Below are 130703 nucleotides of genomic sequence, written 5' to 3' on the forward strand. Positions count from 1 at the left end.
AATGAAAAAATTCCTTCAGAACTCATTAAAGAAAAAAATAGGAATGCACGAGAAATATGATTCTGAAAATGATGACCTGCTTTGGTCCCAGTTATTGTCTATACACGTCCATTTGGGTGGAAGAAGAAGATCAACAGGCAACCTTCTCCATTTAGAACAACTATCACACTGAGCCCATTGCTCTTGTCCCCTAAAGATCAAAATTAGTAATTCAAGACAAGATAATTAACCCTATTACCATAAACTTAAGAAACAGATAGATCCATTCAAGCACAGTAACTTGAGACAAAATACTTGTAGACAAAACAAGATGTTTTACTGAAAGAAATAGAGTCGATCTTTCCAAAATGAGCCTTCGGTATAACTTATGAAAGATCATTATGCATGTGAATGGAGATTTTTGAAATTTGGACGAGTTATTTTTCAGATTGTAGATTACTAAATATTCTATAGGAACTAAACAGAGACATAAAAGAACCGAAATGCAGAGGAAAGCACCATTATAAGTTAGGACTTGACGACTTGCTCGCGAAAAAGTATTTAATTACCTATTATTCCTAATATTTCCTCCTGCACATGCGTTCTGTTATTAAATTCTTATTGCGTTAACCTTCACACGAGTCTAAAAATAAATGCATATGCTCACCCGGTTGAAAGGACAGCAAAGATACTCCTCTTGCCAAAAACTGGAGGTTCCTGTGTGAGAAAATATGCATAAAATGTTACATTGCAAACATATAGCATAAAATGTTTTAATTAGAGCATAATGGATCCTAGTTTTCTTGTATCTAGTAATACAAAAAGATTTTCACTGGTTTCTTCCATCTATTAATATGAAAAAATTTCACTGGTCAAATAGATTGGCAATTAATCATCTGAGACCCAAAATTAAATTGATAGGATGAGCCAAGTGCACCAGAACAGCCAAACATACAAGCATTGTTATACTCAAATATTCCAGGAAATGTACTCACATCATATTCTTCAAAATCATGATCCTCAATCGTGACAAAGCTTGGCTTGATACTTGGTGGTGGGCGGAGCAAATCCTGTGTTTCTTCCCAAGTAAGTTTCAGCTCCAAAGCATCCTGACTGTCAATCAACAATCTCTTGCTTTTGGACCCAATATTCCGTGTTCTTTTTCTCTCTGGAGTTAACATCGACGGTAGTAATAATCCCTCCCTTATCATGTCCTCATGCTTCCCAGATTTATTCCAGCTAATATCATCAACAGTTGAACTCAAATGTTTTGACAGTGCATTTAAGTGTGGATCGGTGCTTCCCTTTAGTGACTGAAGAAGGCCAGGGTAACCACTAATTATAGGCAGATTCTCAAAAACACCCGAAAAGTAACTTTCACTTGAAAGAGTGCCATTAGTAATGGCAGATGGTACGGTTTCCTGTTTATTTGATCATATCAATAAGTGATCAAGTTTGCTAACATGGAAATTGATTGTCACTTTACCTGCACTGCAGCATTGTTTGTTGCTTTACGAAACCCCATAACAAGGTTCCCTTCTGGTTCCATGCGGCTAAATGTTACTGTTCAGACAGCCATATGCAGTGTTAGTCAATGGAAGCTAACAACAAAATATTGAGTTGCTCCTTAATCAGGTTCAGGATAGTACCAGTATCTCCAGCCTGCAACTGCATGGACTTCATGCAAGGAGTCACACCCTCCAAAACATACATCCTGCTGTTGTTATTAGGCCAGAATCTGAACTGAAACACCCATTCTTTTCCCTTTACATCTTGAATTCTTAGGGGAAGGCCCTCTGGTTGAGATATGGGGGGAAAATAAGCCTGCAATACATACTCTTTTTAACTGATATGCAACTTCTCAACAGAGTAAATAAAATATTAGTTGCAAGGGTAGGATGATGGAATAGGAACTAACTTCAGCACATGCTTTTGGCAGAACCAAACGACCAATCCGTCCAGCATCACTTGCACTCAGAACCTTTTCAAACAGTGGAACAATGGTGGAATTTGAACTGGAAATTACACAGGTTAAGGATTTTACTGCCCTAATTAATAGATAGACAAAATTTTTAGTTTGGCACAGGGATTCAAATTGCGGTTGCGCTCGCATTTTTGGTTGCGTCGTGTTTTTCACAATTGCAGAAATAGCGGTCACTATTATGGTGATTGCGGGTATCACGGTCATACATTAATGGTCATGGACGGCACCGCTACCGCTATACCGCGGTCGGCTAGGCAGTTAATGCATGGTTGTGCATGTAAAAATAAATTAAACCAATAATTGAACAGTGGTGGATACTCTCCAGAAATTTTTTGTAATTCTTGGTCAGTAATCCTCGGCCAATAACGAGGAAGCAACTGATTTCGTCCCCGTCCCTCTACTGGAGGCCGAGCAACACGTATCTGGGGTACCATGCTCGCATTCACCTCCAAACCTGCTGCAAGCACTGGTTTTGGTGGCTTGGGTAGAAGATGGAGAGATTTTGATGCCTGCTGCAAGACTGAAGACATCTTGCCTTTTTCATCTACAACGGAACAAGGAAAGACATTTTGGTTCCCTAATGAACTGCCCAACGAAATACTTAAGTTTGTTTGTGGCAATGACTCAGAAGTATTAGCTTTAGAAGTGGTGGGTTTCAAAGCTTGAACTGATCCATTCAATGTTTGATTAGTATTTGACAAGCATGTGCTTCCAATGTCTACTGCAGAAGAAAAAACTTCCTCCTGTTTCATTTGCCCCAAGGGCTTACTTGGGTCATCATTGTGAAACTGAAGCAATTGTCTCAGTCCAATGCTTTCTGCATTGTTGTCCAACTGTATAAGCCTTAGGTTTTCATTGCCAACGCCACTTAATTGGTTGTCTGCTGTGATTGAGTGCAATTGACCAGTATCACCTTTCACTATACCAAATCCATTAGGCTTTTCATCTTCAATCATCTGTATGAAAATGTTTTAAAAGCATCATAAATATCTGAGCTTTTACATGTAAAAATTTAAACATCAGCTAGTAGGAAATCCTAAGCCACTTAATTGGTTGTATAAAATATGAATATATAAAAGAAAGTACCAATGGTATGAACAACAGAAACAAACTAAATTATAAAACTAATATAACAAAGATGTAAATCTGAAAAGGAAAATATCTTAACAGATAGCATTCATTTTTCTTCTCATATCACTCACTCCCTAATGATTATCCTCAGTTATCCTCACCAGAGTATGAAAATCCTAAGCCATTGTACATGCAAGGCAAGCATATTACTGATTTGCGGTTGCGGTGGCCATTGCGGTTGCGGGTACGGATGTTGCAGACGTTACGACATGATTTATTTCCTAAAAGTAATGACGTTTTTATGTTGCGGTGACCTTTAAAAATGTTACGATGCGGCCATTATACTTTGTTGTGGCCGCAATTTAATACTATGGACTGGCCCAAGGCTAGTTAGATTTAGAATCATTAAATGCCCAGGCTGTCCAGTTAGAATGTCTTTTGCTTTTAAGTTTAACAATAAAACTAATATAACAATTTGCAATAGATATGGAGCCAGCTTTATTTAAAAAGTAAAAAATAAGGGAAAGTGAAAATTTTCTACAATAAAGAAGAGGTTGAATCACAATGTAGGGATAACAACCAAATTAATTTAAGACTGACAAAATGAGACTGTTTAGAGGCACACTTATACCCTGATCAAAAGGTACGTGTCTAGTTATCATAGACCCTACATCATCAGCTTCATTGTTTACTTGGCATGAGACGATAGTATGAAAGTCATAATTTGAACTTATTTTGAAAATAGTATAAGGTTAAATAAGTTAATCTTACAGGGCTTAATCCTGAGTTTTTAGCACAACTTTTACAGATGATGCCCCCACTATCAAGAAGCTCAAGCAAGCACGTGGAAGCAATACATCCACAGTGTAGAAGCTGCCATTTCCAAAAGCATTGAGATTATATGCAACACTATTACGACTTGATGGAACCAAAGAGAAAGTATTGAAAATGACAACACAAGAAGCTAAATGCTTGGGGTCACACACCTTGCCACATGAAGTGCATTCCCTCCACCCTGAATCCTTTGAGTGAAATATGTCACAGAATACCGATTGTTCATATGCAGACCTACATAAGTAATAAAAGAATTGTCTTTGAACAACTGGAAATCTTCAATAGGAATTGGTATTAGTTGCGCAAAATTCCTGCTTACTTGAATTCTTCCCTATCTGTGTATCTTTTTTATGAAATTAAAAATATAATCAAGTTTCAGGCAAAGTTATAAGAGGAAGGATATAAAAATTCAGTCGTTTCAATAACTGTTCCATTACCCTTTAACTTATATAAGAGTAATTCAAGGAAATTATATTCCAATTCACTAAACAAAAATTATTAAAAACCTCGCCAATCGGTTCAAAAAAAGTTAAACACTCACAAACAACAAAACATAAACAAAATAAAGTTCCAATTGTTCCGGTCTTAGATTCATCAACGAAGATTTTAGGTTGAGTGGCTATTGAATAGGAAAAAGTTAGCTTAGCTAATGATTAAGCTTACAAAAGAAGGCTTAAGTGATCTTAATTTCATAATTACCCGCACTTATCGCAGAGATTAGCAAAATCACCAGATCGCAAAGCCCAGCCTTTTCTCCACTCAATCGACGTGGAAGCGCCGCACAGTCCATTCATGCAACTCTTTAACGCCATGCTCCAAATTTAATCCCTACAATTAAAAAAAAACATTGAAAAAATCAAATCGGAAACAGCGAAAATCTCCCCTGCCAGCTAAAAAATAAAAACATCAACAAATTCAAAATCGGTCAAACGGTCAAACCAGATGAGTAATCAATTTAAAAAAGAGTAAAAAACCCAAATAAATTTATACAAAAAAACCTTCGGAAGAAAATAACCGGAGCTTCCGCGTCGCCGGCGTTGAATATCGTTGCGAAAAAGGAACAGCGGCGAAATTTTGTGATACTATTAGCGGACTATTGAAGACCTCGAGCTGACAAATTTTGAAAAGAAACTATCGAAGAGAATCGAGAAAAGGAGAGAGATGAAACGATGAGTTCCGATGAGGGATGAGTTGAATCGGCGATGTGAGAGGCAGCGAACAACTCATGTGCATGCAAAGCAAACAAAAACAGGGGGGGAGAGGGAGAGAGAGAGAGAGAGAGAGAGAGTCTGGTATTTAGCAAAAATTAAAAATGCATGCACGATTATACTTCAAGACTCGGCGAACTCCGTCCCCACCTATTTTTCTATAGGGTCAACTACATTATCTATTTTTACAATTATGTCTTATTCATTTTTTTCTTTAAAATAAAGTCTAATATTACATCTTATTTTTATCATCGACAGTTAAAAGATAAACGTAATAATTTTTTATTTTTAAATAATAATATTATATTATCTTATAATAATACATTAATAATTTTAATTATTTTTAACAATGAGTGATCAAACATAATGTTAAATGCAATGTTATCAAAATTGGATTGAACTGGTTGGTTCGACCAGGAACCGATTGCTTGTCTGATTCGGTTAACTTCTAAAACCAATTTTGCAATGAACCATTAAAGAACCGGTAAAACCGGTTGGGAACCGGAAAAATCGGTATGAACCGGCTAGGAACCGGCAAAACCGGTATGAACCGCCGGTTCTGTTTTTTTATAAAAAAATTAAACCAAACGACATTGTTTGTTATGATTTTTTTCTACTCCAAATTTATTTTCTGATTTTAGTTATATAATTATATTTATTATTTAATATATTTTATATTTTTACTTTTATTTGTTAAGTATTGTTTAGAAATTTAAATTTAGCTTTATATTTATTTATCATATTGTTAGGTGATGAAGATCTTGATGTTGTGGACTTTCAAGTTCAAAGTGATGTTATTGAGTTTCAATTTTAAAGTGGTGATGGCAGTGGTAGTTCAACACTTCAACTAATGAAGAAGTTTTTCCTAATATTTTGGAATTTGATGGAATTAATTTTAATGAATATTATGATGATTGATACTTGTATTAATTATATAATTTTTTTTATTTAGTTGTTGATGAATTTCATTAGGTATTGACCTTAAATATTATGTTGTAGTTGATTTGAATCATTTTGTTTCACTTGATATTATGGTATTTAATTTATATATGTTATGACTTGTGATATTTTTATATATTTTAATATTATAAACTTAAAAAGAGTGTTATATATATTAATATTGTTTTGAATATTATGTAAAATTTTAAAAAATATTATTTTATATAAACCGGTTCAACCCAATTGAACCACAATTAAACCAGTGAACTAATGAACCAGTATATTCACTAGTTTAAGGTCCGATCCAATTTTAGAAACATTGGTTAAATGTGATTTTGGAAAAAAATAATGAGATAATAAAAATGAAACCATGAGAATAAGTGATTGACTAAATATATAGTTTAAACTTTTTAACTCTATTTTTCTTCTTCCTACTAAATTTGTGCCTCATTAACTTTTTAAAAATTAAAAATTTTTAAAATTTAAACATAAATATTTTAAATAATTAAATTTTATAAAATGTATATTTTAAAACTATTTGATTGAGATTTAAAAAATATTTTTTATATTTTTAAAAAATAATCAAAAATCAAAAAATAAAAAAAAATGTCAATAAGAGACAGTTTAAATAAAAACAAGGTAATATTTATTTATTTTTATAATACTATTCATTTTTTCGTATTAAATTAATATCTATACTCGATGCATGCTTGTTGTTGATATAATCTCCAAAGGATAACCATTTGATTAGATGCGAGACCCGTTAAAGCCGCCGAAAGTTTATCACGGTATTAGCTAGCGCGTCATAAAACTTTGATATCTAATAAAATTAGAATTAGAAATTAAGATAAATTATGCGTTTAGAATCTAAACTAATAATAGTTTGGGCCTAAACCTTTGGTTTTAAAAAAAATTATATTTAGCGTTTATTTTTGTTTTATTTTAATACCTTATAATTAAAAATTTAATATTTAAACTATCAGTTTCAATTCGTTCTAATACTTAAATTTAATTTTTTCAAAACTTAACGTTAAGTTTTTAACGATGATACTAAAATAAAATAAAAAAATTAAACTAAACGTTATATATAATTTTAAAAAAATTAAAAATTAAAATAAATTAAAATTTATAATTTAAATACTAAATATACAATAGACATTATGATGCGTATGAAAAATAAGGTTTGTGGATATCACCGTCCAGCTTAGTTGGTAGAGCACAAGACTCTTAATTTTGTGGTCGTGAGATCGTGTCCTACGGTAAGCAAATCATAATTCTGACTGTCGGAAGTCTTTCACGAGAGCTATTCTCAACCTAGTGTTGAAGGTAATATACTACTCTACCACCCCTCATCCCATTACATATGAGAATAAGATTAGTTAATTTACCGTAAAGTGCGCCACTAAGTGCTTTTTCTATCCTAAGGTATATTTTCGCATTCCGTATGTATCATATACGAATTTCCTTAATCACCCTCCATTGTCCCTCTTTATTGCGAGTAACCACGGGGTTGGATGATTTTGTTTGTGGAAATTGGTCTATTGACAGTCCACGCCGTCCAACGGAACATTTCTTGCACACGTGTCAACTATCGATGATGGCTATAGTTGAGTTTTCCTTTTCGGTTTTTATTTATGACGTGATAGTAATGATGGCTGATGTTCGGTGACCTGGATGCCAGGTTACATACCTACCCCGCTGAAAGGGAAACTTCAACCCACGCGCTAGTGAAATTAAAAAAGGTTGCGCTGGTGAGTGAAACTGCCGCGTTTGGATGCGCGTTTTGTGGGAATGAAACTGGAAAACCAAGTTTGGGTCTTGTCCTAAAACAAGGGCTAGAGTTAAAGCAAGAGGTAAAAGAAAGGTGGGGTGTAATTAATAGGGTTAATGATAATTGATTAGCAAGTAATGGCTGCCACGATTATCTTTCTTAAATCAAGCATGTTATTGCTTATCTTTATAAATATTATAAGTCTTTCTTTTAAATAACGATTGTTAAATAATAATAGTAATGTTATGTTAATTGTTTATTATACAGCTGTGATAAATAATTTATTAAACGAAGAGTTTGTTTGTTTAAACTAAAATAATTAAATTTTAATCTAAAAGGAAAACACTACAAGAGAAAAAGTAAAAAAAATATTTTAATAATAATACCAGTTATCAATTTAAAAAAATCCAATAGTTTAATTAGATTGATATCTAATTAAACTATAATAACAACTCAATTAAAAATTAATTATATATTTAATAAAAACATATATTTATTTAATTAGTATGGTCCGGTCAATGAATATAATAACACGCGTCACAGAAGGTCAAAGGTTGTGAGAAATTAAATATAAAATATCGTAGGTGATGTGAATAACAAGATAGTATTAAATTGAAGACTAAAACTAAAAGAACACGAGTTCCTTCCCTTCTTAATTTCTTTCTAGCGAAGGGAAAGCCCAACGTCATGCCTTGATATCTATTGCTCGTACAAATACTTTTACTTACTGCACATTACCTGTTTAAGAGACAAGATTAAAAATGTGGTTTTAAAGACTTATCTCATTTACTCGTTTATATATAGTATCGTAATGCAAACTAATTTACAGTGAATAGACTGCCATGACATAATAAAAAATATAAAAAGAATGAAGAACATAAAATCTCATGAATCAATTGAATCATAAATCTCGAAGAAACGATAATGTCATATTGGTGGACGGAGGTTTTGTCCCATTGCTTGTAAAATTTAGTTGGCCGGTTGTATAACACTTGTAGGTTAGGTCCGATGTTTGGGCATAATTATGGAACTGGATTAAGCCCAAGCATGAGTAACAGAAAGAAAGAAGTTTGTTTTGTACCCAAAACATCACCTACGAAAAGCCCAATCCTTTTAAGACTTCCTCTTATCTTAAACCAAAACAAACCAAGGGAATGTCGTCCATTTGCTTGTAGATTTTCCCGAACGGTCATGGCGGGAACTGCAACAGTCAGTGTCTCATTACCCACTTCCACTTCAATCTTCTCCTCTTTATCTTCACTTAGATTTTCTTCAAAGCCATTGCCTCTTCCTATGCGTTTTTCTCCAAAACCGCCTTCCCCTCCAAGATTTCTCGGTACTTTTGTTTTCCCCATTTTCTGTCTAAATTCAGCCTTTCTCAAAGCACCCATTTTCTAACGCTGCATTTTGATTTGGTTGCAGGGATTTACGCTTTGTCTAGTAACGATATCAAAGTTGGGACTAACCTTGAAGTTGATGGAGCTCCTTTGCGAATTTTAGGTTTTTTTTCTTTTTAATATCTGTGATTTCCATTTAATATACTGTTTTGGTTGGCTTGGTTACCAGAAGTTTAACATGTATGGAAGTTTTAATTTTTATTTGTCGTGTCGGTGTTTGTGATGTGAAATTTTTGGCTCTTTGTAGAGTTTCTCCATGTTAAACCTGGAAAAGGGGCTGCATTTGTGAGGACCAAAATGCGCAATTACATAACAGGAAACACTGTTGAGAAGACTTTCCGAGCCGGTAGTACGGTAAAATCGATGTATCATTTGGCTCTCCATGGTGCTCAAACGCCTTAAACTCTGCACTTTATAGCATTTAGAGGATGAAAGTAGATAACTGTGTTCCTTGCAGAACAAGTTAGTTCAGTTTCGAACACAATGTTCTTGTTCTGTGTTGAGTAAAAAGCAAGGATCTGTTGGACTGGGAAGGGTCATTGTGTTTTGGTAGCATATTGTTTTTTTTTCCGATTAAAATTCAAAGTCTTTTAGCAATGCTTGCATGCCCTATAGAGGTTTTATCGGTTCTTTTGTCGTGCCTTCATATGAAAGCTTGGCTTATACAGATTGAGGAGGTAAATGTTTTCAAGGAAACCAAGCAGTTCACTTACAAGGATGGTTCCCAATTTGTCTTCATGGACCTGGTATTTTTCGATATATTTGTATACTTGTTAGATGCTATTGATAAATGAATTCCGTAGTTTATACCCTTGTTAGCCGTCTACTGAAAATTTGAGCAAGTGCCATATACTATAATTCTTCTGTGTTATCAGTGGTTAGCTTCCTCTTTTTGGCACTATCCCATTTTCTCTATTATCTTCAAAAATTGTGTCCAATCGAATTGTTTGTTGTATTTCTTCCCATGTTGGTCTTATAATGATATTTTAACTTATGAAAGAACACATTTGAAGAAACCCGTCTCGATGAGGTAGATGTAGGGGACAAGACAAAGTGGTTGAAAGAGGGAATGGACTGCATTTTGCTCTTCCGGAACGGAAAGGTAAACTTTATAATTTATATCTTTTCATTTCTTTTTTCTGATATTGAAGTTTTTGATATATGCTCTTATTTTAATTTCACATTCAAGAGGAAGAGGCGCCTACAAAGACAGAAACTTCCGTTTGCTAGATATTAAACATGGTCTTTGTAACACCCCAAGCCGTATCCGATCCGGATCCGAGTCCGAGGTGTCACATTGACTTTTCAAAACTTTCTTTTTTACAAATCCGCAAAATCTTAAATTCATCATTTAAGAAAATGGGTACTTTGCATTAATAATTACAATCGAATTGTTTTACAAAACTGATCACAGCATATTCAATTCAAATATTGTAATTGCATGCCAACTAAATTATATATAACAAAATACATATACTCAATATATTTCTGATATGATCTTTGTAAGGGAAATGCTAACCTGTCTTGCTCCTTTTTATTTCTCTTCTCGCTTTCCAAACCTACTTGTGCAACATTCACACGCTAAGTCGATGACTTAGTGAGACATGTATATAAATAATGTAAACTATTACTCATTAATCAATGCCTGTACATATCATATTACACAACACCATGCTTGTATACATACATAAATCATCATTAACGTGCCTATCATTACTTATTTTATTATCACTAATTCCTTTCATAATCATATGAGCATATACATAAACCATATAATATAAACTCTAAATTACAACAATGTATGGACAATTATTACGATCATATCATATACCAGCACATATCATCTCATATACACATATGCACCTATTATTATTAACATGAACTTATCCTCTATGCATATCATATAGTACAGATATCATTTCACAAAGAAATACATATTTTATCATAGCAAGTGCTTTATTATCTTTAAAGCCCATGTATACTTTTGAGAACTGAAGGTATGTGAATACATAGAGATTGTGCACACATGCTCGTATAAATCTCACTAGGGGCGCGTGGAATTTGTCCCGTAGAACCACTATGTCCCGAAGGACCACATATAACACATATGTCCTGTAGGACCACGTAGAACACATATGTCCCGTAGGACCACATAGAACCCTCGATTCTTGGCATGCCAATTATACCTATAGCTCTCATAACACATGACATGGACATTATTATTTATGTTATCACACTTTCACATATTCATATCATATACACATATAAGCTAATGGCTTGTTATCACATGTATCATGTAGTACTCACTTGGAGTCTCATAACTTCTTATCACATATCTCATATCTCCTATCACATGTCACATTGCTTATATATTGTTCTCATATCGTCTTATTTCATCAGATAGCTTATTATTGTGTAACTCATGTTGTTTTCATATGATTTCACATTCACATATCACATTTATCTTTTCTCATATAATCACTTATACAGTATCACATAGGTTACACTTGTTTATTTTATGTTCACATATATCATATAATTTCTTTAACTCGTAGCTTAAATTACATGTTCATATCATTCCTTATAACTATATCATATAACTTGTTTCATATTCTCATTTAATCATATAGAGATCATTCATATTAGTTCACATGACTTATTACGCTACATATATTCACACAAATCATGTAACACATGTATCACCTAACTCATATAATTCATATCTTTTCTTTTATTTTATATTTTATCCATTTATATTCATATACTTCACATACAAAGCATATTCACTCAAACATGTATTCACCCAGATCACATATAGAAATACTCTTATCTCTAAACATATGCATGAACTGAAACACATCTAAGCATTATATCTCTATATGCTTATATTCAGATACTCATGTAATCTAAAATCGGGATTAGACTTATCACAAGTCTTAATTCCATAACATAACTTATACTTACTATCATGTACTCACCTGGTCACAACGAACACTACCAAGCTCTTGTTCTTTCTTTCTTATCTTACTCTGCCGACCTATCTGAACTTTGCTTTCGATCGATGTCTACACGAATACCAACTTTAATGAATATCGATATTCGAATTACCAAGCTAACTGGAAATTCACTTATGTTCAATCACTACACAAACAATCTAGAATCTATATAAATCTCATCTCAATTATATCGAATCATAATAACTTGATATGCAAGAACCTTATTTTTTTATTTCATAATTGGGGGTATAGATACACTCCTCAGTGTATCGATACACAAATTGCATTCGATGTTTGAGGGTATCGATACACTCCTTAGTGTACCGATACACAAATGGCATTCGATGTTCTGAGTGTATCGATACACTCCTCAGTGTACCGATACACATTCATACAATTACGCCTGTTCACCTCATAAAGTATCGGTACCTCTCCAAAGGGTACCGATACACTAGACCCAGAATGACCATTTTCAACCCAAAAATTTAACACTTTTACCCCAAATTTTACTATTTAAGTCCTTCTTATGCCTTAAAAACTTATCCATACATAATTAAACATTCTTATAACCCTATAGCACTTCACCATTTCTCATAACTAACCATAATTTTTTAATAAAAGAATTTCATCAAATTTTCCATATGTTCTAAATTCATTTCTATCACCTCCAACTTCTTAATTATACCCTTGACAAGTCAAATTCATCAATAAAACTTCAAAAACCTTATTATATCAAGAATTCATTTCTCAACCCTTAATCAAATTTCCTTTCTAATTCTCTTTTTCTTAATGTTTTAAACTTATATAAGCTTTCCTTAGGCTTATATAACACTCAAAGAATAAAACTCAACTCAAATATTCAAGAATTAACCATCAAAAATAAAACTCACCTTTGAGGCTTGAGCATGAACACACGGGAAGAAGAAAGAAAGAAGAAAAAGAAGAGTTCTAGATAACTCTCCTGTTATCTCCCTAAATAAAGGAGATAAAAATATCCTTTAAGCTAAATTACTATCTTACCCTTTCAATCCTTCCATAATTACCATTTAATCCAATACCAAAATATTTCACTTAAGTCCCTGAACTTTTAACTTATTTCAAAATTGAGCACAAAATTTCTAAACTTTACATTTTAGTCACTAACTCTGATTTTGGGATGTTACAATCTTCCCTCCTTTTAAGAAAATTTGTCCTCGAATTTTCACTGTGCATATTGATAAGAACATATCATATAATGTTCTCATGTTGTTTTCTCTACTTTATCCCTTCGTACTTGCAATTAATGATTTGCCTTTAATTTTTAAAGAACCCAATCAATTTCTATCTTTTCTCTTCTTCATTTGTACCCTCACTTTTGGAATCGTTGAAAATCCATATCATGTCACTTATCATATAAACAGTAACATTCATTCTTATCAGTCAAGATCATAAATCAATTGATTTCCTTCATCATATATGACTAAACATATACTTTATGGAATCATACAATCTTTTCACATAACCTTGCACATTTTTCTTACTTTTATATCGAACTTATAACCTTCACTTCCATATAACCTTCGTCATACTTAATCCTTTAATTCACTTTTTCATTTAATTTTCCTTATCCCTTTACTCTTCCATAATTCAAGATCTACTTGTAACATATATCATATCTATTCCTTCATACTTATATACTCTTTTCATATTGCTTATACTTATCCTTGATCACCAATCTTTATCGTATTGTATAACTCTGATAGTTATCATTACTTGCATAAACCTTATTATTTGAAAAATCCTTATTTTCTTCACTCTCCAAATCTTCTTACCATATACATAACCTTGTAGTCAGCACCAGTTCTTCCAATCTAAAACATAAATTTTCCTCAAACCATTCTTATATATTATTTATAGTCAGAATTAATCCATCACTTACTCATACATCTACATTTTCCTTAATTCAACTCAACATTCCAACTTCCTTTGTCTTACAAACTGATCACTGATGTACCCATTCTTAAACTTTTCCGAACAATACCTACATCATTTTCATTCAAATTAGCTTCACAATATTTCACTCTATTTATCAAACTGTACTCTTTGGCATACACCTTATGATTTCGGCTTCATATATCTGATAAACTTATCACAGAGATACTAATTATCGAACTTTTCTGAACTAATAACTACATCACTGAATCTTCTGTCATTCTCATGATAATATCGGTTCACTATTCTTCCAATCATCCGCATAGTAACTAAACTAATTCATCTAACTTCTCCACTTTGGAACAGTGGAGATCATCTAACACTATTCAAATACGTTTCAATCTTAAAAAAAACAGTCCTTTACTTTTACAAAGGCGCCCCCTAAGGTGTCTGCTCTTCATCCTGCCTGGTCAAGGTAGGTGAATTGCTACCATAATCAGAGATATCACCTCTCACTTCACTTCAAAACGGTTACAATCAGATTTCTACTATATCATATTATTCTTATTCTATTAGCAAGACAATATACTCCTTATACTTATCAGATCAGAAATTATTCACTTAGTGTTGGCATGTACACATTTTAAAATTCATTTACCTTCGGTTTAAGCCTAGAATCGGCTAAACCTTAGCTCTGATACCATTAAATGTAACACCCCCGACCCGTATCCGATCCGGATCCGAGTCTGAGGTGTTACATTGACTTTTCAAAACTTTCTTCTTTACAAATCCGCAAAATCTTAACATCATCATTTAAGAAAATTGGTACTTTGCATTAATAATTACAATCGAATTGTTTTACAAAACTGATCAAAGCATATTCAATTCAAATCTTGTAACTACATGCCAACTAAATTCTATATAACAAAATACATATACTCAATATATTTCTGATCTGATCTTTGTAAGGGAAATGCTAACATGTCTTGCTCCTTTTTACTTCTCTTCTGGCTTTCTAAACCTACGTGTGCAACATTCACACGCTAAGTCGATGACTTAGTGAGACATGTATATAAATAATGTACACTATTACTCATTAATCAATGTCTGTACATATCATATTACACAACACCATGCTTGTATACATATATAAATCATCATTAACGTGCTTATCATTACTTATTTTATTATCACTAATTCCTTTCATAATCATATGAGCATATACATAAACCATATAATGTAAACTCTAAATTACAACAATGTATGAACAATTATTACGATCATATCATATATCAACACATATCATCTCATATACACATATGCACCTATTATTATTAAGATGAACTTATCCTCTATACATATCATATAGTACATATACCATTTCACAAAGAAACACATATTTTATCATAGCAAGTGCTTTATTATCTTTAAAGCCCATGAATACTTTTGAGAACTGAAGGTATGTGAGTACATAGAGGTTGTGCACACATGCTGTCACCACAGCTCGTATAAATCCCACTAGGGGCGCGTATAATTTGTCCCGTAGGACCACTATGTCCCGAAGGACCACATATAACACTTATGTCCCGTAGGATCACATAGAACACATATGTCCCGTAGGACCACATATAACTATCGACTCTTGGCATGCCAACTATACTTATAGCTCTCATAACACATGACATGGGAATTATTATTTATGTTATCACACTTTCACATATTCATATCATATACACATATAAACTCATGGCTTCTTATCACATGTATCATGTAGTACTCACTTGGAGTCTCATAACTTCTTATCTCCTATCTCCTATCTCCTATCTCCTATCATATGTCACATTGCTTATATATTGTTCTCATATCGTCTCATTTCATCAGATAGCTTATTATTGTGTAACTCATGTTGTTTTCATATGATTTCGCATTCACATATCACATTTATATTTACTCATATAATCACTTATACAGTATCACATATGTTACACTTGTTTATTTTATGTTCATATATATCATATAATTTCTTTAACTCGTAGCTTAAATTACATGTTCATATCATTCCTTATAACTATATCATATAACTTGTTTCATATTCTCATTTAATCATATAAAGATCGTTCATATTAGTTCACATGACTTATTACACTACATATATTCACACAAATCATGTAACACGTGTATCACCTAACACATATAATTCATATATTTTATTTTATTTTATATTTTATTTTATCCATTTATATTCATATACTTCACTTACAAAGCATATTCACTCAAACATGTATTCACCCAGATCACATATAGAAATACACTTATCTCTAAACATATGCATGAACTCAAACACATCTAAGAATCATATCTCTATATGCTTATATTCACATACTCATGTAACCTAAAATCGGGATTATACTTATCACAAGTCTTAATTCCATAACATAACTTATATTTACTATCATATACTCACCTGGTCACAACGAACACTACCAAGCTCTTGTTCTTTCTTGCTTATCTTACTCTGCCGACCTATCTGAACTTTGCTTTCGATCGATGTCTACATGAATACCAACTTTAATGAATATCGATATTCGAATTACCAAGCTAACTAGAAATTCACTTATGTTCAATCACTACACAAACAATCTAGAATCTATATAAATCTCATCTCAATTATATCGAATCATAATAACTTGATATGCAAGAATCCTATTTTTTATTTATTTCATAATTGGGGTATCGATACACAAATTACATTCGATGTTTGAGGGTATCAATACACTCCTCAATATACCGATACACAAATGACATTCAATGTTCTGAGTGTATCGATACACTCTTCAATGTACCGATACACTCCTCAATGTACCGATACACTCCTCAATGTACCGATACACATTCTTACAATTACGCCTGTTCACCTCACAAGGTATCAGTACCTCTCCAAAGGGTACCGATACACTAGATCCAGAATGACCATTTTAAACTCAAAAATTTAACACTTTTACCCCAAATTTTACTGGTTAAGCCCTTCTTATGCCTTAAAAACTTATCCATACACAATTAAACCTTCTTATAACCCTATAACACTTCACCATTTCTCATAACTAACCATAATTCTTGAATTAAAGAATTTCATCAAATTTTCCATATGTTCTAAATTCATTTCTATCACCTCTAACTTTTTAATTATACCATTGACAAGTCAAATTCATCAATAAAACTTCAAAAACCTCATTATATCAAGAATTCATTTCTCAACCCTTAATCAAATTTCCTTTCTAATTCTCTTTTCTTAATGTTTTAAACTTATATAAGCTTTCCTTAAGCTTATATAACACTCAAAGAATAAAACCCAACTCAAATATTCAAGAATTAACCATCAAAATTAAAACTCACCTTTGAGGCTTGAACATGAACACATGGGAAGAAGAAAGAAAGAAGAAAAAGAAGAGTTCCAGATAACTCTCCAAACCAACGTGTTATCTCCCTAAATAAGGGAGATTAAAATATCATTTAAGCTAAATTACCATCTTACCCTTTCAATCCTTACATAATTACCATTTAATCCAATACCAAAATATTTCACTTAAGTCCCTAAACTTTTAACTTATTTCGAAATTGAGCACAAAATTTCCAAACTTTATATTTTAATCACTAACTCTGATTCTGGGATGTTACAGTCTTGTAGCCATCGACATTTTGTTCGAACTTAAAAAATGAATACTGGTTTCGTATGCTGTATATCTGCAAGTTGTGGCATCGAGCAATCAGTGGCCTAGATTAGCATGATGCTTATTCACCTTCATTTTGTAGGTTATTGATTTTGAGGTCCCCATTACGGTTCAGCTCACTGTCGTCGATGTTGATCCTGGCCTCAAGGGTGACACTGCTTTAGGTAATGTTATAAATTCTCTCCGAAGTCCAATCTATGTTATTTGACTGAGCAAGGCTTCAGGTAATGGAAGGGTTGAGTAAAACCCTAATGCCGTCTTGAATAAGAAGTTATGTCGATATTTGCACGTGAAGAACTCTAATGTCCAATGAAATTGACTAAATCGTTTTATTTATGATTTCTTGAATATCACTCAACCCCATTTCATTTTACCAGTTTACTTGAAAGAGATAAAAAGAAAAAGACTGCTGTATTTTTCAGTCATTTGTTTTGATTTCGTTGCAGAACATCTCTTTCGGTTTTCTTTCGACGATACAGGTGGATCCACCAAACCTGCAACTCTAGACACCGGCGCCATCATTAATGTTCCGCTATTTGTTAATACCGGTGATCAAATAATGGTGGATACAAGAACCGGGCAATATATGAGCCGTGCATAACCTTTTGGCTTGGAGAATTCTTATAATCGACAATTGTTTTTAGGTTCAATTCATTTGTTCATATAAATAAACATTCAAGAACCCCTTTTGATACTACTCAAAATGTAATCCTAGTCATGATGACATGATTCAACAGCCAGAATCACAAATTTGACTGTCTTTACAGGGTCTTATCCAGTGTTCTTACAACACGAATTTGACATATCGAAACACAAAGCTTGCAATGCCATACTTTGTTGTGAGAATATGGAAGGATGACCAAATGTATTTGATTGCCAAAAGGGGAAAAAAGGAAGAACAATGGCTAACAAAAGGAATGAAAGATGATATTTTTATTTCATCAGAAGCGAAGAGATCGACTAAAAGTATTGCAAGTGATGGGATTTTTAGTGTCAGACACATGATTCTTTCCAGCATTGCCTCTGCTTCCAAAAATAGGTTTCAGCAGCTTCTTCAGGAACCAGTTGAAACCAGACAGGCCACGCCCTTTGCTCGCCTGTGGCACCGCTTGCGGCCGACCTAACAACTGAGACCGATTAACGACGCTCGACTCCGACAGGCTCCGACCCAATATAGCTTCTTCCAGCTGCACCTCGAAGGACGACCTCTCGAACCGGTCCAGCAGCGAGCTCTGGTCGTCTCCAAACTCTGTCACAACAACTGATGATTCATCCATAGTTTTGTTTTCACTTGATAAACCCATTTTCATTTACTTATCAAAACCATCAATCATCTAACACATCTTGAGCTGATCTCAGGCTTGTCAATGGAGTGAAGAAGAAGAAACTATGGGTCGGTCGAAATTTCAAAGCTTTTTGGCTATAATTTAGGGAAAGACATGAATCTAATTCCAACATTTCTTTTCCATTTTCAATGCTTTTTTTTTCCACATTCCTTAAATAGCAGGGCATTAAATTTTGTAATGGAATTTGAATTGATTTATGTTCATCCCGAAAAACAAAAAGGAATTTGAATCGGGTATGGCGTAATTGCTTTGTTCTGTTTGAGTCCCCATGAGAACTGAAGTCACGCTTAAATTGTTCTCAATATAAATGAGCGGAGTTATTGGTTTCAGTTTCCCCACCTACCATACTAATTTCCTTTTCATTGAAACTTCAAAATCTATATCATTAAATCTTAATCCCAATAAATCAATAATTCGAATTCATCCAACTCAAACTCTAAAATTATTAAAAATTACTAAAATTTAAAATTATATGATAATGTTTTTTTATTAATCTAGAGTGATTATAAATGATAATATATGTTTAAAAGTCTCTCAATCATTTGATAATAAACGTTCAAATATCCTACAGTCGTTAGTGCTTGAACTCGGGACCTCTAAGGATAATAATCATCCCTTTAATTCTGGAGGTCATTTGATTTGTGCTATTTGATAAAAAAAAGAATCTTTGATAATGTGTTGAAAAGATTGACTCATTTAGGATGTTAGAAAAATCATTACTTGAAATAGAGTGTTTGTTACTGTGTTAATAGGAGCACGTTTGGAGTATCTAGCGTCTTTGAAAAAACTTTTGGATCAGTTGACATCTTTTGGATTGCTACTCTATTAGGTTTGACATTCCGACCGAATGCAATCTGAAATAATTTCTACAACATTCTAAATGAGTTTATCTTTTCTCACCATATTATTTAAGAAATTTAATAAACTATTCAAATTCATTTAAATTTAAAATTCAAATAATTTAAATCTAAAATGATTTTAATATAAAATAATTAAATCTAAATAAATTAAGTCAATAAATTCAAATTAATACAAATAAAAAATAATCTGAATTTTAAATAATACTTAAATTTTGAGAAGTTTATTTTAGTTCTTTTATAATTTCTTTTTTATGTTTCTAATTTTAGTGTTCTTTTTTCAAATAATCCTCTAATAGATCATAAGTTGGCATGTGTCTAACCTCTCAACTTGATACATGGCAAGTTGTATTTTAGTTTTTTCCCTACCTCTTTTATAATAAGTAAACTATATGTTTAGTATTTAAACTATTTTTTCGTTTTAGTACTTAAATTATTATATTTTAAAATTATACCTAACTTTACTTTTTGTTTCATTTTAGTACACATTTTTAAAAATTTAACGGAACTAGTATCTTTTATGGGTACAACAACAACAACAACAACAACAACAAAACCCTATTCACATATGTAATAGAGTAAGGGAGAGGTAGGGTAGTAGGCTTCCCCCAACGCTAGGGTTGAGAGCAACTTCCGTGGAAGACCTCCAGCAGTCAGAAAATTAAAGATAAAGATAAAATGCAATGTATGTATAAATAAATAAATAATTACATAGTTGAACAATCTTCATATGTAGTCTTCATATACATGTCTGTAATGGGAAGTAATCCCTGTAAATAAATCCCTGCACTAAAATCTCTGCATATAGACAGAAACGTAAGACCCGACTAAATTTAAAAAGAGGAAACCTGAAGAGAATGATACACAATAGTTAAAGATAGAAAGCATACGAGAAGGAATGAAGTCTAATGGGTTAAAAACCTAAACTAAGGCAACACTACTCCGTTACCCTAGTTCTAAGCCTTCATAAATTCTAATGACAGAAACGTATATAAAGTATAAGTCATGGAAATTATTACAAAGGCATTAAAAAGAAGTCAGAGATGTTACACCCTATGTCTGTGACCCGCACTACTCGGCTACTCTGGTCTTAAGTCTCCATACTTTCCTATCAGAGGTCATGTCCTCGGTAATAGCTAAATCCATCAAATCAGCTCTCAAGCAGTCTTCCCACTTCCGCCTTGGTCTTCCTCTCCTTCTGGCACCGTCGATTGTAATCGACTCTACCCTCCTGACCGCATCTGACGGTTGTCGCCTAAGGACATGCCCAAACCACCGTAGTCTTCCCTCCCTTAATTTTTTGGATACAAACACCACCCCTAAGGACATCCTAATAGCAGAGTTTGGTGTCATGTCCCACAGAGTTTTACCACATGTCCATCGTAGCATTCTCATTTTTGCGGCCTCCATCCTCCTTACGTGATCCTTCTTGATTGCCCAACATTCTGATCCATACAACAGCGCTGGTCTTATTGACATTCTTTAAAATTTTCCCTTAAGTTTTAGAGGCACCCTCTTGTCACACAAAACTTCAGTCGCAACCCTCCACTTTAGTCATCTCGCCTTTATACGATGTGTAACGTCATCATCTACACCCCCATCTTTATGTATCATAGACCCTAGGTACTTAAAACATTCATTTGAGGGGATAATATATCATTCTATGCATACTTCTACATCTTCATCGTTTTTTCCATTGAAGTTTGAACATAAATACTCTGTCTTTTCAATATTGATCCTTAGACCTTTTACTTCCAAAGCAGTCTTCCAAGCAGTCAGTCTTCTATTCAGCTCAGTTTTTGTTTCGGTAACTAGGACAATGTCGTCAGCGAAAAGCATACACCATGGAACACCGTCTGGTGTCGCACAATAGATGTCGTCCATAATCAAGGCGAAGATGTAAGGGCTGAGAGCTGACCCTTGGTGGAGTCTGATTTCCACCAGGAATGCCTCGGTGTCGCCAACTGTAGTCTTGACGTAAGTAGTAGCTCTACAGTACATATCACGAATCGCCCGGATATAAGCCGTTGGGATCCGTCTCATTTTCAAGGTCTTCCTGATCGTATCGCAGGGAACACTATTATACGCCTTCTCAAGGTCAATGAACGCCATGTGAAGATCTATATTTTTTCCCTATATTTCTCCATAAGCCGTCGAAGTAGATGAATCGCCTCCGTAGTAGATCTGTCTGGCATAAAGCCAAATTAGTTTTCTGAAACCCTAGTAACTTGTCTCAACCTAGCCTCTATCACCATTTCCCATAGCTTCATGGTATGGCTGAGTAGTTTAATACCTCTGTAGTTTCCACAATGTTGGGGATCTCCTTTATTCTTATAGATTGGTATCACCGTACACTCTCTCCACTCCTCTGGCATCTTGGCAGTCTCTAAACTAATATATAAGATGTTGGTCAACCAATTTATTCCCTCTTCTCCTAGGGCCAACCACACAGTGATAGGAATTTGATCTGGACCTACAGCTTTGTCCCTCCCTATCTTTCTAAGAGCCATTTTGACTTCCTCAAACCTAATTCTACTTGTAGGCCAATCATTGGCCACAGGATGATGGTCGGCTGCCCCCATCAACGGTATTATCTCTACAGGGAGATGCACCGTCATTAAATAAGCTAAAGAAGTAACTACCCTAAACCCTCTTAATATCATGATCTTTCACTAAAAGAACATCATTGTTGTCCTTAATAAACCTAATGCGACCTAGATCTTTTTTCCTATTTTCCCTGGATTTTGCAAGCCTGAAGATGTCGTTTTGTCATTCATTGGTGTCTAATCTCTTGTACATTTCCTCGTATGCCTTATCATTTGCTTTAGCCACTGTTTTCTTGGCTTCCCGCTTTACCTCCTTGTATCTTTGTTTAGCTCTCGATCTTTCTTCGTTGTCATTGCATTGTAGAAACTCCTTGAAACAAGTTTTCTTTGTCTTCACCTTAGTTTGGACTTCGTCGTTCCACCACCACGATTCTTTATGTTCCTTGACCTTCACTGTCGACAACCCAAGGGTGTTTTTGCCCACCTCTCTGATGGAATTTGCCATATTTTTCCATAACATATCTTCATTATTTGAGTTTGTAGTTTCAAAACTTGTATTAGACAACACCTTACTCCTAAAGTCATCAGCTGTCGCTCCATGTATGTTCTTCCAAAGGATCCTAGGTTTACCAAGTTTAGCCCTCCTATGAGTGCTCCGCTCATGGTGTACGCGGAACACCAAAACTAACAATCTGTGTTGTGATGCACATGCCTCTTCAGAGAATACCTTACAGTCAATGCAAGCCCATCGATCCCGATTTCAAACCAGGATGTAGTCGATTTGGGTACAATGTCCCCCGCTATGGAATGTAATCAAGTTCACATCTCTCTTGTTAAAGAAAGAGTTAGTGACCACCATATCGTGTGCAGTAGCAAATTCAAGCAACGTACGTCCCTCCTCGTTCCTAGTACCAAAACTGAAACCCCCATTAACACCGTCATACCCGTCGATTGCACTACCTATATGGCCATTGAAGTCTCCCCCTATGAAAACTCTTTGGTCATCTGGAATGCTCCTAAGTACATCATCTAACTGATCCCAGAAGCAACGTTTCTCCCCCTCCCCTAGGCCAACGTGTGGGGCGTACACTGAAACGACATTCACCACTTCATTTTATGTAATAACCTTAATCAACATGATCCTATCCCGATATCTACAAACTTCAACTACATTTTCCTTGAGCCTAGAGGATACCAAGATACCCACCCCATTTCTAGCGTTATCTGCGCATGAATACCACAACTTGTACCCATTACACTCTCTGGCGCGAGCCCCTTTCCACCTAGTTTCCTGAATACATAGCATCTTTTATGGGTAAATGATAATATTCATTACTTAATTATCTTCTCACTCCTATTTTAGTCATTGATGTTTAATTTTAATCACTTAACTTTCAAATAGCTCATATTTTAATAACTTTAACTTATTTTATTAATATTTCTTATGATGTGATATGCTTTAATTATTATTTTCTTATTTTATGATTAAAATAAAAAGGAAATAGAGGAGTTGGAGAGGCCGAAAAGAGTGAGGTCGTGAGGATTGGGTGAGTGGTTTGTGATTTAGGGGTTGTGGTATAATTTTTGGGTTTTAATATAATTTTAAATTTAATTTTTATTTAATTATATAATAATAAAATAATAATAATAAATTTCATGTCAAAAAAATATTAATAAAATAAATTAGAGTGATTAAAACAAGAGTGATTTGAACATTGAGTAGTTAAATTGAAATTTTTTAAACCTTAGTTACTAAAATATGAGTGAGAAGATAGTTGAGCTATGAAAGATGCAATTTAACCATAAAAATGTCATCGACAGGATATTAATATGAAACAAAAAGTAATCGTTATGTATGATTTTGAAAAGAATGAAAGTTTAAGTACTAAAATGGAAAAAAAGGTAATAATTTAGGTACTAAATATGTAGTTTATCCTTTATAGTATTCAAATAGTTTGTTGGTTCTTCAATACCATGGAATACTGCCTTTGTGACATTAGCATGGCTGGTAGCGTCGTAATAACAGAACTTTCTGAGATAAACAATTTTCCATTGATTATTTGCTTCACCAAAGTTTGGTTTGGACAAAACCATACCCTTCTGGTAGTTCTATTACATCTGTAAATTTTAGACCAATTGCTGCCGAGGTCCAATAGGAGCCACCTTATTCGGCTGTTTTTGTCAAAAGACAGACGGGTCTATGAAACTGCAAGATAGAGGTTCAGCTGGTGGTGTTTTCCGTGAAAAACGATTTCCATTTCATTATGGGATTTAACCGAAAATTAGGTACCTCATCTATAATTCAGACTGATGTTCGAGGGCTTAAAGCTTGTTAGACATGTTTTCATTCATATTAGACATGCTTTCATTATTTAATGCAACAGAAAAGAGATCTTTATAGATACCTCCAGCTATTGCCTACACCGTATGTCGAAATCTGAAAATTGAATGCACAATCGTCAATTACGTCGACCACCGTGAGCCACCATGAACCAGCGTCGATCACTTCGAACTTGACTATATAAAAACTAGAACCGCCAAGAATCTTCTAAGCACTCAAAACCTCACTAGATGGTGTATTGCTTTCCAACTCTCTAAATGTGAAAAATGTTTTGAATGAATTGATGCTTAAGGACCTTGTGCTAATGGGTATTTATAGTTTGGTTTTGCCATCAAAAATCATAAAACACTGTCCATTATTTAAAATAACTCCTCACACATCCATGCACATCTCCTAAATGGAGAGTAGAATTGCACGATTACTTGAGGTGTGGTGATATGAACCACAAAACATGGGCAGTTAATTAAACTGTTCACATTCTCCCACTTGGTTCATATTGCTCAAGATAACTCAAAGTCAAAACACTTAGCCAAATTTCTTAATGAAAAAACCTAATGTTTATTCTAGGTCCAAACTTCAGTTATATTTTTCGAAATAATAAAGTTAATGTATACACAATAAAATGAGAAATATCAAACTTAATAGAGTTTTATTAAAATCGTTCTTACAATGAAAAATTACAAAGTGGAAACAAGTCCCATAGTGACAACATGATCCTTAAATTTATGTGGTGGCATGCATTTAGAACATTTGCTCAGTGTTAATGTGCTCAATGACCACTTTTTTTTTCTTTAACACATTCCCTTATGGCCAAATACTTAATGTTGATGTGTTTACTTTGACTTCCACTTTTGTTATTCTTAGCCATAAAGACAACAACAAAATTGTCATAACCTAGAAACCAAGTCCACAAGTCTAAGCCCAAAAATGAAACTCCTTAGCCATACTCCATGTGGGGTAGACTCAAAACTCAAAATAAACTCAACCTAAATAGTGGAAGTAGCTGTTAAGGTTTGCGTGACACACCTCCAAGATATAGCTTCACTGGCAAACATAAATAAATAACTTGATGTTGATTTCCGTGAATCAACACAACCAGCAAAGTCTGAATTGAAGTAGCCAATCACCTCCAAACTATTTGATCGTTTGTATGTAAGCATGTAGTCCTTTGTCCCTTTAGGTACCTCAAAACTTTCTTTTCAGCTTTCGAGTGGCCAATACCCGGATTACTCTGATATCTTCCCAATATTCCAACAACAAATGCAATGTCAGGTCTTCTACAGACTTGAGCATACTTCAGGCTTCCAATAACTGAAGCATATGGAATTTTTTCATTTGCTCTCTCTCAAAATTGTTCTTCGAACATTGGTTCAAATGGAACTTATCGCCCTTCACGATAGGACCAACACTAGGTGAACAATTTTCATCTGAAATCTTTCTAAAACTTTGTTGATATATGTTTCTCTAGATAGACCTAAGATACATCGATGTCAATCACGATGAATCTTAATGTCAATGACATAAGATGCATCACCTATATCTTTCATATAAAAAATTTTAGAAACAAATTGTTTCACCTCATGTAGCATATCATTGTCATTTGTTGCGAGTAAAATGTCATCCACATATAGGATAAGGAAACAAATTTTACTCTCACTGCCCTTTTGATATACATTGATCCATGATGTTCTCAACAAAACCAAATGAAGAGATAACTTCATGAAATTTTAAATACCATTGTCGAGAGGTTTGTTTCAATCCATATATTGACTTTTTCAACTTGCATACCAAGTGTGCACCTTCAGGTTGTTTTATGTTTATCTTTTCCTCTAGGTCACCATTGAGAAATGCAGTTTTCACGTCTATTTGTTGTAACTCAAGGTCAAAATGAGCTACTAATGCTAACACGATGTGTAAGGAATCCTTCTTAGATACTAGACTGAAAGTCTCAATGTAATCGATTCTTTTACGCTGAGTGAATCCCATTACTTTATATATTTCAATGTTGCACATTGAGTCTCTGTTTGTTTTGAAAACCCATTTACATCCAATGGCTTTTACACCATCATGAAACTATAAAAGATCCCAAAAATTGTTGCTTTTCATGGAATTCATCTCATCTTCCATAGCATCATACCATAATTTCAATTCATTGCAGCTCATAGCTTGTGAAAATCACTCAGGATCATTTTCAACTCCAACATTAAAGTCAGACTCTTGTAGATACACAATGTAGTAACTAGAAATTACTAATTTTCTTTCTGAGGTAGATCTCCTTAATGTTGAATCAACATTTTCTTGTGGATCATGTTGTTCAACTGGTTGTTCAATAATTTTTGGAATTTCTTGAACAACTTGATCTACTGGAATATTTTTAGTAGCTTGTGAAACTTCATTGATTGGTTGTTCAACACCCGATTGCACTTAAGGTGTACTCTGTATGATAACCAATCTCTCACTTGAAGTGGAAGGTTGATCTACTGAGTCCTGAGGTAGATCACTCCCATTGATTGAGTCATACTCAAGAAAGTTTTCATTTCTTGATTCCACAATTTTAGTGCTATGTGATGGACAATAGAATTTGTATCATTTGGACCTTTCATCATATCCAATGAAATACCCACTAATGGCCCTTGGATGCAGTTTCTTTTCTTATGGGTTATAAATCCTCACTTCAGACGAACATCCCCATACGCGTATATGTCAAAAACTCGGTTTCTAACCTTTAAACAACTCAAATGGTGTCTTTGGGACAACCTTGGTTGGAACTCGATTTAATATATACACAACCATTTTGAGAGCTTCAATCGATAAAGACTTAGGTAGCTTAGAGCTACTAAGTATACTTCGCACCGTATCCATTAAAGTTCGGTTTCTTCTTTATACAACACCATTTTGATTAGGTAATCCTGGCATGATGTATTGGGCAACTATACCATTATCTTGAAGAAACTTCGCAAATAGATCAGATGCTTGTCCATCTTCGGTATATCTACCATAATACTCATCACCTCTATCAATTCTCACAATTTTAATTTGCTTACCGCATTGTTTCTCTACTTCAGCCTTGAAAACCTTAAAAGTTTTTAATGCTTCGCTCTTATGATAAAGCATGTAGAGATACACATAACGTGAGTAATCATCAATAAAAGTGATGAACTATTTCTGACCTTGTACATCCATATTTGGGCAACAGATGGATGGTTTTCAATATGGTCGAACTCCTCTTGGCACCTTTCTTTGACTTGTTATTCTACTTACCCCTTAATGCAGTCTATACAAGTGTCGAAATCAGAAAAGATCTAAGGTAGTAAGTACTTCATCATTTACTAATCTCTTTATCCTTTCAATGGAGATGTGTCCTAATCTTCGATGCCACAAAATAAAGGAATCTTCATTTATTGCACAACGTTTAGAACCAATTTGAGTATGCATAACATTATGAGTGACATCATTTTGCAAATTTAAAGAGTAAAGACCATCAAATAAAATTCAATTTTGTACAATTTTTTATTTATAAAATAAACTGAATTCATTGTTTGAAAAATTAAAACAATACCCCAATGGTGCAAGTCTTGAAACAAAAATTAAATGTTTAGAAAAACTTGGAATATTAAAAGCCTTTTTTAAAATTAAAACAAAGCCACTACTAAGCACTAATTCGTAGGTCCCAATAGCTTCCACATGCGATTACATCTTATTTCCTGAATAGATGTATCACTAAGCTCCCGCTGGTTCCCTTAGATTTCTTAATCCCTATAAAGAGTTTGAGACATGGATTGTAGAACCAGAATCAATCCACCATGTTGCAACACATAATTAATTTTAGAAATATATCTTTAATGAAATCTAACGATATTAGCAATACGTTTGCAACACAAAATTTCTCAAACTTTAAAAATCATGGCATCAAAAAATTCTAGAAACTTGCAAACTTTAAAAAATCAGGCAAGACAGAGATTTAATCATGCTCAGATACCAAATTTTAGACATGTTTTCATACATATTAGACATGCTTTCATCTATATTGAGCATAAACACAATGGAAAAGAGATCTTTATAAATACTTCCATCCATTGCCTACACCGTATGTCAAAATTCGAGAATTGAATGCACCGCCATCAATTACGTTGGACCACCGTCGACCATTGTGAACCACCATGATCCAATGTTGAGCACTTTGAACTTGGCTACACAAAAGCTAGAACCGTCAAGGATATTCTAAGCACTCAAAATCTCACTAGATGGTGTATTGCTTTCCAACTTTCTAAATGTGGAAAATGCTTTGAATGAATTGATGCTTAGGAAACTTGTGCTAATGGGTATTTATAGTTTGGTTTTGCCATCAAAACCCATAAAACAAACTGCCCATTATTTAACATAACTCCCCACACGTCCATGCACATCTCCATTTTTGGAGAGTGGAATTGCACGGTTACTTGAGGTATGGTTATATGAACCACAAAACATGGGCAGTTAATTAAACTGCTCACAAAGCTAGCATGGGAAAGAGGTTTTCGACACCTAATTTTGCGGGTTGACAGTGTTGATGCCTTCGAGCTGGTTACATCCATTTCATCTCATAGTCTACTCGCTTTGATTCGAGCTTTTTCGACTTACTTGATAGAAATTAGCATCTCGATTTCAAGTTTATTTAACGTAAAGCGAACATGGTGCCTGATTTTCTGATCAAGCTCGATGATGGTGTCCATGGTGAACTCGAGTTCTTTGACAGCAGCCCCACAGATATTAATGAGACTTTGGATAGGGACGGGATAAGACCTCCTTATATTCGGTTATGTAATCTTACTTGATTTAATTTTTTAAGCTTATTTCTATTCGAAAAGAAATAATCTTAAAAATTGTTTTATTTAAAAGGTGTTCATGGGTATGCCACTGAAGCATGTTTTGCGGAATTGAACAAGATGAGTACAAAATTTTGAGTGATAAAACGAGAATGAAACCAAAAAATAAACCTGTCATGAACGTCGAGGTTGAGGCAAACATAAATTATAGCCATGTTATCTCCACCTGCTTTGTCCTATCCTTGCTTACCACGTATCATCCTCGTCTATTCAATATACTCCTACATAATAAACATATTTAAAAAATAATTAATTTCAATAACATTTTTAAAATTATCTATTCACCCATCTCTCGACCACATTTATTGATTAATTGTTTAAATATAATAATTAGACGTATTTGTACACTGATGAAACGGGTGAATCCACGAGATAATATTCTCGAACTTTTTTATTCACGAGATAATACTCCTACCCTCGCTCGGTTGCCCTCGGATTCCCTCGCATAGCTCGCTCGGTTGCCCTCGGATGCCCTCGCATAGCTCGTTCGGATGGCCTCGGTCGGATGGCCTCGGATGCCCAGCGTGTTGGGGCGTGCATGGCGACCTGGTAGGTCGCTGGGCGTGCATGGCGACCTACCCCAGGGACTGTAGAGATCACCCTATCTGAGCAATTAATCTGGCGAGGGTACTATCTCGTGAAAAAAAAAATTTCAACGTATTATCTCATTGATTTTACCCTGATGAAACTCTATGTCATTTTGTAATATATACTTTTTTATAATAATTTTATCTAAAAGGAAAGAAAGGGAGATTCTAGAGAAATAAAAAGATCTATTTAACCAATCGATCAATTCGGAAAAAAAATAATAATTGATTAAATATTTAATTTAATTTTTTAAAATATAATTCAATATTAAAAATATATATATAATTTTTAAGAACAAAATGCTTCATTATTCATTAACGAGAAAGTACAAGGATAGAATTCAGGACAATGGATCAAACTACACAACATTCATAACAAGATCTGAGACACACACGAAGTATTCATAACAGGATCTTAGACACACACGAGCAAAAGAAACACACACACACACACACATATGAATTGTTTATGGGGAAATCTCAGACAGTACTGCAATAATTCTTAAGACTAAATCTATGGTTTCCTTGAGCCATTTGAGTACAGAAAGTTTTCCAAAATTCATCGTAGTCGAAGGGTTTGAAGAGCAAACCATGTTTGTCATCCACAAGCTCTTTTGGAACCTTTACTTGGTAGCCTCCTTTCGGGGTTGCAAATAATCCAACACAATACCTTGTGGTGCTCTCCTTCATTATGACACGATGATAAGTAGAAGATAATCCACCGTTTAACAATACCTGCCACAATATGGAGTAGTGTAACAAACGGTTTACGTTCTCCGATGAGGATACTGAAAGAGTTACTCGTATATATGGAGTGATTGAAGTGAGTAGTTATCATTTGACAATTTTATTATTCTACTATTCTATGGTTTACGTCCTCGGATGAGGATAATGGAAGAATTACTCATATATATGGAGTGATTGAAGTGAGTAGTTATCATTTCGCAATTTTACTATTCTACTATTCTTATAAATGGGATAACCCTCGCCATAATTGGAATATACAATTGATGGTTACGTTATTTATGAAGTCGTAACAAATGACTTACGCTGAGAGATTCTCCGACGAGGACGATGAAAGAGTTGGGCGAGGGATTTACATTGATCCATTCTCCATCTTTGTTTTGAATCTCTAATCCATTGACCTCGTTTTGATACAACAGGGTCACCATACTTTGGTCTGCGTGAGCCCCACAGAATGGCAGCCTGCCTTGAGACCCTTCATATTTCATGGCCTTGAGAATATAATTCGTGGACTCAATCAACTCATCGGCGTATTTCTCCACTCCGAAAATCTCCAAAATCATTCTCCTTACCGTCTTCTCTAGTGTTGATGCTAACTTGGTGAAAGAGACCAATGTTTTACTGCCAAAAAAAGAGCAATACTTAATTAAAAAAGGAAAAAGAAGCAAATTCCATAATTTTGCTGTCAAACTAAAGCGTTCTGCTTATATTTCAAACCTGAAATTTGTGTTTCCTTGAGGCCAATAGGTAGTAGTCAGGCCTGTTTCGATGTTTTCGGCGATGTTTGCGGCATCAACGATAATGTTTTCATGCAGTCCCGATTCGACCGGGACATAGCCACGAGCGGGCTTGTCGGAAACATAGAGCTCTTTTGTTTGTAAAGGCAGGTCAAAGACTTCTTCCAGGGCTCCGAATAATGCCTTTTGGACCACCAGGACTCGGTCGAATGAAGCCTCGAAGCAGCCGTACTCTGCCAGTGCTTCCCGAACTCGGACTTTCGCCGAATCCCATTCGGGACTGCCTAGTTTTAGCTCTTGCTCTGAGAAATTAATGACAGGGAGACTAAAAGGAGTTTCTGAACTCATCTTTGCTTTCTTTTTTGTGATGTGAACAATATTGCAAGTTCTACTTTAATTCGAAATAAAAAATTGAAGCTCGACTCAAGCTTAAAAAATATTGAAGTCAAAATATTCTCAGACTTAGTTTGATTGAAACTCAAACTCATATTCGAACCTAGATCTTAATTACATGAAAGTTATATATATATAACACATTATTGATAATATTGTTAATAACTTAATTGAAAAAAAATAATTTTCATATATTATTTTTTTGAGTTGTTCATGAATTTTTTAAACAGTATATCAAATAATTTGCTTTGACTCGTTAAGAACACAAATCGAGTGTCAACTGAACTTTGATTGAATTGAATCGAACTCGAATAACTTACAATTTATCTAGTCTCGTTTACTGCGTAATCTTCATAAAAATCTACCTTAAGTTTGATCGAATATATGATCCCTAATTATTGATACCAAACAAACAAATCCAATAGACATACAAATTTGTTCATGATGACATAAAAGGAAATGGACAGAAATATTTTTTTTAATGTCCATTTCATTTGGAGTTGGTTTGATGTTATTATATATTGTTGGTGGTTGAAATCTCAATTTCAATTTGGTGTCCTTTTTGTTGGACTCGGGCGATATATTAATAAAACAGTTCATCTACTCATTCGAGTCATCGAGTGGTCTCGCTATATGTCAAACGTCGCTCTTTTAGCTATTTATCTTTATACTTTTATTTAACTCATCGTTCAACTTCAATGATAAAAGAGAATATTATTCTTTTTAAAAGTTTTAAGTTCGAGCAGTTGTATCTATAAAATGTGTACGTTATCACAATTAAAAAGTGTTTATAAACAAATATTATCTTATAATCACTTTATATTATTAAAAAAAATCGATGAATTGGAAATTGAAGCTTTTTATACTCCTAAATTGAGCACTTCTAAAATTAAATACTAAAAGTTTACAACTTATATTATGTTCATACCATAACATTTTCTATACCTTAACACAATAAACTATAAGAAAACGACACAAGAAGTACGAAATGTTTTAATTGTCACTATCTTCCATTATTTTAGAAAGTGATATAGACAACTTTACATACAGAAAATTATGCCCTTACAATATAATTAATTAGGATTTTATTAATCCGATTATATAAATATAATTAATTTATTTTTATCTATATGTTAAATATATATTTTAAATATTTTTTTAATAATTTATAATTTTATAATTTATTAAATATTTTTTATTTTTAATAGTATTTTTGTATATATATTATTTTTTTAGTAATTTCGTTTTTCTAGTATTTTTACATTTGTTTTTTTAATAATTTAAAATTTAAAATTAATTTAATTTTATTTTTTTTAAAAAAATTAAAGAAGTCTATGAACTTTAAAAAAATTAATTTGGCCGTCATATACGATAAAAAAAAATTAATTTAGCCCATCAACCATCATGGACTGTCATATTAGCACCGTGCAACATCGATGTAACATCATAAACTGTAACGTCAGTATTGTAACAATTAACGATAAAAAATATTGATCAAAAGGTTACATTGAGTCTGTTTTTTGAATTAAACGACTACGTTAAGTGTAAAAATAATTTGAAAACCATATTAATTTTATATTTTTTTAGAAAAATACAAGAATCTCGCATTCATTTTTGTTTTCATGCAAATAGTGATAGGGTAAATTATATTGTCGATCCATCGCATAAAATCAGATATTCAAATTTTAGTTAATTCAAAAAACCTAGAAAGATGTCAATAATTTTTAGATTTCGTGGTTAAAGTTTTTAGTTGATACACTCTTACTCTTCTAAGTTGTGATTTCAATGATCATTAAGAGTAAATTTTTTTTTCTTCCTTCTCAAAGTAGAAATTATTTAGAAAAATTAATTTTAAAAATAACCCAATAATACCAAAATTTGTATTGTTCCATTGGCACCTCAACCCTTATGGCTGTGTGACAAGGAAAGTCTAAAAAATGACAGTTTAATTTAAGATTAAAGAACAACATAAAATGGAGGTAATAAAAAATGTTATAAAAAACATAATATTTACAATCAAATGCAACCTAAAATATTAGTTTTTTTTTCTTTATATTTTCATCGGACTGAAAATAGTACATTTTTTATGATATTTTTAGTGAACAATTTAAAATATTAATATTTTAATCTTATTTTCAATTACATCTATTCTTTAATCTTAAATTAAAGGCTTAATTATACAAAATGTGTCTAACTTATATCTGTTTTTTTAATTTAGTGTCTAACATTTATTTTATTCTAATTTAATGCCTAATATTTTATTCTATTACTCAAAATGAATTAAATCATAACGAAACTTACTTGATCTATTAGACACCAAACTAAAATTAAATAAATATTAAACACTAAATTAAAAAACAAACATATATTGGGCACTTTTTATACTTAACCCTATATTAAACTATCATTCCTAAAATTGTAACCGCGCTTTGCAGCTAAATTTTGCTCCCTTATCATTCAGATTAATCGCTAGTTAATTAATTACTGTTTACTTCGTTCTTTCGGGGGTTGCTAATTTTGCTCGGAGGCGTGTTTATTCAACGGAGCTACTGATTCCATAAATCTCAAGTCCGCCGTCTAAAATAGTTTTGTCAATTTCCAGATCTTAGTCTTCCAAACAAACAAACCAGAAAGAATATAATTATTATTTAGAGGGCGATGGATAGATATGCAATTACGACGGCGTTTTTGTTGTTTCTGATCGTCGCCGATGTTTCCAATTCTTCTCCGTTTTGGAAGTTTCGGTTCTTAGCAGATGAATCTTCAACAAAGAACGACACGACCGCCGCAGCGCCGCCAGTAATTTCTCTTTCCTTTTCCCTATCTTTCTCAATCATTTATTTTAGTTACTATCGTCGTTTTTTGTTGTTTTCTTCTAGAATTTAGTATTTAACTAAAATTACTTATTGTTGAGATTTTAGATTTCTCAGTCGCCAACCAAGAAATTGGACCCTAACCGGATACTCGATCGAAATTGGATCGAATTCGTTGAATAGAACGAATTCCGCGAATCAACCTTCAGTTGACGAGAAGGATCCTAAACTATCAGATGAACCGGGGAAAGTGATTCCACCTCCTCCTCCTCCTAAAAAGGGAATAGGTATTGGAACCAATTCGAGTTCAACTTCGAATTCGACTAACCATAAAACAGTGGTGGATAACGAGGATAAGAAAAATAATGCAAGTACCGGAAACAATTCGAGTTCAACTTCAAATTCCACTGATGATAAAACATTGGAGGGTAAAGAGGAAAAGAAAAATGATACAGATAGTGCAAAGAGACCTAATAGCACGGGGACTGAACAGACTGATGTGTCAAAGGAGGATGAGAATAAGAAGCCGCCAAAGAAGACAAATGAGGATGGAAATGAGACCCAGTCGGGAATTGTTGAAACTTGTGATGGGGTGGCTAACAGCTGCAATGACGGCAACTGCTTGACTGCCTGCATTAATGGTTTTCAAACCGATAATTCGCATTGCTTTTGAAGCATTCTTGAATTGCTTATTAGGGTGGTAGGGTGGAATTCCAAGGAATAGAAAGCGAGTTAATGCTTACATAGAATTTAAAAATGAGCTATTGATATTTTGCTGTTGCCTTTAGTTGAGAAATGGCATGCATACATTCATTACTGAAGTGCTCGTTGCATTTTTGGAAAATGTTTGAAAATAAGGGTTATGAACTGCTCCATGACTGTCTAGCTATGCATGGGCATGGATACAGGGCTAGGGGTGTTTGTTTACAAATGTTAAATCTGCTAGATTAGAATTAAAAGAAAAACTGGGAAAAGTTGGACGTTTCTTTATGATGCTAGATTAAGGTTGGATGAAGAAGTTCAGTACAATGAACAAATTTATGGATGATAGCTAGCTTCCTTTTTGGTGTTGCCTTGCATGTAGGTATTGTCTTTGACTAAGTTATTAGGAATATTTATAGAAGGTTAATGGTTAGGAATGTCACATTGATGTAATTGGTTAACAATATAGATAATGCAATTCCATGGTTAACTTCCAGCAATATCCTTTAGTTGAAAATACATTTTGAAAGAAACAATGGACAAGTCCATATGAAGGCATCTTAACAATAATATAGTAGTACAATTAGCATAATTTTTTTAGCTAAGTTATAATCAAATTATAATCTTCGTCTATTCATCTATTTGTACGTGTGTGGGTGTATGCAAGGTGACAAAATTTCCACGCATTTCAAATGCTTTGCATGCAATTTCCTAATCACCTAGTGGTTTTAATTGAACAGTTATTTGGGGATAGAATGATCAATTATTTGTTTTGTTTTGATGTTATGCTATATTTTTGCTCCTGTGTTAAGGACTAATGGATCTTAGTATGGATGTTAATTTCAACTGTGCAAGTACTAGGCAGTATTTTTTATTGTTTAATCAGCTCGATTCCCATTCAGTTTTCTTTCCTAATTGTACAAGATGAGGAATCTAGTGAACTTGTTTCTTGTATTGTTGCTTATTGTTAGTATAGAATTCATATAGTAGCGTAGTGGTATATTTCCTGATGACAAGCAATACGCCTGATTTCCTTTTTCCTTTCCAGGGTCCAAACAACGGGTTGTTCTGGTCCATAATAGTGGGGGGGAAAGTTTAAAACTTAATGTTGCGGGTCCCTCTGGGGAATCTCTTTTGAAGGGACTTAAAGTACCAAAACATGGAACTCGAAAGGTATGGTCTTTTCTTTATCTTCTGCTTTGTCATTTTTTCCCCTTCAATAGGGGACATAATAAGATCTATGTTATGTACGAATAAGATTTGCAACATAAAATTTGAAGTTGGGCTTAAGCCAGTGGCTATTTAAACAAAAGCAGTTCTCAGCTAGCTTTCAATTCATTGATTCTACTGAGCTGTTAAATTAGGCATGAAGTGTGTCAATTAATTACTTTTAGGAAGAAGACTTGCATAGCAGTTTCCCTCCTCCCCTTGGACTTAACTTGAAAATATAATTTGTAGTGATAAAAATTGTTTATCTCTAATTCGGCTAAATTTGAGGACATTTAATAAATCATTCCCGAGCTATGTAAATAAAGAAAAGGGGAAAATATGAACTTTTTACTCTGCCTATATTGGTTGACATCTTTGGGCGCATAGAGTACTTTGAAGGATTGATCGATTGTATGCCAAGATTAAAAAGGTTGCTTGTTAAACATCAATATATACTCCCTTATTAGTAGGAAAAGAACAAAACCCAAAACCCCTAACTTAACCATCAAAACTTTCTCAACTGGTTTGGATTAACATCACTTGATACTCCCTTTACTAATAGGCATAAATGGACTTCTTTTTGAGCAATGCATAAGAGGCAATTCAGCAAACAACATAACATCTGTCAATAAGTACATCTTTGGATGTAAGTCTGCGTTAATCGAGTGGTCAAACATGAATGTAAAAGCACATCAAATCCAAAGTTGAATATTAGATAACAGCCCTTGTCAGGCCTTTATATTGGGATGATTGTTTACTGTTTTTCTTAAAGTAACTTTCGTTCATAGGGGATGAAGATAAACACCCTGACCCTTAACAATGTTCCAATAAGTGTCTCGTGCACTTATTTGTATCTAGTGTTGATGTGCATTTGCTTAACCGTTTCCAGATCAATATCCCTTTGACTATTAGTGAGACCGGTGAGCTATTATTAAGTGCTGGAAATGGAGATTGTGTGCTACGCATGAACCCTCTTGCATCCGAAGGGAACCCTTTCTTGAACCTTCCTTATGACAAGTTGCTGACACCAGTAAATGGAGCGTACATCATGATTGCAACAGTTTTAGTTTTCGGAGGGTCATGGGCTTGTTGCATGTTTAGGAAGAAGAGACGGCATGATGTTATACCTTACCAAGAGCTAGAAATGGGATTACCAGAATCCATGGCAGCTACTGAAGTAGAAACAGCTGAAGGCTGGGACCAAGGTTGGGATAGTGATTGGGACGATGACAATGCAGGGAAATCATCAATGGGACGACACAATGTATCGAACATCTCAGCAAATGGCCTCACTACTAGATCGTCAAACAGAGATGGCTGGGAAAATGACTGGGATGATTAAACCTTTTTACCCGGAAAAAAAGAGGGAAGGTAAGAAAGTGCATCAATCGAAGACAGAAGGAAAAGGAATAGATAATACAAAGAACAGGCGACTCGATATAGAAACTGTAAATTGGTCCACACAGTTGCCAACATTACTGATCATCGGAAGACCTCCAATGAGCCTGTGTTTTTCTTTCATTTAGCTGTGGGGATGATGGTGTTGGAGTTTACCAATGAAGTTTTATGTTTTGGTTGTAGAGTAATCACTTATTTGGTATTTGAGGTCGACAAGGATTGAAGTTGGTCCGTAAAGAGTCAGAATATATATGGGAAGATAACACAGTTACTGTTGTTCAATGTATTTGCTTGGAAGGCTAACATTTTTTGGTACATCATTGATTAGAACAATATGAAAGAATCATATTAGCAGAGGCATTATGTGGTATGTATGTAGAATTGAATTGGGCGTGGACTTTAACGGCTAACAATAATAATTGCAAACTAACCTAAATTATTGATGAATATATGCTTACTATTTTCTGTTAAAATTATTATTTATTCACTCTTGCTACTTATTTTTACAATAATTTTATATTTTTTATAATTATCACCTCAATATTAACTAAAAAATGATAGCAATTTTAGTGAATAGATTTTCTTTTCTTTTCAAATTACATGTAAATCAATTTATCTTTTTTTCAGTAGAAAAATCAAAATACAAATCGGGATGTAGTACAGAGATTTCTATAATACTTTTACCTTAAATTGTGCTTATAATAAACAATGTGATTCCAAATTTAAATTTTAGAAATGATATTATTGGTAAAATCACCCAAATGATGATGTGGGAAAAGAATTTCCCAACAAAGGATCATTGAACCTTATTTTCCCGGTTTCCTTGCTCATGTAGAGCAGTGGGAGAAAAAAATTCCCAAATACTCACCATATTATTTCTTGATCTAGGATCATTGCTACAATGTTAAGGAGAGGACGCCAGGAACATTGTGCGACTTTAATTTTTCTGGTGGAAGACGTGGATTATCATACATCTTTAGCTTTCCCAAGGTTGAAGACGAATAGCAATCTTGGAGTTTTCAAATAAAGACTCCATGCAATCCTAGAGTCTTCTAAAGGTCTTGCAACAATTGCCCTACTTTGGGAAATGATGCTCGAGGTGGATTATATTAGGAAATTTCGTTTTTAAAGAAATTATTTTAGCCATTATCCCTATTTTCTCAAGTAGGGTTTTTTTTTTACAATGGATCGGGAAAGATCATGAATCATCTGACGTCTTCATGAAGATACGTGGAAGATTTGACGTCTTTTTAATCCTCTTGCATGACGTTGGGTGCGAAAATGGTGATAACCTTTGTCGATGTCCTTGAACTGATGGAAGAGCTGGTCGAAGATGGTGAACTATTTTTCCGAAGATTTTGGGGATGTTTGTTGGAGCAGAAGGCTCAAGAATTTATACAGACGTCATTGATGAAGCTTGGGAAAACGAAGAAGATAAACACGGGACTTAATACAGGAAGACATCCTGTCTTTCAGACATCTTCCAGAAGACGTCAGGTGACTCCGACGACTTCTAATTGACACTATAACATTCATCCTATTTAAAATAATAATAATATGTCGAACACTCTACATTAATAAATTAATTTCCTCACTGTATTAGCCCAAACAATTTTCTCATATTATTAAAAGAAAAAATCATTTATTCAAAATATGACTCATAAAATAAATAAGAAAATAAAAAATCATTTGATGAAAAAAATTCTGTAGATATATAATGCCATGCTTTCCACTATTAGTACAATCCAATAAACAAAACCAAACTGTGGGATTCTCCTGGCAACATCTACAATGCCATGCATTATATATATGCAATGCCATGTTTGCCACCACAATTCAGAACAAAAGGGCACAGATTAGATGTGGAGCATGAGTAGGGTTAGTGCGCATGTCTGTTGCCTTTGATTGCTCAAAGCTGTTGTTTGCAAATTTCAAGGCTAATCCCATATTTCCTCCCCAAATAAATACTTTCAAACTTATTTATTAATTGAAAAAGAAAATGCTTTACATAAAGCAAACGAGTGCTTTTTCTTCAACAACATCATGTCACGTGTACCCATCATTCAGTTCTTCACTTTTATGCTTGATTTCTCACATTCTCCCCTTGCATTCCTTTGTTTCATTTTCTTCTTATATATTTCTAGGGTAAATTACACCCATGATCACTTAATTGTGACCCAATTCTATTTTAACCATTAGTCTTTTAATTTATCAATTAGATCATTTAATTATTTAATTGTTGTAAATCAAGCCACCAACCGTTAATATTAAATGAAGAAACTGACATGATTGTTAAAAAAATTAGTATGAGTAACACTTAGTCTCAATATTTTACATATTCTATTAATTTGGTTAGATTAAATTGATGGAGGACCAAATGGATTGAAAATATTTAAATAATTAGGTGACCCGATTGACAAAATTAAAATATGAATGCTCAAAATAAAATCAGCTCAGAGTTAAGTGAATATTGATGTAGTTCCCTTTTTTAAATATAAAAAAGTTTAAATTATTAAAATTTGAAGAATAATAGATTCGCGCATTTGATTTGATTTCATATGTTTCATAGTTCCTTATGCAGCCGGTGACAAGGAATCCAGTAGGTGAAAACTCTACGTATTGAAAGGGAAAAAAAAGCAAAAAAAAAAACAAAATAAGACGCATAAAATAGAACGTGGAAAGAAGAAAGAATGGAGGGTAGTTGGGATGGTGGACAAGGCCATTTCATAAAATGTAAACTCTGTTTTTCCTGTAGCACAAATTGGATTCACCGTCACCGGAAACCACGGCGTCGTTTCGATCCCGAGTTACTTACTCGAGCTCGTCCTGGCCTTCAGAAGGGCATTGGATGAGTTCTAAAATGTTCACTACTTCTTCCATGTCCGGTCTATTTGATGGCACTTGAGATGCACATATTAGGCCAAGCTTAATAACCGGAATCGCCTCTTCTGCTGGGAAGTTACCACGAAGCCTCCCGTCGATGCATTCCTCCACCCTACCGTCTTCAAGCGCTCCCCTGACCATGTCACACAGCACCACCACATCGTCCTCCATGTATTCCACTGGCTTCTTCCCTGTTATCACCTCTAACACCAATACACCGTAGCCGTACACGTCGGATTTCTCGGTTATTTTCACCGTCTTGCAAGCAAATTCGGGAGCCATGTAACCGAGTGCACTTTGGATTTTGCTACTTAAAACGCATCTGTCTAACATTGGCAATAGCCTCGCTAGGCCAAAGTCCCCAACCTTGGGCTCGCCAGAGCAGTCTATAAGAACATTAGTTGATTTAAGGTTGTAGTGAATAATGTTCATACGATGCAAATAGGCCAGACCCTTGGCCGTCCCGAGAATTACGTGGAATCGCTGCCGCCACGATAGGCAACTTCTTCCGGGATCATGTAGGTGCTTATACAAGCTCCCACTTGAAACAAATTCGTAAATGAGGAGCTGCAAGGAAGGAGTCCAGTAATATCCTTCAAGAGCTACAAGATTATGGTACCTAACCTTTCCGAGTTTTTTAACGTCCTTTTCGAATTCGTCTTGAGACTTGATCAAACTCGAAACCGTCAGCTTCTTGATGGCAACCGAGCGTCCGTCGCGAAGGATTGTTCGATAAACAACTCCGAACCCACCACGACCAAGCTCACAATCCTTGTTAAGCAAAGCATGAGCACCAGCAGCAAAGTCAGCATCCCCGGAAAACATTACAAGTTTGCCATAGTTCGAATCATTGTTAGGAGAACAACTAAAATCTTCCCCTCCGGATAAGGCGAGAGAAACGGGAGCACTCGACATAGAAGACCGGACATGGATATTGAGGACAGTGATAGCTACTACACCGATGACAATGAATGCCGCTGCACCAATGGCAATGAGGGAAGAGATGCTTAGCACGATTTTCTTTCGATGGTGATTTGGGAAGGAGCCACCGATGGAATCTGAGGAGTTAGGATTGAGGACAATGGGCTTATTATGGACAGCCGGACAAGAGCGATTTACAACCGAACCACATAACGACGGATTTCCAGAGACGGATGAAGCAGAAATGGTGTTGAAGAACCCCCCAACAGGCAGTTCACCATGAAGGTTGTTGTGAGAGACATTAAAGAACATGAGTAGAGAAAGATTAGCTAGCTCTTTCGGTAAGCTTCCGGTAAGGTCATTCGACGACAAGTCTACATACTCGAGGCTGCTCAAGTTCGAAGTGGCAGGAGGGATCGAGCCGGATAGGTTGTTCCAGGATAGATTTCTGCACCATTACAATTGAAATCAGAGCAAAATCATTAAAAGAATTCGAATGAACATAGCTCTAAACGGACGAATCGAAGAGCGAGGAAGAACTTACAAAACTGTTAGTGATGAACAATTCACTATCTGAATTGGAATTTTCCCAGAAAGAAAGTTCATCTGCAACCTGAGTTCCTTGAGTGACACTGCACCACCAAGTTCAGAAGGAATGCTTCCATTCAACAAATTGTAACTCAAATCAATGACTTGTGTGGTCTTCAATTCACCTATACTGTATGGAATTGAACCAAAAAGATGGTTTCTGGACATATTAAAGAACACCAAGCTGCTAAGAACCCCGATTTTCGATCCAATTTCACCATATAAATCATTTGAAGAAAGATCCAGGACCTGAAGGCTCCCCATAAGTTCATTCCCAGAAATCCATGATGGAAAATAACCAATTAACAGGTTCATTGAAAGATTCAATTCCCTCAGTAACTGCAGATTTCCCAAAGAAGATGGAATTCCACCAGAGAAATTATTTGCAGAAAGATCCAAACTTTCAAGGCTTGTCAATTCTCCAATCCAATCAGAAACTTGTCCACTCAAAGAGTTTCCTTGTAAACTGATCGACCTACAAGAAACAAGCCTCCTCATTGAATCAGGAAGAGTACCATACAAATAATTATCACTAAAATCAACATATTTCAACTGTAAACAGCTTCCAATATCACCAGGAATCTTCCCTGAGAATCTGTTGTTTCCGAAATTTATCAGTCTCAAATCATATAAATTTCCAATACCTTCATGAATCTCTCCTTCCATCAGATTACCAAACACATCAAGCGATTTAAGGCTCCTCAAAAACCAAATCCCAGATGGCAACTGCCCCGAGATTCGATTAAACGAGAAGTTAGCTTCCACAAGCGTCGAACATGAGCTCAAAGAACCAGGAAGATGACCCGTGAGCTTGTTTCCCGCAAAAGAAACCGACTTCAGAGACCCAAATTGTGCAAAAAACTTATCAGGGATCGATCCCGACAAGCTGTTTCCGCTCAAATCAATAACCCGTAAGCTTCCGATATGGGAAAGCTCGGAATTTATGGTGCCCGTAAGGTTGTTTTTTGAAAGTGACAAGGCTTGAAGGAACTGTAACCGCAATAAGCCACGGCCGACGTGGCCGGAAAGAGATAAGTCATCGAGGTGGAGCTCCGTGACCCGGTAAGTTACGGGGTCACATTTTACGCCCGTCCAGTTGCAGGGATCGTTGTCGTCGGAGCTCCAAGATTGAAGCTTTGCGTTTGGGTCCTTGAGACCTGCTTTGAAGAAGATTAACCCCAGAACGTCGTCGTTGAAAGCTGGCTGCTGAGAGTTCACCATAACTGAAACCAACGCAAGAAAAGCTAAAACCTTTAAAACCATTTTCCTCCTCCCTCCAACTATATTAGAGAAACAAATACTAAGCGTCCATGCCCGGGTGGTTTTTCTGTTTTAGCTTGAGTTTGGGGTGAGAGAAAGAAGATTTAGAAACCCCAAAGCGAAAACTGGAGGGTAGAAATATAAAATAATTCAAGGTGAGGTGAAAAGGTGGCGGAGGAGAAGAAATAGAGAACCTGGTAGTTGGGGAAGGAAGTAATTAATGACGGAAATAAAGTGTTGTTTGTGGTTGGTGTCTGTACTGTAACTGTCGTGGATATACTTGCACACAACATCATATGTTGGATTTTGCTCATAATTTTACTCGAATTTGTACCCTAACCTCAATGGTTCAATCTCTTGTCGCACTCCTGTTGTTTAATTTCATTTTATATAGTATAATTTACATATTTAACCATTTAAGTTTCACTTTGGTTCTCTTTCGGTCATTTAATGATTTTTTTAAAAATTCATTAACGTTAGGTTTTGATTTCATTTTGATCATTTATTTTTAAAAAATTAATAGTGATATTGATGTGTGAAACTAAAATACTCACTTCTTTATAAAAAAATAAATGTTATGTTTATAATTTTGTTATCTTTTAAACGAAGAATGACCAGAATAAAATTAAAATTTAATGTTAATAATGATTTAAAAAATAATTAAAAATTATAATTTGGTGATTAAATATGTAGTTTAACCCTGATTTTATATTCGGTCAAACAATGATCCTGAAACACTGTAATGGTATGGCAATTTTTTTTGCTTTACCAGTTGAGATGGGGTTATATTTCTGCTTTCTCACTTCTTCTATTGAGAAATGCTAAGGCATGATTGAAAAAGCAAAAGGGATTGCTATAATATATTCTTTCTTTGTAGTTGCACACCGATTCAACTGTGACGTCGTTTTCAAGTCTTCTCTCTCTTTTAAATCTAGAAAAAAAAAAACTGAAATTTAATTAATTTTGATTTTAAGTAATTTGAGATCACTTTACTTTAGCGAAACTCAAGAAAAGGGATAAAAGTGTTGGTGAGCATGCAGACAGCAAAAAGACAACACATGCCTTCCCCAACAAATCGGCTCACCTTTTTCACTTTCACCGGAATTTCTCGGCCGGATCATCACATTTATTCTCTTTCCGTTTCAAGAAAGAAAAACCTAGTACTCGTGTCTTCGGTTTCTGCATCGTAATCTATAAGCTGAAGGATTCTAATTAAGCTTAGTTTCTTAATTAGTGTTGTGCTGTGTTTCTTAATTTGGAGGATAGATTTAGTGGCGTAAATGGCGCTCAATCTCCATCTTTTTGCTTAACGTAGTCAAAGATGTTTGACAATGGCTTCTGGTGGTGGACAATAAGTTATTCAACCGCGTCATACATGCATTAATTTCATACGCTGTGAGGCATTTTCAGCTGTTTTCCATGTCTTTGTTGTTGATTAGTCTGCTCTTTATCGGATTATAGTGAATACAGTGACAAAGGTTGATTTTTTTTATTGTTCAGCCCTATAATAGTCAACTGCAGACAAGAACAACAATGTGTTTCAGTGGTATAATTTTTTTTAGAATTATTTGAGTTCAATGAGTTGGTTGTTTAGAGGGATCGATTAACTGTCTGATATTTATAGTTAATTATTTCCAGGTATTAATACGGTCTCATTTTTTTCCTATGAATGTAATTGTGAAAGCACTATAACTGATTTTAAATATTGGGTATCTATGGTGTAGACAATCAAGATGATAAAAGTATGATTTTATATTAAAATAAATTTATAAAATTTTAAGTAAAAAACAGATAACTAATAAAAATATATATATATATATAATAAATTTAAAATTTTAACTACACCCACATGTTCATCTCCTTTGCATGGCCATAATCAATGTTAATTGCTCTCAAAGCCTCAACTGTGTGTGAAGTGAGAATCACTTGTCCTTGTAGGAGCGATGCAAAATTATTTTTGACTACGTAATCTGTCAGCCTCATAAATTGGCTTCTTCAAGCGTGAATTCTTAAATCAGAATGCCTTCTCTCTCTCTCCGTATATTACTTGTATCGTATGGCCTTCTTTTTTATCATTAAACATCATGCCATGTCTCCGCACATGTTGTGCAGTAAGATCAGCAGAAACAGATACAATACTCGGTACATATTCCACACGTGCTTCTAGTAGTCCAAAACACTGACCTGGTCCAGTTGGCCGAGACCGACCACCATGTTGCTTAGCCGAAGCTTTAGAGATAAGAGTTACCTGCAACGACTCCATCCCAGTCCTCGGACTACAAGATTTCATCATGCAGAAACCTGGATCGGTCACATAATTAATGCCGTCAATGATTAATGATGCTTCTGCAATATTTGTTGCTTGGACTATCTTGCGTGCACCAACAAGGGTGGGCTTGAACTTTGAATATTTTGGGCTTGGAGCTCAGTAGGAAGATTTGCAAATATAGGGCAGATAATGTCTCTGCAACGTTGAAAATTAAGCCACAGAAAATCTCTTGTCCTGCCCAATAACCGTATCTTCATCGTAAGCTTGTACTCACCAAAAGGGCTCAGAAAATTTATAATCAGAATATTTTAGATATTTTTTTATATTTTTTATTAATAATTTATTTTACTCTTAAAATTTTATAAATTCACTTTACTAAAAATTTAAAAATTCGTCGTCTTAAAATAAAATTCTGCATATGACCATCAATCCGCTTCTTCTCACAAGCTCGTATGTTTCCTTCATGTACCTTAACTCACAGTATTCTGCTTTGGTGAGATTTACACCATCAAAAAGGTGTTGCTCAGCTTCTATGCAGTTCCCGAGCTCCTGAAATGCCTTTTGCTCCCTCGGATCTAAATTTATATAATTGGAAGGAGAGGATAACGAGGTAGCTTTTGTGTGCCATATTGGAGCCTCCACTGTGATTTTGTGGGGTCCGCTCGTAATTACGTGTCACCGAAGCATTGCATTGCATGGAAACGTTTCCCTGGGTCCTACTTCCTTCCTATTTCCAAATTCGCGGGCAAACAACAAAAACGATAACGAAACGGTTTGCTAGCCGACGTCGTTTCGAGCATCCATTTACCCGATGCAAAAGCAACGAATAAAATCCCCGTTTTCTTTAAAAATGTATTTCGCCCTTCTTTTCTCTCCGCTTCGCTTATAGTTATAGCTCACTGCTCAAGTAATTGGTAATGGCGAAAATGCTTTCCATCAAAAATCTTAACCCTAGCTGCACCTTGGAGCCTTTGAACAAACTCTGCCGTGCTTCTGCTTCTCCATTTCCCCCTTGTTTTCCGACGTCTCTCTGGCTGAAGCCATCTCATGGCAGAGTCTCTGTGGCCGCTCCCAAAGGTTTAGTCCTAGGTTTTTGCTCACTCGATAGGCGCATTTCCTTCAGCCAATCCGTCGTGGCTTTCGCTGCTTCCCACGATGAATCGGTGAGTTGGATTTCAAATGATATTTTATGACTTACAATTTTCCTTTTTAATTCAAATATGTGTTTTCCTTTTTTTCTAAATGTTCTAATAATTGGGATTCTGAATTTGATTTTTTCCAGAAACATTCAGAAATAGATGTGGAGAGGGAAAATGATGAAGTATCTTCAAATGAAGCATGGAAACAAGCTTTAGAAGCTTTCAGAGAAGAAGCCTTGAAGATGCAAAACGTGTCCCGAGAAGCTTATGAGATTTACTCCAACAAAGCTTTGGTTACTCTGAAAGAAACCTCGGAGCAGCTTAAGATTCAAGCAGAGAAGGCCAAAAATGATTTGATTGAAATAGTGAAAGAAATCGGTGAAGAAGGCAAAGTTTACCTCTCGACCGCAGCCGAAAATTCCCCTCCAGAAATCAAAGAAATTGTCGAAACATTCTCTTCCTGCTCAGCTGACGATTTCAATGACGTTTCCAAAATTCTCGACTTTCACGTTGGCATACCTTACGGTATCGGAATGTTTCATATTCATCTTTTATGATTAAATCTGGTTATTTCTATTAATTTTATCCTATCATGCATGTCAATTTGAATGTTAATTAAAATGTCTAATTATAATAATTCAACCTTTAACATGTATGGAAAAGATACTATTCTCAATGGAGTGGATAGTGTATTGGATCGACTTGAAACTTCATATGTATTGTTGTTAAATCTTAACCTGTTTACCGGTTTACGAAAATGTTAATTGAAAGAGTTTAATTCCATGAAGAAAAACTTTGAATTTCTTTCTTGTATATTTGGGTCCGGCAGGTATAATTCTTTCGGTTGGGGGATTTCTTTCTTTCATGTTGACGGGCAGCATTTCTGCAATCAGGTTCGGTGTTATTCTAGGTGGAACGCTTTTAGCATTAAGCGTATCAAGTTTAAGATCATATAAAAGAGGGATTTGTCCTCCTCTTGCCTCCGAAGGACAAGCAGGTTGTTACTTCTTAATTTGCAAGTATTTTACATCCTTAATAGGATCAAATTATATGTTTCATTAACTGGATTACTTTTCCGGCAGTCATCTCATCTGTCATGTTTCTGAGGGCGTTTAGCTCTCTGGTTCAGGTCGGGTTCCTATTACAACCTTTATTTTCCGTATTGTTTTTAGATTCCTGCTAATTTTGGTCTCAGCTTCTGATTTTTCTTTAAATTATTATTTTCCTTGTTATTTTTGCAGAGAACAACTCCGGGCACCTTTATCGCTACCTTAGTCAGGTTCATAAATCCTTTTGTGACATTTTAATTATTTATTATCTATAAATGGAAATTACTGTGCGGGGTGTGACATTGATGACCATAAATTTACAAACCTTGGTTCTCTAAAACATGATTATACGATTATAATAATCAACTTACTGTTGTCAACTAAGCTTGTGGTCAGTGGGAATTCAAAATTAATTTTAGGGGTGGATATATATATGTGTGTGTTTGTATGTATGTATTAACAACCCGTAGGTGGGTAGATATAAATAAAATCTAATGTGCGTATAATTTTTAAAATAGATAATTAATAGAAAAGAATTTGAATTTTAGTTAGGTGTAGATCCATCACTGCCTGTGATGTGATATTTGTTTAAATCTTGATTGACATTAAATCCCTGTTCAATCCTAGGAAACTACTCCCCTCTCCTTTTATAACTAAAATCAAAGAAAAATTTTCAAAAAAATAAAAATAAAATAAAATCAAAGAAAAATGTCAACCTACTGCTGGCATAAATGAAGGAATGAATACTATACAACCTTTTTGAATTTTGCCTGCTTTTGGTTGTCAAGTACACCATATTAGTTTAATACTGCAATAAAATTTTTGTTTTACCTGTTGCACGTGTTTTAATGTTCTTAGCATGAACTCCTTTGTGATACGTACTGCGATTTCATTATTTTGTTTTATTTGGATTCATAGCTAAACTTTAGTTTGCAAGGATTTTTTTTCTTTTATTGCAGTATCAGAACTCCATCTTTTTCTTTTTTTTATCCTGAAAACTTGCTTTCATGTGCAGTGGTGCGGTGGTGGCATTCTATATATACAAGCTTCTACCAAATGACAAGCCCGGCTTGAAACCTGGTAAAGAAAATTGATGTGTTTGATCTGTTGTTTCAGCCATTACATAAATAATGTTTTAAATCAACTTAGAAACCTGATATGGAAGATGCAGAGTGATAAAATCATCATCGAACAAATCATAAATGTAAAAGCAAAAACATATGATATATTGCCCTTCAAAATTAGAAAAAAATTCATGTGAACCTGGATTTATGTGTATTATTACCTTAATTATTTAGAGTTACCATGTCAAAAGCTGAAAGAGTTGGAGTAACTGACTGATAAATATTAAACCTAGTAATGTAAAACCCAACAAGAGGGAAGATAGGCAGCCTACTTACCCTAAGGCTTTTGGAAGCATGTTTCTTGTGTTAGTTTTAGATGTCTGGATGATGAACGTTATCAGGTTGATTGTCCAATGGCATGTATTGCGCCATTATAGCCCGAAACTCCGAATCCATGTATCTCTGCATCAAGTTGACAGCAAATGAAAGTCAGTTCCACCATTATTCCTCGAAAAATACACTTAGAGATATACGTTTTCATCAAACGATAGGAGAATGTAACCCTCCAAATATATGAAAAATATAAACTGTGGTCCGTGTCAGGCATGCTTGTATCCGACACAACCGAGTCCAAGCAATGTAGTTAATAACAATGTTAGAAGTGCTATTTTCCAACTATTATTTCAGTTCAAAAATGGGTTCTAATTATCCTTTCTTGTGTACCCTTTACGTAATGAAGTTCTGCTCATATATAATCAATCAAGTGATGCCTCTCCTCATTAATACATCAATGGTTCTAAAAATGTGATCATGTGATATATAGGAAGGATCAGATATTAATATTAGTGCAACAACAATCTTACCCGGATTCGATATTTGTAAATGGCATATCCTGCACCTCCAGCAGCAATTAATCCAAGAATTATTACCCAAACAGAGCCCCAGCTTAACTCTGTCCTAACATTCTTACCTGAAAGTGAATATCAGCATTAGAGGGGTGTTACGATCCAAAGAAAATTGAAATCATGTTGATATGTCGCCTATCTCCAAATCAAGCAATTCAATGGACCAGCTTAATCTTATACTCGCTACCAGCATGTCCTACCACATTATATGAAAATATTTGCATCTAATACGAACTATTCTACGAAGCGTATAATGGCAAAAAAAAAAAGGTGTCTATCAAAGCTAGCCTCAAAGAGACTCACCGATACACATGTCATGCTCTCGCATGTACAACGAACCGCCGCTACAGCTGCACTCATAGCTGCCCCAGATTTTTTGCATTTGCACTCAGGACATTGGCAGGCCAGCTTCTCCTTGCACTCATCAACATCTGGGCAAAAGCCCGAAGTAAGAAATGGTTCACCAACAGAGGTAAAAATGATATAAACCTTAAACACTCGTTCAATGCAGCTGTAACATGGAGCACTTCTTAGTTAAAACTTTTGTCCCAAGAAGCATATAAGATGGCTAAAAGTATCCGTATTTTACACACCTACCGAAACGTCCACTCATCCCTTTCCTATAAAAGGCACCAAAACTAGAATATGACATTTTAATGTTTATTAATGAACATTAAAGAAACGAATCTAACTGAACACAACTCATTCTTAAAATCAAATACAATTGTATTTTTTTATTAATGAAAAGAAAAGAATGGTTTCTGACATTTTAATGTGTACATATGATAATGTTTATTCTATTTCTAATTCAGATAAAATTCAAATATATTCTATCAATTATATTATTTAAATCTGAATCATCTTAAAAGAATATATAAATTTTCATCAATAAAGTCAAATTTATGAAAAGAAAATTAAAATTAAAATTAATTAATTAATCAACTTATATATATATATATAATAATTAAAAAAACATTATATGCATTAAGTTTGTAAAATCAAATGAATATTAAAATCCCGTAATGTAGGTCCAAAAAGGCACTGAAATAACTTTAAGTTAAATAAATTAATAAAATGATTTTAATTAAGTTGGATGGATAACCGTTGTGAATTTATCTACTGTTGGATCTCTCTTATTAAATTTATCTCTTTTGCATCTCTTATTAAATTAATAATAAACGATATAAATAGGACGGAGAAATATAATAATCATTTTTAAAGCTAGAAAAAAATAATAAAAGAATGGATTGCCACGTGTACTGATTCGCTTTGACCGCCCCATCCCACTCGCCGCTTCACGGTCAGTTTTTTCTTTAAGCATTGTTTTATAATAAAGGCTGAAAGTTATAAAAAAATCCTAAACTATGCTGCTTCATACTTTAAATTTATTATTTTTTAAATCCTTAGATTATTATTTATAGTCATTATAAATTTTATTTTTGAAAAATAATCTTTTGTTAATGAAATATTGACATGTCATATAAAATTAAATATCTATTTTATTAAAATTAATTTAAGAATTTAAAATAAAAAAAATAAATTTAAAGGTTGATTTTGAACGAAAAAATAATTTAGGTATTATATATAACCGTTTAAAATTTTAATTTAACTAGAAAATAATTGAATGACATAAAAAAAGTGGCATGATTTAAAGTTTTATTCGTCCCTGGGTTTTCTTTTAAATTAGGGCGAATAAAATTTAATTAGGTTTAAAAAATTAATTTTTAAATTTTAAATTATTCAAGTCAACTCAAATTATCAATTTATTTTCAAATTTAAGTTGAGTACAATTTTGAAATACTTGACATTTTTGCGATATGACTCATGATTTCCTTCTTCATTTTAATTTTATTTTTTACCAAATTTAAATCGTGTCCTCCTAAACTATTGTAGAATACATATGTTTCTTCAATTTCTTTGTTAATAATTATTTTATTATTTTTTAATTTAGCCCCTCAACTTCACATTATTTCCTCATTCATTCAATTCTTCCTTCATTTTAAGTTCAATTTTTATCAAATTTGAACCAAATACTTTTAAACTATTGTAGAAAACTATGCATTTTTAATTATTTTTTATAATAAGTTTTTTGTTTTTTATTTAATCCCTCCTTGATTCAATCATTCATTTTAAGTCCATTTTTACTAAAATTGAATCACATCTTCTTCTACCACTATAGACTGCATATGTAACTTTAATTACTATTTTTAACAATAAATTTAATCTTTTTTAATTTAATCTCTTAATTTTTAATTTTATCTAATTTGGTCTTTTAACTGCAAGTTTTAATTTTAGTGGTGAAAAACGTTTTCTAGCCTTAATATTTTTTTTCAGTTATTCAAAATGTAAGTCCCTTTCTATCATACTTTCTAAATCCAAGGAAATCTAGAATAATTTATTAGGTGATCTATGGTTGAGTGGGAAAAGAATCTTGTATGGACAATAAATAATCCATTTATGAGATCATTAAAGAAGACGTGATATAAACTAGTGTGTTTCACATTTATATATAATAAGACAAACCTCCATGAGATCAGCTTGTGGCCACCAAGAATTGACATAGAACATAATTGGAATGGCAAAATTTGCAGATAATCTTATTTATCGACAAACACCAAAATGACTGCTACTCATTTTATGATCATTCAAAAACTTTTTATTTTCTTTGGATTTAAATAATTACGTCTGTAAAATGCATACGAATTATCAATAGACTAAATTCTTTTGAACAAATACTGCCTTTAATCATCCGAGATTATTAGAAAAAATAATGTTCAAAGCAGTGGAAGATTAGTAGGCTGGACGGATTTGCTCATTGCTTAAATTAGCTCTGGTCAGACTAATACAGTTCAGCTAAAATATTTCAGCAAAATACTGAAACACACTCTCTATTCATGTTTTCTCAAAGTATTTCAGGCACAAGTTCTTTATACATACGACACAGACCGTATATCATGGTATGCTGATATTTCCAAGATATGCAGCTTGAGCTTCAATTGGAGTTTTAGTATTCATACTTGGAGATTGTCATCTACTCGCGCTTATCCTCCTCAAGATCATCTCCGATAGCCTGCCTTTCCAGCTTCATTGTCATGTCTCCACCGTTGCCAGTCAATGTTGTACCCTCCTCATCAGAGTCCTCACCCATCCCCTCCATGTATGCATATCTGCAAGTCCATTAGTGGCCAAAACTCATTATTAGTTTTTTCTTCTACTTAAAAAGTACAAAACAAACATTTCACCGCACGTTGGCCAGCCAGCAAAATATACTTAATACACGGTCAAATCACGTACCATGCTACTAGCTCAAAGCCATGACATCAAGGGGTGTTAAATCATAATTTATGCTGCAGCTAGCTATTTAAAGATAATCAGGTTGTTTACTGGCGTCTGAGGGAATGCAAAATGAAACTACATATCGGGAATATTTCTCGAGGATGTATGATACCTACTGATCTGTTTTTGGAACAGGACCCTAAGAGAGAAAGACGAGTACCAACATTAATTAATCATAATTAAGTAGTATAACCATGTGTTGTTCAAATACAATTTACACAAAAAGGAAATTACCATCACAGACCTGCTTGTATAAGCAAGATATTTTTCAGGTAAATATAAGTGTCAACTATCAATTACTGAAATGCACGAACTGCAAATAGCAAATATCAATGTGTACCTTGTTGGGTTACGAGAAGGAGCCCAGAGAACACATATGACCACCAAGAGAGCGTAAGCAAGCATGTTCCAGAAAGCCGGGATGATCCATGCAATTTGCCAAAACTCACTAAGTGGATTGTTCGCATTGAAGTATAGCTGAGCCAAGAGAATTCAGAGGAGTTTCAATAATTCTTGTCTATTTTTTTATTTCGCTTTTTTCTTCTCAGCTCTTTTGGATGTTCACACATGAGCCGAGAAAAGGAAAAGGAAAAGGAGGGGGGTGATAAAAGTATGCACAGATATGATGGAAAGAGAAAATTACATAATATCAAACTTCACTAAGCTGCTGTTTGACACAAAGATTCATGAATCCATTGGCATGCCTCGGAACTCTGAAGAAGAAATCTCTAGTACCACAATTAGCACACAAGAAACCTCTCTGCACTCCCATGCCTCTAGACCATTATTTTTTGTTTTATTTGGCACACATCTTGCAGGAACGTCATTCCCGCAAGAAGAAATTGCCATCTTACCTTCGCATGGGATGCATAGTGTGTGACAGATGAGCAAAGAGTTGATGTAGATATTACAACTAGTTGTATCAATAATAGTAAACGCTCAATTATAACCAAGTGCCTATTATTTCCATTTGCAGATGTATTAGCAGATGTAACTAAGGCCCGTTTGTTTTGGAAAATTTAGATTAAGTAATATCAAAATGGAGATCATATTTCAATATAGGTAAGAATGAGAGTAATGGTAGAGTACTGGAGTTAGTAGAAAATCACGAAATTCCTTAAACCGATCGTTTTTAGTAACTTGCTTGATGGGCAAATAACAAAATATACAATTTTAAGATGGTAGGTGGCAATGATTGAAAATAATTTGAGCAAAAGGTGCTTAGAAGTTTCAATCTGTACAGTGTATAGAGATATGGATGATTTGGCACATAAAAGTTATTTGATTCAACTAGGTAGAATGAGAAGAGATAGAGTAGAGGCAGAATGACGATTATATTGATTGAACCACAAAGAAGGATTTGAATTGTTTATGTCATTAAAAAATTTAGCCCTTAAAAGTGCAATGATGGATTTATTGAATAATATATCCTATGCCGACTAGGAAGTAGTATTACCTCAAAGCCTATCCAAGCAATAGAAAGCAACACAGACATGGCAAGTGCATTAGTAAACTTTCGGTATAACTCCAATTTTGCCAAGTTTCTCCGCATCTACACCCAAGAAACAGTAGAACAAATGGAAATAAATAGATGTTTTAAAAGTTGTTGCAGTTTAGATAAATAATATAGCTGGTATGAATAACTTGAAATTTCAAAAGAAAATCAACTCATTTATACAGAGCCTATTACAGCCAGGAAATTTCTTGTAACTGAACACCCTACAAATACAGCAGTAAGGCACAGTGAATTTGATTTCCAATAGAGCTTCACGCCATGTTGGCAGATACATAGATTTCGTATTAATGTCTATCTGTTTATCCATCTATCATTGTGCATCTATATAATAAGTAATAATAGTTGCAAGTAAAAAGAATCATACCTGAAGTTTCTCCAAAGTTTTTGACAGTGATGAGAAAATCCATAGAATAAAACAAGCATCCAAAAAGGCAACAGGAAGCACCAAAAATAACTTTGCTTTTCCAGAAAAATCATTAATGTTCCCCAAATGTTCTACTAGCTCAAGTGCCTCCGTCGCAATGAAGTATATCAGACCAAGCAGAACTACTTTGGATGTTAAGCCACCAAGCGTTGGCCTCACTACACCAAAACCCATGGAAACCACCAAAAGAAGAAGGCGAGATAAAGTTTTCTTGACAGAGACAAATGTCACCGCCCACAATGTGATACCCATTGGTCTGGTACCGGTTGAATTGAAATTAGAATATTCAAAGTACCAGACAGCCATTTCACACATTCCAAGAGCAATAACAAGGGTGATATGGTAGTGCAAATGAATGATATCCTTCCAAAACTGAACAAACCTTAGAAACCAGGCAAGGCCAAGCACAAGGTAAGCCAAAGACATAAAACCATAAAATGTCATCAATGGAGCCATCTTCCCAGGTAAATAACCATTGGGGTTCTTCCACACAGTCCTTCCTTTAATAAGAGTACCCTTGAGTTGGGGATCACAGAACATAAAGTAAAGGTAGTACATCCCAGTGCTGTTTATCTCAACCGTTTCGAAATCCATTTTAGCTTCTTCATTGGTTCCTTGGAAAAAGGTCTTAATCCGTTTAGGCCACCCTAAGTTGTCCGGGTTATTTTGGATGATAACCTCTCCTAGCTTGCAGGACCCTTGGTCCGCTAGTTGTTTGTTGCAGCAAATGGCATCGGACTTTAAAGAAGCCCCTCCGATCCTTTCTCTATCTTTAACCTCGAGTATGATGGCTTCCACTAATCCCGTGTTCTGCTGCATTTCCTGCTGGCTTTTCGCAGACTCTTTCGGCCTCAAAAAGGTGACCGAATCGAAACTGAAAATGTTAAAACAAGTACAGTAACATAAAAAATCCTTACTAAATTTCGACATACATTTTTCTTCAGACAGTTAAAATTAACCATGACCGATCAATTTGATGATTAAACAGTACTTAGGGTTTCGAACAGGAAGGAGCATAATCCTACTACTAACATCAAATGATGAGTAATTCTCAATGTGAATCAATGCCCAAAGCAACAAAAACCAAAACTATTATTCAAATAAAATAAAAGATGAAACGAAGGAACAGTAAAGATGGTTCTAAAGTACCTGATGATGGACTTTCCCTTGAAAGATGGTTTGGTTTCCGAAGAAGAATCAGCGGTGGGTTCATGTAGCTTAGAAGCAAAAAGACCTTCACTTCCTCCATGGGAAAAGAAAGCATTCGATTTGGGGCTAAAAGCTTCCATTCTATACTCGTGAATGGAAGCATCAACATCTGGGAAGCAAAGGAACAAACCAACAAACACAAACACGGTAATCTTAATCATTCTTCCCCTTTGAAATTGCCTCTGCTTCATTTTTTTGCGGCAGTGTGTATTCGATCTTCGTTTTTGTTTAGAGGTGTCGGGAATTTTGGCGTCGTGCTTCTGGAAATTGGTAAAGAAAAAGACGGTAAACGGCGCAACAGCAATTTAGTAACGAGTGGAAGGGGAAGACTGCGACTTGGCGTCTTCTTTTTGTTACCATCGGCCCAATATTAAGACTTGAATATGAAATTTCTCAGTTGGGTTCTGCATGAGCCCATTCAACATCGCCATCGCTGGCCTCTCTCAGTTGGCTTCGGGAATCAAAATATTCTTTTTCATTACGTGACTATTATTTCTTTTTCATTTCTAAACGGTCTTCATAATTCTTGTCCGAATTTGAATATACAAATTGATCATAGAAAAACTATGTAATCTAAAACTAATCAATCGAGAAATCAAAAAGGATCTGGACAATAAATTATTAATACCTAAAATGATTGAAATAAATAAAGACAGATGACGTAAATTTGACCTAAAAAATCATATTGATAAACTTAAAAGACTAAAATTTGAATCCTAATTTAATATGACTAGAACCTTAAACAACTTAAAATAAAAAAATATATATATAAAAATTGTAAATTTACTCCAACTTAAAATAATCTAAAAAATTTAAACATTAAATTGAATTGATCCAAAAGCTTTTGATCAGTTCAATTGATAGATCTAATTATAATTTCTCCACTGACCTCTGCAGCCACGATGAAGTTGTAATATAAACCTTTCCTTGGTGGCTGGTCGGCATCATACGTGTACCACATCAAATTGTCATAATAACATATGTTTCCACACGTTTACCACTCAAGTCAGATTGTGGCACTGCCACTTACTGCCTAAAAGAAACCCCTTGCATAAAGCCAAAAGACAAGTACACCATCAAATTCGTTTGTAAATTAAAATATATTTGATGTATTAATTTTATATAATATTATTATAAAGAGTAAAGTTGTTTTCGTTATATTATTGCAATAATGTATAGAGTTATATTTAAAATTAAACATAATTTACCGTAGAGGAAAAGTAGCAACTTTAGAAATTAGAATGATGAGAAACTCAAAAAGGTTTTTACTTAATCGATTCAAGTTTACTCGGCGAATTCGAGCTCAGTTCAAGACCTTAATGAGTTGAGTCGAACAAAATCTAACTCGACTCGATAAGTTCACGAATCACGAACAACTCGTTAATTTTTATATAAATTTTTAATAATTATCTTTAAAAATATTTTATTCACAAAAATTACTAATTTACTAGTATATAATAAAAAAGATAATAAATTGCTAATCTATTAATTTTTTAATAAACAACAAAATAGTACTAAATTATTAATTATTACTTTACTACATTCAAAAATCAAACCCTATTTAATTTTAAAGCATTTGTGGATTGTTAATTTGAAATTTAGACTTTGAAATAGTTTCGTACACTCTTTTGATAATTTTTCGATTAAATTTATTAATTTATGTTTATATTAAATTTTATATAGTATTAGTAGATTTTACCTATAGTTAAAAAAATAAGGTTCAAATTTTAGTGAACTTAGCGAGCAACGAGTCAATCAACCAATTTTTTTAACAAACACGATTTGAGCAAAATTTTAACAAGTAATGAGTGGAATCGAACAATACAATATTTTAACAAACACAAATCTAACTCGCAATCAACTCGTTCGATAATCACCTAATCATGAATTTATATTGGGCAAGTGGAGGCATATTATAGTGTGTACAAGGTTGACACCAACAACATGTTTGGGATTGGGGTTAATTATTGATTAAATCTCCACTTTAACTCTTCTATTTTAATAAAATTTTCATTTTAATCATTTTACTATTATTATAATTTAAACACTCTACTTTCAATTCATTATACTTTAGTTTATGTACAAGTTTCTTTAAAAAATGATAATATGATCCAATCAGATTCTATTATGTGTAAAACATAAATAACAATTGATACGATTTCTACTTGTATATAAGATTAATACGATTGATAAGATTTCTACTTCCAATCCGCATCTAGGACAGTTTTGGCTTGAGGTATCACGTTTTATGAAAAGATTCTCCAAACGCAGAAAGGTGTTTTGTGTACTCTTTATTTTTTAAAGCTTATTTTATGATTTATGAGATAAGATTGAGTTGTCCTGGAGAGGAAAAATGAAGAGTCATAGGATTCCTAAGTGTTGGTCCATTTCCGTCAACAACGTTAGCAAAAGGATTCATTCATCAAGCCTTAAGGATGTGTTTCAATCGTATGGAGAAGTGATTGATGTCTTCATTGCATACAGAAACAAAAAAAAAGAATATCAACAAGATCTACATTTGCTTTTGTTAGATTTAGAAACAAGGGTGGAGAGAACACAGCGGTGCGCAGGGCAGATGGCAGGGTAATGGACGGATTTAGAATCAGAGTCTTTCGTGACAGAATGGTAGGGGAAAAACAAGGAAGACAGAGGTTGATAGACCGATCAACAAAGTGTGGAGGCCTTCTTTGAGGGATTCCAAGTCTTTCAGGGAAGCTCTTGGAGGAGTACAAGGAGTGCTTGAAGGAGTACAGGGTGATAATGATAAATCAAAGGAAAATGGTGTCATCCTTTAGATGCATAAAGATGATGGATCAGAAAACGTTGTATATGTTAATATTGCAGATGAGAGGCTTATAAGGTCAAGTCCAATAGTCGGAGCTTTAAGTAGCAATATATTCATCCCAAAGAGCGAACTATCGTGTAGAGAGAGATGCCTGACAGGGAAAATAAAAAATATGTACAATGGAGATATAATCCTTACATCATTAAGAGCGGAAGGTTTTGATGTTAAGGTAAGTCTTTGGAAAGCTTTATTGGTGGTTATCGAGTTCAAGAATGCTAAAGAATGTTAGGCATTTTGGGCAAGGAGAAATGAATGGGTCGGTAGTTGGTTTGATGAATTAGAATTACTGGAAGGATATAATAGTATGATTAAAACAAGAATTTGGGTTACTTTGAAGGACGTGCTTCTCATAGTTTGGAGCGAGAAGTTCTTCAAGGATTTAGGTAGCAGGTGGGGCAAAGTTATTAAGATTGATGAAGAAACGTCTAATAGAACCAGGTTCGATGTGGCAAGGTTCTTGCTGGAAGTCCAATATGAATAATTTATTCTAGAAAAAGTGTCCATCATTCTTAATGGAAGTGCGTACAAGATGAGAATTCAAACAGAAGCACATGAGGGGGATAGAGTCTTCATTGATGGATCTTTGGCTGGTGGTAGAGCGTGGCTTACAGCTAGTGAAGAAGCGGAGGGAGCGTGGCATACATACGGTGAAGAAGCGACAGACGTTCCAGTGTTCGAAGCTGACTTTGCTAAAGGATGTGGTTTTGAGAAAGTTCATAATGATGGAGTGCAACTCGAACTGTTGAGTCAGAGGTGTGATAATGACAGTGGGACTTTGCATGTCAGTATGGTTCATGCAAATGGAAACGTAGGAAATTCTGAAGCCTTAGATATAGGGCTTCATGAAGTACCAGTTGTTCCGTATGTTGGGTCGGGTCGTCAGCTGGTTGATGAAAGTTTTGGGCTAATGGAAATAAATAGGAATTCCGACCAAGTCTGGGCGGCCCAATCAATTTCCAATAGTTCTAGATTGTTGGATGTGCCTGTTGAAGAGGATTATTTTCTCAAGGATTCAGACGAGGTTTGTTCGTTTGAGATAAGAGGAGAGAGTAAAGGTTTGAATACAATTAAAATTCAAGCAATGATATTTTCAGCGGATGAGAGCATAATTAAATCAGTGAAAAAAATGGTGAAAATGAGGAGTGAACGTATATCCAAGGAAAAAATAGTTTTAAAAGGAAAAAGGGGAATGGTGGTTTGTTAAATTCAAGTGGTGTTCTTGAAAAAAGTGGGGTTCTTCGTGGGGTCAATCTTGGGAGTAAATCGAGGATAGTGAAAGAAGCTGAGGCGATCTTAGCTATTGGGGAGTCTTTGGGAGTGGAATTCGCAGCTCCAAGGCAAGAAATCCTCCAAAGATTAGAGCAGATCGAGATGTCGGGTAAGGATTGAACAATGTAATAGATGGGTGTTTGTTTCTTTGTGTTGTGTGATCTGAATTTTTATGGATTTGGGTATAGCTATGATATCGTGGAACGTTAGAGGCTTAGGGGAAAATGAAAAACTTAGGGATATTTGTCGTGTTATGAATTAGAACAAATCTAGTGTGGTATTGCTTCAGGAAACAAAACTGTCCGAAATTTCTGCTTCTGTGGGAAGGAGGTTAAAAGGTTTGATAGGTAGGGAGTTGGTCTATACTTCAACCGAGGGTGCTTCAGGAGGTTTAATCTCATTGTTAGGCCTGTAAATGAACTGAACGTTCAGCGAACCGTTCATGACAGTGCGGCGGGAAGTTCGTTTATGTTCGTTTATTTATTAAATGAACGAACATGAACAAGATTTTGCGTTCGTTTAATTAAATGAACGAACATGAACAAGATTTTGCGTTCGTTTAATTAAATGAACAAACGTAAACAAAGGTCTCGTTCGTTCATTTACGTTCGTGAACGTTCGACTATATGTTCGTTTATGTTCGTTCATTTATGTTCGAACAGAGGGCAAGTTGAATATGTTATGAAGATTATCGAAGTTGTTTGGATTTCAAGAAGATTGTTTTGTTGAATAAATTAATTTTAAGACTTTATTATGTTCATATAGCTTATTTATGATTTATGTATGTTTTTGTCGTATTCGAACAAATTATATCTAAAGTTGCAGGTTATATTAATGAATTTTAAGTTGTTATTCTTGTTGTTTACTTTTTTTTACATTCGTTTGTTGTGTTTGAATAAGTTTTTTTTGTGTTCGTTTATGTTCGTTCGTTCGTGTTCGTTTATTTATTAAATGAACGAACATGAACAAAAAAAAATTGTTCGTTTATGTTCGTGTTCGTTTATTTATTAAATGAACGAATATGAACATACCTTCGCGTTCGGTTCGTTTACAGGTCTACTCATTGTGGGATCCCAAGTGTTTAAGGTGAGAATGAAAATAGTGTATAGGAGAATTATTGCATTAAAGGGTCAACCATTATTGAATAATTTAGAGATCAAAATTATTAACGTCTATGGTCCGAATATTCAAAGAGATAGAATTGAATTTTTTGAATTGTTTCATGAAGTTATAGTAAATTTGGATGTTCCTGTTATTGTGGGGGGTGACTTCAACAGTGTTAGGATGGCTTCGGAAAGAACATGGGGTTAAGATCATTCGGCTACTATGAGGAGCTTTGAAGAGTTTATTTATTGTGGAATTTGGTCGATGTTCCAATATCGGGCAGCTTGTTTACTTGGTTTACGGGAGGTGTGAATATGACGGTGAATAGGCTCGACAGGTTATTGGTCTCAACTGATATAGCGTATGCGTTCCCACAGCTATTTCAAACCATTCTTCCTAGAAGTTTATCGGACCATAAACAGTTATGCTTAAAGAAAGGAGATTAAAAAAGTTTGCCCGTCCCTTTAAATGGTTTAATCATTGGGCAGATGATCCAATCTTGTTTCAAAAAATTAAGGGTGTATGTGAGTCTAATAAAGGCAAAGGTATGACCCAAATTTTGATGTTGTCGAAGGCTGAAACGAAGGCATGGGTTTTGACAGTCCGAGAAAATAAAGCAGATTTTGTTGAAGAGATTGGTATAAAGATTGAAAGCTTAGAGAATCTATGCATATTGTATCCAAGTAATTGTTTAGTCCAAACAGAGCTGGTGACATTAAAGGCAAGACTATGGGCAGAATTGAGAAAGCAAGAACGAGAGTGGCTTCAAAAATACAGATTGAAGTGGTTCAAAGAAGGTGATAAAACACAAGATTTTCATCTTATAGCTGCAACAAGAGGTAGAACAAATCAGATTTCGAAATTAAAGGTACAAGATTCGATTATCAAGCATCAGAAAAGTATTCAACAAATATTTGTTAATTACTTTCGTTCGAGGCTCAATGATGTAAAGACTATGCCAGTGAAGAGATTTGGCATACCTTTAAAGAGGTTAAACGCTGCGACTAGAAGAAGCATTGAAAATCCTTTTTCGGAAGAGGAGGTGTGGTTTATTATAAAGTCGTCCGATGATTCAAGAGCACCAGGACCGGATGGTTTCAATTTGGACTTTTTTAAGAAGTTCTAAAAGGTAATTAAAGGTGATGTTATGAAATTCATGGCTGATTTTTATTGGGGCAGAATAGAAGATTTTTCATTCAACAAATCGTTTATTGCCCTCATTCCGAAGAAAGTCGAGGCTACTAATCTTGAGGACTTTCGACCTATCTCCTTGATGGGGTGTATGTATAAGATAGTGGCTCGTGTTTTGGCTAAGAGGATGGCGAGTTGCATTAACGAAGTGATTGGTGAAAATCAGTATGCATTTATTGCGGGTAAGCACATTTCAGACTGTGCTCTGATTGCAAATGAAGTTATCGACTATTTGTTCAAAAGTAAGAAAGAAGCAGTGTTATTCAAGGCTGACTTTAGTAAATCATATGATACTGTTGATTGGAAGTTTTTGAATGTTAATCTCAAGAAAATGGGCTTTGAAAGGAGATGGAGGAAATGGATAAATTTGTGCATATCGACTCCCTTGATTGTTGCGTTAGTTAATGGTTGTCCTTCTCCTAATTTTTCAATAAAGAGGGGATTAAGACAAGGTTGTCCATTGTCGCCTTTTCTATTTAATGTTGTGGGAGAGGCTCTTAGTGGGTTGTTAAAGAAAGCAGTTGAAATTGATCTATGTGGTGGAATTAGAATAGGGGATGGAAGCGTTGTAGTGTCACATATTCAATTTGCAGACGACCTCCTAATATTTTTGGAAGCAAAGGGCAGGATGATCAAGAATATCAAGCAGGTTTTAAATATCTTCGAAGTGGTTGTTGGTCTGAAATTAAACATGAAAAAGATAAAAATATTTAGTATAAATGTGGAAGAAAATAGAGTAAAGAGATGGGCAGATTTGATATCATGCAGTTCGACAGTCCTCCCTACAACTTACTTGGGTCTCCCACTTGGGCATAAAAAGAATTCTAAGACATTGTGGTAGCCTATTCTGGACAAAGTCTGGGCTCGTTTGGATAGCTGGAAAGGTAAGCTTCTCTCTTTTGGGGGTAGGCTTACATTGATTAGATCAGTTCTTATCAATTTACCGGTGTACTACATGTCTTTATTCCCAATTCCTAAGCTTATAGCTGCTAGGATTAATAAATGTATAGAGAATTTTGTTTGGAATGGTAATACGAGAGAGGAATTCACTAGATCAAGTGGGATAATATTTGTGGGCCTAAATCGCATGGGGGTCTGGGTATATTTGATGTTAATTTGAGGAATCACGCTTTACTTAATAAATAGATTTGGCGTTTTAGTGAGGAAGGGGATAGTTTATGAAGAAAGATAGTAGCAGTGAAGTATTTTTATGATCAGAATTCTATTATGCCAAAGGCTGTTAATCTTAGGAAATCTTCATAGGTTTGGCGTAGTATTATTAACCCAATAGAGTCTTGTGGTGGGGCTGAATTTTTATCTGAAGTAAGATTTGTGATGGGAAATGGTTCAAAAATCGAATTCTGGTTCGATCATTGGACGAAACTGGTTTCTTTAAAAACATATTTTCCTAGACTGTTTCGGATAGCTACTAAGAAATCCGGAAAGATTTGTGAGTTTGGTCATTGGGTTAATGGAGTTTGGGAATAGAAAATTGAATTAAGAAGATAACTTTTTGAGTGGAAAAGGACTCTGTGGAGTGATTTCATTCAAGTCTCGAACAGAGCTGTTAGTTTAGCTCATGGGGTTGATAAATTAAAATGGTTAGGATCTTTAAATGGTTCTTACATTGCTAAATCTTTATGCAATAAGTTAGCATGTGTTGGCAAGTAAGAAGATCCTATTTGGAAATTGGTGTGGTTTAAATTTGCTCCTCCAAAAGTTTCAACGTTTGTTTGGAGAGCAATTCATCAAAGGTTGTCGGTATCATAGAGCTGGAAAAGAGATGTATGCTTTGCAATGTTCAATCTCTTTGTGTCTTCTACAATCGAAAATATGAAACAGTAGATCATGTTTTGTGTCATTGTAATGTTGTTTGGAAAGTTTGGCAACGATGATGTAGTGTATGGAAGGTCAATTTAATATTCCCTATGAAGGTAGAAGGGTTGTTTGAGGCATGGTTCAATCAGAAAATTAGAATGAAAGTTCGGCCTCTATGGGAATTGGGTTTTTTTTGGTTTGATCTGAAAAATTTGGCTGTACAGAAACAAAGTTAGGTTCAAGGGTAGTGTTTTTTCAGTGGATCAAATTTTTAATATAAACTTGATTCAGATAGGGGTTTGGGCGAACTTTTTATGGCCAACGTTGTTCCGGTCATTCAAGAATTTGTGCAAAGTCTTCATTCTATCATTCTTGGCGTGTGTTGACAGTGATATTATGCTACTGTGCAGTGTTGCTGCTGTGTTTTTTTGCATGTTTGGCGAGATAGGTCGTTGTTACTGTTATGTTTGATGTTATGTTAGATTCCATTGGTTATATTGTCTGCTTATGCTTCCCATTTAGTTCTCATTTCATATAAATGGTTTGTCTATGTTGGTTTTATTATGAGTTAGATTGGGGATTGTTGTAGGGCTGGGGTATGGCTTGTATGATGTAAGAGTTTTTTGTGTATAAGATCCTAACCACTTCAAGATACATTCTTTTTCTCTATTTAGGGTTAGGGAGGTTTTTTAATGAGTTCCTTGAGGTGTTGTATTTTGTAATTCATTATAATACAAAGTACCCTTTTTCAAAAAAAATATTTATTATATGTGACAAAATTTAATTATTTTTTATATTTTTTTATTGATAAATTATTTTTTCTTTAAATTTTTAAAGTTTATTTCTTAAAATTTTTATAAATTTATCTCTAATATCAAATTATGCGTCTCTCTTGATAAGGGGTGAGAATTTTATTAAAATTTACGAGGTATTAAACCTTAATTATGTTAGGTTGCTATTAGTGGACTTGCCACTATAACCTGCCCCTTTAGAAAGGTTTCCTTGCATCTAGTCTCCTGCATGTCCCTACAAAATGTCCATTGACATATAACCCACCATACATATAGCCGACCAACCAGAGAAAAGGAAATGTCCATATAAAAATATTTGATTACATTTGCGACCTAAATTCCACTATGTCAGTCACCAGCTCTCATCATAAATACTCCTCATTTGGCTACCAAAACTATAAGAGCAAACCCTATATTGTTTTTGAAAGATGGGAAAAATGGGATTCATGCTCTATCTAGACACAGTTTTGATCCCCTTTAGTCTCTTCCTCACATTGGGTTACCATGCCTATCTTTGGAAAACCTTCGAGCAAAGACCCTCTTCCACCAAAATCGGACTCGAAAAGTTACACAGAGAATTTTGGTTTCGCGACATCAAACAGGTAAGTTGTTGGAGGACGCTTTCTATCGAAATATTTCTCTATTTTATTTATGTATATCGTGTAAAATTTTTGGAATTAAAAATAGGAAATAAGAATATATTTATTAAAAAAACTAAAAATTTTACGCTAAATATAAATAGATACTAATTCATATTATGGGTATGATATTTCAGGGTGATGGTAAGAAAGGTATGTTGGCGGTCCAAAGCTTGAGAAACACTCTAATGGCCACCATTCTCTCTGCTTCGATAGCCATTCTTGTTAACTTAGCATTGGCGGCCTTGACCAACAATACATACAATGCCAGCCACCTTTTCAACAGCGAAATCTTCGGGTCACAATCCGAAAGGATCTATGCTCTCAAGTACGGTTTGGCGTCGTTGTTTCTATCGATTAGCTTCTTATGCAGTTCCATGTCTGTCGGATTTCTGATCGATGCTAATTTCTTGATAAATGCTGTTTCCCTTGACGACGATCGATTCTCATATGATCCGTATTCCTACACACAAACCATATTCGAACGAGGGTTCAGTTTCGCTTTTGTTGGAAACCGGGTGCTCTGTGTTGCGTTTCCGATATTGTTGTGGATGTTTGGTCCGTTGCCGGTGGCACTGTCATCGGCGGCACTGGTTTGGGGATTGTATGAATTTGACTTTGCGCCTGCTAAACAAATTTCCTGAACCGATCGAAACAACTACAGCGTCAGGTAGCCTTGAAAATTGACTATGACCTTGAAAATTGACTATGACCAACAATGTCCACGTTCTCAGAAGAGGAAGAATCGTTCAAGAAAGAAAAATAATCACTCGTTTGGTTCTCATCGGCCAAGTGTATGGCTGCTTTATTGTAATCTCTCCTCTTTATATATGGCTGACAATTGCAAGGAAAAGTATGTTTTAGACATAACCCCCCCCCCCCCCCCAAAACACAAATCCCGTGTTTGCTAGCTCGTACCGTTAAAGCCATGCTTGAGTAAAACTCTGGAAATCAGTTGGAGGTTGCTCATCCTCACCAGGGGCAAGGCAATCAATCAGCTTGAGGGCTGTGCTTTGTTTTTGTAGCTTATAAACCATACTGCAATGTAACGGTGTTTATCCATACTAGTTGAAACTTTGTGTTTTAGACTGTGATATTTCTTGATGGGGATTTAGGGTTTGCATTTTCAAATTGGAAATGCACATGCCCCCGTCTTTGATTGCCACACCTCCCACATCGCCGTCAAATTTGCTGCTATTGAGTTCTTGAAGAACGAAGATGCAAGAATGGAGAAGATGGTTCCGACAAGTCCATGGATATGGAAGCTTTTTCATAAAGGAGGGTCAAAAGATCAGTCAAAATGATGTGATGCAGTGGTTAACTCACCACATCATCAGCTGGTTATTCCCGATAACAGCTCCAAAGATTTAAAGAACAGTCCGATGCCGTAATATCGTCTGCTATATATCGATAATGATATTGTTTATTATTGCACGACTTTAATACCCACAATCACTATAATACTATATCCATAATCGTGATAAATGCAATTAAAAACGTGATTTTAATATTTGACAACTATTAACGACAAGTGATTAATTTATTATAAATCAATAACGTTAGCAACAAAATCGTTATTTTTAAAACATTAATGGAGAAAAGAGAAGTCTATTCAAATATCATTGACCAATTTACGTAGTTTGCCCCTTTTCAGTTACTAATTAATCAAATGGATTCCGTCTGAGGCCACCATATTACAAAGGCCATATCAAATTAACCAAATATTAAAAGCAATCCCCCTACCCCACACCACGTTCAAAATCAATCCCCAACCCTAATACCTTGCAAACCCCAAACCTTGGTTTGTTAATTGTTATAACTAACCCCTTTTTCTGGCACATGGGAAATAACTTTTTTCTAAATTTCGATTTATTTATTTTAATTAATGAAATTTTTTAATATATATTTAAAAGACATCGTAATCAACTAGTCATATTTTTCTTTCATATATGAAAAACCCATGAATGTAGATTTAAACTGAAAAAATAATAAATGATTATTTCGTTTTTGATAAATGAATAAGAATATATTCTAGATCGAATTTGTGAAAATGCTGCATAATCAAATTTATGAATTTAAAGTTTAAATTAGTATTCTTTTTATATTATTTATTTCTAATCATTTCTACGAATATTTTATATTAAATTTCGAGACAGAGAGAGAGTTTTTACCTTTTATTAAATTATTTTTTAAAAATGAAAATTTATTCATCCCATTGGAGCATACATTCATGAATTCACAAGCCATTGGAGCATACATTGTTTCCTGCCAATCCGGAAACAAGAACACCTTCTGGATTCTCTTTTGCTTGCTTCACAAGTTTCTTGGAAATCGGATAGCATATCTCAGCTTTACTTCGTTCAAGGCTATGGATAGGACTTCTGCAGTAGTCATCATTTAGAACACTTTTCGGGGGGGGGGGGGTCATCAAATCGTGCTTCAATCGGCAGATTTTGCTTCTTTTGCAACATGGTCTCCTCAAAGTTATCTGTTTTGGCCAAGGGCTGTACATGTAAACCGTTTGATGCTAAGTTGCTCTTTGCTGCAAACCCCCCGGAAGATGTTTTACCTGATAAGGTTGAATTAGATTTTTCCGTTGTGCTCGGACCGCCACCAGTTCAGGACTTGATTGAAGTCAGTTGTGGTGAACCGGATACTACTGCTTCAGCTGAGGGTGTGACTGAGCTTGTTTATGATGAACCTGCTATAGTTTACAGCCGATTGCATTCTTTGCTCTGTCCCTCATCTCTTGTCAGCACGCCCTTGAAGCTAAGCAAACTCACTTTAAGTGAGACAGGGGATGCAATTGATCTAATAGAATGTATCAAGGAAGAAACTTACAATGAGGTTGAGGAGCTATCTGATGCAGATGGTGACCATAAAATGAAGGTCAGTAGCATAGGCATTGAGGATTTTGAGGTTTTGAAGGTGGTTGGGCAAGGTGCATTCGGAAAAGTATATCAAGTAAGGAAAAAGGGCACACACAAAATTTATGCGATGAAGGTTATGCGGAAGGACAAGATAATGGAGAAGAATCATGCAGAGAACATGAAAGCTGAGAGGGATATTTTAACAAAAGTTGACCACCCTTTCATTGTCCAGCTCGAATACTCATTTCAAGTAATTTCTAGCGCTCTTCAATGAATAAAATCTCCTGAATTTTTTGTTAAATGCTTTTAACAGACAACTTAGGAATCAAAATTTTATAATGCCTTGTACTGATGATTTTTACCTATTGCTCTTACAGACCAAATATAGGTTGTACCTTATTCTGGATTTCGTTAACGGCGGGCACCTTTTTTTTCAGCTTCACCGTCACGGTCTTTTCAGGTATCGATGTTATCTTTGTATTTCATCAATATACCATGTCCAAGAAATGGTTGATTATGTTTTCATTGTTTTTCAGAGAGGATCAGGCTCGTATCTACGCTGCTGAGATTGTTTCTGCAGTGTCACACCTTCATGCAAATGGCATTATGCATAGGGATCTTAAACCTGAAAATATCCTTTTGGATGCTGATGGCCATGTATTCACTTTCTCCTCTATTGTTATCTTTATTTGTGCTTGCTGCAAGAGGAAAATTGACAATATCTTTGTTTCTATATGTAGTTAATATTGACTGATTTTGGCCTGGCGAAGCAATTTGACGCAAATAAGATATCAAACTCCTTGTGTGGAACAGTGGAATACATGGCACCTGAAATAATTACTGGGAAAGGCCATGATAAGGCTGCAGACTGGTGGAGTGTTGGTGCTTTAATATTTGAAATGCTTACTAGAAAGGTTGGTGCCTCTTTTTTCCCTGCATCAAATATCGCTTTGTAGATGTTCAAAATGCTTACTTTCACTGGTTTATGTTCTTGCAGCCTCCTTTTACCGGAGGAAACAGGGAAAAATCCAGCAAAAGATTGTTAAGGAGAGGATGAAGCTGCCTAAATTCCTTTCCAGTGAAGCACATTCTCTGTTGAAAGGGGTATTCAAAGCCTTGGTTTATGTTTCTCATTTCCTATTTGTAAGTCTTGAATCCCAAAAGTTATTTGCATCTACTGATTACTAATAATTGGTTTTGTGCTGTTTTAGCTGCTACATAAAGATCCTAGCAAGCGCCTTGGAAGTGGACCAACTGGAAGTGAGGAAATCAAGCGATGCAAGTGGTTGAAGACAATCAACTGGAAGAAACTAGAGGCAAGGGAGATCCAACCCGGTTTTCACCCCGAAATCGCCGGGAAGCATTGCGTTGCGAACTTTGTCGAGAGATGGACCGACATGCCATTGACGTTTTCTCCAGCGTCTAGCCCATAGACCAAAACAAACCCTTTCGTAGATTTCAATTATATAAGGCCTGCCTGCTAGTCCCTTATGTTAATGTGTCTTGGCTTGCCCTTGGGATTCAATAGAATTAAGGAACTGTTATGGAAATAGTCTTAGTTTTTAAATTGAAATAGAAATGGTCACAAATCAATTCAATCATCTATGACAAAGTTTCCACATGCATAACAAGGAGAAGAGTGGACAAATAAGCACAGACACAAAATCTAATCAGTTCCAACTTGAGTTGTATAAGGAATTCGGGTTGAACCGAGTCCTTGAGGGTGCTGAGGGGCCATAAAATTTGTTTACTCCGATTTCAACAAAGTGCTTTGTATCGAGACTCTTGCTGCCATTTCCGTTATCCATGATCAAGATAGTATCTATTCAAAGAGCATTCACAATTGTTTAACATTTAACGTTCATACTTGTAGTATTTATGATGTTCGAACCCAATATCTCAAGGAATAACAACAATTCTTTTAATACCGAGGTTGCTTGGTTCGTGCATGAGAAAAGAACTCGTCATTCGAAGTCAAGATTAGAAACATTTTTCCACTTAACGTATTGTGTCATATGATACGTTCTTAAAATGTTACGTGATTTTTTTATGACGAAAAAAATGATCGATGCTATATGTGTAACAATTGATTTAAAATTAATTAAAATAAGATAATTCTTTAAATATTCAAATGATAATAAAATATAATTTTATAAATCAATATATCATCTTATCTTAAATAATAATATAGGTAGAGAGTAATTAACATTAAATAACATTTATACCTACACATCAACTGCAATGGGAATGGATCATAGTTGAGCTGCATGATATATGCAACACAAGTTGGCAAAGTGAAGTGTGAAAGAAAAGAAAACAGTAAAAATAGGGTGCCTTACAAACAGGGACGGAGCTCCGATAGGCCCAAAGGGCCGGCTCCAGTTAAAATTTATATATTTAATATAATTTTGATTTAATAGTATTTTAGTTCATATAAAAATAAGAGAAAATCGTCTCAGTGACCAAAAATGCCTTATAATATACGATTTTAACCAACTTTTTTTGGATTTGCCAAAATGACCAACAAAATCGCAACGCGAAATAAAAATCGCAACGCGATCCCCAGAATCGCAAATCAATTTCCAAAATCGCAACGCGATTCTTGAAAATCGCAATGCGATAGTACAAATTCGCATTGCGATTTTCCAGAATCGCAACGCGAATATGAAAATCGCAACGCGAACACATAAATCGCAACGCGTATCCGTAAACCGCAACGTGTATCCGTAAATAGCAACGCGTATCCGTAAATCGCAATGCGTATCCGTATATCGCAACGCGTATCCGTAAATCGCAACGATAATCCGTAAATCGCAACGAGAATCTATAAATCGCAATGATAATCCGTAAATCGCAACGAGAATCTGTAAATCACAACACTGAAATTTTGGGTATATAACTACGCAACAGCAGCAAATCATAAACTAAATCCCTAAATCGCAACTCATTCCATCTCCATCTATCACTCTCTTCGGCGACATCCGTTCCTATATCCAACGACATCCTTCCCAATCCGGCAACAGGTTTTAGTTTCGCAGCTCGTCTGTTTAGTAAATTAATTTACAACCATGAAATCATCTAATGTTGATCATGTTTGGATAGATTTGTGTTTTGGAGGGTCATGGGATAATGTTCATGGTGTTTTACAATATATGCCTTTATCCATGAATCTTCAACTAAAATTGTCTTTACAAAAGTTAACTTATGAAACTCTAATGCTACGTGTTTCAAAGAAATTGAATTTAGAGCCCCTAAGTGGATTTAGGCTATCTTATCAGAGAAATGGTAAAGTTTATTTGTTAACCGACATTGAAGATGTTGAACGATTCATTGCTTACATTAGTGTTTCACAAGATGATGTTACATTGTATGTTGTTGAACCTAGAAGTAGTATTGTTGGGTCAGTAGCGGGTAGTAATCAACTAAGTTTTTCTCAAAATCCCAATCAATTTTCAGCACCAAATTCCGGTTTTCGTATTGACCAGTTAGACGATGATGAGCCAACAGAAAAAATTGTGAGTACTAGTCAGTATTCGAAATTTGGTCTTGGTCAATATCCGGACTTTGATATTGGTCAATACACGGATTTTGATGATGTTTCAGAAGAAGAAACAGACCCTGCGTGTAATGATTTTGATATTGGTCAATACCCGAATTTTGATGATGAAACAGCCGTTGCCGAAGAAGGTATTGTTGATGATAATGGGGAGGAAGTTACGACTGTGAATGAACATGTTGAACATCCATTCTGTAATTCATATAATCCTGAAGAAGAAAAAGAAGAAGAAAAAGTCCCCGAAGAAAAGAAAATGCCACGGGCGTATAACTGGAATATGCCAGAATTACTTCAGATACCGGAAGAAGAGCTGGTAAAGAAAGCAGTTGATTGTTACACAAAAGTTATTCGTATCAAGAAAGATGATTGTTTTGATACAAAGGAAGACTTGAAGATAGCTTTGTATACGAAATGTGTGGAAGATGACTATCAACTAAAAGTTAACAAATCAAGCAAAGATCGTTTCGAAACAAGGTGTATGATTGACAAAAACTGTACGTGGCGTATGATTGCAAAGAGAATAAAAGATTGCGAAATGTTTCAAGTTAGGACTTTTATTGATAAACATACATGTTCAAGAACCCAAGTTTTTCCTCACCATAGACAGGCAAACAAAAAGGTGTTGGGTGGTTTTCTGGCTGAGTTAATGTTTTTGAATGGCAGGGTATATCGGGGACATGAAATTATGACTGACATGAATGCTCGGTTCAAGATTAGTATATCATATTCTCAAGCTTGGAGAGCCAAATGTTATGCCTTGGAATTGTTGAGGGGGTCGCCAGAAGCATCGTTTGCCCAACTGCCGGCTTATTGTCACAATTTAAAGCTGAAAAATCCTGGGTCGGTAACTCATATCAAAACAGATAGAGATGGACACTTTGAGTTGCTGTTTATCGCCATTGGTGCTACGGTTAGTAAATCAATATAATTTTGTTGACTCATTTTTGTTAGTTACATGCATTTCACATTTAAATGATTATATTTCTTGTGTATATTATTTTGTAGATTCGTTCGTTTATTACTTGCATGCGCCCAGTTATTATAGTTGACGGAGCACATTTGAAAGGTCGATACCTTGGAGTAAACTTATTAGCAGTAGCCATGGATGCTAACAATGGGATATTGCCAATAGCTTACGGGGTTGGCAAATCTGAAACCTCTGATTCATGGACATGGTTTATGGGGTATCTTAGGGATTGCATAGGTCCTATTAGCAATCTGACAATCATATCCGATAGGGCAAACTCAATTGACAACGATGTTAGAAGGTGTTTCCCAGATGCTTTTCATGGACTTTGTGGTGTTCATTTGTATAGAAATCTAAAATCAAGGTCTGCTAGTATAAAAAAGCACAAATGGACATACTGGAAGGCTGTAAAAGCTTATCGGGAAGTGGATTTCAATAAGCATATAAATTGTTTAAGACGTGTTTTGCCTCAGTGTGCTCAAACACTAGAAGATGTCGGGTTTGAAAGATGGTCAATAGTACATCAACTTGGAGCAAGATATGGTTTCATGACGTCTAATAGTGCAGAATCAATCAACGCTCTAAGTCGTCATTCCCGGAAATTACCCATTACTATGTTAATGGAGTTTTTTCGAGCCTCTATTCAACAGTGGTACTACAAGAAAAGAAACCATGCAGGTATTATTTCTTTGAATTCGTAACTTATCATATTTATATATTTTACTAAGTATTGTTTATTTAAATTTACAGGAACATTGGAACATCGTGTTACACCATGGACTGAAAAAAAGATAACGAAACGTGTTGTGAAGTCAACGTCATGGAGAGTTGAACCATGTTCAAACACTTTGTTTCAAGTACTGGATAATAACTTAAATGGGCTAGTCGATCTAAATGCAAAGACGTGTAGTTGTATGAAATGGCAAACATCTGGTTATCCGTGTGGCCATGTTATAAAAGTTGCTCTTCATTTAAACCAAGATGATTCAAGCGCATACGCTATGGATTGCTACACTACAGAAGTTTATCGACAGACTTATGCCGAGATTGTCTACTCTATTCCACATCCTTCTGAGTGGGACATACCAGATGACTTACAAACAGTTTTGCCACCAGCCATGGACAGAAGGCTACCTGGCCGACCAAAAAGTCACGATCGTATACCGTCTAAGGGTGAAGAGAAGAAGAGATCGACATGTAGTCGGTGCAAGGAAAGTGGTCATACAAGGTTGACATGTGGATCACCAGTGCCATCACAATCATCTTTTCCTCTACCAAAATATGGATCCTCATCAAAATCCAAAGCTCATATGGTGTCAAGCAAAAGGAAATCATCTTTAAAATCCCAATCACAACTGGCTTCACCTTTTGGGACTGTTAACTTAGGTGATTTTTAAATGCAAACGTTATATTATGTGGATTTTATGTGTGAACTTTTAACATTTTCAGTTGAATTAATGACTCAGGCCAACCATTTTGACTTAACCAACTCTTGTTATTCAGTTGTTATCACTTATTAGGCATGCATTTGACTATCGCAACACGGAAATTACAATCGCAACGAGAGAATCGCAATGCGAAATGAAAATCCCAACATGAAAATCGCAATGCGGAAATGAAAATCGCAATGCGAAATGAAAATCGCAATGCGAAATGAAAATCGCAACGAGAGAATCGCAATGCGGAAATGAAAATCGCAATGCGAAAAGAAAATCGCAACGAGAGAATCGCAATGCGGAAATGAAAATCGCAATGCGAAATGAAAATCGCAACGAGAGAATCGCAATGCGGAAATGAAAATCGCAATGCGAAATGAAAATCGCATTGCGATTCTCTCGTTGCGATTTTCATTTCCGCATTGCGATTTTCATTTCGCATTGCGATTCTCTCGTTGCGATTTTCATTTCGCATTGCGATTTTCATTTCCGCATTGCGATAGTCATTTTTGCCTTCAACATAATGCAGATTGAAATCAACAAAATCAACCATTACATTTCAATCAATTAAACAAGCACAAATAAGAATTATGTTCGCATCAATTACACAAATCAACTTTTACAAATCATCTTTTACAAATCAATTAAACAATCAAAAAATAAGCAATAATTCTTATTTCCAATCATCTACTATTGAATCAACTTTTACAAATCAATTAAACAATCAAAAAACAATCAATTAAACTATTGAATCAACTTTTGCAGCCATACATCATTTTCACGCAGTTCACTTCTGAGATTAACCTGCAGAAACCAAACATTTGCTCAAACAACACTTTCTACACATCTAAAACCTACAAACAGCAAATTATTGAATTCTAGGTACTTAACCAAACATTTTCAAACCAAAAGTGTATAAACTTACCAATTGTTTATGGACATTTTTATAACGCGGATGCAGGTAGGCAGCGTCTCGTATATATCGATTTAGCCATATAATGCCGAAACCACAAGCCTACTGCAGCTATATCTCTATCGGTGGGAGGTAGATACTTGGTGCTTCCCGTCGTCAAACGCTCCAACGCCAAGCATACGAGAGGACCACAATCTCCTCTGGCTCCTTCCGTTTGTTGTGGCGCGGTCTCGTCTCTAATAACTGTAATATTGAGCTTCTTTGGCTTCTTGTTTCCAGAACGAGTCCAATAATTGATCGCATCCAAGAATTTAGCCAAATGAGAGCTCCATCCCTTAATGATATCTCTTAAATCAGCCAATGATATGTAATTTATCATGCTGTCATACACTATTGTCTTAAGGGATGGGAGCTGAAGCTCGACGAGAATCCAATATTTACGTTCCAAAACAGGGATAAACACCTGCAATCATAAGTAATAATTCATTCATTTGCGCACTTATTTCATAAAACCTTTAAACTCAATCTAAAATAAATACTAACCTTATCGACCTCCCACCATGCAGGATAAAGTTTAGCTTGTCCATTGCCCAAATCAAATGATTCATCTTGTTGATTCTTCAAGTGAACGACGTTAAAAGACGTCGGCATAATTGTATATCGTATATTTTTATTTTTCTTAAGTTTTCTTATTATTAGAAGACGTGTCACCCACGCATCGATATGCTGTTTTACAAAAAAAGACATATATTAGTGACTTACATAAATTTAAAAAAAAATTAATCAAATTGAAATATAAGAAAAATATAAGACTTACCCCCCCATCGAAATAGCCATTGTCTTCGACCCCTAATAATACGCCCCACCAAGGCCGATCAAGCAACAAATAGATATCATCGGTGAGCTTGCATATGTCAGTGAAACACCCCTGGCTCCGCTCATGTAGATAAAAATCAACTGCGGTCTTAGCCCAAAGGGTGTTATCCAGAATTGTGTCTGGTAGTTGTCTCCTCTCCACTTCCGATACCGGAATGGTACTGGCCGGTAACTTATACGAGAGCCAACTCTCATCCATTATGTCCGGCACGTCAGAGGGTTTCTCAAGAAGCCTACATATGACGCCATGTGAATCGGGCTCTTGAATGGTGGGAGGGACCTCTTCAATGATGACAGTGGCCTCTTGAACGGTGGGAGGGGACTCTCGAGGAATGATAGGGGGGCCTCTTCAACGATAGGAGTGGACTCTTGAGGGATGACAGGCGAGTCGGGCTTCTTCTTGCGGTGTCTTCGCACTATTGGGGTGTACGGAGACTTTATAGCACGTGCACGCTGTCTGATGCGTGAACTCCGTCGTGCAAGCATAACCCGACGTAAAGCATCCACTCTATCGGGCTGCTAAATAATTAAATACAAAAATCAGTAAATAAACAGATATGATATTTAAACAGTGAAAACAAAGACAAATATGTTTCAAACTTGCATTGTATTCACCCAAGTCATTATTCTATCATAGTTCACAAAATGCATCAGATAACAAAGAAAAATATGTTTCAAACTAATACCCTGAAGTTAGTATTTGTCTTTGTTTTGTCTATTGGTTGAAGTAATGCAATCCATTCAAGTTTCAATTTGCAGAAGAAGAAATAGTTTACTTTCGCAACACGAAACTTAAAATCGCAACGCGAAATGAGAATCGCAACGAGAAACCAAAATCGCAACGCGAACTGAAAATCGCAACGACAGAATCGCAATGCGAAATGAAAATCGCAACGAGAGAATCGCAACGCGAAATGAAAATCGCAATGCGATTTTGGTTTCGCGTTGCGATTTTGTCGTTGCGATTTTGGTTTCGCGTTGCGATTCTGTCGTTGCGATTTTCATTTCGCGTTGCGATTCTCTCGTTGCGATTTTAAGTTTCGTGTTGCGAAAGTAAACTATTTCTTCTTCTGCAAATTGAAACTTGAATGGATTGCATTACTTCAACCAATAGACAAAACAAAGACAAATACTGACTTCATGGTATTAGTTTAGCAGAATTGGCAGCAACCGAACAAATTTACTTTCAACCAAAAGACAAAACAAAGACAAATACTATTTCACAGTGTTAAAGAATACACAGTTTAGCAGAATTGGCAGCAACCGAATAAATTTACTAAGCAATCTAAGTGAAATGGCTAATCTAAGTGAAATTACGAGTAAATTTATCATTAAGTTAAATATGGAAAATCTTAAACTTATCTCGTTGCGTAGAGTATGAACCTCATTCTGCAACGATACTATCATCTCACGTAGAGCGGCAACCTCACCACGTAAAGTTGACACCTCCACACGCCATGCACCATCGTTATCGCGTAGAGTACCGATCTCCTCACGCAAGGCATTGACCTCATCACATAACTCATCCCGTGGAGGTGGAGAACAAGGAGATAAATGTCGTGGCCTCTTTACCGGTCGCCTATCATGAGGTAATGGTGGAGAAGAGGCTCGATGATGTGACGGGATAGGTGATGGCTCTCGTTCTAGAGGTGTATAGTCGGGTCGATCGGGTGATGGCTCTGGGTGAGGTGATGGCTCTCGAATTGGAGGAAGTGGATGCTGCTCATCATCCGTGCCATCAAAAAAACTCTGACTAGCTTGCCACCAATCAGTGGCAAGCTCTTCCTCCGTGGGTGTCAGTCTTTGTAATGGAATGTTGGCCTCCTAACAATATAAAAACTCAAACAAAGTTAAACGTCTACTATTAATAACTTGTTTATATATTATATGAAAGTATTTGTGTTAACTTACATTATTTATTGTCGCATATGGTATTAAGTCTTCCCAATCCAACAGATTTTTCCTCTTCCAGGAAATAGCCCTGGGAATATCATTTGACGTTTTTATTGCATATGTACGCATGCTGGGGAAAGCCTCGAATATCCAAATCTACAAACAATATAATAACAAAATTAGTAATTGTTAAATAATTAATTATAATTTTAGAAACATTATATAGAAATTCTTACCTTAAAGGCCCAAACAAAGCCTGACAAAGTGTATTTCGACCCATCGCCACGCAAACTTTTGCGGTCATCAAAGGCAGTAGACAACTTAGTCCAGGTAGCTTTCCATATATACGAACCCCACGGAAACAGATTCCATGCATTCAGGTCCTCTACCAATATTATTAGCTCCCGAGGAATAGGTTGTCTGGCCTCTCTGCCTAAAAAGCCGGCATACACAAGTAGTAGAAGGCATACTCGGAAAACATCGACGTCATCCATCCGAGTGAAACCATCTTTCTTATTAAACAATTTCTTCAGGTCGTCGACGTGTAGGTTCGGCTTCTCCATTGACTCATCCGGAAAAACCCGGGATAACCATGATGGGCGGGCGATATGACGAGTGTACCGGCCTACATCATCGTGTCCGAATCGTAGACCAGTGATTAAGCAGAACTCCTTCCGCCCAAAACAAGTATACGCTGGTGGAAAATGAAACCATATCTCTTCCTCACCACGTTGTATACTGTCGGGTAGATTTGATGTCATGGTCTGAAGCCACAAATGGGTCAAATTAGCATCTCCACCCGGATGCTGTACTCTCAGCCATGGCCCGAAGCAGGTTTCCTCAAACAATTGTCTTTGTGCAGGTGAAAGCTTCGAAGCAATTGTAGTGGCTAGGCTAACTTTATTCCTTAATGTCAATGAAGCCGAAAAAAATTTCTACAAAAACAATAAACATACCAAGTTAGATATACCAAAAACTACACTGTGAAGATATACCAAAAACAATAAACATAAAAAGTAGTAGTTTATTCTTGAAACTAAAATTTGCAACACTGTTTTGTCTTTTGGTTGAAATGAAAATCGCAACGAGAGAATGACAGTCGCAACGATTTTCATTTTGCGTTGCGATTCTCTCGTTGCGATTTTCATTTCGCGTTGCGATTCTCTCGTTGCGATTTTCATTTCTCTCGTTGCAGATAGTCATTTTCACGTTGCGATTTTCATTTCTCTCGTTGCGACTCTTCTGCAAATTGAAACTTGAATGGATTGCATTACTTCAACCAAAAGACAGAACAAAGACAAACACAAATACTAACTTGAAAATCGCAACGAGAGAATAACAACACGAAATGAAAATCGCAACGAGAGAATCGTAACGCGAAATGAAATCTAAGTGAAATGGTTAATCTATTATTGAAATGACCAGTAAACTTATCATCAGTTTCAATATGAAAAACCTACAATAATGCAAAAATTTCAAAATAAAAATAATTAAAAAAACTAACCCTCGGAGGTTGATTTTCCATTTCTGAATATTGTGAGGGATTTCTGACCGTGAATGGTTGTGAGGGATTTCGCCGGAGATGGGGACGGAAATCTTCGGAGATGGGGACGGATTTCGCCGTAGAGAGTGAGAGATGGAGATGGGACTGAGTTGTGATTTTAGGTTTTAAGTTATGAGTTGCGATTACGGGATTTTGTCTTAATATTCGTTTTTGTAATTTGAAAATAAAATACGCGTAGCGATTATAATGGCACTTTAAAAATCGCGTTGCGATTTACGGATACGCGTTGCGATTTTACGTATTGTCGTTGCGATTTACGGATACGCGTTGCGATGTACGGATAAGCATTGCGATTTACGGATACACGTTGCGATTTACGGATACACGTTGCGATTTACGGATACGCGTTGCGATTTATGTGTTCGCGTTGCGATTTTCATATTCGCGTTGCGATTCTGGAAAATCGCAATGCGAATTTGTACTATCGCATTGCGATTTTCAAGAATCGCGTTGCGATTTTGGAAATTGATTTGCGATTCAGGGGATCGTGTTGCGATTTTTATTTCGCGTTGCGATTTTGTTGGTCATTTTGGCAAATCCAAAAAAAGTTGGTTAAAATCGTATATTATAAGGCATTTTTGGTCACTGAGGCGATTTTCTCTAAAAATAAATATTTGAATCTAAAAAATATAAATATTTATTAAATATTTAATCAAATAGTGGTTGAGCTAAAGAATTATAAGTACGTGTTCTCAAATTTTTAGTTTAATTATAATTTAGGTCATTGTAAATTTAAATATTAGACAAATTAGAAGTTTATTGTGAATTTTGAGTTTTTTATTATAAATTTAAGGTGAATACAAGGTAGTATATGTACAAAGACTTTCAACTATTTGACAATGAACGCTCATACTCCTACATACACAGTGCTTGAACTCGGGACCTCAAGTATAACAACAATCTCCTTAATCACTAAAGTTGTTTGTTCATGCTATTTAAAATTTAAATACCTAATAAGTTTTTATATTTTTCTTAAATAGTCTAATATTTCGACCCTTGAGAATATTTAATTTTAACTCTGTCTCTGCTTACAAATATGAAGGGTGTGCATTCTACACAGTTGAATTAAAAAATTAAATTATTTGAGTTGGAATTTTATTTTATAATTTAAATTTTATTAAAAAAAATTACAAGTTCATTCGATTTAAATTGTTTGAATTTCTATTTTAATTTAATTATAAATATTTATAATATTATAGTACTTATTTAATTTTAATTTAAATAATTTTCTATAATCATATACAATATATATACATCAAACGGAACTGAGAGAATCAACTTAAACTTAAAATACACTAATTTAAGGCGGTTACTTAATGTGGTTTCCACATATGAGATCATCAGCTCAGCTAGCAGTAGCGCTACAACTTTCCACTTGAGATGCACTAAAAATTTAAAAGCGTGGTCCGTTCACATGCTTGCTTTCCTTCTTCCTCACCCAAACTATACATACGACGACCTAATATCTGTCCATTACCATCTTCTCCGGACTTTTCCCTTCTTTCTTCAGCTCCCCAGAAAGGTAAATGCCTTGAAAGTCTCTTTATTTACACGTATTTCACAACCAATTTTGTTTTCTTTTATTCAGCTACCTTCCTTGCTTGTCCCTTTCATCTCCAATCTTTATGCTCTGTTTCTACGGAATTCTGGGTTTTCTTTCATTTGTTCATTTATGTTCAAATATTTCGTCTTTTTCTGTGTCCCGGATCCCTCATTATGAACTCATGAGCAACAGCTGATAACTCATTTCCAATGTCAGTTTCAATTCTTGCATCATTGCTGTTTCTGTACTTCCAATTTCTCTTAGCTGCTGAATATGTACCAACTGAGAAAATCCTCCTAAACTGCGGCGAGAAATCGGAGCTCGCCGAAAACGATGACCGGAAATGGACCCCGGATTTTGGGCAGTAAGTTCCTTGTCGGAAATGGGAACTCCGTGGCTTCCCGAGCTGCCACGCAAGATCCCTCGGTCCCTGAAGTTCCTTACTTTACCGCCCGTGTTTTTCGTTCCGAATTTACCTTTAACTTCCCGGTCGTGGCCGGTCGGAAATTTGTTAGGCTGTATTTCTATGCTAATTCATACGATGGCCGGAATTCGAGTAATGCTTTGTTTTCGGTCACATCCGGTTCTTATACTCTTCTCAAGAATTTCAGTGCTGCTCAAACGAGTGAAGCTATGAACTACGCTTTTATTGTTAAGGAGTATTCCATCAATGTAGACGGTGACCGCTTGAACTTGACGTTTAGTCCCGGTTCCGCTCCTTCAAATGCCTATGCGTTTGTCAATGGGATTGAGGTTTTGTCGATGCCTGATATTTATAGTAACACCGATGGAATACCGGTCGTGGGACAAAACTCGCCCTTCACCATCGATAACAGCACCGCTCTCTAGAATGTTTATCGGCTGAATGTGGGTAGAAACGACATCTCGCCTTCGGGTGATACAGGTCTGTTTAGGTCTTGGTATGATGACCAGCCTTACCTGTTTGGTGCAACCTATGGAGTTTCGATGGCTGCAGATCCAAATATCACGATCGATTATGGTACCACGCCTAGGTATATTGCACCACAAAATGTGTACACCACTGCTAGATCCATGGGGTCGAATGCTCAAGTGAACTATAACTACAATTTAACCTGGATGTTCGGTGTTGACTCTGGATTCTCTTTCCTGGTCAGGCTACATTTCTGTGAGTTTACAGATAATATTACTAAGGTTAATCAACGCGTGTTTGATGTCTTTCTTAACAATCGGACCGCCGAGCAAGGGGTTGACGTGATTTTGCTGGTGAATGAACAAGTATATGTTCCTTTGTATAGGGATTATGTGGTCATGGTTCCTGGAGGGAATTTACAGCAGGATCTATGGCTTGCATTGCATCCAGACCCGAATAGCAAGCCCCAGTATCATGATGCAATCTTAAATGGTGTCGAGATATTCAAGACAAGTGATCCGAAAAGCAACTTAGCAGGGCCTAATCTTACCCCCAGTCCAAAACATAATGTGGTTGGTTCGTCGTTGGCTTTGTCATCTCGTCAAGGTCATTCGACGAATCGACCTGCAATTATTGCTGGGGGGTTGGTGGTGGGCTGATTCTAGCTCTTGCTATCGGTCTCTGTGTTGTTGCTGCTGCTTCACGCCACCATATGCACAATGGTGCAAAGTATACGAGTGCAAGTTCACACACTACAGGTTCGGCGAAGACAAATACTACAGGGAGCTATGCTTCCTCCCTCCCTTCGAATCTTTGCCGCCATTTCTCATTTGTTGAGATCAAGACCGCCACGAACAATTTTGATGATTCTTTAGTCCTTGGGGTGGGAGGTTTTGGCAAAGTTTACAAGGGAGAAATTGATGGCGGGACGACTAAAGTTGCAATCAAGCGTGGCAACCCGCTATCCGAGCAAGGTGTGCATGAATTCCAAACTGAGATTGAAATGCTCTCTAAACTCCGCCTCCGCCACCTTGTTTCGTTGATCAGGTATTGCGAAGAGAACTGTGAGATGATCTTTGTTTATGATTATATGGCTCATAGAACATTGCGTGAACATCTGTACATAACCAAAAAGCCACCACTTCCATGGAAATAAAGGCTTGAAATATGCATCAGGGCTGCCCGTGGTTTGCACTATCTCCACACCGGTGCCAAGCACACTATTATTCACCGGGATGTGAAGACGATAAACATTCTTCTGGACGGGAAGTGGGTGGCGAAAGTTTCCGATTTTGGATTGTCGAAAATCGGCACACATTGGATCATACTCATGTGAGCACTGTCGTGAAGGGTAGCTTCGGCTATTTGGACCCCGAGTATTTCAGAATACAGCAGCTAACCGATAAGTCTGATGTTTACTCTTTTGGGTTTGTCATGTTCGAAATCCTTTGCACACGCCCTGCATTGAATCCTACGCTGCCAAAGGAGCAAGTAAGCCTTGCAGAGTGGGTCGCACATTGTTACAAGAAAGTGTTAGTTGTCAGATATTTAGTTAGTTAAGCTGTTGATAATTAGATAGATTGTTGTTGTTAATTAGTTCGTTTGTTAGTGAGGTTAGTAACTGTTAGTGGCTGTATATAAAGGCTTTAGTTTTGTAAACTGATGATTATGATGAGTAAAATAGTTGGAGCACGTTTTCTGTAAATATGCCTTTTTAACATGGTATCAGAGCCAGGTTAATTTCCCTTGACTTTGCTTTGCACGGTCAAAATTGATTTAGAGATTTTACTTCTCTTTTCCTCTCCTTCGCAGCCATGGAGAATTCAACCTTCGATTTCAATCATCCGTTATTCCTGTATGCCATGGAGCGATTTGCCAAGGTTGATGGTTCCAGATCGTTCTTCCTTCACCGAGAAATCACGCTCCTCAATCAAGGTGATTCTTCCATCTCAACATATTTCACTCGATTAAAATCGCTATGGGACGAGTATGAAGCCTTGGCTCCCATTTCCCCTTGTGGTTGTGCTCTTTCACAACGCACAACAGCTCACTACACACAACAGAAATTATTTCAATTTCTCATGGGTCTCAATGAGACGTTTACTGCTGTGCGGAGTCAAATTCTGCTTATGCAGCCATTGTCGACTGTCAATATGGCATATTCGATGCTGGTTCAGGAGGACTCGCAGAGGGTTCACTATTCTGCCCTTTCTTCAATCTTTGAGGTCTCGACTTTATACTCTATCTCTGCTGGGACTATTGATCGGAAAAAATTCTCTGGTGTGTGTGATTACTGTAAAATTCGAGGGCATAAGCGTGAGAATTGCTACCGGTTGATAAGATTCCCGGCTGATTTTAAGTTTTCCAAGAAGAAATGTGGTCGGGTTGCTTTGGCCTCTACTAGGTCTCCTCTCGGGTCTCACAATCATTCAAGTTCTGAGTCCCAACCTGAAGCAGTCTCCAATGTTCCTATGTTTACAAAGGCTCAGTATGATCAGATACTTCATCTCTTGAACACGGCGCCTTCTGTGGATACAGTGACACATGCTGCAGCAAATACTATAGGTATTAACGCTGCCACTACCAATTTTTCTTTCAATTGGATATTAGACTCAGGGGCCACTGACCATATGTTATCAGATTTTAATAGACTAAAATCTCATGTTCCATGTACATCAGCTTCTAGACTTGTACACTTACCTAATGGCCAAACATCTCCCATAACACATATAGGTTCTGGTTACCTTGACCAGAATAATACCCTTAAGAATGTCCTGTATATACCAAATTTTGCACATAACCTTCTATATGTTTCCAAACTGACCAAAGAGCTTAATTGTACTGTTTCCTTTTATCCTGAATTATGCATTTTACAGGATCTATCCACTGGAAAGATGAAGGGGATTGGTAGAGAGTCTCGTGGGCTGTATTTTTTTGATTCTTCAACTTTTGATTCTGGTATTTTTTCTGTTCCTCACTGTCATTCCTTTTCTTGTACTCCTGCTTTGGGTTCTTCAAAATGTATGAATCTTTCAACTATTAATAATACAAAGATTTGGCATGCTCGTTTAGGACACCCCTCTTTCTCTAGTTTACATAAAATCCCATATTTACAATCTTATAAGTTTGATGTTGACAGTGTCCATAAATGCTCTATTTGTCCTCTTGCTAAACAATCTAGGTTACTCTTTCCCCACAGTATATCTAGAGCTTCTACACCTTTTGATTTGATACATATTGACTTATGGGGACCCTATAGGATTTCCACTCATAGTGGTCATAGGTCTTTTCTCACCATTGTTGATGATCACACAAGGGTGTCTTGGATTTTTTTGTTGAGGCTTAAGAGTGATGCAATCCTTTCTTTAAAACAATTCTTTGCCTATGTAAGAAATCATTTTTCAGTCACAATTAAATTCATTAGAAGTGACAATGGTTCTGAGTTTTTTGCTAGTGAGTGTTCTTCTTTTTTTTCTTCATTGGGTATTATTCATCAAAGTTCCTGTGTTCATACTCCTCAACAAAATGGTATTGTTGAAAGAAAACACAAGCATTTGTTAGAGGTAGCTAGAGCTCTCAAATTTCATTCCCAAGTTCCTGTTAAGTTTTGGGGGGAATGTGTCAACACAACCTGTTATATCATTAACAGGTTGCCTTCTTCTTCTTTAGCTGGAAAATGTCCCTTTGAACTTCTTCATGGTAAACCTCCAAATTTGTCTCATATGAGAATTTTTGGTTGTTTATGTTATGCCACTCAACCAAACTACAAGGACAAGTTCTCTCCAAAAGCAATACCTTCTATCTTTACGGGTTATTCTGTCACTCAAAAAGGTTACCTCTTGTTTAATCTTGAAAAACAAACATTCTTTGTTAATAGAGATGTAAAGTTCCATGAGGACATTTTTCCCTTCAAGTTTCCCATTTCTTCTTCTTCCCTATTTTTTCCTATTCAAGAACTTTCTGACTCTGATTTTCTGGTCATGCCCTCTCACACCCAAGCTCATGTACCTTCTGTGTCTACATCACCTCAAGCTTCAACAAATAATTTTTTTTTACCTCCTCCTTCACCTCAACCCATTATTTCTGATGACTCTTCATCAAGTAGCATTTCTATCCCTCCTAGGCAGTCTACTAGGGTCAAAAAACAGCCTGCTTGGTTACATGATTTTGTGCAGTCCTACCAATCTTCTCTCTTCCAAGTACTTATCCAATTTCTCACTTTCTTTCTTATTCTCATCTTCCTGCTAAAACTTAGCTTTATCTTTCTTCTATCTCTCATTTGGTTGAGCCTAAGACATATGCTGAAGCCATTCAAAATCCTGAGTGGATTAAAGCTATGAATGAAGAGATTTTAGCCTTGGAATCTAATAATACCTGGTGATTGGTTCCCTTACCTTCTAATAAGACTCCTATTGGAAGTAAGTGGGCGTATCGTATCAAATATAATTCGAATGGAGAAGTGGAGAGGTTTAAAGCACGTCTCGTTGCTAAAGGATACACTTAAAGAGAAGGGGTTGATTATGTTGAGACCTTCTCACCTGTGGCAAAGATGGTCACTGTCAGAACAGTCCTGGCTCTTGCTTCTATTCATCAATGGCCTCTTTTTCAGATGGATGTATACAATGCCTTCCTCCAAGGTGATCTAGTTGAAGAGGTATACATGTCCTTACCTGAGGGTTTTTGCAGTCAGGGGGAGCCCAGGGTGTGTAGACTGCACAAATCTTTGTATGGACTGAAGCAGGCTTCAAGGCAGTGGAACATGAAGCTGACAGAAGCTCTTCTAGAGGCAGAGTATTCTCAAAGCAAATTTGATTACTCATTGTTCACTAAGTCACAAGGAAGCAAGATAGTTATAATGCTCATATATGTGGATGATCTGTTGATAACTGGAAATGACAGTGGATTGATTGAAGAACTTAAAGGAATTCTAAATAGAAACTTCAAGATGAAAGATCTTGGTAAACTAAGGTATTTTCTTGGCTTAGAAATATTAAGATAAAAAAGGGGAATAATTATAAGCCAAAGGAAGTATGCATTGGAGTTAATTGAAGAAACTGGACTAGGGGGTGCAAGGCCTGCTGTAACTCCCTTGGAATAAAATAAGAGGTTGGTTTCAGAGGATGAGCTATTAAAGGAAAAGACAAGTTATCAAAGGTTGATAGGGAAGCTAATTTACCTTACCAGCACAAGGCCTGATATTGCTTATTCAGTACAATTACTGAGTCAATTCATGCAGCAACCAAGGAAAATACACTTGGATGCAGCTTTGAGGGTGGTCAGGTATATCAAAAGCAGTCCAGATCAAGGAGTGTTACTGAGTGCAGAAAGTCAGTCTCAACTTCAGGCTTTTTGTGATTCAGATTGGGCAACTTGCCCGATGACAAGGAGGTCAGTAACAGGTTTTTGTGTGAAGTTAGGGGACTCTTTGTTATCTTGGAAGTCCAAGAAACAAAATACAATTGCAAGGTCATCTGCAGAGGTAGAATATCTAAGGATGGCGATGACAGCTGCAGAAATAGTCTGGTTAACAGGTTTACTGAATGAACTTGGGTTTAAAAACACAGGACCAACAAAATTGATGTGTGATAATAAGGCAGCCCTTCAAATAGCATCAAATCCAGTTTTTCATGAGAGAACAAAGCACATTGAAATTGACTTCCATTTTGTTCGAGAAAAGATTTAAGAGGGAATAATTGAAACAGAGTATGTGAAGACAACGAATCAGCAGGCAGACATTCTAACAAAAGCTTTGGGAGTTCAACAGCATGAATAATTGTGTTCCAAGTTGGGGTTAATTAACATCTTTAACCACCAACTTGAGGGGGAGTGTAGTTGTCAGATATTTAGTTAGTTAAGTTGTTGATAATTAGTTAGATTGTTGTTGTTAATTAGTTAGTTTGTTAGTGAGGTTAGTAACTGTTAGTGGTTGTATATAAAGGCTTTAGTTTTGTAAACTGATGATTATGATGAGTAAAATAGTTGGAGCACGTTTTCTGTAAATATGCCTTTTTAACATAAAGGCATCCTTGATCAGATCATGGATCCTCATCTGAAAGGGAAGATAACACCAGAATGCTTCAAAAAGTTTGCAGAGACAGCAATGAAGTACGTGGCTGATCAGGGAATCGAGAGACCATTGATGGGCCATGTACTGTGGAACCTGGAGTTTGCATTGCAACTGCATGAGAGTGTAGAAGAGAGAGGGAAAGGAATCGATGAAATGGACATGGAGGAAGGAAGCTATGACGGAACATGTAAAGGCAAGAAAGATCCTAACGCAACCATGGGTTTTGACGGAAATGTAATGGATTCTCGGAGCGGCGGGATGAGTATGAGCATGGGTGGTCATAGCCTGGCTAGTAACGACTCCGATGGATTGACACCAAGTGCTTTTTTCTCACAGATCATGAACCCTAAAGGGCATTGAGATGAGGGATTGCATGTTTTTGTTACTCGAGCAGCGCACGCTATGGAATGGAAATTCAAGTTTGGTTGTGGCATATATTTACTTACAATTAGTGTATTTGTTTGTACGTATTCACTTTGGTTATGTGGTTCAATCCAAGTTGGTTGTTGTAATTTGCATGGAGAAAATAAAAGGTTGCACTGACATAATACACAAACTGATTGTAGTTCCATTACAAAGTAAAGGAAGCACGAAGGGGGGAGGTAGAAGAGCCGTTATGGCATTATGCATGACATGAGAACGACATACTGGGCAATGGCATTGCGCATGACATAATGGATAATGGCATTGTGGATGACATAATGGGTAATGACCTTGTGCATGACATAATGGGTAGGTTGTTATGTTGCCCGCCCTATCTTTAGCTTTAGTATGAGAAAGGAAGCGTGAGGCGATGGAAGAGCTGTGTTTATGTCTAATTCGGTCGTGTAATCTGAGGTGGTCGTGTAATCTGAGGTGGCCATGTGAATGTTTTGAACCAAAATGGACAATGTGATAATGATAGAAAACTAAGGAAACTCTATTAATTGAATTCTAACCAAGTTTGTTTCTTTTACAATGCGATAATGACATAATGGGTAACGCTTATGCTCTTTTTTAACATCTAAATAAATCTAAATGTGTGCTTATGTTATCCAAAAAAAAGTACGTGTGTATATGTTCGAGATTGTGGCTCAAAATTATATATGCACGAATCAAACGATCTTGATAGTAAAAATATTATTGTGATTCTTTGAGTCTCAAGTTCGAGTACTATGAATGTTAGGAGTATGAACATTCCATCTCAAATGATTGAGAGTTATTTTTGAACAAATGATATCTTATATTTACCTCGAATTAATAAAAAAAATATATAATGTCTATTTTAATCTTAAATTCTAAAATCTAAAACTTCAAACCTTAAAACATAAATTCTTAATCATACGAGTAAACTCTAAATTATATCCTTAAATACTAAAATAAATAAAATTATGTAAATTCTAATTTAAACAGTTTATATATAAGGATTTTTTAATATAAATGATAATTTGACTCAATTTTTTTTTAAAAAAAATATTAGGATCCGTTTGGTTCTAGACAATATAAATCTTTCACATATGTCTCCTAATTTAGTAATAACTTTTTTTCTATTAAACTTTATTTATTAATATCTAAAAGAAATAGATTTGTAACTATATTTATGTAATATTAAGTTTGTCATTATACTTTGTTTGGTGAAGCATTGCACTTCTGAGACTAATATAAACTTGATACTATATTTTAATTCAATTTTAACTGTCGTTCCTTCACCTTTTTATTATTGAATTCTACCATTAAAATGTGATTTTTGTTTGAATTTTGTTATTCCATTTTAATTTGAAATAATTTGTCGGTTAAATTTGCCTTCAAAATTTCCAAAGTCAATAATGACTGAAAAATTTTAATCATAGAAAAAAAATTGATGGAAAAGTTGAATAAAAATCATACTTGAGTTACAAATTTCAACAGTAATGACAAATTAGATCATAATATCAAGCTTAGTGAAAAATGTCAATACTCAAATTGAGTTCAATGATAGCAAATTTACCTTTTAGCCCTGGAATATCACAAATGCTAAAAATGCGATTTGTTAAATACACAACCTTTCGCATAAAACAACACTTTCCATCTCAGTTGTAACCTTTGCATACAAGCAAGCATAGGATAAAGTAAGGATAAGGCATTCCAAGAATTACAATTATATATTAACAAACAACACTTTCCATCTCAATGCAACCAAAGCTCTCAACTCACAAAAACACAAACAGAAGGCTATGTTCATTGCTGATTCTCCAAAACCAGTAACCTCACCGATGTCAATTCCTATAACTCCCCATTGAATCCAAAACAGCAGTGATCTTCTTCTGCAACTCTGGCTTGTTTGCTCCAACAAGCTTGTCGATTTGCTGCCCATCTTTCAGAAAGAAAAATGTAGGAGTGGCTTTAATATCCCATGAAGTGCTGAAATCCTGTAATCACAAACCAAATTCTCCCACTTCACAACTAACACGTGAATAATAAGGATAATACTTCTTCACAGAGGTCACAAGTTCGAGCAGCAACTAACTCTGCAGGGTGTGTGTGCGTTATCAATAGGCTAGGAAAACATCTAACAGATACTACCTTGTAATCACCTCAGACTATTCAAATAATAAGAATAATAATAATAATAGTCGTGTGCCTGCCGACTTTGGAGTCCTATACATTTGTTACACCTAGCCAAATTTGTTTTTATGAAAGGGAACTAAGATCTTGCTTCAGAAAATTCCACTAACAGTACCAAAGTGTAAATTCTGACTTGTGAGGATATGTTCCATTATCCATATCGTATTACTCATGCATAATCACTAGCTCCACGGATTAAAGAAATAAAATGGCAGGTGGCAGGTAGACATTTCGATACTTACGGTTAGTTCATCAACATCTATCAACAAGAACATCAGAGAAGAGTGCTTCTCTGAGAGTTCACAATAAAATGGTGCAAGCATTCTACAAGGGCCACACCATGTTGCGCTGAAGTTTGCAATTACCTGATAAATCATTAGGCTTTAGACATTAGAGAACTCAAGGCTTTCATAAAGATGAAAAGCATACAAGTGAACTAAGAGCAAGTATAATTTCCGGGCAACGGTAAGGAGAGAGGAATCCAAAATAATAAAAAAAGTCCCGATGATATTTTCATGCATAGAAGCTACCTCATTAATGTAATACAAAAAGAACTTGAAAAATTCACATTCCAGACAAATTACAGAGTAACCAAAATTTCACAGGGCCTCATCTATAACTTAAAACTAAAGACAGGAAGAAGAAGAAAACAAAATAACAGAAAACTCTCATTATTCTATGAAACCATGTTCCCGGTTATTATGTTTATCTCAGAGAAAAATAGTTTACAGAGCTTTTCCTAACTTAGAATCAGTTATTGTTGATGAGTTCTTTAGAGGAGACTTTCATGGTAAACACTGTAGTATAATGGATATAGATAGCTATCCGCATGTCGAATTTTCATGTGTGAGCTCAGATTATTACTCCAAAAGGGTATAGAAATTAACATGTAACTAAAAAGCGATATGACATTAAACAGAGAGGTTTGAGAAATGAAGGGAAAATCCTCTAGCATAGTTACCCCTGTTCTGTTGCCTTGGCCGAGTAGAAAGCATTAAGAAACTTACAATCTTGCCATCTCTCTTTGCTTCAGACAACTTCTGATCCCAATCCTCTTTGGAGGTAACACGGTGCACATTTCCACCGACAAACTCAACAGCTTCATCCAAATCGGCTCCATCGGACTTATCCTACAAGTATCACAGGTATCATACAACTTTAACAAGGTACTAGTAACCCATGCAGGATCACAATCAGCATTAAGACGACAAAAATGTTGGTAAAGACTATACCATTATCTTTGTTAGTTAAAAGAACACATCATTAACAAAACCATGACCACCATTTAACTCATCATAGTGTTGTGAATCTCATTCTCAAAGAGCACCCAGTTTCCCAAGGCAAGGCATTAGAATCCTGAGAAACAATCTCTAAGACATTGGAGTTGTCACTAGTATACTGAAATGCTTGTTTTCTTTTCTATAAATAAAAAAGTTCAATTTTCCTTTGAGTAATTCTAAAAATAAAAGTTAAAAGGAACAAAGAGGTCTAGAAAACCAGTTCACCTGACAAACTACAAAATATACCATATACTAAACACATGTATTTTTATAAACTGAAATAAAATTGTTTTGATCTATTATTAGCGTGAACAAATTGCAACAAACACAAAAAAAGGAACCAAATACCATGGCTTCATAAGAACATAAACAAATTCAGTTTCAGTTTCCAAGAAATGGTAGGAGCAATATATTCTTCTTCTTAGAGCTCTTTGAAAATTTAGTTTTCTCATTTAAAGCTGTCGAATAATCATCATCATGACGCTGAGCCTTTGCATCGAAAATTCCACATGTCCGATAATGGAAGCAAAGTATCATCAAATTTTGATCTTGAAATGTTTCAGAATTTCGTAGTTTATTTAATTAAAGATCCATTACATTTTGGCCAACAAAATGTAAATAACATGTGCTAAAAGCACTTACCCTAGAGAAGCAATGTCCCATATTTTTAAAAATTGCGAAAATGCCAACTGCAGCATTCAATAAGAGCCCTGGAAAGACATCAAAGTCAAGAAATCGCAGACTAAGTCCGTGGCAAATAAACAATTTGATCCATAGCAAATAAACAATTTGATCATCAATTTATAGGGGGAAAAAACAATCTTAAAACAAGTTTAGATTAAATCCGTTCTACTTCTACTTCCACACCTACAATAAACTTAAAATAGGCATATATTTACATTTCTGAACAAATTACGGTCCATTCTAATTTCCAAACCCAGAAATTACGAGTACACAAGCCCATATCATGCTGTTAGCTTTCTCAGATCTTTTCCATATCTCAAAAGAAAATCTCCAAAAATGAAATTCCCATTGGATTGAACAAATAGTCAAAATGCCAACAGCAATTCCACCATAACTTTCGACTTCTCACTTGAATTATCAGAATTTTAATCTTTTAGTTCTTTTTTTCTTTTAACATAAACCAAGAAAGGAAAGAGAGCAGTAAAAGAGTAATCTGAAAGTACTCCATAAAGGGAAACAGAAAGAGAAAGCCAGTTAGGAGTGCAGGCTAAGAAAATTAATTATATATATATATATATATATATATATATATATATATATATATATATATATATATAAAAGAAGAATGCATCGATTAGCAACTCAGAACAAAGCGACGGCAAATTCACCTGTAAAAATTAAGGGTCGATTTTCCGAACAGATTATGACCAACAACAACTAATGAAAAATTGCAGTTTTAAGGGATCAAATTCGAAGCAGAAATTAAAGAGAGAAGCACAAAACACACAAATTAGGGTATAAAAAGCTAATGAAATTTATGAGAAATCAATAAAGGAAAGAAAGTTGAAAGAAAAACCCAAAGTAGCGGACAGAAATGGAGTCAAGCTGAAGCGTGGAAGGATGACCTACGGTTGTTGCTCTTTGATACTGGCCTTCTTATTTTTCCTATCTGAAATTACTTATATGCCCCAAACCAATGCTTTTCACTGTTGCCAGCTGGCTCAACCAATAATTTTGATTCTTCCTTTGCTACAAGGGACTAAATTTCATCGTTGGGGTTCATTGCACTGATCGATTTATATTTGTGTTTTTGTCTGTTTTTTTCATTTATTTCAAAAATATAATATAGGATTATTTTTATTTAAATAAGATAGGATTATTTCCATTTTTATTAATTAAGATATGATCATCACATGTTAATTATTGTTAACAATTAACATATTAAGTGACGTGATATTTTGGTATAATTATAAATTTAATCTATGTTATTTACATATTTTTTTAATTTAATCATACTTTTAATAAATTAAAATAAATTTAATCATCCAATCGAATGATACCACATGTGTAAATACTTAACTTGAATTCATAAAATTTTATATATATTAACTTTAAGAAATATACTTTTATATTAACTTATTAAATATATTTTATGGTTATCTTAATTTATTTTATTTTTATTTAAAAATATATTTTATTATTATTTTATTTTTTTAAAATATATATTTTATTTTAATTTACTAAATATGCTATATTATTATTTTGATAGAAAACAACTAGTTTTATTAAAAATAGAAAATATCCAGAATTACAATAAAGATTTACGAGCATAATCGTCGTAAACTAAATTATAATTTGGACATTTTCCTATAATTATTGACACAAAAACTAGCCACCTAAATCACAGAAAGACCATAAAAGGAAAAGGTTAAAAGAACCTAAACAATGCTCGAACAAAATAAGGATATAAACAAATTTGAATGCATCGACAAACGAACTATAAAAGGGGATGAAATTACTGAAAGAGCACTGACAAATCGTAAATCAGAGTCAAGCGACGTGAGAAAACTATCAACGGGCGTAAAACGCGTATTCAAATCAATCTGATGGTCTAAAGCAGGGAATATCAACATGATAACAAATAAGCGTCATCTTGATCAGTTGTAGCGATGTTAAATCCAACCCTGAGAAAAAAAGATAAACAAAAACAACGGCAAAAACCGTAACCTACTAAAAAACAGAGAAAAATATGCCACAAAAACATAGATAAACATGCCACAAAGGTAGATAACATGTAACAAAAAAACATAATTATTCTTATTAAAAACTAAAAAACAAAGAAAAAAGATAATATGTTGACGACAACCAGTATCAAAATCGATGTCACCGGTTAAATAAAATTAAAGAAGAAAAAGTTAGATTGACTAATAAAATTAAATCAAGTCGTAAAGAAAAAAGAAAAGAAAGAAAGATAGAGGAGGAGGAATAAGAAAACGACTAGAACTCTCACTAAATATATTATATTATTACTTTAAATTATTAAATATATTTTATTTTTATCTTAACTTCAATATATTTTAACATAAATTAAGAGAATATATAAATAACATAGACCAAATATATAATTATACCATAATATTTAATTCCTGTTAACAATAATTAACTTGTGGTGACCACATCTTAAATAAATAAAAACGAAAGTGATTATCTATTATGGTTTTTGAAATCACTGAGGAAAATGGACAAAACACAAACATAAATGATCATAACCCTAATTATTATTATCTAAATAATTGATTGGGATTTAGATATATGAACCTTTTTCCACCTTGTTTTATACATTTTGTATTTAAAATAATTTTATAAATGTTTAGCATAATTTAATTCAGATTTAAATGAAAATTCATTTCCAAATTATATGTTTTTTTAATGATTTAAATTATTTTTAGTTAAAATAATTATTTAAACTATCGTTTCGTAATTATTGTAAAGTTTAAAGGTCAGTCTCATTAAAAAAGTTAACTAATTATTTGCAAACTTTTTCTTTGTATAATTTATTTCTCGTGTAATGATAACAAAATTTATCATTGGTTTTTATTGATTTTGTTTGGTTGCCTAACTTGACAATTCTTTCGTTTTATGCAGAAAGGTATCACAAAGAGCAACATGAAGAAAACCAGTGCTGAGCCTCCAACCGCTATGGCTATTATGGCACCTGTACTCAGTTTTTTGCCTGTATCCCTTGGTAATGTTGAAGTAGGTAAGTAAGTGGGGGAAGGGGAAGGAGGGTTGACTGTGGGACACTAGTTCAATGGAGGGCCACAGAGAGAATTTCCTACAAAGAAGCAGGGAACTTGTTGATGGAAGATGGGATAGTTCCATTTAAGTTGTTGAAGCTCAAATTCAAAAGCCTAAGCCTTGGAAGATTGAGATTGGGGATATATCCTATAAGGGAGTTGTTTTGGAGATCTAAACCAGTAAGGTTTGTTAAGTTCTGAACTGTGGTTGGAATGGTGACTGCAATGGAGTTGAAGGAAAGATCAAGGAAATCCAAATTGGGAGACAGAGATGAAGCGATGCGACCTGAAAAGTTGTTGTGCTGAAGGTTTACATAACGGAGAGAGGAAGGGAGAGTACTACGGACGGAAGGTTACCGTTGAGGCGATTGGACTGGAGACTGAAGATCGTTAGAGCATCCAACTTTCCAAGTGTGTTGGATGGAATTGGACCGTGTAGTCCAACACCGGTAAGATGAAGACCTATCACACGGGAACGATCCTTGGTTCAATCGATGCCGATCCATGACGTGCATACCGGAATAGAAGGGCTCCAGTTGAGTTTCCTTCCATGAGGAACCGTGGCTGAAAATCGTAAGAGGGCCTGCTTATCCGAATCAAGATCAGCAATGGCTTCTGGAATGAAACATAGAAACAGGAAGGAAAATGTAGCAAAATGGGGAGGCAGTTTCATCTCAGCAGTCCTCATTCCCCTGGCAAAGCAAGATGTAGAATATAGAGCATGTAATTTGCTTGATGAAAAGAAAATGGTAATAGTGCATAAATGAAAGTTGTCTTGTTTACACATGTAAATACGATTCGTAACAAAATTTCCTTCATGCAAATAAACTTCCATCAACAAATACAAAAGAAACTTGTGAGTATAACGTTACCAAAATGGGTTCACAAGCATAATCCTTTTTCCAGTAAAGTAAAAGCAATGAACTGTAAAGGCACCATTGAAGCAATGCAAAAATCTTAAAACTATGGGATTTTCAAATTTAAAAATCTCACGTCTCCATCACTCAAAGCTTACTTCTGTACAATTGAACGAATGTTTGTTCACAAAGAAAACAAAACACTGTATAATGTATACAAGGACCGACACATGTGAACTTATATATGTTTACTGCATAAACATGCAGAATTCATTAGATAAAAAGACCCACCTCCAGAACTTCGAGGAATTGCAGATAAAACCCAGAAGCAGAAGCAGAAGCAAATGCAAATGAGAGGCGGAAGAAAACAAACCTTTAGCAATGGGGGAATCTGAGAGGAGAAGTGGAGGTTGAGAAGGTAAAATGGAGATTGTTAGATTCCCATTTAACGGCATTTCGTCACCAATTCGCTCAACCCAAAAGGAGAAAAAGGAAGCAAAGTTGTTAAATGTTTTGTGATTGGATATTGGAGCTCCAGCCAGGCTTGTTCGTGAAGCTAACGTCGTTCTTAATCGCATATCTCGAAGATTCTACTTCCAAGTCCCGTTGCTGCCCTGTCCTTAGTCTTCGATTCCCCAACCAAAAGCAAAGCAAGATGCTTCCGAAGTCTACATTCTCCATCCTCAAACTCCTTGTGTTTTAGGAACCGTTGGGCCAAATCTATGGAATCTTATTAATGGAACTGGAAAAACAAAGTTTAATTACTTCACTGTTATTATCACCAAAGGGAAGGATTTGCCTCCACTTTTTTAGAAATAAGATAGAGGAATTCAGATTTTAAATTCTGAAGTTATCGGCTTGACGTTTACGTTGTCTTTTTCCATATTTTAATGAACACATTCATCATTTAATTATGGCCTTTGACTTGTATCATATATGGAGAATATTATTATGTTTAATGATATGGCTGAAATTTTTCATATCAACAATTTTTTTTAAATTTGCTCTATTTTGGTCACTATTTAGGGTCTAGTTAAGAGACGTCTTGTAATTGATGACGGTGACAACGACTAATGATGATAGTGACAATGACGGATGATAACAGTGACAACAACAACAACAAAGGAAGGGTTAGAGAAGATGGGAGAATATATACATTTATCGAACTTTATCGTTTTATAGCTTTTAACACAAATCTTGTACCGAAAATCTGATTTCCACGAAAATCCTTGTTTTAGGCTAAGTTATTCATTTACAGGCTAAAATATATAACTTTTCAAAATTACCTTTTTTGATCCCTAAACTTTTCAATGTTTACACTTTAGCCACCAAAATTTCAAAACTTACATTTTATTTACTAGACAAAATTTGGGGTATTACATGGGATACTTAGAACCAGAGAACATAATAGTAATTTCATAAAATGGCTCAAGAAAATCACAAATTGTAACAACCCGATTTTCAAAATAATATTTAATTGAAATTGGAGGGCTTAATTGTGAAAATTTGCAAAAAAATTTGGGACTGAATTGAAAGATTTTAAAACTTGGAGCTTGTTTTAAAGTTAAAGAAAATTCAGGGACCAAGCCCTGAATTTAACCTTGGAGTGTCGGCAGGCAATTGTTATATGCGTGATTTCTGTTTTGAAAAACAGAAATCAATTTCACAAATCCTTCCTCACACACACAACTTCCAAACTCGATTCCGACGCCGTCCGAATTCCGATCGTTGTTTTGAAACCACCGTTGTGTTCATCATCGAGCGAGGAACAAACCCTTCAAATTAATTGAAGCGAAACGCGGCCAAACGTCAGGAATTTCAAGTCAAAGTAACGACGGTTTTGTTAGCTCTATCGCCGAGAAAATCTTAAATTCACCGCTGATCGTTGCTCCGTTTACGACACCTCCCGCACCATCGTGTTCCTTGTGCCATTCCGAGTTCACCGGTGTCAACCTTGTCCGCCATAGACGGCGGCGCGTGAGGAGGTGGTGCAGTCAAAGATTCGACCGATTTGAAATCGAGCTCTCCGCCGTTCAAAAATTTGAACCGATCGTTGTAAGTATCTCGAAATCGCTCAAAATAATTTTTAGAAATTTTTCCGGGATTTTTAGGGCCCCGGAGGACGCCTCACGCGCCACACGCGCCGCCGCAGGGCGAGTGGCTGCGGGAAACCGGTTTGACCGGTTCAAACCGGTTTGACCGGTCTGAATCGGTTTGACCGGTCTGACCCGACCCGACCTGACTGTTGACACGACCCGACCGGACCGTTGATTGTTGACTTTCTTTGACCAAAACTTAAAATGGCTTTGACCGAGCATTAAACGACCGTTAATCTTTTCCGAGTATACCTATCCTGATAGTTTTCGACGTGCCAAATCCGTTTACACTGTCCGTTTCATCAAATTCGAACCCGAAGGACTCCAAATCGACGGTCAAAGTAGTTGACTTTGACTTTGACCAAGAATCTGAATTTTCGAAAAGTCATACTTTATGTTTTTCGACGTCCTGATTCCGATTCCGCAATTCGTTTGGCCAAATTCAGACTCGAAATACCCCAAATTGATAGTCAAACCCGAAAAATGCTTATATACTTAAGAAGTCTAGTTTTGAACAATTAAATAGGATTTGGGACTGATAGATTATTATTGTTTGAAGGTACAAGAGACTCTCCGGATCGTTCGACAACTCGACCCAGCTCTTCTAGATCAGTTAAACCACGTGTGCCATTATTCACGCATTCGAAAACGGTAGCAGAGCGTGGTGAAACCAGCAATCAGTAGATTTGCTATTTGAACCTATTGTCGAGGTGTGTTCCCTACTTATTACTGAACTGTTTTATTGGTTTTAATATATGGTACACCGAATTCATTTGGTTATTGTTTTATGGATGCACCAATTTAATGTGACAATTTATGGAATATGGCTGCTATCTAATTTTTGTTTTGAAATGGTATATGATTACCATGTTTTTGGATTTATGGAATTTATGTCACGGTGCAATTGAATTTTGGAATTGAATTACGATGGAATAGCTCTGATCAAGCTAAATGGGCCTAATGTGACTCTTGAGGGCCCCAAGATGTTTCATTAGGTCGGCTTTCCTTTGTTGTGTGCTTTGGGTAAGCTATATGGACTTATTGACTTGGGCTTAAGGATACAAGCTTCAGAGCCTATCCTTAAGTCGGCTTTCTTTTTGCTATGTGCATAAAGTAAGCTATATGGAAAACAATTTTGAGAACTACTGATGGTGTACCAGAAAATGGTTTAAACTATGATTTTCAAAAGTTAAACTCTTTTACGAATTTGTGAGATTACTGGACTATGATTTGTACCTATTGACATTTTATGGAAATGTTGGGACACACTGAGCCTAGCTCACCTTTTGAAAATGTTTTCCCCCTTTCAAATACTGTTGGTTAGATACCTCGGTTCGAGCACTTGGAGGATCAACATATCTCTTGAAGTGAATCAGATTGTAATGTTTTTATCTTGCAAGTTGACTTTATTTTGGTGACATGGACCTTATTTTAAATATCGGATTTTATAATGATGACTCTTTTGCTAGTACTGCTCGGTTTATTGTGATTTTGAATTTGAAGACATGTTTTAAATTAAATTATTATTTATTGGTACTATATTTACGAGTTAGATTTTGATAGTATAATTTGTTTATAATTTCATGTTATTTATAATGTGATTTTATATTGATAGAATAACGATTTCGGAAAATGTCTTTAATAATCATAATGTGATCCACTAGACTTAGTCGAAACGCATAGGCCGGGTCTAGGGGGTTACATTTATTGGTATCAGAGCTTTTGGTTTATAACCCTCGGACTGTGTATGAGTCCACATTGAAAATACGATTTTGAAATATTTTACAAAACGAGTTACTAAGGCCATGTCACAAAGTTATTAAGATTTTAACTATGTTTGAGACTCCAAGTGCTTATCTAACCCTAAGTTTTATCTTCTGTAGTAAACTTGAGATCCATCAAAATGAGTGCTAGACGTGGTAGTCGAACTAGTCGTGGACGAGGTCGAGTGGCTAGATTCGCAGATCCGATCGATGAGATACGGGTAGATCCCCCACCTCCGATAGGTGATCATGCTCCTACGACCCCAACGGATCTGCCTCCTGCCGCTGGTATTGGCATGACTACACCGATAATAGGAGCGACCGATATTGAGTCAGAGTCTACCGGAGTTACTTTGGATGAGAATTTTGGTAGACAATTTCTGCAGTTAATACAGGGAGCAGTCAGAGCTACTGGTGTTGTATCTGAGGTTCCTATTTCGCAGACTTTGATTGCCAATGGAGTTAGAACTTTTGGGGGACAGATAGGTGGAGCTCCTACTGAAGCTGAGGATTGGCTCCAGGATACAGAGAGACGCATGGATCAGTTGGGTTTGGACTCAACTAAGAGATATCAGGGTGCTGTGGCGATGTTAGATGGCAATGCCTATACCTGGTGGGAGTTAGTGACCAGTAGTGTTCCTACCGATCGTTTGACCTGGAATTTCTTTAAGGATCGCTTTCGGAGCCGTTTTCTGGGAGAGCGCTACTTAGCTCAGAGACGACAACAGTTTCAAGACCTGGTTCAGGGAGACATGACTGTTTCTGAATATGAGATCGAGTTCCTGAAGTTGCTGAAGTATGGATTCAGTATGGTACCTACGGAGAGAGATCAATGTCGTAAATTTACCCTTGGACTCAGATACGAGCTGCGTAGGCAAGTTGTAACCCATCAGGATGAGATATTTGATGTGCTGGTGAGCAGAGCCAAAGATGCGGAAGAGGTGGAGGTTTTAGCTTCTGGTAGAGAGCGTGTTGATCAAGATCGATCTAAGAAATTTTCAGGCCCGATGGAGTCATCACACAGTCCGGGAAGAGGACTCGTACTTCAGCCCCTCAGAGAAGCAATATATGTTTCAGGCCTGCAGCATCCTCACCTTTAGCTGTCAGTCGAGGCGGTTCCTCGTCGTATTATAATGGGCCCCTTTGTGAGTATTGTGGTAAACAACACTCAGGAGAGTGTCGTAAGAAGATGGGTCTTTGCTATCAGTGTGGATCTAGTGGTCATTATCGGAGGGATTGTCCTCAGTTAGTTTCATTTGAGCAGACCACTACCCAAACTCCTGTGCGTTCGCAGACTACAGTACAGACCCCAATTAGAGATCGTAGTCAAGGAAAGACTCGAGGATCAGCGTCCAGGACAGACAGTAGAGCCCGACCTCAGCAAAATAGAGGGCCAACAGCTTCTGAGGCTAGACAGCCAGCTTTAGTTTATGCAACTAGACGTCGTGATGACAGAGATGAGCCTGAGGTTATTGCAGGTACATTTACTATTTATTCTACCCCATACTTTGCATTATTGGACAATGGCTCCACTCACTCCTATGTATCGAGCTCAGTATCTCGAAACCTTCAGATTCCGATCGAGAACACTGAAAATACTGTTACAGTTACAAGTCCAGTAGGACAAGCGGTATTAGTGAATAAAGTATTTCGGCGTTGTCCTCTCGAGGTTCAGGGAGAAATTTTTCTCCTTGATCTTATGGAACTTCCTTTAGGGGAGTTCGATCTAATTCTTGGAATGGATTGGTTGAATAAACACAAGGTAAAGCTGGATTGCGAATACAAGCGGGCTACTCTGAAGACTTCAGATGGTCGGAATGTTGTGTTAATTGGTGAACGGCGTGGTTATCTCTCCAATATAGTTTCAGCGATGGAAATTGATCATATGATCCGGAAGGGATATGAGACATTCATTGCTTGTATTTTGAACACCAAAGGTGCATTGTCCACGATCAAGGAGATTCGTACAGTTAGCGAGTTTCCTGATGTTTTTCTGGAGGAGTTGCCTGGGTTACCTCCTGATAGAGAGGTAGAGTTCGAGATTGAGACTTATCCGGGATCTTCACCTATTTCTATGGCACCTTATCGTATGGCTCCAAAGGAACTTAAGGAGTTGATAGTCCAATTGCAAGAATTATTCGATCGAGGATTTATCCGACATAGTACTTCACCATGGGGAGCTCCAGTTCTATTCGTGAAAAAGAAGGATGGGTCGCTAAGATTATGTATTGACTATCGGAAATTGAACAAGATGACGGTCAAGAATAAATACCCATTAACCAGGATTGATGACTTATTTGATCAATTGCGAGGAGCTACTGTATTCTCTAAGATTGATATTCGTTCGGGGTATTATCAATTGAAAGTTAAAGGATCTGATGTTGCAAAAACAACCATTCGCACTAGATATGGTCATTATGAATTTTTAGTGATGCCTTTTGGTTTGACGAACGCTCCTGCAGCTTTTATGGATTTGATGAATCGGGTGTTCCGACCATATTTGGATCAATTTGTGGTGGTCTTCATTGACGATATTCTGATCTATTCTCGTACTGAGGCAGAGTATGACGAGCATTTGAAGATCGTTCTGCGGACTTTGAGAGAGCATCGTCTATATGCCAAACTAAGCAAGTGTGAGTTTTGGCTTCAAGAAGTGTCATTTCTGGGGCATATTATTTCTGCGCGAGGTGTTCAGGTTGATCCCAGCAAGATAGAGGCTATTATGAATTGGAAACGACCTAAGAACGTATCTGAAATCCGAAGTTTCTTGGGCTTGGCTGGTTATTATCGACGTTTTGTTGAGGGCTTCTCGATCATTGCTTCTCCTTTGACAAAGTTGTTAAGGAAGAATGTGCTGTTTGACTGGGGCGAGGCACAACAGGAGAGCTTTGAGAAATTAAAGGCGGTTTTGACTCAAGCACCGGTGTTGATTCAACCAGAGTCCGGGAAGGATTTTACAGTGTATAGTGATGCTTCACATTCAGGACTTGGTTGTGTTTTAATGCAGGAAAGTAAGGTGGTGGCTTATGCATCCCGTCAGCTGCGGCCGCATGAGAGTAACTATCCTACTTACGATTTAGAGTTGGCAGCAGTAATTTTTGCCTTGAAGATTTGGAGACACTATCTTTATGGAGAGAAGTATTACATTTTCACAGATCATAAGAGCTTAAAGTATATTCTGACCCAGAAGGAACTTAATTTGAGACAGCGTCGCTGGTTAGAGCTTCTAAAGGATTATGATTGCGTGATTGATTACCACCCTGGTAAAGCTAACATTGTAGCAGATGCTTTGAGTCGAAAGACGGTATCGGATTTGAGGTCTTTAATGGCCAAGATGAATTTTATGACGATGGCACTTTATTAGCAGAATTACAAGTTAAGCCGACCTTGGTTGATGAGATCAAAGCTAAGCAGCCCCTTGATAGCTCCTTGCTTTCCATCTTTGAGCAAGTAGAGCAAGGGACAACCTCAGATTACGCAATTGATCAGGATGAAGTTTTATGCTTTAAAGGTAGATATTGTGTGCCTGATGATGCTGAGTTGAGGCAGACTATCCTTACTAAGGCTCATAGTAGTCCATATGCTATGCACCCCGGAGGAGATAAGATGTACCGGAATTTGAGAGAGAGGTATTATTGGATTGGTATGAAGAAAGACATATCTGACTTTGTGGCTAGGTGTTTGACTTGTCAGCAAGTTAAGGCAGAACATCAACATCCATCAGGTTTGTTACAGCCTATCAAGATTCCTGAATGGAAATGGGAGCGTATTACTATGGATTTTGTTACTGGCTTGCCTATGACTCCTTCGAAAAAAGATTCAGTTTGGGTGATTGTTGACAGACTTACAAAGTCAGCTCACTTCATTCCTGTGCGAGTAAATTATACTTTGGATAAGCTGGCAAGATTGTATATTTCAGAGATTGTCAGATTGCATGGTGTTCCATTGTCTATTATTTCTGATCGAGATCCGAGATTTACTTCGAGATTTTGGAAGGCGTTACATACGGCTTTGGGAACAAGATTGGATTATAGTACATCCTTTCATCCACAAACTGATGGTCAATCTGAGAGAGTAATTCAGATTCTGGAGGATATGTTGCGGGGTTGCGTAATCGATTTTCATGGTAGTTGGGAGAACTTTTTACCGTTGGCTGAATTTGCTTACAATAACAGTTATCAGACCAGCATTCGTATGACACCCTATGAAGCGCTCTATGGGCGTAAATGTCGCACTCCGATCTGTTGGACTGAGTTGCGTGATAGGAAAACGTTGGGACCTGAGTTAGTGCGAGAGACGGAGGACACAGTCAGATTAATCAGTGACCGTCTGAAAGAGGCATTTGATAGACAGAAATCTTATGCAGTTCAAAGAAGGAATGATATACAGTTTGAAGTGGGAGATCAGGTCTTTTTGAAAGTTTCACCCTGGAAGAAACTATTGAGATTCGGGCGTAAGGGTAAATTGAGTCCAAGATTTATTGAACCATTTCGTATCTTGAAGAGGGTAGGACCTGTTGCATATCAGCTTGAGTTGCCTTCTGAGCTAAGTCGTATTCATGATGTATTTCATGTATCAATGTTGAGGAGATACCGTCGAGATCCAGGTCACATTATTCAGGTTGAAGAAGTAGAGCTAAGACCTGATTTGTCATATGAAGAGGAGCCCATTCAGATCTTAGAGAGAGATGAACGAGTTCTTCGGAATAGACGAATTCCAATGGTCAAAGTTCAGTGGAGTAATCGAGGCCCCTCAGAAGCTACTTGGGAGACATTGGAGTCAATGGAGGCTCAGTTTCCTCAACTATTCTCATAAGGTAAATTTCGAGGATGAAATTTCTTGTAGAGGGGGAGAATTGTAACAACCCGATTTTCAAAATAATATTTAATTGAAATTGGAGGGTTTAATTGTGAAATTTTGCAAAAAAATTTGGGACTGAATTGAAAGATTTTAAAACTTGGAGCTTGTTTTAAAGTTAAAGAAAATTCAGGGACCAAGCCCTGAATTTAACCTTGGAGTGTCGGCAGGCAATTGTTATATGCGTGATTTCTGTTTTGAAAAACAGAAATCAATTTCACAAATCCTTCCTCACGCACACAACTTCCAAACTCGATTCCGACGCCGTCCGAATTCCGATCGTTGTTTTGAAACCACCGTTGTGTTCATCATCGAGCGAGGAACAAACCCTTCAAATTAATTGAAGCGAAACGCGGCCAAACGTCGGGAATTTCCAGTCAAAGTAACGACGGTTTTGTTAGCTCTATCGCCGAGAAAATCTTAAATTCACCGCTGATCGTTGCTCCGTTTACGACACCTCCCGCACCATCGTGTTCCTTGTGCCGTTCCGAGTTCACCGGTGTCAACCTTGTCCGCCGTAGACGACGGCGCGTGAGGAGGTGGTGCAGTCAAAGATTCGGCCGATTTGAAATCGAGCTCTCCGCCGTTCAAAAATTTGAACCGATCGTTGTAAGTATCTCGAAATCGCTCAAAATAATTTTTAGAAATTTTTCCGGGATTTTTAGGGCCCCGGAGGACGCCTCACGCGCCACACGCGCCGCCGCAGAGCGAGTGGCTGCTGGAAACCGGTTTAACCGGTTTCAACCGGTCTGAACCAGTTTGACCGGTCTGACCCGACCCGACCGTTGACCCGACCCGACCCGACCGTTAACCCGACCCAACCCGACCGTTGACCGTTGACTTTCTTTGACCAAAACTTAAAATGGCTTTGACTGAGCATTAAACGACCGTTAATATTTTTCGAGTATACTTATCCTGATAGTTTTCGACGTGCCAAATCCGTTTCCGCTGTCCGTTTTGTCAAATTCGAACCCGAAGGACTCCAAATCGACGGTCAAAGTAGTTGACTTTGACTTTGACCAAGAATCTGAATTTTGAAAAGTCATACTTTATGTTTTTCGACGTCCTGATTCCGATTCCGCAATTCGTTTGGCCAAATTCAGACTCGAAATACCCCAAATTGATAGTCAAACCCGAAAAATGCTTATATACTTAAGAAGTCTAGTTTTGAACAATTAAATAGGATTTGGGACTGATAGATTATTATTGTTTGAAGGTACAAGAGACTCTCCGGATCGTTCGACAACTCGACCCAGCTCTTCTAGATCAGTTAAACCACGTGTGCCATTATTCACGCATTCGAAAACGGTAGCAGAGCGTGGTGAAACCAGCAATCAGTAGATTTGCTATTTGAACCTATTGTCGAGGTGTGTTCCCTACTTATTACTGAACTGTTTTATTGGTTTTAATATATGGTACACCGAATTCATTTGGTTATTGTTTTATGGATGCACCAATTTAATGTGACAATTTATGGAATATGGCTGCTATCTAATTTTTGTTTTGAAATGGTATATGATTACCATGTTTTTGGATTTATGGAATTTATGTCACGGTGCAATTGAATTTTGGAATTGAATTACGATGGAATAGCTCTGATCAAGCTAAATGGGCCTAATGTGACTCTTGAGGGCCCCAAGATGTTTCATTAGGTCGGCTTTCCTTTGCTGTGTGCTTTGGGTAAGCTATATGGACTTATTGACTTGGGCTTAAGGATACAAGCTTCAGAGCCTATCCTTAAGTCGGCTTTCTTTTTGCTATGTGCATAAAGTAAGCTATATGGAAAATAATTTTGAGAACTACTGATGGTGTACCAGAAAAGGGTTTAAACTATGATTTCCAAAAGTTAAACTCTTTTACGAATTTGTGAGATTACTGGACTATGATTTGTACCTATTGACATTTTATGGAAATGTTGGGACACACTGAGCCTAGCTCACCTTTTGAAAATGTTTTCCCCCTTTCAGATACTGTTGGTTAGATACCTCGGTTCGAGCACTTGGAGGATCAACATATCTCTTGAAGTGAATCAGATTGTAATGTTTTTATCTTGCAAGTTGACTTTATTTTGGTGACATGGACCTTATTTTAAATATCGGATTTTATAATGATGACTCTTTTGCTAGTACTGCTCGGTTTATTGTGATTTTGAATTTGAAGACATGTTTTAAATTAAATTATTATTTATTGGTACTATATTTACGAGTTAGATTTTGATAGTATAATTTGTTTATAATTTCATGTTATTTATAATGTGATTTTATATTGATAGAATAACGATTTCGGAAAATGTCTTTAATAATCATAATGTGATCCACTAGACTTAGTCGAAATGCATAGGCTGGGTTTAGGGGGTTACACAAATTGTTTGAGCAATTTCCTACTCATATTCAGGGTCTGTTTGTTTGGCTGTAATTGGTTTTCCGGAAAATGAATTATTGGAATTTGAATTACTGGAATTTGAATTACTGGAATTTGAATTCTGGAAAATGAATTACATTTCTGGAAAACGTTTTCCGGAAAATGATTTTCGTAAAATAAATTACATTTTTCTAAAAAACATATGGAAAATATTTTATGATGTTTGAAAGATGTTATTTAAACCTTTTTTTCCACTAGTTGAAGAGTTTTTTAAAAATTATTTATTACAAATATTAAATATAATAAATAATATTATTTATCATAAAACTTTTTTATTATTAAAAATAATTTACTTATTATTAAATAGTATTTTTATAATTTTATTAACAAAAATATTAATTTTTGTATATTTTAGTGAAATAAAAATATTATAAATATTATAAATTGTTTATTAAAGTAATAGTGTTATATTATATTTTAAAAATATTAATTAGTATATTTTAAATATCTTTATTAAAATATTATTTAAATATATAAATAATATTATTCATTATTAAATATATAAATTTTTTTATTATGTATTATTAAAATAAAAATATAATATCTTATATTATTATAATATAATTGATTATTTTATATAATATTAAAAATATAATATTATATTATTATAAATATTAATAAATTAATAAATAATGTTTTGATGAAAATGATATTAAAATATTTTATTTAATATTAAATTCATAAAATAAAATTATTTTAAGTATTTATTCTTTGAAGTGAAAAGTTTAGAAAATGACTTACGGAAAATGAATCCGTAAGTCATTTTCCAGAAAACACAAAGGAAATTCTGTTACTAGGAAAATGAATTACGTTCCGGAAAACGAATTACGTGAAACAAACACAGGAAAACATTTTCCGGAAAATGAATTACGTGAAACAAACACGGGAAAATATTTTCCGGAAAACGAATTACGTGAAATAAACATGGGAATTCGGGGAAAACCAATTCTGTAATTCCAATTACGGGAAACAAACAGACCCTCAGTAATCATATCCAAGTCATTTTCTATATTCACAAACAAGTTAATGACCAATTTATTATCAAGTGCCCTATGAATCATTAAGTAAGTAGAATTTCATCGAGTAGGAATATCTATTAATAATTTACCATGAAAAGAAGAATCATAATCTTTAATAGCTAATTCGAAGGAACAAAGTCGGGAATTAGAAAAATCAATAAACTTAACAATTTCTCCTAACTTAATAACCGAAGAATCAATTACCTTCAAACTTTTTTGAACTATCAAGTTCAAAATATGGGCTACACACCTTATATGAAAATACTTACCATTGCATGGAAGAGGAGAATAACATGCAAATCATCTCTAAGTCTTTGAACCATTTTATCATTTGTAGAAGCATTGTCAAGAGTTATGGTAAAAACTTTTTTCTCAAGACCCCACTAGGATATCATTTTTTTTCACAAACTTAAAATTGACTCAGAATCATGTGGTGGAGGAAAACGATGAAAATTAAGTATTTTAGACTACAAATTCTAATTATTATCGACAGTGTGTAATAACAACAAAATAAAAACGTGAAGTGCAGACAGACCATCCATCACATGTAAAACAGATTCGATTTGAAACAGAATGCATTGAATCAAGTAGATATTTCTTATGCTTTTCATGCTCTAACATGCAATTCTTAGTAATGGTATACCTCGAAATATCCTTCACGTTAACATTAAGGTAATGATGCAAAGCCCTAACTTTTTCATGCTCAACCATACTCAAAGCATAACCATGACACATAATAGCCTAAACAAACAATTGACAATGTCTATTTTGATCAAAAGATCTTTCCATACTAGGATTTTTCAACAAGAAAATCCTTATAAGCTTGGCATTTATCAGTATGTCTTTTAGGGTTAGATGTACCAATATAAGAATCAACTTTATACCTTTTTAATTTGCAATACTTACATTGGGCATAAAGACTACCTTCGGGAGGCTTGATGAAGGTATAATGATCCCAAACATGAGAAGTCATTCTCCCAAATTATGATGCAGCCTTCCTCTTACTAGTAATAATGTCATCAACTGTTGTGGATTGTTGGTCGTTTACATCATCTTCAAACAAAAAACAACAATAGACATTTGTTAGAATATAAAATAAAAATAAAAAACCAAATACAAAACAAAAATAAAAAACATAAAAAAACATAAACATAAATCAACATAATACAAAAATAAGAGATTTGCATGGTCAACATAATATAAAAAATAGAAAATTGTTTTAATTGATATAATTATAAGTTAATGTCATTTTTAAGATTAACTCATTTATTCAATATTACTATATTAGTACACTCAAATAATATAAACGAAATATAAAACAATATTTGCATGGTATATAAAACAAAAATATAAAAAACAGAATATAAACCAAATATAAATAAATAAAAACAGAAATAAAATGCCAAATATAAAACAGAATTCTTAATAATATACCTCTTTGGGATCGTTGCTCAGTTTGATCTATTTGTAATTCTCATGTACGAGAAATAAATAATTTGTTAGAATATTTAAGAAAAATAAATAAATAATAGAATAAAATACTTGGAGAGTTTAACTCATAAGAATGACTATCCATCGAACCCTTAAAAAATCAAAAGATTCGATAGAAGAAAATAATAACAGAAGGTTAGAGTCAAGAATAAGAAGGAGATGGGTTAGGGTTTTCTATCCTTATTTCAGGATTTACAGAAGGTCAATAGTTAAGAAAAGAAAAACATAAGATCAAGAAAAGATCGAATGGTTTATTTAGGGATGAATAGATAAAGAACAGGGGTTAGGGTTTGTGTTTTAATCGAGAAAAACAGAAATCAAATGAAATTTTGTGTTTATTTTGGATCGAATGGTTTATTAAGGGAAGAACATATGAAGAACAAGAATTATGGTTTGTGTTTTGATCGAGAAAAACAAAATTGAAGGAAGATTTGTGTTTGTTTTAAATCAAATGGGTTTAGGGAAGAACATATGAAGAAAATGGGTTAGGGTTTGTGTTTTGATCGAGAAAAACGTAAAAAGAATGAAGATTTGTGTTTATTTTGGATCAAATGGGTTATTTTTGGAAGAATAAATGAAGAACGAGAGTTAGGGTTTATGTTTTGATAGAGAAAAATAGAAATTGAAGGATGATTTGTGTTTATTTTGGATCGAATGAGTTATTTAGGGAAGACTAAATGAACAGGGGTTAGGGTTTGTGTTTTGATAAAAAAATAGAAATCGAATGAAGGTTTGTGTTTATTTTGGATTGAATAGGCTTTTAGAGATGAACAAATGAAGAATACAAATGGATTTTTGTGTTTTGATCGAAAAAACGCAAAAGGGATGAAGAATTTTGTTTATTTTGGATCAAATGAGCTTTTTAGGGATGAACATGTGAAGAACACAGATGAATTTTTGTGGTTTGATCGAAAAAAATGAAAAGATTATAGAAAAATGTGTTTTTCTAGAGAAGGGAGAGGTTTTTTTTCGAGAGAATAAATCTAGAGAGAGAGAGAAATCAAAAAATGAACTAATTGAGTGAAATTATAAATCATAAAATAGTATTTATGCCACTAAATAATTCGAGCTTCTAGGCTCGCACTTTTATGGAGATAATATCCTTATCTCCATAATTTAAATTAATTCAATTTAATCCCCTAACTTCTTTTAATTTCTTTAATTTCAACTTGGAATTTTTTATTTATTTAATTTAATCCCACAAATATATACTATATACTTATTTTACACTTATATTTATATATTATAATACATTATAATTAAACTTATATTATATACTATAATACATTATAATTAAACTTATATTATATATTATAATACATTATAGTTTATAGATTATATATAAATTATATGTATATATATAGTTTATATATAAACTTATACAATAATACTTATAATTAAACTTATAGTTTATATATATATATATATATAGTTTATAGTTTATATATAGTATATATGGGTTAGGATTTAGTATATAGTTTATATAAAATATATAGTATATGGTTTAGGGTTTAGTATATAATTTATATATAGTATTTAGTTTATATATATTATATAAATAAACTATATATAATTTATATATGGTTTAAGGTTTAATATATAGTTTATATATAGTATAGTTTATAGTTTATATATAGTATAAAATATATAGTTTATATATAAACTATAAGTATATATAGTATATAGTATATAGTTTATATATATAGTTTATTATTTTATATATAGTACATAGTTTATATATATATAGTTCATATGCAGACTATATATATATAGTTCATATATAGTTTATATATAATTCATATATTTTATACTTATATAAGTATATACTTATAATGTATGCATTAATATAACATTATATTTTATAATTATTTGGAAATAACATTAAATTGAAGTATAGAATATATTTAAATTGTTTTAATTTTTTTCTCAACTTTTAAAATGAATGCAATTCAGTCCATTTTTTTATTTCAGTTTCATATTTTACAATTATTTGAATTTGGTCCATACGTGTTGTGTCATTTAGTTAAATTTTTATTTGAAATTTTATATTTGTTCAATTTAGTCCTTAAAATTATACGAGCTTTTCAAATTGGCACATTCTTATTTATATTTTTGTAATTTACTTCAATTTAGTTCTTAAATTTATATTTGTATATGAAATTATCCCATACTTATTTATATTTCAATTTGATCCCTCATACATGTGTATTGTTTAATTTATTTATATTTATGTTTGTAATTTCTTCTTTGTTCAATTTAGTCATAAAATAATATTTTTATTAAATTCACTCACAATCATTTATATATATTTTTTAATTTACTCCGACATATACAATTATAAACTATAATTCGCCGTTCATGAAAAGCTCAAAATAATTAACCCAAAAATTACTCGACCTGAAGTCAATCTGTACCCGGTAAGATCCGACCATAATTTTGTCTCTCAATGATATCATCCGATCTGAACGAGATCCGACCTAAAGTTCATCTGAACCTGAATTAACCTGGAAGAACCTTAACATTTTGACCTGAACTACCATCAGTCCAAACTGAATCTAACCCGATACAAACCCGAACTAAATCTAATGTTAAAATCAATCTAAAAATTACCCGAACTGATTTGACACGAACCCGACCTAGTCTAAGTGGAACCATTGAATTGGCCTAACATAACTCATATATGAGATCAGAATTGAAACGTGAACAATAACCTGATTTCACATCCTACACCGAGTTGAAGGTTTCCTCTTTATTTCTTTCAATTAACGCCAATTGGTATTGATTAATCAAAAATCGAAATCAGTAACCAGGGAAACGGCGCCCTGTTATCCCTTTCCTATCCACCCTAATTTCCCTCTTTCTCTTTCTCTTCTTCTTCCCCGTTACAAAATCAAAGAAGAAATTCTTGGCCATCGTTTGTTTAGAACCCTGCACCTGCAGGTATGCTCAAGATTCCTATATGAGTTTCATCTTATTTTGGTTACCTATCATCATATTTATTACAATTACTTTTCTATCTAATCAAATCTGGTATTTTTTTCTTCCTTTTATTGCAACATTCTGGCCTTTCCCCTTTTTTTCCATGATCTGTTTTAGGGGTTACATTACTATTAAATTGAACCTATTTGTTTTTGCGGCCATTGAGGAATTATGGATTTTTAAGATGCTTGCTTCTTGTGAAGGTTGTATATTTTTATCAATTAGGGTTTTGAATTTTTTTACTTGGAAATTTCTTCTATTTTGAAATGATTATCATGTTGATTGTATGTAATATTTCTTTATGATCATCTCAAGTATACTGGATTATAGCAATGGAGGGTTTTTGTTTCAATTGTCAAGCCTCAATATCCTTCTTGGTCATGTTTTTGTTATTTGATTGGGAAAAAAAAGCTTCGTTTTTCACTAAAATTGTGTTTTTAATTGCAGCTTGAATAGCTCAGGTGCGTTTTTTAAACGTACTGGACAGTGATAGATTTGTTGGAATAATAAAAGGCAATGCAGTTCAGGAGCAAGGATCTGCTTCTATTTTTATTCATTACCCTTTCGTTCCTTGAATGCATCACAGCAGATGATCAAAATGTAATTTCACAAAGAAGAAGAGCTCCCCATAAAAATTTAGGGGACACTGTTATAGATGGCACTGGTACAGAGAAGATCATAGGTTCCGAGGATGATGAAAAAGCAATGAGTGACTGGAAAGGTATTAACACTTACGGCAGAGTGTCTGTGTCCATGGTCATGCTTTTTACGTTGGCAATGGCTGCAGCAACTGGTCTAGGTGCCGTTCCATTTTTCTTTGTTGAGCTTGATCCTCAGTGGGCTGGGATATGCAATGGAATGGCTGCTGGTGTCATGTTGGCTGCAAGTTTTGATCTCATACAGGAAGGACAGGAACATGGTGCTGGAAGTTGGGTCGTGATTGGGATTTTAGCTGGTGGCATTTTTATTTTGCTTTGTAAGAAGGTGATCACAGTATCCCATATCAGTTATTTGGCTTTATTTACTGCCATTGCAGAATTATAATAGAAAGAGCTGCTATTCTTTCCCCCACCTTCAATGCAAAGCAGATACGCCACATGCGGAATAATTCTGTTTCGGACCTTGCAAATGAAGAAAGGGTTTTCACTTTTTCAACCTTGTCGCGTATGAGGTTCATTCTTGCTCCTAGAGAGCCTTTAAGGCTGTTAATATGTCATCGTGTTTGGGTTTCAGGTACTTGAACAGTATGGGGAAGTAAGTATGCTGGATATAAAAGGAGCAGATGCAACTAAAGTTGTCCTTGTCATTGGAATTATGACCCTCCATTCATTTGGAGAGGGCTCTGGTGTTGGAGTTTCATTTGCTGGCTCAAAAGGTTTTACTCAAGGCCTTTTGGTAACTTTAGCCATAGCTGTACATAACATACCAGAAGGATTGGCTGTAAGCATGGTCCTTGCATCAAGGGGTGTTTCTCCACAAAATGCAATGTTATGGAGTGTGATTACATCCTTACCGCAGGTATCTATTCATGTAATGCTGTTTGTAAGGCTTTAAGCATATCATTCTGTGTCAATGGATATAGTCCTAACATAGAACTTCAAGTATCTGGTTGAAAAAGAAAAGTGAAAGAAGCAGTGGTGAAGTAGATAAATTTGAAGACCGGGTAAATATGGTCAATAGAAGATTCATTGTGAACAGATTATGAATAAAGGAAAAACTTTTCTAGGTGATTCGAACCATCTTAACTGTCATTTGCATGCTTGATTGATGTTACACTAGTAAATAACTGCATCTTGGTGTCATCCATCGCAATTGGCAAAAGAAAGAACTAAATACGAATTCTAAATTTCAGACTTAAGATTATGAGAGTGTCAATCCAATTAAACTGCTATTCTTATTCGAGTATAATTTCTCTGTTAATTAATTTCTTCAATGATTGTTTATCCGTATATCATTCTTTTCGTAAATTTTTGGCAGCCCATTGTAGCAGTTCCTTCGTTTATATGTGCTGATGCATTTAATAAAGTACTCCCCTTTTGTACTGGTTTCGCTGCTGGATGTATGATCTGGATGGTCGTTGCTGAGGTTCTCCCTGATGCATTTAAGGTGGCTGCACTTATTGCACGAAATATATCTTTTTGAATCTTCAAGAATAAGTATTTGCTTCTACAACTGTCTTGCGTGACCCTTTATTTTGCTTTGTATCCTATCAAGAATGCTTTCACCGGAATTTTTCTAACTTAGGTTCTTTAATAATATAAAGAATTTTCCAAGCTATGCTAATGAGCAACTACTACTTTCATCCTCTGCAGCTTCTCACTTTTGCAATTCCTAAAAATGATAGACTTTACTTGAACAAAAGTTTTTTTTAAATGACACGAGTTTAATCTTCTTTGATACTGTTCTATTTTTTCACTCTAATAGGAAGCTTCGCCAACTCCAGTGGCATCAGCAGCTACACTTTCAGTAGCATTCATGCAAGCACTAAGCACTCTGTTCCAGAACTTCAGTCATGATTACAGGTGAGTGAATTGAACCATAGTTTGTTGAGAAGAATGTGTGGCTGGATAATACATCATTGCAACTAATTTGGGTTTATTTTCTGTTCTTGCTGGAATTATATCCTTTTGTATATTAAAGTTGATTTCAGATTCTGTTTCAGCAGCATTATGCCTTTTTGTCTTTTAGAGCATGTATTCCATTTTGTAGAACTACATGATATCGTGATCTATGAGGGCTTGTTGCCCATGATACAATCTGGCAGCCTCATTTTTTAAACTGAATTACATTGTTTTGAATTTCCAGTTCCGAGGATGCCTCTGGCTTCTTTGTTTCGTTACTTTTTGGTCTTGGACCTTTACTGGGCGGCCTCGTTCTTGTTGCATTTGCTGTTGCTTTCTGCCTTCAACATGCTCTTCTCATGGGTGCTGCTTCTGGCATTGCCTTCATCCTTGGTGCCTGGCGACCATTGCAACTACTTGTATTCTCTAAAATGGGACTTTTCCCACTTTTATCGCTACTAGCTGTAGGCGCTGCATTTGTCCATGTTTCAAGCACCAGAATTCTGAAGATTGTATGCAACAAGAGATCTTCACATGATTTGCCTTTGGTTACAGGATTTCCAGTGAGTGTTCTAACGCTTCAGTCATTTTTAGCATGCGGAACAGTGGCTTTCCATGCATTGGCTGAGGGGCTTGCTCTAGGAGTTGCCGCACCTAAAGCTTATGGACTTGGCCGGCACATGGTCCTTCCGGTCTCCCTTCACGGTCTTCCTCGCGGCGCAGCAGTGGCCAGCTGCATCTTCGGAGCTACTCAAAGTTGGCATGGATCCCTGGCAGCAGCTGCTCTCATCGGGTTCGTAGGGCCAGTATCTGCAATCGGAGCGATATTGGCAGGAATCAATTACAGCGGTCTGGACCATGTGATGGTGTTGGCCTGTGGGGGATTGATCCCATGCTTTGTTAGAATACTGGAGAGGGCATATCGGTTGGATATGCGAAAAAGCAGTTGTGGACTTGCTATTGGAATCAGCTTTGCCACTCTCTGTTTAACATGCACCAAGTTAGTTTGCTTACACACCCCTTACTGCGACTCGGCCCCGGAGGCAGTCAGATAGATTGTTTAGGGAAAATATGGTTGAAGAAGAGAGACCATGGTCTATACTTGATATTGTGCAATAGCTAGTTTTCATATTTCTACACGAATTTAATTATTAAAGGGATTTTGGGGTTTTGCTTGGTGACCTGCCCCTCATTATATCTTGTAAGATTTTTCATCCATGTTATACTCTCACTAATCAATTATAAAAGTTTCCTTTCAACACACTTGTCCCACAAGTTTACCTTTCAAACATATGCATCACAATATGACAAGCTATTCTAATATCAGAAAAGTGAAAAAAGACAAGTTTTGACCCTCTTAATTTTAAAATTGAACAAATTGATCCTTTTCTCACTCCATCCAAATAAAATTAGTGAAGCGTTAACAATCAGACAAAGACATGTGCTTTTCATACAATCAAACATATACATAAAATACCAAACAAAATCCAACCAGCTGGTGCCATCAGACCAATCAAACATGTTGCAGACATTCCTGTCACGGTCCAACGTGCTTTTCTATTTTCTTTATCGGACCAAAATATTAATCATGAAAGCTTTAAAACCAAAACAAATTCCAGGCTGCATCCCAACCAGCCAATCATAAATAACAATCATCTCTCAAGTAAATGTTTCTAACTACATTCACACAAGGACAAGACACCATCCATGTGCTTGCTTTGGATACTCCGAAATCGGACCCGACCTAACACTATGCTTCAATATTTCATATATTGAAACCTACTAACGCATGAATAAATCCAATGAATGACACCAAAAATGAGTACTGACCGAGACCCAATTCTCTATTTCTTTCTTTTTTCGATAGGCAAAACAGTTTAACCATGAAGATCCCATCACCGGCAGCAGCAACTGTTAGCCTGATCTTTCCAAGTTAACACGGAACCGATATGTATCAGAAAATATAGTTGGCTTATTAAACCCTGGAGCACAGTAGAAACAATTTCAAGATGATTTACAGGTTTGATTCTCAACGTCCGGTTTTGGGACGTTTCATTCCACTTGAATTGAAAGGAGAAACACTGCCGCTAGGACCGGGACTATCTTCTCTGAAATTCGAGTTTAGCATTGCAAGCTCGCTCAACTGCTGTCTCTTGATAAAATCTTGCGACTCATCCTACATTTTGACAATATGAAGTTCAGGAAATAATACATGTTAAGAATATATATCAACATCAACAGTTCAACACCATGATGACTGCAAATTGACAACCATGGGGATTCCGAAAGCAGCTAATTTCTATGAAAAACGGAGGAGTTTGAAGGCAGAAGCGTATATGAGAGCAACCAAAGGCTAATGAACTTTCTAGAAGTGAAGAACAAGATTATCATACATACCACAGGTTTAAGTAACTCCTCAATAATTTCCTGTGCTTGTCTAAGCCTTGTGTCAACAATATTAGCAGGCAAATCAGCCTCAATTAAGATGTGGAGTGGATCACTCAGGTGCTCATATCCAGGTCTGCCTCTCAGCTTCTCTTCCTTCATATGGGACAAGATGGGGAATTACTATCCGGAACTATTCAATTTTTATGTCAAAGAAAATTCTTAGGAGAAAAGAGGGTGAAGATAAAAAAAAAACTGATTATCTTTTGAAAATTTAATATCTTTTTACGCAGGCTCCATGTAGCTATCCAGGAACTCGATCTTCCTTCCAGATTCAGAAGGATCCTCGTTGACATATAGCAAAAGCTAATGGTCTTGGACCTTTACAACAACAACAACAATGCATAAATTTTCTAGCTTTACCTTGGGCGGATCCTTTATCGATCCTTTGCCTCTGATGTAAACTCGGCAGCCAGTAGTAGCTTCCACCCGCTTTAATGAATTTCCTCTAGGGCCTAGAAGTCGTCCAACAAAATTGAACTAACAACGAAAAAACTCTAAACATCAATACCCACAAAAGCATTTGTTACATCCAATGGAAATATGAAATTTATAATCAGTAAAATTTTAGTCCAACACACTAGCATGTTATATTTACAGCTTACGTTTGGATATGTGTCAACAAGAATTTCAATATGCAAAATCCTCTTCACGGTGTATGAACTAGGACTTGCTGGGGCACCTTGCCAGTCCATTGACATCCCAGGTGGTCCGCTCAGTCTCTGTCAAAATACAAAAAAGAAACAGTGGCACAAAATATAAGGCTCAATCCAAAAATTAACAGAAAACAAGCATATTTAAACAGAGTTTAAGCCTGAAACAACCTTTGTGAGAACATGTCCCAACACATTATTAATAACAGATACCAAATGTTACAAAATAGATAAGAATGTTAAAACAAAAGGAAAAGGATGAACGCATAACAGCAACCAGAAATGAACAGATAGATCGCCATTATATTCACCGTTGCCTTCTGCAGTTAAACCTCATTAAAGGAATACCATTGGCAACCGTAGCAATTTGGTCAGGAAAGAGACTTGGAACTCATCTGAGTGATGGTCCAATGTTGAGTAAAATATTGATGGTTAAACAATCATTTTGTTCGATTCATAAACCAGATGCAAAGAGGATCAATATGGAATTCAAGATATTCACCATCTGTCAGGAATGCTTTCGTTTTGTAACGACCAAAGTGTTTTCCTTACTCTTATGTAACTAATAGAACTTAACGACCAAAATCGAAATCCATAGTTTTTGAACAGTCACATAGCATTTGGATTAAGATGAAGGGTTTAGCTAATGAAGATATTAACTCTTCCAGGAACTAGTAATGCATATACCATGCCAAACCAAGACCAATCAATATCTAAAAGTTTGGTCTACTAATAAAGCTAGAGAACTGCAAACCTTATTGTTTGTTTTTGGTTTTTATGATGCCAAGGATAAGATTTAGCATGTTACAGTTCTCCTTTCCAATGTTTGACACTCGGTTATATTGGTATTTACCAGAAATAATCTGAAAACGCATGCCAGTGAACCAAAAGCATAAACATGTCACTTAGTTTACAACCCAAATTGTCAACTTATAGGCAGACTGCATGAAACAAATATAATGCGTAAAATAGAAGAGCACCCAATTAAACAAACAAGAAAAAAAGTGAATGATAATATATATATTCAAAACAAAGACCCGAAGGTTTAAGGTTTAAGAACAGTAACCTCTTGTGGAAGGCTATTCCAGCCGCCTAATCCTGTCCGAGAAACACTTGACATAAGGTTTGAAGAAGCCATTGGACTAGGGCTTCTATGTCTCATCCGGTCAAAGTCGCCAAATCCATGGTTGGACATCATTCTCGAGACCCGAAAGATCTCTGCATATGAAGACCATTTATGAAAACATATCAATACATGAAAGGAACTTAACATCCAAAATCAAATTAACCATTTCAAGGCAAGCGAAAACAAAAAAGAAACATAGAATGCCAAGAGATCCTACGGTCCGGAAAAGTGCATAAACTTCTCTTGGCTACTAAACAAGGGATGTGTCATCAGAAAAAAGTTTCACATACAAATTAATCAAGACAATTGCTGAAATTAAAATTGAGTGGAGCAACTGTGATGCCACATCACTTCCTTCCTACACTAGTTTTTCTATATTAGTTAAACTCTCTTCTCAAGGCATGAGTTAAACCTCGAAATGCAATGAGCTTTCTAACCCCAAACTCAAGAATCATTTCAAATGCATATTTGAATATGTAGTCACTCATTTTCGTCAGGAGTTTTATTTTTGAAACATTTTAAAATATATATATATATATATATATATATATATATATAGTTTTTGAAACATTTTTAAAAAAAATACATAGTATATAGTTTTTGAAACATTTTTTGAAAATATATATAATATATAGTTGTTGAAACATTTTTTGAAAATATATATAATATATAGTTTTGGAAAACATTTTTCGAAAACGTATATAATATATAGTTTTGGAAAACATTTTTTGAAAATATATATAATATATAGTTTAGAAAATATTTTTGAAAACATATATAATATATAGTTTTGAAAATATTTTTGAAAATATATATAATATATAGTTTTGGAAAACATTTTTCGAAAACGTATATAATATATAGTTTTGGAAACATTTTTTGAAAATATATATAATATATAGTTTTGAAAACGTTTTGAAAATATATATAATACATAGTTTAGAAAATATTTTTGAAAACATATATAATATATAGTTTTGAAATCGTTTTTGAAAATATATAATAGATAATTTAGAAAACATTTTTGAAAATATATATAATATATGTTTTTATAAAATATAGTTTTATTTACATTATATTTATTTATATTTATTTATTTATTCATTTTGTTTATTTCTTTATTTTTATTCTATTTTTTCTTTTTTAGGGTCCAATAAGTCCGGGTCCAACAGAAGCCCAATCGGGTAAAGAGTCTGACCCAACCCTAACCCGATTAGGGTTTCACGTTTAGCTACAACGCCGCATAGACGGGAGCCACACGATCAAAGCACGAACGAACGACCAAGATTGAAGCAAATTAAGGGTTGTGAAACCCTAAAAGGGTACATGGCTGCGCAGCCAGATTTGGATCGTTGGATCTGACCCAATCCAACGGTCACGCAACAACCACAACCAAAGCCCCAGTAAAAAAGAATCGGTCGGTCAAGAAAATCGAAACTGCACCATCCCGGCATTCCCGATCACGTGAACGACGAATAAGTCAGAAACGAGGGGTACAACCCCTTCAAGATCGGTAACAGACCCCCGAATGAGCCATATAAATACCTCCAATGAGGCACACCAAAGGGGAGAACAATCGGAAAGCAATAAAACGAAGAGAGCAACACATCATGAACAGCCAAATACCAGCAAAAAACAGAGAAAAAACGAAAGCAAATACTAAAGGTCGAGCAAACAAAACCACAAATACCAATCAAACCAACATCCAAAAAAACCGAGCAGTCGAACCAACCAAAACACAAGCATACAAAAAAATAAGCATCGGAAAAAGCAAGGGAAATCAAAACAAACATCAACGTGGGATCAAAGGAGGAACGATCATCGAAACTCGAAAGATCACCGTGAAACAAAGCCCCCAATTCACTTTAATTTGACATCCAATTCCTCGTATTTTCCGATTTAGCCTTTTGCTTTTCTTTATTTTCTTTAGAAATTTTATTTTATTTAGACCCTAATTTTAATTCCTTTTTTAAATTTGTTTTTATTTACTTTAATATTTTTTATTATTTTATTTTATTATTAATATTTACTTGGCTTTGTTTTTTAGGACAATTTTAAAATCGATTAAAGGTAAGTAATTCGGATCGAATCTTTAAATTTCAGTTTAACTTTTAATTTTCGCAATTAAGACAACCGAGAAATTAAATTAGTACCGAAAGGGAAGTACAAGAGTGCTAATTCTTCCTTGACTGTAACCGACTCCCGAATCCGATATATTTTTGGTAAAACGCATATCATATAAGAGAATAAATCGAGGTGTCCGATCAACCTAATTCTTTTATTTTTTTAAAAATAAATGATCGGTGGCGACCCAATTCTGGACTCATCGAATGACGGTTCCGACAGAATACATAGCACTTGAAATGAAAGGGAAAAACAATCGCACCCAATTTAACAACAACAGCACCTATCGCCGAGTTACTCGAGACGTTGTTCCAGCTGAAGACGACGGTGTTTTGCATACCATTTAACAAAAACAGCAGCGATCAACGTGCTGTGAACACCTAATCCACTATCTAAAATACAATCGTGTGATGGAAGCTAGTCATGTTCTAGTATTGGATGAACCACACTAAACAAATATTACATGATCGAGCCAATTCCAATCCCACCAAGGGAATAGGTATTAGCAAAAGCCAAACAAGAACACCAGATGACTAGAGTCAATCAAAGTGATCTAGCATTGGCAACTAATAAACAATCTAGATCCATGAGTGACGGAGTAAAGAAGAAACCTTGATTTAGCAGGCGGCAACATATAGGAAGAACTTGCATGAAAGGTCCAAGCTTTTGATGCTCTGCCAACAGTTCGGATAGGTACTGACTGAGGAAAAACCAAAACGAAAAAGAACCCAAGAATCCCTTATAGTTTAAAAATTGTCCAGCACCGAAAGCAAAAAAGAAAAAAAGGAAAAAAAAAGTGAAGAACGCGAGTTAAAGTGAAACTTTTGTGTGTGTGCTTACCTGTCAACATCCGGGGTGGTTCTGATCTGTGGAGAAGCAGCTCTGGCAGGAGAAAAGTTGGGATTATAGATACCTGACATAGTTCTTTGCCCTTTGACGATTCAACTCTTTAAAATAAAAGAAGAACGGATCTTTGAGTTTAAAGGAGAAAAGAAAATTTCCCAGATGGAGCTTCTTGCAGAGGAAAGAAGGAAGAAAAACACAACACCATCGATAAGAGAGGTGTGTAATAATATTTATATAATAAAAAATTATAATTACAAAAAAGAGAAAAATTGTAGACAGCTCTCTGTTAAATTAGTAGAAAAGGAGTCCAAATTTCTAATAATTCAATTTTTCCCTATGTAATTACTGTATGAGTTCCATTGAAACTAAACTTAGCTGAAAAGCCAATTAGAAAACTGCAACTTTTTTTACTTCATAGTATTTGGCAGTAAAAGATTTGCTACCCTTTGCAGCCTTCATTTTCTAGAAGCGAAAATGACAATGGGGAAGGCATTATTAACCAAAACTAGAAGTGAAATCGAGGTTATTCCAATCTAGTAAAAAAATTATTTAAATTGATATATCTTATTTTATAATTTAATTTTTATTTTAAAAAAATTCAGTTCAATGTTTATATTGTTATGATATTATTTTATTTTAATTTAAGCAATTTTTTATAATCATATAAAAGATACATATATTTTATATGTTTTTTATTTGTGATATATATGTAGCAGCATTAAATTATTCAACTTAAACTAATAAATTAATTTATTAATTATTAAAAATTTTGAATTATTTAAATTCTATATTATGACTCAACTCAAATTTCAAATGAAATTAAGACTATAAAATTAAAAATCAAATCAAATTGAATAAAAAAATAAAATTTTAAATTAAATCGAGTTTTCCTCCTAATTAGAAGTGGTGTGGGAGGAGAGACGGTGTTTTATTATTACTGCTGATGCAGTGGGTGGGGATTTAGAGGGTGTGGATGGATGCAGTGAATTAAGGGATTAAGAGTATACGCGTCGATCATTCACAGGTTAATGAGATGTGAGGACCCCACGGAGAAGGAAGAGGCCAACCGGGGAATTATAGTGATTGTTGGCAATGCCAAATGCCAACGCAGTCTTAGCTGCCCACTGCTCCTTGGATACCTTCGGCCTTAGCTGCTTCCGTTGTTTCTTTTCTTTTCCTTTAGGTCAATTTCTGTCCTTACGCCTTGTATTATTTATATGTTATGCATTGAGCTATTATATTTTTTATTTCATCAATTTCATTCACTATATTTTTTGAATTTTAAATTCTTTTGTGTTGATTAAATTGGAGAACAGTAATTGAATCTATAATTTATACTCAATACATGAATTAATAACATGATTTAACTTAACGTACTTAACGTTTTCTATTTGTGTCATCCCGAGTCCACCAGTGGTCGTTGTCTCCGGCGTGTGGAGGAGTGAACAATAACAAATTTTTGACAAAGTGTAATTGAGCTATCCACCATTCACCTTTATAAACCGAGCTAGGTAAGTGTCTTAAAACCCCTAAAATAATTTTAGATTTTTAGCAATATTTTCGTCGCCAATCGTCGCCGTACGTGCCCCCACACGTTGTCACTACACATGGGGCTTATCTACCGCCTGATGGACCTTCTAGAAGCTTATCAACCTGACCTGCTAACTCGATCTGACCTGTCCAACCCGTACATCCTTTTTGTTCAGCCCATTTTCCTTTGGCCCAATCCGATCGATCCAATCAAATTCGACTGAACAGGTCCAATCGAAATGAATCAAATCGATCTAACTGAACCAGATCATTGACCGAATCGTTTAACCATTGACTTTGACATTTGATGACCGTTGACTTTTTTCGAAAACCTCTCTCTTGATTTTTTTTATGTCTTAGGTCCGATTTTGCGATCCGTTTTTCTGAAGAAAATGCCTCGGAATAATCTCGTTAATCAGAAAGTGCTTAGTTTTTTAGCATTTCTGCATGTGTACATGTCTTTGAATATGAAATTGCTATGAGATTATATTTTTATAAAGGTACTCGTGATTTTCCTGACCGAGGGTCGACTAGGTCCGATGCTTCACGTCCAGCAGATCTGTATGGTCTGAGTTATTCGAGAGCCACTCGTAGATTTTAGTAAATTGTTTAATTAAATTTTATTATTTAATTTACTAGAATTGGATACAATTATTTCGAATCGTAGGATATGACATTGCTGTTGACTGTGATAGGTAGACCCGATAGTAGGCTATTGTGTCAAACTTCTCATTTTTATACAGATATGTTCCTGATGGTGTTATGTTACTGTTTTAAACTATCTATTTGAATTGTTTTGGAATTTAAATATTTTGATTGCATAATATATGTTTTATCGTATGCATTGAATTCTTATATTTGATTCACTGTATATTTTTGGCATGATCTCTAGTTATCGTATTTTTGTATATGATCTCTAGAATTAAATTACTGTTTTTACTCAATTGCGTTCATATTTACTATCATTGGGGGATATTATTGGAGGAAGTTTCTCAGGCCTAGACTATGACTTGTAAAACCTTACCACAAGTTTTTCTGCTTTGTGCACAGGGTAAGTACTTACCGCAGATCCTTATGGTATCAATATAAGTCCTTACCGGACATACATGTGGGTGTATGATTAAGGGGAATCTACACATTCGGGTGTTTGTATGAGGTAGTGTTCATGTTTTAAAAAGCATGTTTTATAAATAATTTTTTTGGAAGTGTTTATATGAATATTTGTATACACAGCAAGGAGTACATTGGGCCTTTTAGCCCATTCTTTAATTTTTAACATTTCAGATAGTACGAGAGAGTAGGCTAGCAGACTTGGCATCAAGAGGATGAATTATTCTCTGTTTTTACACAACTGTACATTTTTATGCCCATCTCTGTTATATTTTGGTGACACGTGTTTTTATCGTTTTCTGTCTGCATCTTTATTACTGATATTTTGTTCTGAACATGTTTTTATACAAACTTCTGATGATATGTATATATTTAACATTATTTATATATGCATTTTACCATTATTCATATTTTATTCACTGAAATGGATTTTAGAATGTGGTTTTAATCTAAAAATGATTTTTGTATACGACACATGACTACCTAGATTCAGTCGTAACATCTAGGCCGGGTCTAGGGGGTTACACTAGATTTTGTCATATCTCAGTCAATAGGTTAACTTCCATAGCATACAATGGTCATTTTTGTAACAGAAAACAACAAGTTTGGAACTTATGAACAATCAAGTAACTGTTTTGTAACTTTTAATAGCTGGGGGCTCAACAAAATATTGTTCTATAACCAGGAAATTTTTTTTTTTAATAATAAAGAGACTCAATAAAATAATATCCTATAATTGAGGAATTATTTTATAATTTTTAATTATCGAAAGACTTAACAAAATAGAGCCTTATGGTTTGAGATTATTTGTATACTTTACCCAACACTTAATAAAGAGTATTAATATTTATATTTTTTTAATAATATAGGATGATTACATCATAATATTTGTTAAAAAAATTTAGTCTCGAACTCAAAACCGTTTATTGAGCAATATTTATACTATATTTGGGTACTAGATAATTTTTGACAATTTCAACATATGAGTATCAATAAATGTTTTATGATATCAATACTCATGTAATAGAAACATATTGTGCTGTCAGTTTTAAACTGTGTGATATATATTTTAATAATTTAAAATGATTATCGGGTAATGTATTTTTAGAATTTTCTTTGATCATATAATGTATACAAATTCACAGATGTAATTGTTTTAATATATAATCTCCAAAAACCCAAATTTCATCTTCTTTTTTTTAATCGGAAACTTTGATGTCAAGTTTATTTCTAGATCTTATAATACAATTGTTCATAATTTAGTATTTTGAACCTTTGTTAGGGTATTTTATATTCTTTGACTCGATTTGTCTTTGGGTTATTGCTATGATGTATCGAACAATATTATTCTTGATTGATGTAGTTTATTTAAATATTCTTTTTTTCATGTAGCACTTAAAATGAATTTTTAACGAAACCTAATTTAAAAGAAAGAAAATAATGAAGTATGGAGAACGAGAAAGAAGATGACATTTCTTCCCACCTTTATCCATTTATATATAAGACAAAATAGGAATAAAACAATTTCAATTAATAACCATCTTTTCATTCTATTTATCCACATTAATATAATATATTCAAATGTCAATTGCATAGGACTTAAAAAAATCATCCAGTTCAAATTTCATCATTTTTTTTTTGTAAATATTGTCATTTTGCCATTAGAACTTGGAAATATGACAATTTAATTTAAATTTAATTTAAATTCAATAGCTAATATTCAATAATTAATATTTAAACATAAACCAAATGACCTCCGTGATAAAAGAATTGTTGTTATTTCTCGATGAACTGGGTTCGAGCACTATATATATCAGTGGTGTGAGCGTTCAATGTCAAAAGATGAAGAGTTATCTTTGAACAGACACTGTCTTGTATTTACCCCAAATTAATAAAAAAATAATTTTTAATAATATTTTTGAGAAAGTTAATGTATTTATGTCTGCTTACTTTGGTTCTGATATACAATTTGGCTCTTAATTTTTTGGGGTGTAGTCTAACCCCTAACCATTTAGCTTTAACTAACAAATTGATCCTTGATTTTGGATTTTAGTTATAATTTTTTCGATACTTTTTTTGTGGGTTGCAAATTGGCACTTGAAGTTGGCGTTGGCACACAATTTGACTCCTAACTATTTTTATACAATTTTAAAATAATGATTAAACTTTTCATTTATAAATTTAAAATTAATCAAAGTGTTAAGATTATATTTTATATGTTAATTTAATAAAAAATCAAATATTTAACTTAGAATAAATTTATATTAAAAATTAGGGGCCCAATTGTATAATAAAACTAAAGTTGAGGGCTAAATTACAGATTAAAATCAAATTTAAAGAGAAAAATGTAAATTAAAGTTAAAGTCAGAAATCAAATTGCACCCAACAAAAAAAATAAAGATTAAAATCAAAATTAAAATTACATGAGAAAAAAAAATCATGATTAAATTACACATGAAAACCATATATTCATCTTAAATAAGATTAGCTTGTGCGTGACGTAACGTGACCTACTTTATATGACCATCCATATGGGTAATTGGGATTACCATTTTTAGTTATAGCTTATATTTCATCATATTTGGGTATTTCATTGGATATTGTGTTTGCTGTACACCTCCTTCTTTCTCTTTCCACGTAAGATCACACGTGTAAATGACACAACATAGATAATAAAGTATTTGAGTTTGATTCAATTAAAATTAAGTTAATATTTAATTTACATGGATTCTATTCTAGTACTTAATGAACTAAAACTAGATACTTGTCATTCGATTAGAAAAATTTACTAACAATTCAAAATATAATGTTTTTAATTTTTTTTTAAAAAATAAATTGTTATTAATATTAATATTTATATGATATTTTTAATAAAAAATAATATATAAAATTTTTATGCACCTAAGATTCAAGTTCGAGTTAGAATCAAATTTGAATTCAAACTTTAATCGAATTAAGTCTTAAAATATTTCAAAATTCAATTTTTTTAACTCTAGTTGAATTTTAATTTTACATTCAAGTTCGAATGAAATTTGATAATTTTAAAATGAGGGGGGAAGGAAGAACTTTTTTTTTTAGTGAACTATGAAATGGAGCCTCCGTTAAAAAGGTAATTGAAAAGCCCATTGTGATGATGATTGGGCTAGAAGCCCAAACTAAATTACTCTACTCCTGACAGCTGAATTTAAGGTTTGGTTGTTTGACTGTAATTGATTTTCTGAAAATTAAATTCTAGAAAATGAATTACTGAAATTTGGATTCTCGAAAATGAATTACATTTCTGAAAAATATTTTCCAAATGTTTTTCGTAAAATAAATTACATTTTTCTGAAAAACATATGGAAAACGTTTTATGATGTTTGAAAGATGTTGTTTAAATATTTTTTCCACTAGTTGATGAGTTTTTTTAAAATTATTTATTACAAATATTAAATACAATAAATAATATTATTATCATAAAACTTAATTATTATTTTTAAATATTTAAATAATTTATTTATTATTAATATTATTTTATAATTTATTAATAAAAAATATTAATATTGGTATATTTTATTGAAATAAATATTATAAAATATTAATTATTTATTAAAATAATATTGATATATATTTAAAATATTAATTAGTATATTTTAAATATATTTATTAAAATTTTATTATTATTTATATAATTATATAAATAATATTATCATTATTAAAAATTTAATATTATTTCTATGAAATTAATAAATAATATAAATTTTATTAATAATATTATATTATTAAAATAAAATATAATATCTATATTATTATAATATAATTGATTATTTTATTAATATTAAAAATATTATATATAATATTAGAAATATTAATAACATATTTAAATATTTAATAATTAATATTTTGATTAAAATGATATTAAAATATTCTATTAATATTAAATTCATAAAATAAAATTATTTTGAGTATTTATTCTTTGGAGTGAAAAGATCAAAAAATTTCTTACGAAAAATCAGACTATAAGTCATTTTTCACAAAGAACAGAAGAAATTTTGTTAACCAGAAAAATA

At 34.7% G+C, this 130703-nt stretch overlaps 15 protein-coding genes and 1 pseudogene across 19 annotated transcripts in view; 9 read left to right on the forward strand and 7 right to left on the reverse strand.

The window, feature by feature from the left end:
* LOC120185649 (B3 domain-containing transcription repressor VAL2-like) overlaps positions 1-5218 on the reverse strand; it is a 6542-nt gene extending 1324 nt beyond the window's left edge. The window contains exons 1-11 of one of the 4 annotated variants that reach the window (XM_039189815.1): positions 4914-5218; positions 4568-4696; positions 4021-4102; positions 3806-3907; positions 2282-2919; positions 1898-1994; positions 1629-1803; positions 1466-1542; positions 975-1400; positions 647-696; positions 77-190 (exon numbers count right to left, since the gene is read on the reverse strand). In XM_039189815.1, the coding sequence (XP_039045746.1) occupies positions 77-190; positions 647-696; positions 975-1400; positions 1466-1542; positions 1629-1803; positions 1898-1994; positions 2282-2919; positions 3806-3907; positions 4021-4102; positions 4568-4680 (1874 nt within the window). In that variant the 5' untranslated portion in view covers positions 4681-4696; positions 4914-5218. Of the gene's footprint in view, positions 1-76; positions 191-646; positions 697-974; positions 1401-1465; positions 1543-1628; positions 1804-1897; positions 1995-2281; positions 2920-3805; positions 3908-4020; positions 4103-4567; positions 4697-4866 lie in introns of all 4 variants that reach the window. The other 3 variants (XM_039189817.1, XM_039189814.1, XM_039189816.1) reach the window with 3 other exon arrangements.
* Positions 5219-8960: 3742 nt separating this feature from the next.
* Positions 8961-18497, forward strand: LOC120185542 (elongation factor P-like). The gene is made up of 7 exons (XM_039189728.1): positions 8961-9122; positions 9209-9286; positions 9431-9537; positions 9852-9929; positions 10184-10285; positions 17901-17982; positions 18298-18497. The coding sequence occupies exons 1-7, from the start codon at positions 8978-8980 to the stop codon at positions 18417-18419; spliced, it is 714 nt and encodes a 237-aa protein (XP_039045659.1). The 5' UTR covers positions 8961-8977; the 3' UTR covers positions 18420-18497.
* Positions 18498-30840: 12343 nt separating this feature from the next.
* Positions 30841-32677, reverse strand: LOC120185688 (probable 2-oxoglutarate-dependent dioxygenase AOP1). Its single transcript, XM_039189845.1, has 4 exons — positions 32666-32677; positions 31822-32198; positions 31410-31725; positions 30841-31095 (listed from the first exon to the last, which is right to left on the reverse strand). Exons 1-4 carry the CDS (start codon positions 32675-32677, stop codon positions 30841-30843), a joined length of 960 nt encoding a protein of 319 aa, XP_039045776.1.
* A 2054-nt stretch (positions 32678-34731) lies between these two features.
* Positions 34732-38775, forward strand: LOC120185587. The gene is made up of 4 exons (XM_039189763.1): positions 34732-35033; positions 35156-35688; positions 36798-36922; positions 37848-38775. Exons 1-4 carry the CDS (start codon positions 34990-34992, stop codon positions 38298-38300), a joined length of 1155 nt encoding a protein of 384 aa, XP_039045694.1. The 5' UTR covers positions 34732-34989; the 3' UTR covers positions 38301-38775.
* Positions 38776-41002: 2227 nt separating this feature from the next.
* Positions 41003-44189, reverse strand: LOC120185785 (leucine-rich repeat receptor-like protein kinase PXC2). The gene is made up of 2 exons (XM_039189900.1): positions 42705-44189; positions 41003-42608 (listed from the first exon to the last, which is right to left on the reverse strand). Exons 1-2 carry the CDS (start codon positions 44009-44011, stop codon positions 41168-41170), a joined length of 2748 nt encoding a protein of 915 aa, XP_039045831.1. The 5' UTR covers positions 44012-44189; the 3' UTR covers positions 41003-41167.
* A 2940-nt stretch (positions 44190-47129) lies between these two features.
* Positions 47130-64903, forward strand: LOC120185838 (protein FATTY ACID EXPORT 3, chloroplastic-like). Its single transcript, XM_039189945.1, has 8 exons — positions 47130-47440; positions 47560-47941; positions 48246-48413; positions 48499-48545; positions 48658-48695; positions 49481-49571; positions 64784-64787; positions 64893-64903. Exons 1-6 carry the CDS (start codon positions 47195-47197, stop codon positions 49557-49559), a joined length of 960 nt encoding a protein of 319 aa, XP_039045876.1. The 5' UTR covers positions 47130-47194; the 3' UTR covers positions 49560-49571; positions 64784-64787; positions 64893-64903.
* LOC120185839 (vacuolar-sorting receptor 2-like) lies at positions 49871-50866 on the reverse strand. Its single transcript, XM_039189946.1, has 3 exons — positions 50738-50866; positions 50393-50499; positions 49871-49991 (listed from the first exon to the last, which is right to left on the reverse strand). Exons 1-3 carry the CDS (start codon positions 50814-50816, stop codon positions 49902-49904), a joined length of 276 nt encoding a protein of 91 aa, XP_039045877.1. The 5' UTR covers positions 50817-50866; the 3' UTR covers positions 49871-49901.
* Positions 53305-57245, reverse strand: LOC120185837 (transmembrane protein 87B-like). Its single transcript, XM_039189944.1, has 5 exons — positions 56860-57245; positions 55651-56584; positions 55227-55322; positions 54111-54247; positions 53305-53601 (listed from the first exon to the last, which is right to left on the reverse strand). Exons 1-5 carry the CDS (start codon positions 57108-57110, stop codon positions 53466-53468), a joined length of 1554 nt encoding a protein of 517 aa, XP_039045875.1. The 5' UTR covers positions 57111-57245; the 3' UTR covers positions 53305-53465.
* Positions 64904-66352: 1449 nt separating the features above from the next.
* On the forward strand, positions 66353-67990 carry LOC120185633. Its single transcript, XM_039189802.1, has 2 exons — positions 66353-66539; positions 66713-67990. The coding sequence occupies exons 1-2, from the start codon at positions 66366-66368 to the stop codon at positions 67217-67219; spliced, it is 681 nt and encodes a 226-aa protein (XP_039045733.1). The 5' UTR covers positions 66353-66365; the 3' UTR covers positions 67220-67990.
* A 1054-nt stretch (positions 67991-69044) lies between these two features.
* On the forward strand, positions 69045-70918 carry LOC120185689 (annotated as a pseudogene).
* Positions 70919-83159: 12241 nt separating this feature from the next.
* LOC120185690 (receptor-like protein kinase FERONIA) lies at positions 83160-84241 on the forward strand. The gene is made up of 2 exons (XM_039189847.1): positions 83160-83691; positions 83751-84241. Exons 1-2 carry the CDS (start codon positions 83160-83162, stop codon positions 84239-84241), a joined length of 1023 nt encoding a protein of 340 aa, XP_039045778.1.
* Positions 84242-84252: 11 nt separating this feature from the next.
* LOC120185691 lies at positions 84253-87466 on the forward strand. The gene is made up of 3 exons (XM_039189848.1): positions 84253-84617; positions 84866-87284; positions 87341-87466. Exons 1-3 carry the CDS (start codon positions 84253-84255, stop codon positions 87464-87466), a joined length of 2910 nt encoding a protein of 969 aa, XP_039045779.1.
* A 1656-nt stretch (positions 87467-89122) lies between these two features.
* LOC120185692 (receptor-like protein kinase FERONIA) lies at positions 89123-89512 on the forward strand. The gene has a single exon (XM_039189849.1). It carries the CDS (start codon positions 89123-89125, stop codon positions 89510-89512), a length of 390 nt encoding a protein of 129 aa, XP_039045780.1.
* A 1668-nt stretch (positions 89513-91180) lies between these two features.
* LOC120185754 (thioredoxin H9-like) lies at positions 91181-94601 on the reverse strand. Its single transcript, XM_039189886.1, has 5 exons — positions 94556-94601; positions 93658-93725; positions 92743-92865; positions 91978-92100; positions 91181-91539 (listed from the first exon to the last, which is right to left on the reverse strand). The coding sequence occupies exons 2-5, from the start codon at positions 93676-93678 to the stop codon at positions 91387-91389; spliced, it is 420 nt and encodes a 139-aa protein (XP_039045817.1). The 5' UTR covers positions 93679-93725; positions 94556-94601; the 3' UTR covers positions 91181-91386.
* A 19418-nt stretch (positions 94602-114019) lies between these two features.
* On the forward strand, positions 114020-118081 carry LOC120185805 (putative zinc transporter At3g08650). The gene is made up of 6 exons (XM_039189913.1): positions 114020-114220; positions 114707-115243; positions 115493-115777; positions 116237-116365; positions 116684-116781; positions 117065-118081. Exons 2-6 carry the CDS (start codon positions 114776-114778, stop codon positions 117873-117875), a joined length of 1791 nt encoding a protein of 596 aa, XP_039045844.1. The 5' UTR covers positions 114020-114220; positions 114707-114775; the 3' UTR covers positions 117876-118081.
* Positions 118082-118441: 360 nt separating this feature from the next.
* LOC120185806 (KH domain-containing protein At2g38610-like) lies at positions 118442-124224 on the reverse strand. Of its 2 annotated transcripts, none has more exons than XM_039189914.1 (7): positions 124009-124224; positions 123780-123868; positions 120985-121136; positions 119871-119987; positions 119629-119745; positions 119218-119361; positions 118442-118996 (listed from the first exon to the last, which is right to left on the reverse strand). In XM_039189914.1, the coding sequence occupies exons 1-7, from the start codon at positions 124086-124088 to the stop codon at positions 118850-118852; spliced, it is 846 nt and encodes a 281-aa protein (XP_039045845.1). In that variant the 5' UTR covers positions 124089-124224; the 3' UTR covers positions 118442-118849. The 2 variants fall into 2 exon arrangements, with proteins under 2 accessions (XP_039045845.1, XP_039045846.1); XM_039189915.1 differs by having other exon boundaries at positions 123780-123842; positions 124009-124033.
* Positions 124225-130703: the final 6479 nt, after the last annotated feature.

The sequence above is a fragment of the Hibiscus syriacus genome, unplaced genomic scaffold (genome assembly GCF_006381635.1).
Source record: "Hibiscus syriacus cultivar Baekdansim isolate YM2019G1 unplaced genomic scaffold, ASM638163v2 tig00113124_pilon, whole genome shotgun sequence".
Classification (NCBI taxonomy): Eukaryota; Viridiplantae; Streptophyta; class Magnoliopsida; order Malvales; family Malvaceae; genus Hibiscus; species Hibiscus syriacus.

What these genes read in the sequence shown, in the direction of transcription:
- LOC120185542 (XM_039189728.1), top strand. Translation starts at nt 8,978, where the DNA reads ATGGCGGGAACTGCAACAGTCAGTGTCTCATTACCCACTTCCACTTCA. An exon ending in TTCCCCTCCAAGATTTCTCG is followed by an intron (nt 9,123 to 9,208) that starts GTACTTTTGTTT and finishes ATTTGGTTGCAG; the next exon opens with GGATTTACGCTTTGTCTAGT. An exon ending in CTTTCCGAGCCGGTAGTACG is followed by an intron (nt 9,538 to 9,851) that starts GTAAAATCGATG and finishes TGGCTTATACAG; the next exon opens with ATTGAGGAGGTAAATGTTTT.
- LOC120185688 (XM_039189845.1), bottom strand. An exon ending in CAAGGAAACACAAATTTCAG is followed by an intron (nt 31,726 to 31,821) that starts GTTTGAAATATA and finishes TTTTTTTGGCAG; the next exon opens with TAAAACATTGGTCTCTTTCA. An exon ending in TCGTCGGAGAATCTCTCAGC is followed by an intron (nt 31,096 to 31,409) that starts GTAAGTCATTTG and finishes ATATTGTGGCAG; the next exon opens with GTATTGTTAAACGGTGGATT.
- LOC120185587 (XM_039189763.1), top strand. Translation starts at nt 34,990, where the DNA reads ATGAATCTTCAACAAAGAACGACACGACCGCCGCAGCGCCGCCA. An exon ending in CTTGACTGCCTGCATTAATG is followed by an intron (nt 35,689 to 36,797) that starts GTTTTCAAACCG and finishes TTTCCTTTCCAG; the next exon opens with GGTCCAAACAACGGGTTGTT. An exon ending in CAAAACATGGAACTCGAAAG is followed by an intron (nt 36,923 to 37,847) that starts GTATGGTCTTTT and finishes AACCGTTTCCAG; the next exon opens with ATCAATATCCCTTTGACTAT.
- LOC120185785 (XM_039189900.1), bottom strand. Translation starts at nt 44,011, where the DNA reads ATGGTTTTAAAGGTTTTAGCTTTTCTTGCGTTGGTTTCAGTTATGGTG. An exon ending in TGTTCATCACTAACAGTTTT is followed by an intron (nt 42,609 to 42,704) that starts GTAAGTTCTTCC and finishes GTAATGGTGCAG; the next exon opens with AAATCTATCCTGGAACAACC.
- LOC120185838 (XM_039189945.1), top strand. Translation starts at nt 47,195, where the DNA reads ATGGCGAAAATGCTTTCCATCAAAAATCTTAACCCTAGCTGCACCTTG. An exon ending in CTGCTTCCCACGATGAATCG is followed by an intron (nt 47,441 to 47,559) that starts GTGAGTTGGATT and finishes GATTTTTTCCAG; the next exon opens with AAACATTCAGAAATAGATGT. An exon ending in CGTTTAGCTCTCTGGTTCAG is followed by an intron (nt 48,546 to 48,657) that starts GTCGGGTTCCTA and finishes TTATTTTTGCAG; the next exon opens with AGAACAACTCCGGGCACCTT.
- LOC120185839 (XM_039189946.1), bottom strand. Translation starts at nt 50,816, where the DNA reads ATGCAAAAAATCTGGGGCAGCTATGAGTGCAGCTGTAGCGGCGGTTCG. An exon ending in AGAGCATGACATGTGTATCG is followed by an intron (nt 50,500 to 50,737) that starts GTGAGTCTCTTT and finishes ATTCACTTTCAG; the next exon opens with GTAAGAATGTTAGGACAGAG. An exon ending in TTTACAAATATCGAATCCGG is followed by an intron (nt 49,992 to 50,392) that starts GTAAGATTGTTG and finishes AACTTGATGCAG; the next exon opens with AGATACATGGATTCGGAGTT.
- LOC120185837 (XM_039189944.1), bottom strand. Translation starts at nt 57,110, where the DNA reads ATGAAGCAGAGGCAATTTCAAAGGGGAAGAATGATTAAGATTACCGTG. An exon ending in TTGCTTGGATAGGCTTTGAG is followed by an intron (nt 54,248 to 55,226) that starts GTAATACTACTT and finishes CTCTTGGCTCAG; the next exon opens with CTATACTTCAATGCGAACAA. An exon ending in CCTTCTCGTAACCCAACAAG is followed by an intron (nt 53,602 to 54,110) that starts GTACACATTGAT and finishes ATGGACTTGCAG; the next exon opens with ATATGCATACATGGAGGGGA.
- LOC120185633 (XM_039189802.1), top strand. Translation starts at nt 66,366, where the DNA reads ATGGGAAAAATGGGATTCATGCTCTATCTAGACACAGTTTTGATCCCC. An exon ending in GGTTTCGCGACATCAAACAG is followed by an intron (nt 66,540 to 66,712) that starts GTAAGTTGTTGG and finishes ATGATATTTCAG; the next exon opens with GGTGATGGTAAGAAAGGTAT.
- LOC120185690 (XM_039189847.1), top strand. Translation starts at nt 83,160, where the DNA reads ATGGCTGCAGATCCAAATATCACGATCGATTATGGTACCACGCCTAGG. An exon ending in GGCTTTGTCATCTCGTCAAG is followed by an intron (nt 83,692 to 83,750) that starts GTCATTCGACGA and finishes GGCTGATTCTAG; the next exon opens with CTCTTGCTATCGGTCTCTGT.
- LOC120185691 (XM_039189848.1), top strand. Translation starts at nt 84,253, where the DNA reads ATGCATCAGGGCTGCCCGTGGTTTGCACTATCTCCACACCGGTGCCAA. An exon ending in GCACATTGTTACAAGAAAGT is followed by an intron (nt 84,618 to 84,865) that starts GTTAGTTGTCAG and finishes AAATTGATTTAG; the next exon opens with AGATTTTACTTCTCTTTTCC. An exon ending in ACCAATCTTCTCTCTTCCAA is followed by an intron (nt 87,285 to 87,340) that starts GTACTTATCCAA and finishes GCTAAAACTTAG; the next exon opens with CTTTATCTTTCTTCTATCTC.
- LOC120185692 (XM_039189849.1), top strand. Translation starts at nt 89,123, where the DNA reads ATGGATCCTCATCTGAAAGGGAAGATAACACCAGAATGCTTCAAAAAG.
- LOC120185754 (XM_039189886.1), bottom strand. Translation starts at nt 93,678, where the DNA reads ATGGGACATTGCTTCTCTAGG. An exon ending in CAAAGAGAGATGGCAAGATT is followed by an intron (nt 92,101 to 92,742) that starts GTAAGTTTCTTA and finishes ATGATTTATCAG; the next exon opens with GTAATTGCAAACTTCAGCGC. An exon ending in TAGATGTTGATGAACTAACC is followed by an intron (nt 91,540 to 91,977) that starts GTAAGTATCGAA and finishes TTGTGATTACAG; the next exon opens with GATTTCAGCACTTCATGGGA.
- LOC120185805 (XM_039189913.1), top strand. Translation starts at nt 114,776, where the DNA reads ATGCAGTTCAGGAGCAAGGATCTGCTTCTATTTTTATTCATTACCCTT. An exon ending in TTATTTTGCTTTGTAAGAAG is followed by an intron (nt 115,244 to 115,492) that starts GTGATCACAGTA and finishes TTTGGGTTTCAG; the next exon opens with GTACTTGAACAGTATGGGGA. An exon ending in AACTTCAGTCATGATTACAG is followed by an intron (nt 116,782 to 117,064) that starts GTGAGTGAATTG and finishes TTGAATTTCCAG; the next exon opens with TTCCGAGGATGCCTCTGGCT.
- LOC120185806 (XM_039189914.1), bottom strand. Translation starts at nt 124,088, where the DNA reads ATGTCAGGTATCTATAATCCCAACTTTTCTCCTGCCAGAGCTGCTTCT. An exon ending in ACCACCCCGGATGTTGACAG is followed by an intron (nt 123,869 to 124,008) that starts GTAAGCACACAC and finishes GTTTTTCCTCAG; the next exon opens with TCAGTACCTATCCGAACTGT. An exon ending in GGAATAGCCTTCCACAAGAG is followed by an intron (nt 119,988 to 120,984) that starts GTTACTGTTCTT and finishes GTATTTTGACAG; the next exon opens with AGACTGAGCGGACCACCTGG.